The sequence below is a fragment of the Cnephaeus nilssonii genome, assembly GCF_951640355.1.
Source record: "Cnephaeus nilssonii genome assembly, chromosome: 22".
In the NCBI taxonomy this organism is placed as follows: Eukaryota; Metazoa; Chordata; class Mammalia; order Chiroptera; family Vespertilionidae; genus Cnephaeus; species Cnephaeus nilssonii.
In genome coordinates, this window is record NC_137093.1 from 25249077 (window position 1) to 25369187 (window position 120111).

The 120111-nt window shown below is 52.3% G+C and overlaps 4 protein-coding genes across 7 annotated transcripts; 1 reads left to right on the forward strand and 3 right to left on the reverse strand.

Annotated features, from left to right (window-relative positions):
• Positions 1-223: 223 nt before the first annotated feature.
• On the reverse strand, positions 224-43065 carry AP1B1 (adaptor related protein complex 1 subunit beta 1). 3 transcript variants are annotated; one of them, XM_079763337.1, is made up of 22 exons: positions 42915-43065; positions 32919-33137; positions 27388-27450; positions 24298-24403; positions 21805-21940; positions 20820-21065; positions 19451-19641; positions 18405-18626; positions 15211-15331; positions 14654-14749; positions 13551-13666; positions 13056-13221; positions 10339-10437; positions 9728-9987; positions 8935-9136; positions 7372-7515; positions 5937-6082; positions 4114-4243; positions 3757-3841; positions 2982-3068; positions 2732-2886; positions 224-1240 (listed from the first exon to the last, which is right to left on the reverse strand). In XM_079763337.1, the coding sequence occupies exons 3-22, from the start codon at positions 27422-27424 to the stop codon at positions 1166-1168; spliced, it is 2820 nt and encodes a 939-aa protein (XP_079619463.1). In that variant the 5' UTR covers positions 27425-27450; positions 32919-33137; positions 42915-43065; the 3' UTR covers positions 224-1165. The 3 variants fall into 3 exon arrangements, with proteins under 3 accessions (XP_079619463.1, XP_079619465.1, XP_079619464.1); XM_079763339.1 differs by lacking the exon at positions 32919-33137; XM_079763338.1 differs by lacking the exon at positions 42915-43065 and having other exon boundaries at positions 32919-33158.
• Positions 43066-58330: 15265 nt separating this feature from the next.
• On the forward strand, positions 58331-67702 carry NEFH (neurofilament heavy chain; the record flags this gene model as incomplete). Its single annotated transcript, XM_079763165.1, is given in 6 exon segments — positions 58331-58921; positions 58924-59020; positions 59023-59211; positions 61185-61384; positions 62966-63090; positions 66039-67702. Coding segments are annotated over 6 exon segments (2721 nt in total). The 3' UTR covers positions 67558-67702.
• A 4757-nt stretch (positions 67703-72459) lies between these two features.
• THOC5 (THO complex subunit 5) lies at positions 72460-97396 on the reverse strand. 2 transcript variants are annotated; one of them, XM_079762380.1, is made up of 21 exons: positions 97277-97396; positions 96219-96336; positions 94752-94883; positions 93983-94126; positions 92984-93097; positions 92732-92829; positions 91500-91646; positions 90013-90127; positions 88538-88670; positions 86782-86859; positions 86081-86121; positions 85738-85837; positions 85149-85257; positions 81527-81628; positions 80432-80528; positions 79753-79867; positions 78360-78463; positions 78150-78237; positions 76319-76434; positions 75487-75677; positions 72460-72654 (listed from the first exon to the last, which is right to left on the reverse strand). In XM_079762380.1, the coding sequence occupies exons 3-21, from the start codon at positions 94845-94847 to the stop codon at positions 72591-72593; spliced, it is 2052 nt and encodes a 683-aa protein (XP_079618506.1). In that variant the 5' UTR covers positions 94848-94883; positions 96219-96336; positions 97277-97396; the 3' UTR covers positions 72460-72590. The 2 variants fall into 2 exon arrangements, with proteins under 2 accessions (XP_079618506.1, XP_079618505.1); XM_079762379.1 differs by having other exon boundaries at positions 96219-96438; positions 97277-97376.
• A 1327-nt stretch (positions 97397-98723) lies between these two features.
• NIPSNAP1 (nipsnap homolog 1) lies at positions 98724-110507 on the reverse strand. Its single transcript, XM_079762381.1, has 10 exons — positions 110386-110507; positions 105188-105315; positions 104977-105022; positions 104631-104725; positions 101619-101689; positions 101323-101463; positions 100992-101023; positions 100550-100644; positions 100372-100455; positions 98724-99670 (listed from the first exon to the last, which is right to left on the reverse strand). The coding sequence occupies exons 1-10, from the start codon at positions 110478-110480 to the stop codon at positions 99606-99608; spliced, it is 852 nt and encodes a 283-aa protein (XP_079618507.1). The 5' UTR covers positions 110481-110507; the 3' UTR covers positions 98724-99605.
• Positions 110508-120111: the final 9604 nt, after the last annotated feature.

Genomic DNA, 120111 nt, shown 5'->3' on the forward strand with positions numbered 1-120111 from the left:
AGGGCCTCAGGTAGGACCTGACACACTGGCCAGGGACATGCTTGATGTCATCATTTTTATTCACTTTCTCTTTTTGAAAATAAGAGTAAACATACAATATATAGTCTCTCTCTATATATTATATATTATATATAGGTACTGCAGGGCTCAGAAAATCATCCTCAACCACTTGGAGGCAGCTTTCGATGCTGACATTGGGGGGAAGGGAAAGAAGGGTCCGTGGTGCCAAAAGCAGACTCTTTATTATTAAACAGCAGTAACAGGAAAACCTAATGCTCCGTCAGACACACTGACACTTGCGAGGCCAGGAGGAGGGTAGCAGACACGAAGGAGAAACCCTGGACAGGAGGTACCCCGCTCACCTATGTTCCCCATCCCTCACCCCCTCGGCTCTGGGAGCCCAGGGGACACTGAGGAATGTACCACGGGCAGTGACCGCCCTCAGGGCAGAGAGGGAGCGCGTGGGGGTGGGAGGGGTGTGTGCAACTGCCAAGGGAGCAGGGGCCTGGGCAGGGCTCTGGGAGCTTCTGCCTGGCCTCCTCATGCTGGTCAGCTCTTGAGAGGCTGTGGTCCAACAGGCATGACTGCTGGGCCTCAGCTGGGTGGACGCAGGGAGAGAGGCTGGGGGGGCGGGGGAGGTGCAGGTCCTGGGAACCCCTGATTGACAAAGCAGCTCTCCTGGTACCAAGGGGACCCTCCACGCACACCAGGACAGCCTGGCAGGGCCCGTCCCACTAGAGTGGGCAGTGGGGGAGGGTCGCTAACACCAACCCAGGAGAGACTGAGGGGCAGGGCGCTTCCGGGGCTGGGAGCCTGAGAAGGGAACTTCGTACTCGCCCCCGGGCACCAGGAAGAGGAGAGAACTCGGGTCTCACTGTTCAGCCTCGGTGACTGCTCTGGCTCCGTCTCCTTTGGTCTCCTCCTCACTGACCCTAAATGTCAGCAGCAGTGGAAGAGGGGTCCTCCGAGCCTGGGAGAAACTGAGATTTCACTCCAGGAGGGGTGCCACCCTGCCCTGAGGACCCAGGCGGGCCCTGCAGTCAGGACCAGGAAGCCCTGTGGGTGGCTAGGAGCCTTGCCAGGCCCCTCCTGGGAGGAGGGACTGTCACCCCACAGGGGGCTCCTCATGGGCTGGCAAAAGGCTGGGGGGGCCCTGGTCGGGGCCTCAGTTCTTGAGGATGGTCTCGTAGGCCTGGTACACGTGCTGGGACACCTCGGGTGCTCGACACTTCAGGGACAGCTGCAGGGGAAAGAAGGCCGCACTCACTCCGGGCTCCTCTCTAGGGCTGTCACTCACTAGGCTGGGAAGGAACACGTGGGGCGGACGGACAGGGTGGGGCCAGATGAAAGTGCGGTGTGCACACGTGGCCCGGTGGCAGCAGTGTGGCGGGCAGCTGTGTGGTGAAGGAGCGGGGGCGGCCGCCGCAGCCAGCCGGGTGTGGACCAAATATACTTGCAGCCCACACACCTGCTGTCAGCCAGCCACACGGCCCTCTGGCAAGCAGCGTGAATCAGCAGCCGGAGGCTGTGAGGGGGGCCCAGCCCCCACCCGCAGAGCTGCCTGGCTCCCACAGCCCTGGGGGACTGCGGTCCCTGAGGAGGTATGGGGCAGGGAGGGAGCAGGCGCCTGCTCTGGGAGATGGTGGGGCGCTGGGGGTTCTTCCTGATTTCTTGCACAGGAAGCAGGCACGCCAGAGACTTGGCCTCAGCTCTAACGGCAATAGGAGCTGGAGAGCACAGGCAGAGGAGCGACAAGTGCCACCACCCCTTCTGCCAACATTGCTGCTCTGAGGGGGAGGGCAGTGGCACAGAAACCAGCAGCAGGGGCCCCCAGGGCACAGTCTCCTCTGAAAGGCTCTGTGCGCTGTGTGTGCTGAGAAGTGGGGTACCAGCTCCTCAGTGGGGGCCACCTTGTGGGGAAGCAGCGGGGTGTCAGCAGAGGGCAGCTAGCTCTCCTGCCTGCAGCCTGGATGGGGACCAGCAGAGTGCGGAGGCCAGGAGAGCCGGGGTGCACTGGAGCCAAGCCCGGAGGCGGGGTGTGCAAGGTGTGGCTGGGGAGGACGGAGGGGAAAGAGGGAGAGAAAAGCAATCCGCTAACCTCCAAGTCCTGCACCACGGGCACCAGCAGGGAAGGTGGACATGCAGCAACCAAACACAGGGAGACGGAAATTACCATCACCGAAGCCACCGCTGCAGCCTCCACCCAACCACAGAGCCAAGGCTGCCAGCGGGGCGTGGGGAGCAGTGTCTGGAGGGCCATGCCTGCCAGAGACTTGGGTGCAGGGAAGAAGCAAAGCCCGGTGCTCTCTGGGACCTGGACCAGCAGCCTGGCGCCCAGGACAACCCGCACTACACGGAAGCCACGTCCTGACGGGTCTGACTCAAAGGCTGGGAAGGACAAGCTGCTCGGAATCACCATCCTCGCAGGCGGGCACTCAGGCGGGCACTGTGCCGCCGCCCAGGGCCCAACTTTACAGAACCGTCCAGTCCAACTCACTGTCCCGAGACCCAGCGTGGTGTCTTATTTGGGTGACTTGATGGGACTGAGTTGAAAGCTTTCTAAGATCCTTTATAGGGACAGCATTCTGATGCCCAGTCACACCAGCCTCAAAGGAACTCCAGCCTAGCGGGCGAGTGTCCTCCATCAGAGCTGCCCCAGGGCCTGGGGGTGGGCAAGAGAGGCTGCCCGGGACAGAGGCCCAGGATGGCAGGGTGGGAGCGGGGCCCTCACCATGAAGTTGGGGTTGCCTGGCTGGATGCGCAGCTCCGCCAGCACCCAGATGCCATTGGTCAGCTTCAGGGACTGGTAGAGCATGTCCTGACCCTCCACGTTCCTCTTGGCGACTGTGAAGATGTTGCTACTCTGCAGCCTGCTGCTCACGGCCTCTGGGGGTCAGAAGGCCCCCAGTCAGTGACAGGGGAGGGATTGGGTGCAGGTGAGGGGCAGTGGGATGGGTGTGGGGGGTGCGCAGGAGTCCTACCTGCATTGAGGGGACAGTCTCTGATCTGGAACTGGGCTTCGTTCTCATTGGGAATGTCCTTCCACGTGGCCAGGAAAACCTGCCGATCTGGGAGGAAGGGGGAGGGAAGGTGGGACCTTGGTAACTCATGGCCCCGGGCAGTAACACTGAGCAGGAAACGGTCTGCCTTGAAACAGGACAGGCACGAGCTCTGCCACAGCAGCTCCTGCCTCCTGAGCAAACCCTCCGCCTGTGGAGGTGGCCACCCATGCTGCTCCCAATAGACCCCGGGCTTCCTGCCTCAGGGCCTCAGCTCTCCCCGCAGCACCCACATATGCCTGCCTCCCGCTCTGGCCCCGAGCAGCCTGCTCGTTAGTCAGCCTGTGTTACAGGACTTCTGTGGTGACTGAGACATGAGGGGGGCTAAGTGCTCCACGCAGCGCTGAGCTGGGAGTGAGTCCTCTGGGCCCGGGAGTCGCTCAGGGGTTCCAGCCAGGGCACAGGAGATGGGCATCGGGTGTGAGGCAAGGCCTGGGCTCCCTGCCTCGAGGGCCCAGGGGACAACTGTCTAGAGGCCAAAGGCAAGGCCCAGGGCAGAGCTAGAGAACCGAGGAGTGAGATAGCTCCTGCGCGGCACGCCCCCCTGGTGGGCAGTTGGCCTGACAAGACCCTGGCGGCCCCCATGGAAGTGTGCCCCTCGCTGCAGGCTCAGCAGAGAAGCGGTGACTCACAGATGCTGCTGTGGGGCAGACCCATCCATCTATTCCAGGAACCCCCGGGTGACTTCACGACTCACCCATCTTCCCATCCTCCACGAAGAGGATGTGCAGCGGGTACAAGGTGCTGAAGTAGAAGACGTCAATGTTGTTCTTCACAGCCACCTGGGAACGGGGCCCGAGTCGGTCCTGATGCTTGGCCCCACCTCCGAGGCCCAGGAAGGGCCCACGCCTGAGCCCCACACCTGATCAGACTCCCTCACAGGCCTTCCCTGGGAGCCATGCCCTTTGTCCCCTCTGCTCAGGCCTCCTGGGCACATGTGTGGCCAAGAGCAGGACTCCACACACATAGCACAGGCCCCAGACCTTCCCACCAGGCTCCTCCCCGGGGTGGGTGCGCGGGTGAAGATGAGGGGCTTGGTCCTGCCGGAACACACCTGGAGGTTGTTCAGAGGCTCCATCTTCATGACTGAGCCCACCGTGTTGAGAGGCAGGGAGATCTCCACGGTCTGGTTGGGGCTGAGCGGCGCATGGACCTGGAGGGGAGCAGCGGGGGCCAGACCAAAGCTGTGGAGAGAGAAGTCCCCGTGGGGACGGCAGGGGAGCAGGTGCTGACTCAGGGGGTCCTCCAGCCCCAGGGCTGGGGCACCGGTTGGCAAGAAGCCAAGCCTCATGCCAGGCCCAGGCCCAAGCCAGACAGACAAACTCCTGACCCTCACCCTCCACCCTGCAATGGCCCGGCGGACAGGAGGAAAGAGTGTCAGGCCAGCTGCAGGCCTGAGCCCATCTCTGCTCCTCTTGGTCCTCTGGGCTAGACACTGGGCAGACGCAGGTAAGCACAGCCTCGCCCTGCCCCTCGGAGCGCTCCATCCAATACCTGGGTCTGGACGCTTCTTCAACCCTGAGAACTCCGCGCCTGCCCAAGTTGCTGCTGCCCATTCCCATCTCCCACGTGACACACAGGAAAGGCCTGCTTCTCGATAAAGCCGCACAGGGGCCAATCAGGAGGCACAGGGGCCAATCAGGAGGCACAGGGGCCAATCAGGAGGCACAGGGGCCAATCAGGAGGCCCAGGGGCCAATCAGGAGGCCCAGGAGTGTGAGACACCCCGCCACAGGCTCTGGGACGGTACGTAACACAGTACTGAGGGGCACCATGAACCGAGCATTTGGAATTATACCGATTCCTATCCTCACAAAAAGAGCGACAGGGATATAGTCTCCCAGCTTCCGGGACACAGAGACTCAGGGAGGGCAGGCCCAGGCCCAGACCCCGCGGGTGAGTGGCTCTGCCCACAGTGGCAATCAGCCTGCCTGAGACACAGCAGATGACAGGGGACCCTCAGGCCCTCGTGCTGGCCCAGCACCCCAGGCTTTCCTGGGAGCTCCCCCACAGCTACTGTGTGACCTTGCTGAGCCCAGGTGCCGTTACCGACTCAGAGAAGAGGAACGGCATTGACCCCCTGGGCTGTCAGGTGGCTCCGGGGAGACAATACTTCGAAAGCCCTTGGCACAGGGCCTAGAACTTAGGAAGCTTTCAACACACAGTGGGTTTGTTATGAGTGCTCACAGGCCCACCCCTTGGAGCCGGGAGTCTTTCTGTGGCCTCCAGGGTCACGTGAGGGTAAGTGGCAGGGCAGCTGCCACCCTCCCTGGCCTGACAGAGGGTCAGGACCCACTGGCCCGAAGGCTCTCCCTAAGCAGCCCCTTCAGTCAACTTCTTAGAGGCTCAGTTTGCTCATCACAGAGCGGCTCAGGAAGAAGGATCATCAGGAGAGGCTGCTCAGGTTCCCCGAGAGCTCGGGCCTCGCTGGCCTGGTGCCCGAAGACCCTCGTGGTGCCAGACAGGAGACCCCCCGACTCCCAGTGCAGGGGACCTGCTGGGGATGAGGAGCCTGGAGCAGCCACCACTCCCCATCCGCCTTCTTAGAGCTGGGAGCAATTCAGGGATGGGAAGGAGGCACCAAGCTCCTGTTATGTGGGTGCTGGCCAGAGGCAGGCTCCTAGGCTGGAGCTGGGACTTCTGTCAGTAAAACAGCTCTGTGGGCAGGGGAGGAAGGCAATCAAAGGGGAGAAACCCTACCCCTTGGCCCAGCACTTTGGAGTCCCCATTAAGAGGTCACTGGGGGAGAAATTAGACAGTTTTGGTCTGAAGTGTGGTTGTGAGGAATACCCACCTTCACCAGAAAAAAGGACCCAGGCCCTGCAGCCCTCAGCTCCGACCACAGGGGCGCCCAGCGGGCTGGCCTTGGGGAGCTCACCTGTTGCGGTTGAACTGGATGGCAAAGTCAGTCATGACCTGCAGGGCCTTGTTGGTCAGCTGCAGGTCCATGGAGATGGAGCCCACCTGGCGGGTGAAGGTGCCCAAGATCTCCAGCCCCTTGGCTTTCATGGCGGGGAGCCAGATCTGCGGGGAAGATGGTGGGGAGGGGGCTGTAGTTTGCCATTTCCCCAAAGCTCAACAGCCTACCTGAGAGTCCTTCCTCTCTCCCCCCTGCAGGTGCCTCCCTGCCTTTACCACCAGGGGATGACAATGTGTAACTCAGCCGGAGACCCAGCCCGCAGGGCCACCCAGGGCCACCACCACTGGAGCGGCTCGGGGTAGGGAAGTGCCCCAAGGCTGACCCAGATAATCAGCGGTCAGAGAAGGGACACTCAGGAAGGAGGCTGAGGAGGCGGGGACAGCCTCCTGAGGAGCCAAGGAGAGCGGAGGCCCAGAGCCCAGGCCATCCTGGGTCTCCGCCAGGGCCGTAGGCCTCCCTGGCCGTCACAGCCTGTCCTCTCCACAGAAGCAGGGCTGGCCTTTAGTGCGGAAACTGGTCTAAGGACAGTACTAAGGGCCCCTGCCTGGCAGGCCCCCTGCTGTGTGGCTGCCCTTGTCATCCTGTCCTCAGCTTAGGAGCTGCCTCTTCACAGAAGCCCGTCCCCTGGCTCCTTCCCTAGTGGCATTCAGGGAGTGTCTGCCAGGCAAAGAGCTTGAATTAAAGCCCTGCCCATCTGCTGGTGTCACCCTGTGGACATGCAAGCGCCTCTCCGGCCGTCATTCTCACTCAGATGGCTCCCAGCAAGGGCAAACATCCCATCATCTCTCTAGTTGCCAACTCCAGGAACCTCAGAGCCATCTGAGCAGTAGCCTTCAGCCCACCCTGACCCTATGCCGGGGACCTCTTGGTTCATGGGTTGACGCTCAACCTGGGCTTATTATTTTTAAAATTACAGGTGTAGGTAGGTGCACAGTCCACAGATCTCATTTAAGGATAGGAGAGGAAGGGGGCATTACAAAATGTCTATTATCAACGAGAGGCACTGGGCTGGAGAGCACTGAGAAGCGCTGCTCCAACTAGGTGGGACCTGTGCTAGTTCCCTGGAAGGTGCCGGCTCTCCCTCACCTCCAGGCCTTCCGCAGGCTGGAGCCCTCTGCCCACTTTGCCTGGCTAACTCGGACTTGATCTGCAGGCCTGAGCGCCAGCTTCCCTCTGGGATGCCTTTCCCTGGCCACCCCCATGCCTGACTCAGCATCTCTTCCCTGTGCTCCCACAGCCCCCAGCTGCCCTGGGCATTGTGCTGGCAAATGGCGGCTCCTGGAGCCCGCCCCGCTGGCCTGAGCAGATTCCGTGGAATGAGCCATTGAAGGAGCCCGCACATCAGTCTCTAATTTCTCTCTGCTCTTGCCATGAGAGGAGGCATGGTACTTACTGCTTTGGGGGCCACATATGATCCTGACAGGGCACCCACGCCACTGGTCAGGTCAAAGAGATCACTCAGGCCACTGCCCATGGGGGCACCGAGGTTAGCTGGTACTGTTGCTGCTGGAGGTGTCACGAAGTTGGGGCCCCCGATCTGGAAAGGAAAGAGAAGGGGTCAGTGGCAGGCACCGGAGGCAGGGTCACCAGGGGCCTGGGATGAGTGTAGCCACCTGGCTCTTTAGAAAACAGGGTGGGCGGGCCAGGAGGGGGTCCCACAAGGCTTCTGTGACATCAACTCTTAAGTTGCAGAAACAAGAGTGAGGAGGTGGAATGAGAGGCCAAGCTCTCCTGTGCCCTGCAAATCTCAGCCTTAGGGGGGACCTCTAGGAAAGCTGGGGACACTTGTAAACGAACACTCAGCCCACCGATAAAAGGGGCACCGGAGGCACTGCTGAGAGGGCTGTGCTAAGGAGACGGGAGTGTGCCCTCCAAGATATCAGAGAGGGCCGTGGGGACAGAGAGGCCAGCGATCCTCAGGATGACAAGGCACATTTGTCACTGGGTAGTGAGGACGGGATGAGGAATTCATGGGTTTCGGGGCCCAGTGGCAGTTGGACTGCCAGCACAGAGGCTGCCAGCACGCTGGACAGAGACCAGGGCTCAGCAGGGAGGGCCCGCTTTGACATCATCTGCCCCTTGGGATGTTAGGCCAGCGCTCTCAGGAGGAGCAGGGACGAAGGCGTGGTGACGCAAGGGTTGAACCGTACCCCTTCAGGCTCATCCCCCATCTCCAAGCAGAAGCAGGAGGGTGAAGAGAACAGCAGCCACATGCAGAGAGAAAAGCCAGGGGGGAAGACGTACAGAGAGACAAGGTGAAGGGGGCGGGGGGGGGGGGGTAGAAAGAAGGAAAGAGAGAAAAGATTAGTTACTGCTGCCCCATCCAAGATGAGTCTGGTGCAAGGCTGTGCCGGGACTAGGAGGGGCCTAGACTGTTTCTAAGATGAGCACTAGTCCCCTGATCTTACCCTACCACCCACATCCTGTGCCACAGCCTTGGGATCTGAGCCGGGCATGACTAAGTGACACAGGTTCTGCTGCCTGCTCTACCTGTCTCTACCAGCTGCCTGGAGAAGTTCCAGGGAGACACCCAGGCCAGTCTCACACCACCTTCCTACAGGGGAGGAAACTGTCCCTGACCTCTAACGGGCCTCTCTCAGGCCCGCTGGGCTGCTGCCCCCAGCTGGTGCAGGGTTTGGGGGTACATGGACACAGATGTGGCTTCTTCAGCCTTACAGGGCCAAGGTGCCTGCAGGGTCAGACTCGGGGGAAGGGACTAGGACTGGCCTAGCCGCCCCAGGTCTCTCGGGGCTCAGTGGCAGGACAAGGGGCTAAGTCCTGTGTCTGCCATTTAGCAGCTGTGCTCTCTCGGAGGGAAAGTCTTTGACCTCTTTAGGCCTATACGTAGGGAGCTACATGATCACCTTCATGGGCAGAGCCTGGCACACAGGGCATTCAATGATTGCTCCTCTGAAGATCATTACCAATGGCATCTAGAGGGGTTCCCAGGACATACCAGGCTGTCAAGGCCGCCACCGAGAAGGTCCACAGCTCCCATTTGCACCGAGGAGGTGGCCAGGGGTGGGCCGCTCACTGGGGGGCCGAGGTCCAGGTTGAGGAGGTCACCCAGCAGGTCCCCCTGGGCGGGAATGACGTCTGGCTGCTCACCAGAGGGCGCTCCAGCAGGGGCTGTCTCAGGGCTCTCTGTGCTCTCGCTCCTTCAGAGACACAGGAGGCAGAGGATCAGAAGGGCGGGGGGCAGACCGTCTCAGGGAGGTCAGAGTCCTGGTCTCCAGGATCCTCCCCCAGGACAGGCACTGGGTCTCCTCATTGTCCCTTAGGGGCTGTCTACATGCCTCCTCTTCCTCCCATTCCCCTGCCTGGTCCATTTCTCAGCTGTCCAAGAGATGCAGCTTCATGGGGATGAGTGAATGGTATTTCCACCACTCTGCCCACTCTACAGGGAAGACTGGATGCCAGGCCCCAGGGGACCTGGCAACCAGGCCAAACCAACCACCTGGAGCGGCAGAGGAGGAAGGCGAGAACAGTGCTCGGGAGTCAGAATCAGTCTGAGCCCAGCTCCACAGGCTGTGGGAAGCTGCACCAGGTACTCCCCCTCTCCATGCCCACTGTCCTCGCCTGTTAAATGGGACCTCTCTCAGATCTGTTGTAAGGATCAAATGAAGTCACTTAATCAACTCAATAAGAGTTGCTGGGATTATCATTTCAGGCTCGGGCCTGAGCCCCTGTGCTACTGAACTGAGAAACCAGGGGGAGGCTCCGCCCGGCAGCTGGCCCACTTCACTCACGAGGCGGTGCGGGGCGGCAGGCTCTTGTGCACCACGCCCCGGCCCCCCTCCACGAAGGCGCTGGGCGGCTTGTGGTAGACGGACGCCAGCGTGCCGATGTAGCAGATGAGCTCGTCCAGCAGTGTGGGCTCGATGAGATCTGTCTCTTCTGAGATGAGCGGCTTCTCGGCCAACACCACCTCCTTGGCGGCCACTGGGTCCGTGGAGAGCAGGCGCCAGTAGATGTAGCCACGGTCCCGCAGGTCTGGGTTGTCTGAGTCCTGGGGGAGTGAGGAGACACTCATGAAACTCGGAGCACAGCAACCGGGGGAGGGGGAGGGGAAGTTTAAAAGGACACGGCCCAGCACCCTGCCCCCCACTTTCCACTCTTGCCCACTCCTATCTCCATTCCCCGCTCCCCGCCATGGCAGTCTGCCCCCTTGCCTGCGTATAAACCCTCTGGTTCTCATGACTTCCCTCTCCTCTCATTTACAGTCTGTCTCACTTCACCACCTGACTCCACTCCATCTTGATTTGTCAGTGCCTGAGCCAACCCACAGCGGTGCCAGTCTCAGGGGCAGGGCCACCCGGGTCTGGCTGCTTGGACCGAAGCAGGAAGGCGGGGCGCCCACCTGAGTGGCCAAGCTGAGGACCTGCTGCACCAGCTCCTGGGTCTCCGTGGGCTTCTTCAGAAAGAGTTTCACTATGGCTGTCAGCAGCTGTAGCTGGACCTGCGGGGAGACAGAAACGACCGGGAAAAAGTGGGCTTCATGTGGGATAGTAAGGAACCAAATGAGGGCCTTGAAGAGGAAAAGGGTGTTGAGCCCTGGAAGCAGAGACCAGCTTTCCTAGGTTTGGGGGTGGCTGTAGAACGCACTAAGGTCAGCAGAGGGTGTTGGCAGTGCTCAGTAGCCAAGACCACGCAGGAAGAAGTGGCCACTGTACTATTTGGCAACCCCAGGCAGGCCAGGGGATGCTGCCCTGCCTGAGGGCCCCAGAAACCCATCGGGACTCCAGGCCTCACAGTGCCTCAAGGAGCTCACAGCTTAAAAAGGCAACATGTGTAGCTTTGGGACCATCTTAAAGGGTCCCACCTGTCAATAAGCAGAGATGCTGCCAGTGAGGCCCAGGGCACCAGGCCAGGTGGGCCCACAGAGCCAGCCTGTTGTCGAGAGCTGTGCTTCTACCAGAGGGTGGGCCCATCCCTGCCCAGCCCTCGCTCAGCCTCCGCCTCTGACCTGGCTGCTGCCTTCCCCTGACCTTGCCTCCTGCAGCCCTCAGCCTGGCCAATCCCTCCTCACCCCCTTGGATCTCACACTGCCCCTGCCCCCACCTCACGCTTCTGTAGCCTCCCGCACACTCTCATGGCATCGACCCACAGGCCTGGAAATGCCGTCCCATGGAAAGAGCCCTTGAGAGCAGGCAGATCATGTCTGTCACAGTTGTGTCCCTGGTTACTGTGCGACCTAGAGCCCAGTGCATAGCGGGCACTAAGGAACAAGTTCCTGAGTGAAGAAACCTCTGAAAAAACAATTCTCTGCACATCTCATTTTTGTCAGTCCTGGGACAAGAGGCAGCCTGAGGGCTCTTGAGCCAGGGCTGTGCCAAAGATAGGCCTGAGGCCTGTCGGGCAGGAGGGCACTTATAAAAACAAAGGCTAATTACACTGGTACACAGGGTGGGCTGACAGCAGGAGGCAGGGTGGAGGGCATGTGGTCTGTTTCTGGGATTAGATGAGCCAGAGTCCTTGCGATTTGGTTACACGTGGGTCAATGGCAGAGGAGCAGTGGGCCGGCTGTTTTCAAAGCAGGAGGCGGCCCAGGGACTGGCTTCCAGCCCTGGCTCTAACCCTTGGCCGGGCAGTGTAGCCAAAGCCATTCACCCTGTCAGTGAGGGAGAGGTGTGGCCTACTTCAGGGGGTTCCTGTGAGCTCTGCAGTCTAGCAGCTGCCTTGGAGCTAGAGTTAGATTGAACCCCTCAACTGAACTCTGGTTCTATCACTTCCCAGCTGGGTGACCCTGTACAAGTCATTTCACTTCTCTGAGCGTGTTTCCTCATCTACAAAATGGGCATAATACTTCATAGGGTTAATGGAAGAGTCAATATGACAACAAATGGAAAGAACCTATTGTGTATTCTGTTCAAGACACAACAGCTGTCATCATTATCACGGCACAGGGACTCTTTCACCAAGTTCTCCCCAGCCCCGGTCAGCGGGCTGCCGGGAATCATTCCTTACTGCCTGGTATGCTATGCTGCCTGGGAGCTCTGGCCGCAAGTCCAACTCCTCCCAGCCCCTACCAGCAGCCCTCCTGCAATGATGCCATCCAGATAGGGGCCAGACGTAAGCTGGGATGACATACCACCCTGGCTAACACTTTCTGAGCTTCCCGTCCATGGCTGAGCCTAGGGCAAGGAGCTCAAATAGACGATCTAAAATAAGTTCCCGCCCTGGCTGGTGTGGCTCAGTTGGTTGAACGTCATTCTGTGCATCAAAAGGTCAGGGTGCATGCTGGAGGCACCGATTAATGTTTCTCTCTCACATTGACGTTTCCCTCTCTCTCCCTCTCCCTTCCCCTCTCTCTCTAAAATACAAATTAATTAATTTAAAATACATTCCCAAACTGCAAAATACTAAACAAGTATTCTTATAAAAGCTTTGAACTATATTGTGAACCCAGGAGGCAAAGAAAGCAGGCCTGTTAAATTTAAACACCACCACCACACAGCTACTGTTTGCTAAGCAACTTTATATTTCTCCTGGTAGCTATGGTTTAGTTCTTGCTAATTCAGTGTTTGGGGTGTCTTTATAGAACATAAGAACCACAAAGAGTAATAACTGATTGTATACGTGTGTGTTTACACATATAGAGGTATGTGTATACCTGCTGGTATATTCCTAAACTCCCTCTCAAAGTATCCCCAAGAAACCAATAAATAACATTAGTGATCTCCAGGAGAACTGGAGGCCAGGAAAGTGGTAGGAAAGAGAATTTTCACTATAAATATTCTTTTATACCTTTTCAATTTTGAACCAAATCAATGTACTAACTATCCAAAGGGAAATACGAAAACAAGACCAGGACGCTTTGCCTGCTTTCGGTGCACACCATCACAGACCATTCCCGCACGTCCCTCCCTTAGGAACTAGCGTGTGGGAGGAAGAGGGGCCACACCTGTCACCCCACAGCACTTACCTGTCTGTCCACACCATCAGTGCCGTATCAGCAGGGCAGGACCCTGGGGCCGGCAGGCTGAGGGGAGGGTGTCAGAGCAGGACGGACGGCGGTGGTGCCACTGCCAGTCACGCCCCATGCCCTGGCTGGAGCTGGCCTGCGTGACGGCTCACCTGGGTGCTCTCGTCATGGAAGCCCTCGAGGAAGCTCTCCAGCAGCTCATCCGCATTGTCAATCCGCTCGGCGTACTCGCCCACAATCCAGATCATGGCAGCCCGGGCCTCGGGCTCATCCAGGGAGTCCAGGTTCTCGCACAGGGTGGCGATGACGCTCTCATACCTGGAGACCAGCACACAGTCAGCAGTGAGCACTGAGGCAGCCCGGGCAACGCAGGGGAGGCCCAGCAGGGCCCAGAGAGACAAGCAGATGCCCCCCAAGGCCCCAAGAGGTGAGTAAAGGGATGTGAGTTTTATCTGTTACATTTTAGTTCTTATTTTGGTCCGGGAAGAGGAGAAGGGGCAGCAAAGGAGAAATAAGAAAAAACCAAGGGTGGGTTTCCTTTGAGAATGCGGTTTGTGGCCCAGAAGAAAGGAGGAGGGGAGAGACCCCTCCTGGCTTTTTCTTCCCACAGAGCCGCAGCAGCCTCACCGGGAGGGACAGGCACGTACTTGTTGGGGTATTTGCGGAAGATGTCCTTGATGACCACGATGGCTTCCTGGACCACGTAGTTCACCTTGGTCTGGATGAGATCGAGCAGCGTGCTCACACAGCGCTCCGCAGATTGCTGGGTGGGAAGAGGAGAGTGTGGGTAAGGCCCCTGCACCCATTCCCAATGGAACTTCTAACAACCGTGCCTTGGCCAAGGGCTCAGTCCTGCCTTGCCCACTTCCTGTTACAGTGGGAGCTCAGGACAACAATGGTGCTTCGGGACAGCAGGGCATAGGGAGACAGAAGTAGACTGAGGGGGAGGCCAGTGGAGCTTCTGAGAGTGGGAGAGTCCTTGGAGCTCCTCCAGGCAAGCCCTGAGGGCAGAGTGACCATGCGCCAGCCTGACCTCACCTCACCTCACTTCTACTCCTTTCCCCAGATGGTCTCCCGAGACCAAAAATGCTTAGAAAAGCTCTATTTAGACATCCCCCCGCCTGACCCTCCCCGCCCCCATTCCAACATGCTGCGCTAATGCCCCTGTGGGAGAGATTTCTCAGGAGGCCATCACAAGTGCCAATGGAAAATGCCATAAGGGACTGGGGTGACCAGCTGTCCTAGGATCCCCTAGGCTCCAGTGGACCCATTTAAGGCGTCAACTCAGTGGTCAAGGAACACCTCCTTAGGCAGAGAATGGGCTGGATGAAACGTCAGGACACGGGGGTCTGCAGAGCCCTTGGGAGCGTGGAGAAAGGGGCACATGGTGAGCTGAATCATGGCCCTTGCCAGAACCTTTGACAGGCACAGCCCCTGGCCCAAAGCTCCATGAAGTGAAAGGTAAGTCCACCAGGGCCATCCCAACTGGGGCTGCCCCATCCGCTTAGCTAAGATGCAGGAGAAGCCATGTCACGGGTCCATTTCATTTGCAACAACTCGAAGGCCTAAAGGAGATTAGAGTGAGAATAAGCCCGACCTGCACAATGGTGCCTTGGGGACTCTGGCAGTGACTCGCAGGCCTTCTTGGACCACAAGAAATTGACAGATTCTGCTACAATCAGACTGGTTTCCTGCTTTCAGCTACCTTCCCCTCCCCCACCCCCAGCTGAAGACAGAGTCCCAGCCTCACCTCCACCTTGATGGCGCAGCGGCCAATGGCTCGCACAGCCTTCCGTACAAAGTCGACATCCACCTCTGTCGCATATTCTTTAAGCTCTGCCAAGACCTGTGGCCCAAAAAGAGAAGATGGGATTGGAGGGGATCTAGTGGGGCCACCACCCGGAACACCCCTGGGCAGTGGGGATGCACAGACCCCTAGAAGGATGAGATTCTGCCTCTTGCTAGAGGTGGAAGGCCTGAGGGAGGGAGAAAGCTGTCAGGTGCTCCAAGAGAAAAGCAGGGAAGGACTAACTGGTAGGGCTGGACAGCCCTTGTTGAGGTTGATCTAGCTAACACATCCACCTAACTACCGCTTTCCAATGGATGGATAAGGAATAACAGGGAGAACAAATTCTTTATCACAACATTTGTTTCATGCTTGTTTACAAAAGCCCATGCCCTGTGCTAAGCACTCTTCACGGATGAACTGTTACCAGTGAGACCAGGCAGCCTGCCCAGAGACCACAGCGCGTGGGTGGCACTGCTGTCCACACCAACGCCCATGCCCAGCCACCACCCTCTGCTGACCTGGGCGATGTTGGCCTGGGAGGCCAGGCGGATCATGATGTCCAGCTTCTCGAGCTTCACATAGATGGGGTCATTGTACTTCACAAAAAAGACTTTCATCTCGTGCTTCAGGATCTCGGGCCTGGCGGCAGGGCAGGGCAGCCCAAGGAGCAACAAGCAAGTCATTAGCCCTGAGGAAACGTCTTCACATTTGTGGGGACATTTCTGGGGTATGAGGTGAAGCCTGACATCCACGAAGGCAGTGGCCACCATGGCTGCACACTGCTGGGCAGAGGGCCTAGGACTGGCCTGAGCAAAGCTGTGACTGGTCACTGCATGTCTAACCACAGCCAGGACGGGAAGAGGGAATGTGAGCAGGAGACAGTGTGCATTCGAGAGGCAGCAGGCACCAGGCGCTGGGCTTGGGGACCAGGCCTTGGTTCCATCCCAGCCTGTGACTCAGGCGCCCGCTACCTCACCCAGGAAACGAGCACGACACTGTGCCGGAAAGCAGCACCATTGCAGACCCGAGTCTCTAGTCTGAAAAAGTCCCGGAGCCAGGAACTCGGCTTTTGGGGGTGTTCTCACCATCCCCTCAATGATAAAGGGATTAACTGTTTGTATAAACAGTATGTTCTACACTAAAAACCTGCTTTCCTGCTGCATTTTGTTGCTGAGGGAGGCGTGTGCTCTATGTGACCCCATTCCCGTGGAAGGTAGGGAACATAAGGAAGTCTGTACATGGACTCCTCCCGACCCCACCTGGACGCAGCCAGGTAACCTCACTACATCAATAACAAATCTCAGCCGGGAGGACAACTACATGCTGACTCCCATGAGTCCTAGTGCATCTCTGAATGGGGGTGGTCCTGGGACCCCGGCACTGACTCCTACAGAGCAGGGCTGCTGTGAAGCATCTAGATCAGTGGTTCTCAACCTTCCTAATGCCACAACCCTTTGATACAGTTCCTCATGTTTTGGTGACCCCCAACCATAAAACTATTTTCGTTGCTACTTCATAACTGTAATGTTGCTACTGTTAATGAATTGTAATGTAAATATCTGTGTTTTCCGATGGTCTTAGGCGACCCCTGTGAAAGGGGTCGCGACTCACAGGTTGAGAACCGCTGTCAGGGGTCGCCTAAGACCATCAGAACATGCAGATATTTACATAATGATTCATAACAGTAGCAAAATTACAGTTATGAAGTAGCAACGAAAATAATGTTATGGTTGGGGGTCACCACAACATGAGGAACTGTATTAAAGGGTCGCGGCATTAGGAAGGTTGAGAACCACTGCTCTAGGTGATCAATAGCATTCCTCAGAGGCACTGGCTACACAGGAGCCATCACCAGTGTCACTGCTCCTCTGCACCACCCACATTTTTTAGATGAGGAAAGGTGGAGAGGCTTGCACCAGGTTACACACTTAATGCTAATAAGGATGGGAACAAGATGACGGTCACCACCCTCAACTCTTACTCTTATGCCGTTTCCAGAACAGAAAGGAGGAAGGCAAAGGAAGGAGGACAGAGGGTGAAGGGAGAGGACACAGCAGAGAAGAAAGGAGGGACCCTGGGTACTCTGTGCTGCTGTGCGAGCTGCAGGGAGGTCCTGGCAAAGCAAAGAGCCTCCATCGTGCCTGTGGGGGCGGCAGGAAGACGTGATTTCTGCAGTCAGGACTTGGCAAAGCTGCCCAACCACTTGTCGGGACTGAGCCAGGTGGTGCCTTGGCAAAAGAACATCTTAAGAGATTTGCCACGTTAAATATAGCCCAGGGAGCCCTTCACACTGATCAGGATCCATAAGTCACTGCACCTTACTAATCCCACCCTGCAGCTGCGACTCCCTGTCTCACCCCTTTGTCTAGGCACTCAGAGAGCTTTCCCATATTTAATTCCCAAACCTGCACAAATGTCCCAAGGCCACCGATATCTCTGGGCCCCCCAGAATGTCCTAAGAACCAGACTGATGCTACAATGACAAGGAGCGTGTGCTGTCTTCCGAGAGAGAATGTCTACGAGGCCCCTGTTCGCATGGCCTCACTCCCACCAACGGGGCTACTGTAACACACAAGGATCATGAGTTAGCTGCTGAGAAAACCATTTGGCCAAAAAGGCTGGTACAACTCCAGAGTCCAGCTCTACTCTGCAGAGCTGCTGGGCTCCCTCACTGGATCATTCCAGAGAGTTCCTCCTGCTCTGGGCCCTTAATGTGGCACTCCTAATGGCTTTCAGCCCCACCCACTGCGGGCATCAGGCGCTTTCCCTCATAGGAACAGTGGCTTCCTGCTGCAATTGTTTCCATGGGGCAGACGGAAACAGGCAGCACAGCATTCTGAGCAACTTTGACAAACCCCTCCCCTGGCCCCGAGGCTGGTGCAAAGTCCACACCATGCCTCACCTCCTGGAGTCCTCCGACCTCTGGGATTGGACTAGCGCTACAGACTCTGTCTCTGGGAAAAATGCACACACACACACACACACACACACACACACACACACACACACACAAATCGTACTCCCCATTTCCAGAGGGTTCTGCGGGCTGTGGAAAGATCCACTGTCTGTGGTTAAGAAGCTCCAAGCTAGCCCGGCTGGTGTGGCTCAGTGGTTGAGCATCAATCTATGAACCAGGAGGTCACAGTTTGATGCCCAATCAGAGCACATGCCGTTGTTGCTCAGAATGCTATGCAGCCTGTTTCCGATCCCCAGTAGGGGGTGTGCAGGAGGCAGCCAATCAATAATTATTTCTCATAGTTGATGTTTCTATCCTTCTTTCCCTCTCTCTTCCTCTCTCTGAAATCAATAAAAAAATATTAAAAAATATATATATATTTTTTAAAAAAAGAAGCAGCAGCAGCTCCATGCAAACCTTTACCTGGCCTGCTACCTGGTTAAGCTAAGCCAGGGTTTCTCAACCCAGCACTACTGACATTACGGACTAAGCAGTTCTCTGTCCTATGCACTGCAGGATGTTAAGCAGCATCCCTGGCCTCTACCCACTAGATACCAGTAGTACCTCCAGCTGTAAAAACCAAAAACGTCTCCAGACGTTGTCAAATGTCTCAGGCGGACAAAGGTGTCCCTGGCTGAGAACCTCGGTAAGCTACTGAGACCTCCTGCACGGGGACATGTCCATTTCCCTTTAGAGCCCTGTTCCAGCAGCAGACCCCCAGGAGGACACGCTGCACGTGTGAGGCAGTCCTGGTACCTTTTCTGCACGATGAGGTTGATGTTGCGCAGGGCCACGTACTGCAACTCAGGCTCAGCTGACAGCAGCGTGACCAGGGGCGGGGCCAGCTTCTTGAGCAGCGTGCCATAGTAGTCCAGATCCTTGGACAACATCTCCATGAACTTCATCAACACCTTCACAGCAGACAGCACCACAGCAGAGTTGGCGTGGGAGAGCCTGGGGGTGACCCGCTCACAGATACTGAGGTCCGTTCCAAGGGGTAAAGAGGAGACAGACAGAGGCAACACCCTGTTTTTAGTTATCAAGATAGCACTTCTGTTTTAGTGGAAGGTCTAGATCTTGGTTTTGCTGCATGGAAACTGACCCTAAGTATGTGAAAACCACTCTAAGCCTCAGTTTCCTCCCCTAGAAAATGGAGATGATGATGCCGATTTCACAGGGTTGCTGGGACCTACATGAGACAACGCATGTAAAGCACCAGCGGAATGCCAGGCATGTAGCAAATACTTCATAAATGTCAACTTCCCCTCTTCCCTGCTGTGAGGACGTTCAAAGTGGCAGAATATCACGGTGTCAGGACCAAGGGTCCGGGGAGCCCGAGCGTGGTCACCTGCACAGCTTCCTCCATCTCTCTAAGGGGAGTTTCCTTACTTGTAAAATGGGAACAATAATGGGACCGACTTTATAGGGTTGCTTTAAGGATAATCAAATGCATGGGAAGCACCAGCGGAGCCCCAGGTACCCAGTGAGAATTCAGTGAAGGGTGGCTGATGCTGTCCACCTCCTTCTCTCAGCCCAAGGTGACCAGGGTCTCTGTCAGCTCCCAGGTCAGGTCTTGGCTTCTGTCTCTGCCCACAATGAGCAGTGAGCTGACTGCCTGAAGGAACCACTGACAGCCCGGCTCTGCCCTCCCTCGAGCTGTCTGAGGATGGTCTGTGGGCAAGGCCCTGGGAAGGAGCCTTCTAGAGGCTTAAGGCCCAGCTCATGATTAGAGCACACTCCCCTCCCCCGACCTCCTAGGACCAGCTCCAGCTGGGCTGGCAAGCCAGGGGCAGCTTGCTCACCTCTGGGCCTCTCGGTCATCCTTGGGCGTGTAGTTGGCCAGGCAGTCCAGGATAAAGATCTGGCCCCATTCAGTGCACTCGTTCAGGGCTGTCAGCAGCTTGTTAATGGACTGAGGGTTCAGGTCGAGGAGGTTGCTGCTGGGGTGAGACTCGGCAATCTCCGAGAGAGCAGCTACTGCATTTGCTACCACCTGTAGAGGAAGGGGCAGAGGCTGAGGGCCCTGCTCATACGCCAGGGGGCAGCGGAGCTAATGATGCATGTCAATCAGAGGTCGAATAGCCTGAAAAAAAATTACCCCAAGGGCAGGAGCACAGAGACCCACACTAAGCACTCACCCTCTGGCGCCTCTGTAAACTGGCACTAAAGTAAGTGCACTTGCCATTCCAGAAAAAGAAGAGGGGAAACAAAAGAAAGATCCAGCTCCAGGTGCCTGGCCACAGAAAGCATTCCCAGCTACCTAACACACAGCCCCCATCTACCAGCTACAACGGCTCAGTCAGGGCTGTCAACAGTGCTCTGAGCTAGAAGGTCCCTGCAGAGACCCCGGGGCTGCAGGAAACACCTGGGGGCTGGAGTACAGAGGGGCCTGCCAGGTGGGGCGCTGGGCCCTCAACCTATTTTCACCAGAGCAGCTGTTTTTGTGTGTGTTCTGCCTGGTTTTTAACTTTCCCCTATGACAGTGCTCCAATGGCCATCCCTGAACTGGCCACTCAGCACCTGGGTGTGATCAGTGTTTCTGTAGGAAACAGAGTTGCTGGCTGGGCTGAGAGGTTTGTGCATTTCACCTCAAACAGGGCCTGAGAACTGCCTTCTAAACTGCTGCCACCACTGTGTGTGAGGAGATGCGTCCCACTCCCAGCTACGCCCTGGTGCCTATAGTCCAGGCTGTGCTACTTCCAGGGTGACCTCTATGTGGGGAAAGGGAACAGCACCTCACGTGAGAGCTCACCGATGGTCTTGGTGAGAAGACAGTGACCATGACAGTGACTGGAAGGAGGGCACTAATCTTGGCTGCACGCCCACCGAGTGCCAGGCTGTACTAGACACATTTCCTTTATAGCTTAAGCCTCACAGCACTCCTGCCAACCACGCAGAATGAGAGCCATCTTACTGATGAAGAAGAGGGCTCTGGAAGGTTAGGCAGCTTGCCCAAAGTCACACAGCTTGGTAGAGAGAGCGCAAAGAAGGGAATCCAGTCTAGTTCATGCCAAAGGAGGTACCCGAACCACTGCAGGCATGAAAACAATTACCCCACCCAGCAAGGCTGACTTCCAGGAACTGGGGACTGTCTGGCCGGAGGGTCAAGCCAAGGTCTTCCCAAGCAACGCAGGAGGTGGTGGAGGTGGCAGAGTGGATGGAGCGGCTTACCATGGGGTTTGAGTCAGAGATGAGGTCTTTAAGTGTGTCCAAGAAGCCCTGGTCCTCGACTAGCTGGGCGTTGATATCGTGAAGCTTGGCCACACACACAGCCGCTGTCTTGCGAACATATGGGTCCTCATCCTTCAGGCACTTCCGGAGTGGCTCGCACAGGTACTCTGTGATCTTGTCAACGCGGATGCAGCCCATGGTCCGCACAGCCAGGGCGCGGATCAGGGGGTTGGGGTCCTCACAGTCCTGAGAGGGACCAGCCATTGGCCGGGGGCAGAAGCGAGCCGAGCAACATCAGATGGCTGCTGTGGGATCTCCCACCAATTGCAGCCAATAGCATCATAAGTGCCATGTATGGGCATCTAGCATATGCCAGATACTGTGCTGGGCCTCTGTGCTTGGTCACCTCTGATCCTCACAGCAGACATATAATACTCTTCCCGTTTACAGGTGAAGGAGCGAACCTCTCAGGAAGGTTGCAAGCTCTCCCAGTCACAGAGTAAAGCTGTGATTCAAACCCACATCCATCCAGCACCACAACCTTCAATCTTTCCACTGGGCCACAGAACCCTTCATTTGCCCATATCTGGGCATCCACGGGGATAGGGGAGCTAAGGTGCACAGAGCTGACAATTCAAGTGCCTGCTTGCTCCTCGATCTGGAGGACAGACAATGCAGAAAGGAGCAAAGTCTAGAGGGAAACATAAAAGCTCGCAGACACTTGCTGAATCCTGCCCCTGTGGCACTCAGGGATCAACAAGCCTTGAGCAACTTCCCATGGAATGAGCTAGCAGGGCCTACACCGTCTGGTTTTCTGGAGAGCGGGAGCCCTCTGCTGGAAGATGAAGCCCTTGGCTGGGAGTCAGCGGGCCTGGGAAGGAGCCCGAATGTTTCTACTCAGGGCCGTAGCCCTCACCCCAGGAGATCAGGGAGACATGGAACAGTGAGCACCCATACCCCTCCCTCTCACCAAGCTCCTGCTCACCTTCACAAAGGTGTTGACAGCCATGATGGCCATGTCAGGCTGACTCTTGGCATAGTTCATCAAGTACAGGTACACCAGCTTCTTCAGCTCCAGGTTGTCCGTCTGCATACAGTTTACCACATCAGGGAAGAGGGCACTAGAAGGTCAAAATGGCATCAGTGTGGGGAAGGCCGAAGAAAGAAAGAGGAAGATTTTCCAGGCAGCTAATGGGGAAGGGGGCTGTGGGGAGACAGTGAGTAGGAGGGCAAGAGAAAGAGAACAGGACCTCCTAGTAAAAGGGAGAAAGAACATCAACTATCCTGTAACCATGAATACCTATTAGTAGAAATAGAATTCCAAAGGATGGCCGAAACCGGTTTGGCTCAGTGGATAGAGCGTCAGCCTGCGGACTGAAAGGTCCTGGGTTCGATTCCGGTCAAGGGCATGTACCTTGGTTGCGGGCACATCCCCAATGGGGAGTGTGCAGGAGGCAGCTGATCGATGTTTCTCTCTCATCGATGTTTCTAGCTCTCTATCCCTCTCCCTTCCTCTCTGTAAAAAATCAATAAAATACATTTTTTTTAAAAAAAGAATTCCAAAGGATGATTTTAAAAACGAAAAAAAGTCCTCTTTTCTTTGCCCAGGGTTCAAAGATGAGCTCTGGAGCCCATCAGACCTGGTTAAAACCCAGCTCTACCTCTTGTTAGCTGTCTGAAGTTGGGAAGATTCCTTTATCCCTGCCCAACCCTGACTCTCAGTTTCCTCGATTGCAAGAAAGGGGAAACAAAACCCCATTTCACAGAGCCCTTGTAATAATTAAAGAAGATAACATACTTAAGGTAATCTGGTCCTTGAGGTCTGGGAGATGCTAAGTAAATGAAAATGATTGTTTTTCCTTCCCTTGACACTTAACGTGGCCCTTATATTGGGGTGCTGGTTCATGAGGGTTCTGGGGAAGTGGGGATGGGCGGGCCAGGCTGTTTTCACAAGGGGTCAGCTCAGGTGCCCACTAAAATCCAACCCAGCATGTATAGAGCATGCACTAAGGGCTTTACATGTGTATTTGATTTCATTTAACAACCCCGAGACGCCAGGGGATTATCCCAATTTTAAAATTTTATTTCTTCAGACTATAGAATCATTACATTTGCATTTTAAGGCTCTGATTATTTTATTTTTTAAATTATTTTGAAAAAATATTTTTATTGATTTCAGAGAGGAAGGGAGAGGGTGAGATAGAAACATCAATGATGAGCCCTAGCTGGTTTGACTCAGTGAATAGAGCATCGGCCTGTGGACTGAAGGGTCCTGTGTTTGATTCTGGTCAAGGGCACATGCCCGGGTTGCAGGCTTGATCCCCAGGAGTGGCCGTGCAGGAGGCAGCTGATCAATGATTCTCTCATCATTGATGTTTCTCTCTCTCTCTCTCCTTCTCCCTTCCTCTCTGAAATAAATAAAAATATATTAAAAATAAAAAAGAAGAAAGAAACATCAATGATGAGAGAGAATCACTGATGGGCCGTCTCCTGCACACCCCTACTGGGGATCGAACCTGCAATCTGGGCATATGCCTTGACCGGGAATCGAACTGGTTCATAGGTCAATGCTCAACCACTGAGCCACACTGCTGGGTGGATTATCCCCATTTTATAGTAGACGATATGAAGCTCATAAATGTCAAATATGGGAATTGTAAGGAACTGCTGGGAAAACATATCTGAAAGTATTCTGCAGACTCTCACACATGGAGCAAGTGTTAAGTTGTAAAATCCAGTCCCTGCCCTTGACTTTACAATGTGGTGGGCAGGTAAAGACAAGTACACGTAAGAGGAGAATAGTCTAGAATTAGTGCTGGGTGACAGGAACATAGAGAAAATGCTATGTTCAGGGCGGTGGGCTGGGTGATGAGGAAGGCAGCAGGGAGACGCGCAATGGGTTTTAAAAGATGGAAAGACAAGCTGGGTACATGGAGAAGGGGAAAGGGACGCGCCAGGCAGGAGAAAAGCAGGAACAAAGGTGTGGCAGCCATTCTACATGACTGCTCAGGCAATCAGATGCAAGCCAGAGGCTGCAAACTGGCGCCAAACCCAACAAACTCCATCTGCAGGTGTGCTTTACGTGGGCAGTGTTCATTTCTTTGTGTGTATCACCTGGCAATCTGAAGCAGGGAGATTTCAAATGAAAAATCCAACTTTCCATTCTTTTGAAAAACCAGAAGCCCTGGCTGCACTGGTTCGTTTTCCCCAGCTGGCAGCAGTCCTCTGGGGTTCCTGACAGGGCTTGTGCCACATCCACTTCATCACGTACTGCCTTTCAACCTAGTCCACGTCACTCACTCCATTATTGCCTGACCCCACCAACATCTGAGATCATGACCCCGCTGCAAATAAAGCCTTCTGTTCAGAAAGGAGGTGCATGAAGGGAGCTGGATGAGGGGAGACATGGGTCCCTAGGGAAGCCCTAAAGGAGAGATCTGAACTGGACCCAGCTGCCACTCAGCCTCCTCCTGCACACCTGACATCTTTGCCCACGGTCATTGATGCAATCACTTTCTTCACCGCCTCCTTCTTCTTCTCCTTCTTGTCGCTGTTGAGCTCTGCCTTCAGCTCGAAGATCTCCCCTGAAAGAGGAGGCAGGCATGAGTGATCGATTCCCACCTGCCAGAGGGTGATTCCAAAAGAGAGGGAGGCAGGTAAGACACTCCAGGCTACCAGCCGAGGGCAGTTTTAGGCCCCTGGCCTTGGGTGGGGCAGGCAGCAGGGAGACAACTGTTAGGAGAGGAATTATCAAGATGAAAGCTTGGAGGTCACACTGGATTGAGGAGAGAGGAACTGAATGCTACAAGGGTTCTGAGGGAGACAAAAAGCAGGAAGGCAGATCCTGCTCACCTAAAGACACACAGAGGGAAGCAAAGTCCTTTAGCCACCCTACCCAAAGCCCTCAAGGCGGTGTGCAATGGGATCTGGGGACTTAAGGTCTGAGGGGAGAGGGCAGGGTTTGCTTGTTTTCCACACTCGCTTTTCCTGTTTTCCTGGAACCTCCAGTTAAAACAGCTCACTCAGGGTTTCACTTCCTGTGCTACAAGTGGCTGCTCAGCTCTGACAATGGGAATTCAGCTGCTCTATCTAACATGCAATAAACTGTCTTAAGAACTTGATGATCTGGAAAAAGCAAATGAGGAAGTAGGGCTGTTTGGGCCCTGTCGTGCAGAGGTAGCCAGAACCCCGGTAGCCCCTGGTGAAAGGTTAAGAGGGCTGACTTTGGAGTGATGGGCTCTCAAAACAACAGCCACCAGCATTCCCTGAGCCCGTCTCTAAGCCAATGCCACACTAACTTCTTCCCACACCTTTTCTCATGTCATCCTTACAACAACTCTGCATTTCCCCCATTTTACAGATGGGCAAACAAAGGCTGTAAGAATTCAGTAACTTGCCCAAGGACACCCACCAAGTAAGAGGGCCAAGATTCAAAGCCAGCTCTGCTAGCTCCAGACACTCACTTTGCTTCTCGGGACCTGTTTTCTTGTCTGTACTCTCTACCCTGACCGGAGCACTGAATTTTCTCACTTAACACAGACGTGAATCACTCATTTCAGTGTGTGGCACTCAGTGGCCTGCATTAAGGGTGGTCACTATTATGATTAATTTATCACATGACCCTCTGTCTTGGCTATCTCTTTGGAAGAAATAAGAGCCCTAGTCCCTCTCGGGTTAGTTGGGGTGGGGGTGAAGCAGACTATCATGTGGGACGCAAGAGCTGAGGAAGCTCCAGATGGATTTACAGTGAGAAAAAGAAAACTTAGCAGGTTTTCATCGGGACTGAATAACGTGGTGTTTATCACAGAACTCGCAAACAAGGTTACTTAAGAACAAACGCAAAGCACAGCCCAGGGCAAGGCCACACTGAGGGCATTGCTCAACAGAGACAGGAGGAATCTGCAGACCTTGCAGTTCAAATTCATGGCTCTGTAAGGCTGAAGGAAGCCATACCCTTCTCCTCCAAGAGACTGGGGGCCCTGTCTCACGGCTGTGCAATCCAAACAGACCATGATGACTTTGACCCTGGGCCCTGCTGCAGGGCTGCCCTGCTTTGCTTGAAACCTTTGGCCGGTTATAGTACAACTGGCCGTCAATTGATGGATCCAGGACTGAGTCACCTTGGCTCCAAGAAGGCTGATGAGGTGAACTTGGGATCTGCCTGCATCTGAATATCTCCTTCCTCAGGGACCAAGCCTACCTCCTCAATCACATATGAGGCATCCGATTCTGTCTACCCCACTGCCACCCACCTAGCTCAGGCACCATCATCTCCACCTGTCACCGGAGCTGTGGTATTGGTCTCCCTGCGCGCCCACCAAGCTTCACTCTTTTATTAGACTCTGCCTTGGATCTTCCCTTGCTTAAAACCATCACTGATGTCAAATTTGGATCCAGGCATCTCTCTACAGACACTGTCCTCAAAAGAAAACCCCCACACAAAAAAAACAACCCACCACTGACACCCCAACACACTCAGCACTTTATTCACCCCCTCCAGCCTGCTCAGCAGGCCACGCATGACAGTCCCCTGCACGCCTTTCCAACCTCTCATCACACTCTTCAGTAACTTGTGCCCAACTGCTTTCCTTTCCCAGAATGCACCATGGGCAGAGCCCTTGCTGAGCTTTGCTCCCCACCCCCACACCCCTTTATCAAGCTAAGTCCACCCAGGGCCCTCCCACAGCCTCCAACAGTCCCTTATCACAGCACCCACCAGCCCTTCAGAGTAATTACTACTTAATAAGCTGTCTTCTCTGCTCAACCACTAGAACGCCAGTTTAGAGACTGACTGTCTACTCTAAGGCACAGGGAAAGTGTTCAATAAAATGTGGCTGGACCAATATGTGAAATGCTGAGGAGGGGCAGACTTCAGGTCCTGGCTCAGCTGACCCAACAGCAGACTCTCTTCATCTGGTCAGCAGGCCAGTGTCAATCTCACTCGGAAGGAAGGAAGAGCCAGTCAGTAGATGCTTACAGGGTCAAAGCATATTTATCAGCTGCTACACAACTTCCATTTCCCGAAAAGCAGAAACAACCACAATATGCAACAATATAAGACAAGCTTAGCAAATTTCAGTGCAGCAACTCAATAGACTAAGACTGAGTCGTCAGACCTATGGGGAAATGTTTATGATAATGTCAAATGAAAAACAGGATATAAACTCTGACTTCAACACATAAGACATGTGCCCAAGGATAAGGACCAGACACACACACATGCTGTGGGGCTTCTGATAGCATTGTGTGCTTTCTTTTTTCCAAGAAAAACAAAACAAAAAATCATATTTAACAATTTTAAGCCACGGGGAAAAGAGGGCTTTTCTTTTCTATACTTGGAACTGATGTTCTTCCCTTCTTGAATTCTAAAAGAAGTGGTCAATTTCTTACACCATCAACCATTCAATTTTCTGAATTGGGTTAAAAGATGCTCTGGATGATTCCCACCACTTGATTCCAGGCCTCCACACCCACTACCACCCCCCCCCCCACCATCCCTGCAGGGAACAAGCAGAAGAGTTGGGCAGGGAAAGAGTAGGACAAGACCCCACAATGAAACAAACTGTACCTTTTTTAGTTGTGGTGAAATATTTTGAGTCGGTCATTTTGGTCCCTTATCTGTGGCCAGACTCTGTAAGACAGAAGAGAGGGGTGACTTTCCACCGTGTTCCATTGCATTTTCAGTTACAGAGCACAGGAGGAGGAGGAGGATCCAGCACACGGTAGTATGGGAAGATAGCTTCTTTTTCTTTTTAGTTGAACTTATTGGGGTGACAATGGTTAATAAAATTACATGTTTCAGGTGCACAATTCTATGATACATTATCTGTATATTACAGTGTGTTCACCACCCCAAGTCAAGAATCCTTCCATCACCATTTATCCCCCTTATATCCTTTTTAGTCTCCCTCTACCCCCCAAAGATAGCTTCTTATCTCTTTACTGGACAAATGAACTATTAGGTAATGGCTGATCAGATTTTAGAGGGTAATTCTGAAGGACCTAGCAAATTTTTGAATGTGCATACCCTTGGACCCAATTCTACTTCTAGGAATCTCTCCCAAAGAAATATTTACACAGGACATAAGGGTTTTTACTACAGCACTGTCCACAACAATGCGCCATTGGAAGTAACTTAAATGCTCATCAATGAGGGATTGGCTAACTTCTCTGAAAGAACCTGCAGATTAAAAAGCACAATCATGGTTACAGAGTCCCTTCATGGTGCTCACTCTGCCCAGCACGGTTCTGAGTGCTTTGCACGTTAACTCATTAAAGCCTCACCACAGCCTCACAGAAGTACTATCACTGCCCTGTAAAGTCAAACGAGCTTGGAAAAGGCCAAGTTTAAAAAGCTACGAAGATTTATGCTCTCCCCAAGTTTTTCCAAGTTCCTCTAACAGAGCTATGTATTCATCTGTAGAGAAGGCTAGAATCTATACATTGCAGGCTCGATAGCACTGCCCAATGAGGAATGGCCAGTTTCCTCAGGATATCTCCTACTGTAAAACTTACAGTGGGAAGTGCTGTTCTAAGGCAATAGGACAAAGAAGGTACCCAGGCCCTCTTGTTCATTCCACAAACATCTACTGGGCACTTAACCTTACTAGTTATCCTTGGTCTACAGGTGAAAGATAGAAGCTACAGCCCTGGCCAGTGTGGCTCAGTTGGTTGAGTGTCGTTCCATGCACTGAGAGGTCACCAGTTCGATTCCCCAGTCAGGGCACCTGCCTAAGTTGCAGCTAGGTCCCCAGTAGGGGGCCTACAGGAGGCTCCATCCCCAGTAGGGGGCCTGCAGGAGGCAGATGATGGATGTTGATATTTTTCTTCCTTCGATGTTTCTAACTCTCTATCCCTCTCCCTTCCTCTCTCTAAAGATCAGTAGAAAAAATATCCTCGGGTGAGGATTAACAACAACAAAAAAGAAGCTATCATTAACGAAGCCCCTATTAGAGGCAAAGGCTTCACACACATTATCTCATTTAATCCTACCAAAAAGTTAACTGCTTTTAACCCCATTCTAACAGATGTTAAGTAATTTGCCCAAGGTCACATGGCTTGTAAGTGGCTAGACTAGGAGACCATTTTACGTCCATCTGAGCTCAGCCCCTGCGCTCTATTTTTTGTTGTTAATCCTCACCTGAGGATATTTTTTTCCCCACTGATTTTTAGAGAGTGGAAAGAAGAGAGGGAGGGGGAGAGAGAAACATAAATGTACATAAATGTGAGAGAGAGAGACATCGATTGGTTGCCTCCTGCACGTGCCCTGACTGGGGACGGGGATCGAACCTGCAACCCAGGTACATGCCCTTGACTGGGAATTGAACTCTTGACCTCTGGTGCGTAGGGCAATGCTCTAACCACTTAGACACATCGACCAGGGCACCTGTGCTCTACTGATGAAGGAATTCCGCTTCCCCCATCTGAAACGGAGGGCAGACCCTGACAGTGGCTAAGGACGCAGTTCAAAAAACCTTCAAAATCAGACATTTGAATGGAGAAAACTTACTCCATTCAAAGAGGCTCAAACATTAACATCTTTCGTTACCATGTGGGGGAGAGATGGTTACTGGTCAGACGAGTGTGACGGGTCAAGGATCATTTCAAAAGTCTCTGGAAACAAAGCCAACGTCGCTCTTCTTCGGCCCAGCTGTCCTTTTCCAGGCTAAGCTGGTACTATGGCAGGATGGCAACAGGGCTGGTCCCCAAACAAAATGCCCGTAGATTCTGTTTCAGCGATCAGTAGAAAACAAGTACGTACTGTCTTGGGCTGCCTAACATCCTCTGTGGGTCCCATTAGGATAAAGGAATAAAGGCTTGGCTGACAACATGGTACAAAGAAAAAGACGGAATTCTACTTTGCTTTTTGCTTTGCAAGGCTGAAAGCGGTGACGGTACTTTTCCGTGGGAGCCGTGGGAAAGAGCAGAAGAGGCTGCTGCCTCTGGTGATGCCAGTCCCGCTCTGGGGCCTCTAATTGCCGGTCCTGGCAGCAGGAGTCAGGGCTGTAGGCAGATCCGCAAAGGGGGGCCCACATCGGTCTTGTCCACAGCTCTCTCCATCCCCCCTCACGCCTGGCCCAGGGTTCCACACACGGCCGGTGTTCAGTTGAAAGAAATGAAAAGGGACCGCTGAAAATCACAGGGACCCTCTCTGACAGCTCTGTTATGTTATGCAACTATTTGGCGTTTGTTTCCTACAGTTTACTTACATTAAAAACGATTTTCTTGCCCTAGCTGGTTTGGCTCAATGGAAAGAGCGTCGGCCTGCGGACTGAAGGGGTACTAGGTTTGATTCTGGCCAAGGGCACATGCCTGGGTTGCGGGCTCGATCCATAGTAGGGGGCGTGCAGGAGGCAGCCAATCAGTGGTTCTCTCTCATCATTGATGTTTCTATCTCTCTCCCTCTCTCCCTTCCTCTCTAAAATCAATAAAATATATATTTTTTAAAAATTTTTCTTTTGAGCACACACAAAGCCATTTCCTCAGAGAAGCCTCGCCAACCTAGAGATTCTTTCTGGAGTTCTGAGAATGCGTGGATACACTAAACAAGATAGCGGGATATCTACCACACAGTAAAGGGCTGCATGGCTTCAGAAGTCACAGGCTTGAAAGCACACCTGGTAGAGGCATCCAGAACAGGACAGTACCCTGTTTAACTCAAGGTGAAGTTTAGCCTAAGAGGGATCCATGAAGGCAAACGGGGCTAAAACCACAGGCCAAAAGAATCACAGAAAGTAAGAGACAACCCCCCCCCCCCACCCCCAATGTTAAATCTAGAAGGAAGTCAAAGTGAACAAGGCACAAACTACCTTAGATGTCTAACTCGGCACGGTCCAGAAATCCTTCCTCCTCCAGCAGAGGGGGCTGAGAGGGGTTCCCCCTGATCTGCAGGCTCAGCACCGTATTTGGAGCATTAAATTCCCAGACCATAACCTGCTGGTGCTGAATCTGTGTTGTATGCCACCACCCAGGTGGAGGAGAGGGTGGGAAATTTGGGGGATTAAACAAAGCAGCAGAGTTTCAGGGTCAGTCAGATCAAACCACCATAGCTGCTGATGCCCTTCAGCGTTGAGCTTTTGATGACATTTCCTTTTACAGGTGCTAAGCAACTGCGCACTCACAAACTCAAACTGCCACCCGGTGTACTGCCTGCCACTTCCCTGCAGTATCCATTTCGCAAATCCCTCTGCAGAGGGCCCGATGGGACTGGTGATGCAGAAACTGTATCCCTCTGAAATTGTTTTATATACAGGAAATTAAAGTAGAGGAGGAGGGGAGGTGGGGAGAAATGAAAATGCGATGGCAAGGCTACCCCAGGACACTGATTAAAAACCTCATTTCACTGGGAAGATCACCTGCCCCGTGGGTCCACGGAGGGTGGCTATCTCGCTGTGTCCTTTCACTGCAGTTGCCTCTTGGATGTCAGTGCAGGAGGGATTTTTCATTCTCTCTGCAGGAACGGAAAAACCCTCCAGTTCAGTCCTAAAGGAGCTCAGACTTGTAGATGCCACAGAAAAGACTGCTGGCACCGCTCAGCTGTCACCACCCATCAGTGGAGGCCAAAGGGGCCGAGACCTTGTTCTTTGATGAATCTGTCTGTGTGCAGGAGCCACAATTGAAAGCAGGCAGCCCACTGAGGCCAGAGAAAGCTTGGGGTTTGGATTCCATCTTTGCAAGCGGTGGGGCACATTCAAAAGAGCAATAACTGGAGGGAATTTTTGGTTCGGAAATTGCTCTGGCCAGTGTGATGAGTCACTTTTGCTAGGACAGCATTCTGGGCCGGGATACCCTCAACTGCAGCATTTACAGGCCAAGGAATCACTCAAAGGGATGGCACAGTCCAAGTTAAGAGGAGCAACTGAAAGACACAGAAGTGCGCACACCCTTCCTTGGAAGATGACCGTGAAGCCACAATCACAGGACCAGTTCCTGTTAATCTCACTTTAAAAAAATCCTTTGACATGCTTGCTTTCTCCTGTCACTAGGCTTTAAAAAAAGGAACTGAGGAATAAAGCCTAAAACACAGTAGTTTTCTCTTACATTTTCTAGAGTTATAAAAGAAGTCCTTGGTGAGAACCACTGACATACCATCCAGGGACACAGATGTAATATAATCTAAGAGTGTAAAAATGAGGTCCTAGGAAGAAAAAGGAAGGGAGAAAACTCATAAAAATATTCCCAGCTAGCCTGGCCGGTGTGGCTCAGTTGATTGGGCGCCGCCCCATGCATGGAAAGGTTGCCAGTTCAATTCCTGGTAAAGGCACATGCATGAGCTGTGGGCTCGATAGCCAGTGGAGTGTGCATCAGGCAGCGATCAATGTTTTGCTCTCGATGTTTCTCTCTCTCTCCCCCTCTTTTCCTCTAAGAATCAATAAAAAATATTTTTTTTAAAAAATCCCAGCTAAAGATTGGATTTTTAAATTTTATTTTAGCCACTGGAATTAGGGTTAGGTTTAAGAAAAAAAAAAAAAAAGAAAGAAAGAAAGCCTTCACATATCTAAATGTAATTTTATTAACTAGAGACAAAAAAACATCTCTCTGTGTTTTAAACTAATGAAATGAATTTAAATCTATATAAAAAAAATACATTAAGCCCTAGCTGGTTTGGCTCAGTGGATAGAGCGTCGGCCTGCAGACCAAAGGGTCCTGGGTTTGATTCCGGTCAAGGGCACATGGCCAGGCTGCGGGCTCGATCCCCAGTAAGGGGGGGGGGGGGGGGGCGTGCAGGAGGCAGCCGATCAATGGTTCTCTGTCATCATTGATGTTTGTATATCTCTTTCCCTCTCCCTTTCTCTCTGATATCAAGAAAAAAATATTTTTAAAAAATACATTAAGAAAATGCATACTGATATATTTCAACTAATAGTAACAATAATTTTAAAAAGAGAGTGCTGTACTAAGGTTACAGTTCACTTCTCTATAATTCAACTTCCCCTCCTGAAAATGGGGCATCACCACCTGCTGCTCCTCTTATATCACATATATTTTCTGATGGGATAATGTGAGAATGAAAGCATACTAACACATAAACACTGCAAACATTGTGGGGTTCCATTTAGTATATGGGATTCTCGAATAAGTAGGAGAGGTAACACTAACCTATGGTGCCAGAGGTCAGCTCAGTGGATGCTTGTAGGAGGGAAGGACTGGCTTGAAGGGGTCACGAAAGAACTCTCGGGGTGATGGAAATTGTGTTCTTGATGCTATTTTGTTGTATGGCTCCTTCAGATGATCACTTGTTCCGATCGATGGCACACGCACTTTCTGAGCAGCACTTCAAAACGTACGAAGAAGTGGAAAATGGGGTCTCTGAATGGTCTGCCTCAAAACAAGAAAAGTTCTATTGGGACGATATCCACAAATTACCTGAAAGATGGGGAAATGTGTAGCTAGCGATGGACATTACTTTGAATAAAGCACTTTTGGTGTTTCTCTTGAAATTATCTTGTTTTCTTGGATTACAAAATCCGCATTTTTAACTGGTTAACAGCATCCGCATACCAGTTAAAAATGCGGATTTTGTAATCAAAGAAAACACGTTTTTTAAAAAGTATAGTTTACTACCATTCCTGTTAAAAAAGAAAAATATAAATACCATGCTTACAAATGCATTGACTTTCCTTGAAAGGGTGAATAAGGAATGTTAACAGTGATTTCCTCCAGAAAGGAAGCTGGATTACCAAGGGATGAGTGAGAGACTGACCTTCCATCATTCACCTTCTTATATCTTGGGGATGTTACGTCCTGTGCCTGTATCACCTCTCTTAAAGACAACACAGCTTAGAAAACAATGGTACCTCTATCCACAACACTGTTCCTACCCCTGCGCTCACCCTCAGTCTCAGCTCAAACACGGCTGCACCAGGGGAGCCTTCTCTGGACCCAGATGGCAGCGGCCTCCCAACACATGACTCAATTACTGCGGACTTCTCCTCAGCCCTCCTCACAACTCTAATTTGGGATCTGCCCTATTTAATGCTGTCTACCCAGTGACTGGCACTATGCCTGGCACATGCCAGGAGCTCACCAAATGTCTGCTGACAGAATGAATGAAAATACAGGTTCTCAGAGAAGCTACAAAACCAAAGGCCCATAACACATTAAGACAAGAGGACTCCCTGATGAGTGCCAGACAACGATGACTGGACAGACCAGGAACATAAGGTTTAGCAGTGAACTTGCAACAAACATGGCCAGGCTGATCCAATGCCAAGATGGCTGCCAGGAAATCTCACTTTTCTACCAACAGCTGTGTGGTCCTGGGCAAATCCCTCCATCTGAGCCTTACCATTACCGATTGTCAAACAAGAGAATTCAACAAGATGAATGGCTTTTCAAGCCCTTCCTTGCTTTTCAACTGTTTAAAAAACAAAAGTGGGACTGCTCTGATGGATACAGGGTCGGGGGGTGGGGGTGGCTAGAGCCTGGCTCATTCCACTCTCACCTTTCCTCACCGGGGGCCCCAGACAACCCACTGCTCCATGGGACAGAGTTTGACACCCAGTCTATTAAATGACAGATAAAGTCCCCCCAACACCTCACATTCTATGACAAACCTATTTCCTCATCAATGAGTGTGCTTCCTGGGTATGAAACGAGGAAATGGACCATGATCATTCTGACAAAGAGGACAAAAGAGAAAAATTCCGAATGCCACCAGGGCCAGCAAACCCTGTTAGGTCTTCAGCAGGAAGAAAAATAGTAAGAAGCCAGCCACTCCCCAAATGGCCAGCCAATGGCCCGGGTGATGACTGTTCAAGTCTCAGGGCAGCGATTCATGTCAGAGCAGCCCAGGCCTGCAATCGGATGAGAGGCACGAAGCTGGCAGCACTAGCGCAGCACACTGCACGCTCAGCGAACTAGCCGTGAATTAACAAGGGAGACAACTGGCCTGTGAGATCGGCCAGAGAAGAAGTGTTTGGAAAGGCAAAGGGGAAAGATATTTAGCAAGCTCTGATCCAGCTGCCAAGACCCATCTCTAAATTCAAGGATATCCAGGCATGGAACACTGATCCCTGGAAGTCTGCATTGGCGACTTCCAACTCCAGGGTTGACAACTCTCACTTGTAAACCCTTGCTGATAAATACCTGTTCAGAAACCTGCTCCAAGGCACGTGTTAGCTCAAAGACAGTCAAGACTAAGCCAGGAGAGTGAATAAAATGGGCTAGGGTGGTGCCACCGTCTCTTCATTTGGAACAGAAAAGCCAAACTCGGGTCATCCCACATGTTTTGCCATTTCAGTTCTGCCTCAAGGGCAGGGGTTGATTTACTCCACAAATATTCCCCTATTTTGTGTCATGTTCTGGATTAGGCCCTGGCCCCTATGAAGCTTAGTGTTTAATAGAGACGATGATTCTACTCACCACCCAGTAATTCTACTCACTACTCCTCACTGGTCTATCTGATCGTCTTCTTTTAAAAGGTCCTCACAGGTAAGTACACAAATTCACTTTACAGACAGGGAAACAGGGAAGGTCAACTTGATGATTAAAAGGTAAGTCAGGCCCTAGCCAGTTTGGCTCAGTGGATAGAGAGTCGGCCTACGAACTGAAGGGTCCCAGGTTCAATTCTGGTCGGGGGCACATGCCCGGATTGTGGGCTCGATCCCCAGTGGGGGACTTGCGGGAGGCAGCCGATCAATGATTCTCTCTCATCATGATGTTTCTATTTCTCTCTCCCTCTTCCTTCCTCTCTGAAATCAATAAAAAAAAATATTTTTTAAAAAGCTTACGAAAAAAAAAAAATAAAAGGTGAGTCAGCAGTAGAGAAACCAGATTTCAGACTTATTATCTGAGACAATGTAGTCACCAAACTCAGACAGACAGGCTCTTTCCAGTGGCTCAATAACTAGGAGAAAACAAGCTGTTCTTCTTCGGGTGGTAAGAAATTCAGAACAAAGATGGCCATGGTCGTAGTAATGGCAAACGATGTGCATTATGGGCTGGACACTATGTAAAGAGTATTGATAAAATCACCAGTTTACAGATGAGGAAACTGAAGCCCAGAGAGGTCATGGCATCTTTCTGGAGTCACAGAGCTAGACAACGGTAGTGCCGACACCCTCCACCCTTGCCCCATAATGAGGTCCCACCTGTCCCTTCTGTCAAGCGAGGCCACGCCTCCACTTTGAGTGAAGCCCTGCAGAAACACACACTCCAGGCTAAAGGGCATGTAAAATGTGTTGCCACACATCTCTACATATTCCCTCCACTGTTGAACAACAGGTTATTTTAGGACCAGTCCATCCAGTTTGGACAGCAGAAACATCAAGTTTGGTAACGTGCCTGGTGAAAGCCTGTCTAGATGAGCTTGCCAAGATGCAGGCCTCCTGGGATTTGGGTGAAAACTGATTGGTCAAAATCAATCTTCTATAACCTGCTAGCAATTAAAGGCTCAAATGAAAAAGAAACTAAAGGCGGGCAAATGCCACATGCAAATGTTCCTATATCAGCACTGAGTCTCTAGAACCTAATTTTAGAATCAGGTGCCAGTTCTCAACTATCTATAAGCAATAATGTGCGGAAAGATCTGCTGTCAAGAAAAAGAAAAGTTCCTCTGGACTTGAAAAAAAAAGAGTACAGAGGCTTCTTCTGAACAATATTTAAATTAGTCAGAAAGGGGGAGAAAGAGGCCAAAGACTACAAAGCAAAGCTCAACATCTCAGTTCCCCCCTATACGTGGGAACACTTTTGGGAAGACCTGTCAGGGTGTGCAGTCATCCATTCAGCACGTGTACAGCGTGGAGCACCGGCAGCTCGGAGACTGGGACTCTGCCCCACGGGAGCACGCACACAGTAGACAAAAGGGTACAAGCCAAAGTCCCTAACGTGGCTTCCTGGCTTCTAAGGCCCTGTATGAGATGCACACCCCCTCTGTCTCTCTCACACATTCCCTCCCCATCATTACCTCTTGGAACACTCCTCCCCCGTTCTTCCCATCACTCCCTCAGTCCCAGCCATATAGGCCTCTTTGCTGACCCTGGTACAAAACAGGTGTTTCCAGCACAGGGCCTTTGCACACATGGTTCACTTTACCAGAGAGACTTTTTCTTCAAAGAGCTTTATGACTTGATCTCACTTCTTCTTTTTTATGCTTTTTATTTTTTAAAGATTTTTAAATTGATTTTTAGAGAGAGGAAGGGAGGAGAGAAAAACATCATGAGACTGAAACATCAACCAGCTGTCACCTGCATGGCCCCTACTGGGGATCGAGCCACAACTTGGGAATGTGCCCTGACCAGGAATTGAACCAGAAGCCTTTTGGTGCACAGGATGATGCTCAACCAAATGAGCCACACTGGCCAGGGCAGTTCCTCACTTCTTTTAAGTCTTGGCTCAAATGTCACCTTCTCACTGAGGCCTTCTTTGACAACCTTATTTAAAAGTGTGTACCTCCCCGACCAATCCACCCCACTTCCTATCCTCCTTTTGCTTTTCTTCAAAGTATGTATCACTAACATAATATAAAATGTATTTATATTGTCCATTTTTTTCTCCCTCCATAATATAAATTCCACGAGGACAACGATTTTGTCCATTTTGTTTACTACTGTATTCCTAGTTCCTAGATTGGCACCTGAGAAATAGTAGGTGCTCAATAAATATTTGAATGACTAGTGCTCAGCTGTCCTTTTGGGAAAATATCATGCTTTGTAAACCAGCCTGAACCAGAGAGCAGGGTCTGACAGGGTCAGAGCTTCATCTGTTCTGGTTGTCAAGCTATTTTGACAAAATTGAAATTGAAAATGCTGGACCCCATAGCCCATTTAATAGCCAGTAAATGTAAAGGAAGTAAATAAATGATTACAGAAAAGAAAGGGCAAAGGGTAGATGATCAGGCAGCAACTCCAATGGGAGAAATGCTCAGGCCACTTCCTTCAGTGAGGCCAGACCGCCATCTCTTGCTCCCATAGGCATCAGATCAGAGTTGACCAGAGAGCTATGGGAGGTGGGGGTACAAATGCTGGGGTGCCGGGGGACGGGGGAGCTCTGACACAGGCTATGAGGCTATGATGTGAGCACAGCTAGGCCCTTCCTTCTGCTTATAACCCTCCAGGCCCACAGGCCTCCTTCAGTGTTCCTCCAATTACCAAGCTCTTCATTGCCTTTGCATTTGCTGATCCTGCCTGGATTATCCCGTCTGGCTTCTAGAGTGACTGCTCCAACTTGACCTTCAAATCTCAGCTTAGATGACATCATTTCAAAGATACCATCCCTGCATGCAATAAGTAAGACCTTTTCTGTCCTCACTCCCCAGTGGTCCTATTCATCTGTGTACTGACCACCTCCGACGTGCCCTAAACATGTCTACATGATGGGGATGCAACCGTGAATGGAATTTCTGGGAGGATACATCCTAATGGCAGACAGGAACCACAAGCAGGATAAATACGTAGAATATAAAGTATCTTAGAGAGTAGTAAATGCTATGTAGAAAGAGAGCAGGGAAGGAGGGTAGGAAGCCTGGGGGTGGAGGGGAAGGTTGAAATTTAACCAGGATGGGCACAGACGGCCTCCTGGAGAAGGTGATAGGTGACATTGTCATGGCATAAGAAATAGTGCAAAGGTGGGAGTGTAACTGGCCTGTGTGAGGAAAAGCAGGTGCTGTGGCTCAAGCTGAGTGAGCAATGAGGTGGGGAGAAGGGTTGTGAGGTCAGAAGAGAATGGAGGGAGCCTTCCAGGTCAAGGTAAGGACTCTGGCTTTTTGTTGGTGAGCTGGAAGCCACTGAGGGTTCTGAGCAGCAGTCCTGAGATCGGACTTACATTTCAACTGGTGCTGGGGCTGTACTTCTGTTGGCTTATCAGTTTTTCTAATTAATACGTTTGTTTTCTACTTCATCTTTGTCTCTCTCTCCCCCATTAGGATGTAGTAAGCAAGTCAAGGGCAGAAACTGTCTGTTTTGTTTACCTATCCTCACAATTAGCCCAGTGCCAGGCACAGAGCAGGGTCTGAAATAAAGACTGGATGAATGAATGCTGGATGTATGAAGGTTCTGTAAAGTAAGTAAATAAATGATAATATCCAGCCACCCAACCCTTTGAGATCACAGATGAAAGACCACAGAAGCAGACTCAACAGCTGCCTGTAATAAAATTTTGTCATTCTACTCTCAATATGCTTAAGACCCAAAAAGCAATTGGTGTGGTAAAAAGAATGTGCTACCCAAGTCTATTCCTCTACAGAGTTCAGCTATATCTAACATTTTCCGTGTTAAAAGGGGAAGAGTTGGGTCCTAGCCTGTTTGGCTCAGTGGACAGAGCGTTGGCCTGTGGACTGAAGGGTCCCAGGTTCGATTCCGGTCAAGGGCACGTGCCCGGGTTGTGGGCTCGATCCCCAGTGAGGGGCATGCAGGAGGCAGCCAATCAATAATTCTCTCTCATCATTGATGTTTCTATATCTCTCTCCCTCTTCCTTCCTCTCTGAAATCAATAAAAATATATTTTAAAAAAAGAAAAAGGGAAGAGTTGGTTTTAAAGCTTTTGAGTCCTGACTTCCAAATCTACCATTTTCCAGCTCAAGTCCACATGGTAATCTGGGGGACAGACTAAGGCGTCCTGGCTGATGATGAACTCTGGGCATTCTGGAGTCAACTAGCCATACTCTTATCTTAACCAGAAGAGACCTCCTGACTTGAGGGAGACCCTCTTAATGAAGGTCAGAGGTCAAGCCCAAAGGCTAAAAACCCAAAAAGCATGAGGCTTGGGAGTCTAGAACCAAACCCAAGCTCCTCCTCAACCCCATTAAATACCGGGAGATAATCCAAGAACCAGGGGCTAGGAATGGAAAGGTGGCCACAACAGGTAGGATGGGGTCTCTCCAGGGGTCTACAACATCACAGGCACAACCACACAACCGTAAAATGAGAATTACAATGTCAAATACCTGAGGGGCTTGTGACCTAAAGTATGCCCATACACACAAAGCCCTCAGCAGTGCCAGCCACCTAGTACTTGATAAATGCTAGCCACCAGCACCTCCCTGCTGCTCCCAACCCCAGGTCTGAGGCATGCTGGTGGCTGGCTGGGTGGTAGCAACAGTAGTTTGAGAGTGGTTAATCCCACCACCGTCAGATTTTTCCCTATCCCCCTGGGGCGACATGAGGATACATCTGGAAAATGCTCTGAATTCCTTAGGAGTCAAGGAATCCTGACAATCCAATGCAATTTCCCACTCATCTGTTCATTCACTAAACTTACTGAGCACCTACTGTGTGCCAGACCATTTCACTGGGTGCTGGAGATGCGGACAGTTTAAACAAGTCCTGTCCAAAGACTAAGAGCCATTTACTTAGAAGAGAGCCAAGTAAGCAGTCCATGACAACCCACTGTGATCAGAGTCACGGGACCTCAAAGAAGGCATCTGGTTCAGGCCTGCATGGTGTGGGGGGATGCTCAGGTGGGAGGCACCAAGTCGGGGTGCAGCGAAGGGAGGACGGTGACAGGAAATGTGTTTAGGCAGTGGGAACGGCACAAAGCAAAAACACGGAGGTACAGAGTTGGAGCTTTGCCGAAAAGCAAATGCGTTTGATTGGAGCTTGGGAAGAGGTGGGAGGTGGAGAAGGAGAGATGAGGCGGAAGAGCCAGGCAGGGGTCAGATCCACGACTTGGAGGTCATGCTAAGGAATGTGAGTTTTAGCTTGAGGGCAGTGAAGAGCCACTGATGGATATTCAAGCAGGATTTTTTTGGGAAAGGGTTCCCCAACTGCTCAAGTGACCTCTTCTCTCTGGAGTTATCTGTTCCTCTCTGTGTGAAGAGAAAAAGAACACAGAAACGGTTTCTGGGTTGTGATCATTTCTGAGTGACCTTTAGGCAAAAAGACCTATTCAGAAAAAGAAACACCTTCAGGTAACAGACGTCCCCCGCCACTTTTAGAAATACACCAAAGTGCAAAGCCCACCCCCAAGCCATGATTGCTCACGGGAAGTGACCAGTCAAGACGCGCCACAGTTTCAGAAGATGACTAGGAAAAAGATGCAAGTCCAAGCCCAAAGCCAGCAGGACCAACGGACTGAACTGAGTCGGAAACACTTTTAGGAAGTGAAACGAGACGGGTGGGAGAAGTCCTGTGTACATAAAGGTCTGTTTGCAGAAGGAAGTAACACCCCACAGACCAGGGGTGACAGGTGTAGGCCCCCAGCAGGCACCCACTGCCTACGGTTAGGGCACCCACTACAACAACAGGCTCTGCACAAAGCTCCTCCTCTAACCCCTGACACACACGGGATGGGGGGGGGGGGGCTATTTTAGAGCCCAGGCACAGGAGGCCAGCCTACGTCGTCCAGGTCACACGACCAGGAAGCTGCTGAGCCGGAGTTGGGGGCCCGGGGCCGACGGATGGGGAGTCTTTCCCTGATCCCGCTGAGCCTTTCGAGCCGCTCGGGGTGAAGCCTCTGCTGAACCCACACGCGACAGACAGTCTCTACATGACCTCTAAGGCGTCCGCGTCCTTGGGAACGAGCGGAGCTGCCCTCCACGACAGTTTGTAAGAGGCTAGACCAGCCTGGTGGGCTCCACTCAGGACAGGGAGCCAGACGCTCCGAACTCCGCTCATGTTCCTGCCGTCGGCGACAAGCCGCTTCGCCTCTCTGGGAAGGATGGGGATAAGGTGACAATATTAAGTTTCTGTGAATTCAATGGAATTGGGAGAACAGATCACAGAGTGGTGTTTTTTTTTTTTTAATTAAAGGTACTGCGGTAATATTTATATCACAGAAGCATGTGGAAACCTTCACGGGTTCACGAAGTCTTATAACACCCAGGAACAGAGGTACAGGATAGGGAGGCAGCAGGTCTCTCTCGTGCCGCTGTCAGGGAAACTGAGGCAGAACGGGAGCAAGTGAAGTGTCTGCAAAGGAAGAAGGCTCAGGCTCACAGAGCCTCGTCCTCAGGCCATCAAACCACATCACCGTCTCCCAGGCCAGACGGGACCTCCCCAGCCAGGAAGCCCTGGGGCCTGCTCTTTCCTAAGAGAGAATGGTCAAGGGGCCCTGTGGTTCCTCTTGATTCCTAAAGGAATGCAGCTGGACCCCTCTCAAGAAAGGTTCCGGATATTCTTAAATTCACGGATAGCCTGTTGGGTGTCTCACACTTCCCCAAAGTAGGGGGGTGGGGGGACCTCCACTCTTGCCTTAAAGGCAGTCACCTATAGGAATAGCCTGCAAAACGGCTTCATCCTCAAGAAAGCAACTCCAATGCCCCTTGTGAAGACCACACAGAGAAGCAGTAAGGCCACAGCTCGGCCTCCATGTAAACAAACACAATGGCAGCTCAAGATATTAAATAGCACCGACGCCCCAACCTGGCCCCGGCTTCTCTTGGGTCTCGGCGCTCTGCAGGTGCCTGAAAGCCTGGGCAGGAACCCCGATTCTGTCTTTACCACCTCCGGACCTTACATGTGTGATCTAACCTCTCTGTGCCTCGGTTTACCGGCTGATAAAAGGGGGATGACCACGGTGGCTCTCTCACCGGGTTGTTGGGAAGTTCCGATGCAGCACTGCTAAGTAAAGTGCTTAGTTAGCACCGAGCCCGGGACACAGCAGGGGCTCCATAACCAGCTCCGAGCATTTGCATCCGTATTTTCAGCATTAGTACAGGTGTCCCCAGATAACTGGATCCTGAAGGCGCCAACTACAGACCAAACCCAAGTCCAGCCCGGAGCGGGGCGGCTGTCTCTTGAATTTTTTTTTTTTTTTTCCTTTCGAACCTTGGCAACGAGATAAAGCCTTAGCCTTGAACGACCAGGAGTCCTCAAGGTGGCCCTAGCGGGGAGTGTGTGGGGGGGAAACCGGGACGCGAAGAGGAGTTTCCCCTCCGGCCCAGCGCAAGCTCCTCGGGGCCTAAGTCTAGGAATCGGTCCCGGAGGGCGGGCTGCGGAACCGGGGCGGCCGGGGCGCAGGTCCGCGGCCAAGTGGGCGTGAATGAATGAACCTGCGGTCCTTCTGCCTCGCGGGGGGCCTGGGAAGCCACTCTTCCGCGCTCTCGCTCCTCCCGTCCGTCCTCTCGTGACCTTTGACCCTGCAAACCCCCTCACCTCAGACCCCCGACTCCCCCGCCCCACGTCTTCTCCGGCCTCGCCTGACTCCCTGCTTCCTCACCCGCAGGTCCGAACGGCTCCCGGCGCCACGGCACGGCACGGCTCGGCTGGGCAGCAAAATGTCCGCGGCCTCGTCCCCCCCGCCCGCGCTCTCCCGGTGCGACAGTGCAGCCGGCTGCTCGGAGCCCCACGGCTGTCACCTGCCGAGCGGAAGTGAGCTGCTGGCGCATGGGCACTTCCGGTGGACGCACGGGCCTTGGGGGCGGGGTCAAAGGTGCCACCGGGGGCGGGGCTGGGCTCGCGGGGCGGGGCCTGGCCGGGGCGGGGGCGGGGCCACGGGAAGTTAACCCCTTCGTGGCCGCGGCGTTGCTTCGCCGAGGCGCCTCGCCGGGCGCTGAGAAAAACTAGCCGGTTTCAGCCGCTAAGTCACTGAACGTGGGTGGGGGACGTCGCAGAGACTTTGAGGTCCATCTCTCCCTTCTGTGCTCCCGGCGGAAACACGGGGGCTCCGAGCGGGGCAGTGCTTTCTCAAGATCACCGACGCTATGAACAGAAGTCAAAACTCGAGCTTGCAGGTCTGGTCTAGTGCTTGCTGCCTTTCAGGGCAGCCCTTTGGGAATTCCGCGTGGTAGGGGGAAGCACCGGACCGTCCAAGGAACTTTTATCCAAAGAGAACTTCATAATGTCCCACTTCCCCTTTTATGGGGTCTGCCAGGACCTCAGTGCCTATAGCCACCTCACTCCGATTGGTACTATTAACTTTCTCCTCCTGATAGGTAGTTTCTTTTTTATTATTTCTTCTTTATTTTTTAAGTATATTTTATTGATTTTTTTACAGAGAGGAAGGGAGAGGGATAGAGAGAAACATCGATGAGAGAGAAACGTCCATCAGCTGCCTCCTGCACGCCCCCTACAGGGACATGATGTGCCCGCAACCCAGGTACATGCCCTTGACTGGAATCGAACTTGGGACCTTTCAGTGACTCTCTATCCACTGACCCGTCAGGGCTCCTGATAGATAATTTCTGATCATCCCCTTTAAAACATTATTTCATTGCTACTCTTTAAAAATGTTCTGCTGGGCAAATGATGTTTGCATTGTGGAGAAGTGGAAATATGGTAAGCAAAAAGAAGATTTTTAAAAACATCTGCAGTTCATTTGCTCTGAGACATTCACTTTTAACATTTTTGGTGCATTTCCTTCCAAACCTGATATATCATTGGGTGTTTTTAACTCACTAAAATATTGGTAAAAGCTTTCCCCAAACCATCAGTACATTTCTATGCGGTGCTTTCCAATGCCTGTATTGTATTCCACTGTAGGGATGACATCTCTGTTCCCAAAAACAGCCCCCTACAGTTGTACCCTTAGGTTATCAATCTTTTCATATTATAAAACTAAATAAATAAGCTTGTACAGCCAAGTCTGTATGCCCCATGTAATCTAGATATCGTTTTAATATTTAATATCGTTTTATGTGTTTAATCAGCCTTAAGTTCTTTTAGACAATTTTTATTTTTAAATAGTTATAGACCTAGGTGCCTCGTTAGCGCAGTAGGTAGCTCGTCAGTCTCATAAATAGTTATAGACCTACAGGAAATTGCAAAAATAATACATAGAGTCCCATGTACCCTTCACCCAGCTTCCCTCGATGGTGACATTTTATGTATTAGTAGCATAAATCAAAACCGGGAAATTAGCATTGGTACAATACCATTAACTAAATTCACAGACCTTATTCCATTTTAAAATCCTTTTCTGAAGTAGGCAGGAAACAAAATGATTTTCTAAGTATGTGCCCTGTTCCGAGTGCTAGGCACAGCTGTCTGGAGCAACCACCTTTCTTTCGTGATAAACGTTGGCAAACACCATCAGCCTCACTGGAAGACAAAACTTCCCTGGGAATGTAACATGGAAAGAGACTGATTATTCAACAAGACATGCTTTCCCTCTCACTGGACCCTTACCTGCCCCCAGGAGGTTTCATCCCATCAGAGGGAGGCTGGGAGGAATTGTGATGTCATGAAACGACCCAGGACCTGCTGCTGGCACTGTGAGACCTTCAGCAAGTCCCTTCCTCTTTGGGACACAGGGCATCTCAGAGCCTGTCCTTCCCACCCTCCCTCTACACCGCTGCATCATAAACACATGCTGACCTAAGTATTCTTTCCATCCAAGCCACTAGAGGGCGCACGGGTGACATGAGCTGCCATCCCTCCCTTCCTTTCTGTGTCCCAACCTTCTTTCTTTTGTAAAAAAATATATTTTATTGATTTTTTACAGAGAGGAAGGGAGAGGGATAGAGAGCCAGAAACATTGATAAGAGAGAAACATCAATCAGCTGCCTCCTGCAACCAAGGTACATGCCCTTGACCGGAATCGAACCTGGGACCCCTGAGTCCGCAGGCCGACGCTCTATCCACGGAGCCAAACTGGCCAGGGCCCAACCTTCTTTTTATGTGATTCTTTCTTAATACGATTTCGATTTCTCTCCTTCAATCTCTGTTTGTTTGCTGTTTTTACTGTACAAATTCCTAAAAGCTGCCTTAGCCCGGCTGGCGTGGCTCAGCGATTGAGCATCGACCTATGAGCCAGGAGGTCACAGTTCGATTCCCGGTCAGGGCACATGCCCTGGTTGCAGGCTCCATCCCCAGTGGGCATGCAGGAGGCAGGCGATCAGTGATTCTCTCTCCTCATTGATGTTTCTATCTTTTCCTCCATCTCGCTTCCTCTCTGAAATCAATACAAATATGTTAAAAATAAAATAAAAGATGCCTCCGATCCTTTTTGGAAGGAGGCAGGAGGTGACTTTGCCGACAGCCTCACTAACAAGGCCAGCTCCCCATCTGTGGAGGGTGGACAGATCCAAATCCTTCCCACCCCGGGGAAGGTCTGGCACAGCCCCCAGGGCAGAGGGGCCTGGAGACTGCCCGGGACCCCTCCTCTGCCCCACCTCTCCCCCTGCTGCAAATACTCTCATTTATCCATTCCTGGTCTTACCAGGAACAATATTCTGCTCAACCCCTCCGCGCTCTGCTGCCTGCAGGTAATAATGGCGGTGATGGCGTGGCAACGAGGGCAGTGCCATTTGCCAGAAACTCACCATGTGACAGACTCCACACAAAAATCATTTCATCGGATTGTCTCCCTTAATCCGCATGCGATCCCTATGGGGTAGGTACAGTTGCCATCCTCGTTTCGTAGGTGAGGTTGTCATTTCCATTCAGCTGGAAAAGAGCTGAGCTGGGAGGGAGTTCGAACAGCTGGGGAGAACCCCGCCCAGAATCACAGACTCCTGGGCTTGAACCCAGGCTCTGCCATTTCTAGCTGTGTGACCCTGAGCCGGTCACTTGCCCTCTCTGTGCCTCTTTCCTCTGATGCCCACTCCGCAGGCCTGCCACAAGGGCCAAAGAATGTCACAGCACACTGCAGACATCAGCCATTGCTCCAGACTAAATGCATTATTTTTTTAAAATATATTTTATTGATTTTTTACAGAGAGGAAGCCTCAGTGGGCCTGTATCGGGCCCTATTTGTAAGGCACTACGCTGGACTGTTTGCTAATCATTTCAGAAATACAGGTGAGCCCTAGCTGGTTTGGCTCAGTGGACAGAGCATCGGCCTGTGGACTGAAAGGTCCTGGGCATGTACCTCGGTTGCAGGCTCGGTCCCAGGCCCTGGTAGGGCCTCGTGCGGGAGGCAACCAATAGATGTGTCTCTCTCACATTGATGTCTCTCTCTCTCTCCCTTTTACTTCCTCTAAAAATCAATGGAAAAGTATTTTTTTAAAAATTAAGCCCTAGCCAGTTTGGCTCAGTGGATAGAGCATTGGCCTGTGGACCAAAGGGTCCCGGGTTTGATTCCGGTCAATGGCATGTACCTTGGTTACAGGCTCTTTCCCGGCCCAGGCCCTGGTCAGGGCGCGTGCAGGAGGCAACCAATCGACGTGTTTCTCTCACATCAATATTTCTCTCTGTCTTGCCCTCTCTCAACACTCTCCCTAAAAACCAATGGGAAAATATCCTCGGGTGAGGATTAACAACAACAACAAAATAAATAAATAAACACAGCCCTAACCGGTGTGGCTCAGTGGATAGAGCGTCGGTCTGGGGACTGAAAGGTCCCAGGTTCGATTCCGGTCAAGGGCATGTACCTTGCTTGCGGGCACATCCCCAGTGGGGAGTGTGCAGGAGGCAGCTGATCGATGTTTCTCTCTCATTTATGTTTCTACCTCTCTATCCCTTTCCCTTCCTCTCTGTAAAAAATCAATAAAATATATTTTAAAAAATAATTTAAAAAATAAAAAAATAAATAAACACAAATTTAAAAAAAAAAATGTTCCCCCTTAACTGTGAAAGTGGCACATGCTTGCAGTAAAAAGTTCCAACAGAACAGAAACTCCTCCCCCCTCACCACCTCACAGAGGTCGCTCCTGTGCCAGGGGCTGCCCCTCCCAGGTTGAAGGCGGCACCTCTGCTGACACCGCTGGCCTTGGGCAGCGTCCTTGGCCTTGGTGAGTCACTGTAAAGTGAGAGACTAACAGGACTCCCCCACCCCCGCCACCCCAGGGGTTGATGGGCGGGCTGAAGGCTGAAGTGTGTGCCCACATGCACAGTTCTTGGCACAAGGCCCACACAGGAGACACCCTTGATGGGTGGTGGCCATTGTTAGTGATGTCAGACCCTCCTGCAGCAAAGTCCTGAGCAGTTTAAGCTCCAGAAAGGCTCTAGAAAAGTCCTGAGCAGTTTAAGCTCCAGAAGGGCTCTGGGCTGTGCTAACACTCACAGCACAGGAACAAGAGCCTGGACAAGTTCTTTTTGTTTTTGAATCCTCACCCGAGGATATTTTTCCATTGATTTTTATTTTTAAATTTTTATTTATTTATTTATTTAATATTTTATTGGTTTTTACAGAGAGTAAGGGAGAGGGATAGAGAGTTAGAAACATCGATGAGAGAGAAACATTGATCAGCTGCCTCCTGCACACCCCCTACTGGGGATGTGCCCACAACCAAGGTACATGCCCTTGACCGGAATTGAACCCGGGACCCTTCAGTCCACAGGCCGACGCTCTATTCACTGAGCCAAACCGGTTAGGGCTCCATTGATTTTTAGAGAGCGGAAGAGAGAGGGAAAGACAGAGAGAAATATCGATGTGAGAGAAACACATCAACTGGTTGCCTCCTGCACGAGCCTCGACCAGGGCCTGGGCCAGGGAGGAGCCTGCAACCGAGGTTGCAACTGAGGTACGTGCCCTTGACCAGAATCGAACTCGGGACCCTTGGGTCCAAGGCCAACGCTCTGTCCACTGAGCCAAACTGGCTAGGGCGAGCCTGGACAGGATCTATGCTCATCGCTCTCCCAGGGTCTGGGTCCCAGCACCAGGGGACTCTGGGGGGCCTGATCCCAACAGCATCCTCTGACCCCTGCCCACCCCCATGCTCGGAGCCTGCCCCTGGGAGGGCTTTCCTGAGCCTGGAGGAGGCAGGCCCAACCAGAAGCCCGCCTATTGCCGGGCCGGGCCCGCGCCACGTGCAGCATCAGACCTTTCCTCTGCAACCTCCCCAGGCTCCCGGTGGCCGTCAATCTCCCCGCAGGAACGGCAGAGGCCCTCTTGGTAGCTTGCGCAGGGCCGACTCCCTTGCCCTCCTCCTGGCTCTGCGGGGTGCAGCTCCGCTCCAGGTCCAGGGCAAGATGCCCAGGGCTTGGCCACTGCAGCGTTCTTGCCCTCATCCTTCAAGGCCATCCGCGGGGCAGGCTCCCCACTCGCCTGGCCCGTCCCTCCGCGGCCTTCCACTCTCCACCTGGAAAACAAGGGGCTTGGGTCTGAATCTTTTTAAAGAGTTTGATGACAGTCCTAGTCACTATCCCTCAACACACTCACAACCCGGCACGATTTTGCGCAAAACGTTACCAGCTGCTTCCCCCAGCAGATCGGCCTCTGCATTTCAGGAGCAAAGAGCAAGCTGCAAAACGGAATGTACGGTAAAATCTTATTAACACATAAATGTTAACATTTTACTTGTAAATATATATGAACATCGAGAGAGCCCTAGATGGTTTGGCTCAGTGGGTAGCATCGGTCTGTGGACTGAAGGGTCCCAGGTTCGATTCCCGTCAGGGGCACATGCCTGGGTTGTGGGCTAGATCCCCAGTAGGGGACATGCAGGAGGCAGCCAATCAATGGTTCTCTCTCATCATTGATGTTTCTATCTCTCTTTCCCTTCCTCTCTGAAATCAATAAAGTATATATATATTTTTTTAAATGGGGAGAAATCTATGTAATAAATGGTTCTAGAGCTTGTTTCTATGGAGTGGGGTTTCAGGGGCTACCACTGTGTGCCTCAGACATTTTTTGTGACTAGATGTTTTTTTTAACAAGTGTGTGCCACTTTTAGGAAATTTTCCCCCTTTAAAATAGGATCCCATAATATTATCATCAACCACTGTCTCCAGGCCATTGATCCGAATGGTAATGAGGCCTCAAGCTTCTGCAATGCAATCAACAATGAATTGACCCAGCTGGTTTGGCTCAGTGGCTAGAGTGTTGGCCCTCGGATTAAACGCAGTGGTTCTCAACCTTTCTAATGCCGAGACCCTTTAATAATACAGTTCCTCATGTTGTGGTGACCCCCCAACCGTAAAATTATTTTCGTTGCCACTTCATAACTGTAATTTTGCTACTGTTATGAATTGTAATGTAAATATCTGTGTTTTTTTTGATGGTCTTAGGCTCTACAGCAGCGGTTCTCAACCTGTGGGTTTCGACCCAGAGGTTAAGAACCGCTAGAAGGGTCTGAGCATTAGAAAGGCTGAGAATCACTGGATTAAAGGGTCCCGGGTTTGATTCTGTTCAAGGGCACGTACCTCGGTTGCAGGCTTGATTTCCCCGCCCTGACGGGGCACACGCAGGAGGCAACCAATTGATTGTATCTCTCACATTGATGTTTCTCTCGGTCTCTCCTCCTCCCTTCCACTCTCTCTAAGGAAAAAATAAAATAAAATAAAAAGAATCCTCAGGTGAGGATAACACACACACACACACACACACACACACACACACACACTGAGTTAACAGGATTAAGGCCATGACCTGACATAACTGATCCCTATGGGCAAGGTAAGTGATATTGTAGGCCTCCATTTACCCTCCAACATGGGTTAGTGCTAATTCCTACACCTCAAAGCATTCCTTCCCTTGATAAGAAGACAAAGAAAGTAGTGACATGAATTTTTTTTTGTTTAAAGACTCTTGGATGAGGCAGGTTCTCAAGGACCCTGCCTGCCTCCCCAGGGGAAGTACGAGGTCTTGGAATTGCTCTCATTGGCCCCGGCCAACTTCTTCCCAGCTGTTGGGTCCCCAGCTGGATCCCCGGAAGGTCCCCCCAGGGCCAAGAACCCAAAGGACAAATGGTGCTAAGGGAATCTAGCCCGGACTCTGTGTCTGGCACCGGTTCAGCAACGGGGATATAAAAAACCCAGACATCACCTCATTGCTGTTTCATCAAAAAAGGAGACTTTCTTCCTGCACATCCCTGCAGAGGACAAATTCCTGCTGGCTGTGTGGCCGGGGAGGGAGCAGAAAGAGCAGAGGAGGGAGGATGGGGAGTTCTCCGGATCCTGGGGGCCGGAGGGCAGGCAGCCAGGGTCAGCTTGGTTACCATAACAACTGCACTCCCAGGCACCTCGTGGGCACCTCAGACCCTGGATACTGACACCTGCTTCTAAGGAGACGTGAAGGGGCTTGTCTGAGGTCACCGAGCTACCGTCAGGCTCTGTCCCCCAGTCTGACTGACTCCTGAGTCAGTGTTCTCTGCTTCCAGGGAGGACAGAGACTCGTGGCCTAAGCACGCTTTTCTTAGCTGCGGGCAAGCTTGGGCAGGTCTGAGACCCCTCCTGGGTGCTTCAGGATCGCCCTCAGGGATTTTCAGAGGGAAACTCCAGGCCGCCCAACCTCTTCCCCCAACATACTAGTAGCTCTTCCAGGAGTGCGTGTGGCGGGCTTTCCTGGAAGATTCGGTTTGAATACAGGCCTGACAGCCACAGAAAGACAATGAAAACAAACCAAACCAAACCCCCCCCCCCACCCCCACAAGACCAGACAGTCTCCAAGAGCTATATCAAGAAGGTTCCCTCGCCTAGCAGCGGTGGTTGAGCATCAACCTATGAACCAGGAGGTCACGGTTCGATTCCTGGTCAGGGCACATGCCCGGGCTGCGGGATCGATCCCCAGTGTGGGGCGTGCAGGAGGCAACCGATCAATGATATTCTCTTACCGTTGATGTTTCTGTTTCTCTCTCTCTCTCCCTTCCTCTCTGAAATCAATAATAATAATAATAATAATAATAATAATAATAATAATAAAGAAGATTCTCTTAGTCCTGCCCCACCAGCTCCCCTGGCCCTGCCTACTCAGTCCACCTGGCTCCGGTCGTCATGGCTTCTCCTCCTCTGACTCCTTCTCCGGAGGACCTTGAGTGCCCTCATGCCTTGCTGAGTGCTGGTCAGAATAGGGGGGGGACCCCGCAGTTCTATCAGGACTCCTCCGCAGGGTGCCCCAAGGCCAGTGCCCCAACATGACTGGACAGAGGTGGGCCTCACCACCCCAAGCCTTGCTCTCCCGTTCCTCTCCCAGTCTTCGGGGTCACTGCCAGGTCAGCAGGCCCAAGGGCGTTTCGGGAAAAGCTGTGCATCCAGAGTTTTCTGCTAAGTCACCAGGTGTTGAATGTTGACACCTGTCCTGGTCATTTGCTCTGTGAGTTCAGACCCATTCTCTGGCCCTGCTCTGCTCTGCTGGGCCCTGGAGAGTGGGGGGATGGAGGCGGGGGGGGGGGGCGGGGGCGGGGCTGACCACTGTGAAATACGTTTCCCAAGCTCCTTTGCCAACTGGCGGTTCAGCCGGGGGAGGCAACGGAGGCTGGCAGGTGGGAAGAGGCCGGGTTGCACCAGTGCCCTCCAGACAGCCCATCCTCCATGGGTCCAGGTCATAAGCTTGGGGAACCACCCCCCCCCCCATCGTTTGGCCCCTATTCGTCCCCCAAACGTGGGCTCTGTTTTGTGACAGATATGGCAACTAATTCAAATCCTCTTTTTTCCCCCATATTTTTTGATGGTGGTAAAAAATATGTAACATAACCATTTTTAAGTGGACGATGGAGTGGCGTCAGTTACATTCACAATGTTGTGCAACCATGACCACTATCCACTTTTTTTTGTTTTGTTTTTTTAATATTTCTATTGATTTTTTACAGAGAGGAAGGGGAAGGGATAGAGAGTTAGAAACATCGATCAGCTGCCTCCTGCACACCCCCTACTGGGGATGTGCCCGCAACCAAGGTACATGCCCTGGACTGGAATCGAACCTGGGACCCCTCAGTCTGCAGGCCGACGCTCTATCCACTGAGGCACACCAGCCAGGCCACTCTCCACTTCTAAATGACATCCTTTTATTTATTTTTTTTTCTTTCCAATTTTTTTATTAAGGTATTATATGTGTACATATCTTGCCATTGCCCCCCCCCATAAATGACATCCTTTTAATACCCTTGAGGGGCTGCCCCAAGCTGGGTTGCAGGCCCCCTAAGCCCAGGAGCTGCCTGCCTGTGACCTTCACTTTGCAGGTGGCATATGCTCTCATGCATCCCCCCACCACGGAGTTAATGGAAGAGGGAAGATGATCCCTTTTCACAGAGGAAACGGGCTCAGGCAGGTCAAGGCTATGGGCTCAGGCAGGTCAAGGCTACGGACAAAGACACCTGAGGCCCTGCCTGGTACCCCACCCAGCTTCCTGTGAATCCCCCTCCCCCACGCTTCAAACCTGTGCACCTGTCCCCTGCTGTCCTGGTCCCCAACTGGGGGGAAACTCCTGCCATCATGCTTCCCCATGGAGTGTCGTTCCTGGGAGTGGAGTGGGGGCGGGGCGGCTGCAGAGGCGGCTGCAGCCCTGGCTGAGTCCCTGGCGGGCTTGTGGCTCTGCAGAGGGAGGAGCATGGGAGGAGATGCTGAGTTGGGCTCAGAGTGCTCCAGCTCCAGCCGCAGTGAGAGCAAGATGCCCAGAAAGGCCCACTGGGGGTGGCCTGGTGACCTCACCCCGCAGCTGGGCGGCAGAAGAGGGCAGGAGGAGGCTTGGTCAGGCCTACAGGCCAGGGGGGTCCTGCCTTTAGTGGCTGGGCTTGAAGAAAGGGGCAGGCAGGGGGCCTGACTACATGGAAGAGAAACTTCTTTTTTTTAAATGGGTTTTTATTTTATTTTTTTAAAAATATATTTTACTAACTTTTTTACAAAGCGGAAGGGAGAGTTAGAAACATGAATGAGAGAGAAACATTGATCAGCTGCCTCCTGCACACCCCCCACCGGGGATGTGCCCGCAACCAAGGTACATGCTCTTGACCGGAATCGAACCCTGGGACCCTTCAGTCTGCAGGCCAATGCTCTATCCACTGAGCCAAATCAGTCAGGGCGAAACTTCTTCTTCTTTTTTTTTTTTTAAATATTTTTTATTTATTTCAGAGAGGAAGGGAGAGAGAGATAGAAACATCAATGATGAGAGAGAATCATTGATCGGCTGTCCCCTGCATGCCTCACACTGGGGACTGAGCCCGCAACTCCGGCATCTGCCTGACAAGATCTGGAACCGTGACCTTCTGGTTCATAGGTCCACGCTCAACCACTGAGCCACGCAGGCTGGGCTATTTAGTGATTTTTAGAGAGGAAGTGGGAGAGAGAGAAACATTGATTTATTGTTCCACTTATTTATGCATTCAATGGTTAATTATTTTTTAAAAATAATGTATTTTTATTAATTTCAGAGAGGAAGGGAGAGGGAGATAGAAACATCAATGATGAGAAAGAATCAATTAGGCCCCATCATTTGGCCCCATCAATTAGGCACCATCATATGGCCCCATCATCACCTGGCCCCATCACCTGGCCCCTACAAAGGTGCAGCAGGCCGGAACTGTCCGGATGCCTGGTGCTGAAATGTCCTGGTGATCTTCCGGGTCTCCAACAGGGCCACACAGTCCATTGTTCCAGGGACTGGGTACATCAACAGTGAATAAAACAGACAAGAATCCCAGCCCTTATGAAGTTTACATTCTATAGGAGGAGACAAGGTAAGATAGAATTTCCCATGTTAGGTCAAGTTCTATTGAAAAAAATAAAGCCAAGAAAAGAATGAGTTTAGCAAATGCATCCCAAAACCGTGGTCACATGTTGCTTCCCAGAGAGTTCACACAGACACCACATACGTAAGCGGTCAGGTCAGGTACAGGATGCCAGGCTGGGAAGTGAGCCCCCCACATAAAGGATGTGCGGACACTGGGTCACAGGCCACAGGGACTCTCTGCTGGCCACTGTCAGAGGCCGGACCTCAGCCCCAGCTAGCGGCCTATTCCCTCTCATTCCCCCACCCTCAGGTCATCATCGAGGCCTCCCCCGTGTCAGAGAAATGGATTTCCACCCGGTGTATCGAACACCCTGGATGATTTGAGACACCACCGCTGGGTCCACTCAGGCAACTTACATCCTCACTCTGGCCTCAGTTCACTCATCAATAAAATAGGGACGATGATCCTTGCCACTTAGTGAACCAGGTGTGAGGGGGTACCAAGGAGAAAGTGGTGGCTGTACAGGTGGGAGGGATTCTCCCTCTTTAGGGTCTCATTCTTCAGAGATCGCAGTGCTCAGCACAGGGTCTAACCCCATCGCTGCTGAGTGAATGAAGCAAAGCAAACAGCAGTGCTTGGCTGCTGTTCCCAGGGAGCTTCGTGCTGCGTCGCTGAGGATCACTCGCCTTGGGCTCTACAGGAGCCCAGAGGGCAGCCCAGGGACAGCGGGAGTGAGGCTCCACTCTGAGTGGGTCTTTCAGCGTGGGCCACTGTGGGAGACACTTGGGGGTAAGAAGAGCCTTCAGGCCAGGCCAAGGTGTTGCTCAGCAATTGAGCATGGGCCCAGGAACCAAGAGGTCACCGGTTCAACGTCACCGGTTCGATTCCAAGTCAGGGCACATGCCCAGTTGGCAGGCTTGATCCCCCGAGGCAGCTGCTTGAGGATTCTCTCTCATCACTGATGTTTCTATCTCTCTCTCCCTCTCCCTTCCTCTCTGAAATTAATAAAAAAAAGTATGAGGAGGAGGAGGAGAAGGAGGAGGAGGAGGAAGAGGAGGAGGAGGAGGAGGAGGAGGAGGAGGAGGAGGAGGAGGAGGAGGAGGAGGAGAAGAGCCTGTGGCCAAACAAGTTTGGGGAAGCCGGCACACTCAACTCACCGCTGGTAGATCCCCAATGTTCATCGCCTCGTCCAGGCTCCAAGGGCCCTATTTAGCCCTGAAACTCCCTCTTTTTCTCTCTCCTTTTTGGGTGAGCACTTATCATCCGGAAGTAGGTGCCTTGGGAAACGCTGCACCTGAGCATTCTGGCCCCAGGGATAAAAGTTTCGAGGCGTACAGAGTTCTGTAACTTCTATTCACTACCACAGGGCACGTACTCAGTAAACTCGTGATGGATATGAATGAATCTGTGGTTCTACTCACTTCCAAAGGGTAAGAACCGAAGGGAGGAAGATGGAAGTGATTCGAGGCCTCAGGAATCAGGGCAGAATCATTTTTGCTCCCCTCCAGACCACAAGTTTGGCAGGAGAACTGATGGAATGTATTCCCCTGATGACAACACAGAGTGCTGAGTGTGATGGGGTGGATTAGCCACGGGGGGGACCCGGGAGGGAGGAATTCACTAAATGGGGGAGTCAAGGAGGCCAGAAAAGGCATCCTGGAGGGGAGCCTGCAGGGCCCTTTGGGGGGGGGTGACCTAAGAGCTCTCACCCTTATGCCATTTTTTTCCCAGCCACCTCATGCTTGGGACTTCCTGCTTGGACTCCACAGGCAGCTGCTATCCCATGGTTGTGGCCCCCTGGCCTTGACAGAACCCATCTTGGCCCCTTCCTCTCTTTCACCTGGACCCTCCCAACACACTCCCCTTTGCTGTCAGCTGCCTGTCAGCCCTCCCACACCCAGAGGAGGTCTCTGCATTATGCAGACCACTGAAAAGACCCAGTGGAACCAGGCTCCAGTGGTAAAACTACAAGCAGGATGACAAGTAAATGGGGAGCCATGTGACACCAAGGGGACCCTGCGTCAGCCCTCCCCGCCGCCTGCCCCCCCCCCACACATACAAAGTGCCATTCTCAGAAGCCTCCATCCTCCCAGCACCAACTGCAAACCGGCCCCTCTGCCCCGGCACACGAGAGCTAGCCTGGATCTTTAAAGAGGGGGAAAATGCTTCATCATGTTCCGCTTCTCCACGCAAACCCAGAAACTCCCTCCCGCCTCCTGCCTCCTCCTCCCCAGCGCACTCTCCTTCCAGTAAAACGTGGTTAAAGGGACAGCGCCGCCGTCACTTCCGCATTGCTCAGGGTCTGCTTGGAAGGGGGGAGGGTGGCAGGGGGACTTGGAAGGGGGGAGGGTGGGAAAGGTGGGGGGGGCTGGGAATAAGGTGGAAGGCACCGAGAAACGAACCCGCAGAGGACTTTTCCGAGGGATCAGTTTGCCCCCATCTTGGGGATCCCGCAGAAGGAAGACCAGTGCGTATTGGAGAGGCAGTGGTGGGGGTTGAGGTAACTGGCGAAGGGAGGCTCAGATCTGAGAGCGAAGTCTTACACGGACTCTAGGGGATCCCTTCTCAGCATCAGCAGGACAGCCCAGGTGTGTGTGTTACAAGAACTTCACAGAAAACCAGGGACGGGACCCCCACCAGAAAGTCGAGGGGCTGGGTCCTCGGCTCCCTTGGCGACCCTGCCAGGCCATTCATTCATTCACCCTCTCCCTCCCAATTCCCCACCCGCTCAGCCCAAAGGTCGGGGCAAAGCGGATCTGCCAACCTCCTTCCCCTCCTCCCAACGCCAAGGTTAACCCTTCCCTCCCGGTCGAGGAGCGGGCGCTGTCCCCGGTGCTGAAGTACCATCTGCAGGGCTGCGGGCACTCACTCGCCAGGCATTGGAAATTAGCCCAAAGGAGAAAAAGTTAAATGACATCGGCAGTTCCAGGCACCCTCCCCCCACCCCCACCCCCAAGGTCAAGGACCCCTTTTTCTACCTGACCCTCCAATAGGGCTTATGGCGGTGAGGGACTTTGGTATCTAACAGCATCCCACCACTTCCCTGGGTGGGGGTGAGAAGGGATGCCTACGGGGCACCCACTCATCGGTTGTGGGGGTGGGGGAAGAGATGCCGAGTTGAAGGTGAGGAGATGGAAAGGGGAGAACTAGGGAGATGGGAAAGCAGCCGTGGGGAGGCAGCACATGGGTTCCCCTCCCCTAATCCAGCCAGAGGCCCCCCCCCCCCCAAAGCTGAAGCTGCTTGGGGAGCTAGGGGTCTTAAGGTGCAGCCTGAGGTGGGTGGGTGGGGGGCGGGGCGGATAGATACAACTTGTCCAAGGTCATCTGGCCAGCAAATTGTGGAGCGACCACTAGCTCACCTGTCACTCCCCTCCCCCTCCTGCACCCCTCTAGACGGGCACCAGCTCTCCCATTTGCACGCCCTGTCCCCAGCAGCACCCCCACTCTGGGTTTCTGGAACCCTCACACGCAGCCCAGGTTCCTCCGGTCTGTGCAGGGGAGACCCTCTGCCCCCTTCACGAGGGTCCTTCTCCCTGGGGCCAGCTGTGGGGTCTCCCACCTTCTGCCCTGCCGAGACCCCTGGGCTTCCCTCCTCTGGGCTTCACTTTGGTTGCCCCCCTCCACTCCAGGCTCCCCTCCCCTCTTCTGGGGGGGCTGCCGAGCTTCTTGAGCCCTGTCCCGGGGGCCCCTTAGCTACTTGGGGGACACTGAAACTCCACTCAGAGATCCTCTTATTTCTGTCCTCCGTAGTGTCCGCCCTGCCTCCATTCAGGATTGCCTCGCTCCCTCCCCCTATTCCCCGGTGGCTGCAGGCACTCTGCACCCCTTTATCCCGAGGGCCTCTCTAACTATTAGGAAAACCTTGCGCCCCCGTTTCATGCCGCCATCCCCTCATCCTACTGACTAGGGAGTGTTCCGTCGCTCCATCCCCAAGGCGCCCTGCCCCGGTGCCCAGCAACTCTCCTCGTCCTCTCCTCATTCCAGTCCCTTTTCTGATTCGGAAAACAGCAGCAGGGTCTTCCGATTCGCACCCGGGGGTCCCCGCCGGTCCATCCTGGGAATCCTCTACCCGCCCTGACCTGACCTCGTGGAGGCGGGGAGGGGGCTCTTCCGACTCCTCGCGTATTCCCCTTCACTCCCCGGTCTCCCCTGCCCCGCCCCTCTCACTGCGGCGGAGCCGGCCAGCCCCGGGGCAGCAGGGGAGGAGGCGGGCGGGGCCCTCCTCCCCCGCACCCCGCCAACTGCCGGGGGCTGGACTCGGCCCCGCTGCTATAAAAGGGCCGCCGTCCCGGAGCTGCCGCAGTGCCACCCGCCCCGTCCCAGCCCCAGGCGCCCGCTCCGCCCGCCCGCAGCCAGACCTGCTCCAGCCATGATGAGCTTCGGCGGCGCCGACGCGCTGCTGGGCGCCCCGTTCGGGTCGCTGCACGGAGGCGGCAGCCTGCACTACGCGCTGGCTCGGAAGGGCGGCGCGGGCGGAGCGCGCTCGGCCGCCGGCTCGTCGAGCGGCTTCCACTCGTGGGCGCGGACGTCCGTGAGCTCCGTGTCGGCCCCGCCGGGCCGTTTCCGCGGCGCGGCCGTCGCCTCGAGCACCGACTCGCTGGACACGCTGAGCAACGGGCCGGAGGGCGGCGTGATGGCGGTGGCGGCGCGCAGCGAGAAGGAGCAGCTGCAGGTGCTGAACGACCGCTTCGCGGGCTACATCGACAAGGTGCGGCAGCTCGAGGCGCACAACCGCAACCTGGAGGGCGAGGCGGCGGCGCTGCGGCAGCAGCAGGCGGGGCGCGCGGCCATGGGCGAGCTGTACGAGCGCGAGGTGCGGGAGATGCGCGGCGTCGTGCTGCGCCTGGGCGCCGCGCGCGGCCAGCTGCGCCTGGAGCAGGAGCACCTGCTCGAGGACATCGCGCACGTGCGGCAGCGCCTGGACGACGAGGCCCGGCAGCGCGAGGAGGCCGAGGCGGCGGCGCGCGCGCGCTCGTGCGCTTTGCGCAGGAGGCCGAGGCGGCGCGCGCCGAGCTGCAGAAGAAGGTGCAGTCCCTGCAGGAGGAGTGCGGCTACCTGCGGCCCACCACCAGGAGGAGGTGGGCGAGCTGCTCAGCCAGATCCAGGGCTGCGGCGTGGCGCAGGCACAGGCCCAGGCCGACGCGCGCGACGCCCTCAAGTGCGACGTGACGTCCGCGCTGCGCGAGATCCGCGCTCAGCTCGAGGGCCACACGGTGCAAAGCACGTTGCAGTCCGAGGAGTGGTTCCGAGGTTCGCAAGCGCGCGCGGGGATGGGGGGGGGGGGGGGGGGGGGAGAGAGGAAGGGGCTCCCCCTGCTGGTCAGGCGGGGAGGGGCGGGGTGGGTGGCGTGATACCAGGGGACGCTGGTGGACTCTGCGAGGAGGTGGCTGGAGAGAGTACATTGCTCAGCTTCCCCATGCAAAGTTCATAACCCTTAGTTAAAGAACGGTTTCCCTCTGGGTCTCCTGTGGGATGTCTCCAACCCCCCGTCAAGTATGACCTCACCTTTGGCTGCCCTCCTCCAGGGGCCTTAAGCTTGTCCTTTAACTCTGGGGCCCTCCTGGTCTCCCCCTCCTCCCCTACAGTTAGGTAAGCCCACTCCGAGGCCCCTTCACATCAGGTTCCCTCTATAGCTCCGAAGCAATGCTGGCGTCTAGTCACGAGCTCACAAGCGCTGGGGACTCTCCTTGCCCTCAAAGTAACTTGCCTTCCCTGCCCTGTGGCCCACCCCCCTTTTCTGGACACGGCAGGGGACGGACTCCATTCTTCTGATCCCCATCAGGCTCCTCCTCACTCATTTCGGGAGAAGTGGGGCATTCTCACATCCTTTCTCCCCCGGGGGAGGGGGGGGCCATCACTACAAACAATTGGCACCTGAGACCGAGGTGGCCGGTGAACCCTACAATGTCCCCTCTCCTCGCCTGGGAAACGGGGAGCCTCCCAAATCCGTAGCCCGCCCCCAACTCCAAGCTGCCCTGAGTCAGCAAGATTGCAGCTGCAGCAGCTCTGAAGCTGTTTCCAGCAGCTGCAGGGTGACCTTGACCGATGCTGCTTTCTCTGGTTTTCATTTCTATTTTATTTGGGTTGAAAGATGGGGGTGGACCACCTGGGCTTCTTACCCTGGGAAGCTCCATGATCCACCGCTCCCCCCTCCCCCCCAAATGTAAAACTTGATGCATTGTTCCTGGGAGAGGGTGCAGGGGTTTCAATGATTTCCAAACGGGTCTGTGATCACAGTGGGTAAGAACCCTCACCCATCAGGATGGTTTCTAAATCTTTGCCAGCGTTATAGGGGAAGCCAGGAAAGCTGGGATTTGGATGCAGGCTTTTCCTGTTTTTTTTTTGTTTCTGTTTTTTCCACTTCTCTGCAGCAAGACTCCTCCCCTAGCAAACCCCTCTGTTCTCGCTGGCTTTGCCCTTCATACCAGCAAACCAGCCTAGGCTTCCGGGCCATCCAGCTGGCTTCCCTTCTTCCTCCCATACTCCCAACGCAGGCCCTGGGTGTCGCCGTCTCAGGATTCAGGATGTTCACTTTCAGGAGATGTAGACTAGTCTCTAGACCTCCGCCGGCCCCGGAAGGTCTGGGAACCAGCAGCCCTGTGCTTGCAGGGGCCAGGTGTGGCTGCCCTGGGCTCAGGGGCTCCAGTGCAGCCAGGTGGAGGAAGGAAGGGGCAGAGCTGGCTCGCAGGCCCCAGGCTCTGCAGTGACCTTGGGCTCTGCACAGCAGAAACCTGCAAGGAAGGGGCTGTGGCTTCATGGCAGCTCACAGCACCCTCCTGTCTTCAAAGGTCAAAGGCTCAGGAGCTTATCCCGCCATAAGTTCAGAGTTAAACTCGGAGCCCCAAGTTCAGAGTGAAGCCAGGTTTCACATCGGAACCCCCAGCACTGCCAGCCCTTGCTGGGGAGCTAAACCAGGCATTAGGACCAGAAATGGGGGTTTCCTCTCTCCTCTGCCCTGTAGGGTTTCTGCATCCTGAGTCGAGGAGACAGTCTAATCTTTGGAGCCATGTAGACACTAGATTTGAGTCCCAGCTCTGCCACTCACTAGCTGGGTAGCCTTGGGCAGTAGTCCTTTGCCTATCATGCAAGATAGGATGAGTTAAGCATCAGGATGGCACTCAGCACCCAGTAGGTCCTCAACCTATGTGTGTCCCCTTCTGGAGCTGGGCAGTGGAACACGTATCCAGGTGTGTCTAACTCCATGCTGTCCCCTTCTCCCCCAGTGAGGCTGGACCGACTGTCAGAGGCAGCCAAGGTGAACACAGATGCCATGCGCTCGGCACAGGAGGAGATAAGTGAGTACCGGCGCCAGTTGCAGGCCAGGACCACCGAGCTGGAGGCACTCAAAGGCACCAAGGACTCGCTGGAGAGGCAACGCTCTGAGCTGGAGGACCGTCATCAAGCCGACATCGCCTCCTACCAGGTGGGCAGGGTGGGGGTAGAGAGCCAGACTGTCTCACTGGGTTGGGTAACCTTGACCTTGGATAAGTCACTGTCCTCTGAACAGGATTGTAGTGATGGAGAACATGGGCCTTGGAGTCAGGCATACCAGATATACCAGTAGGTCTTTCTAGGTATGTGACTCCAGGAAATTTATCTGCCTCCCCAACTCTGAATTCCTTCAATGAAAAAAAAAAAAAAAGAATGGCTACAGAGAGAGAAATATTAAGAGGCTATATGCCCCCTACTGAGATTGAGCCTGCAACCCGGGCATGAGCCGTGACCTGGAATCAAACTGGCAACCTTTTGGTGCACAGGACAATGCCCAACCAACTGAGCCCACCCCCCTACTTTGCTCTGGCCAGTTTGGCTCACTGGATAGAGCGGCGGTCCGTGGACTGAAGGGTTCCGGGTTCGATTCCAGTCAAGGACATGTACCTTGGTTGCAGGCTTGGTCCCCACTTGGGGTACGGGTGGGAGGCAACCAATCGATATTTCTGTCTTTCCCCTCCCTTCCACTCTCTCTAAAAATCAATGGAAAAATATCCTCAGGTGAGAATTAACAACAAAAAAGAATGCCTACTTTGCAGAGCTCTGAAGATTAAAGAGATAGACAACCTTTCTAAGAGATGAGAGTGAATGTTCTTAGCAGGGTTTGCTCACAAAAGGGCATCTGGTGAATAATAACCAACGTCTGTGAGTGTGGGTAACCGGGGAAGGCCTTGGCAGACTCCCTATTAAAGACAACTGGCTTAAGAAAACGGCACGTTTGCCCGGCCGGCTGGCTCAGTGGTTGAGCATTGACCTGTGAACCAGGAGATTAAGGTTCGATTCCCAGTCAGGACACGTGTCTGGGTTGTGGGCTCGATCCCCAGTGAGGGGCGTGCAGGAGGCAGCCGATCAATGATTCTCTCTCCCTCTCTTCTCTGAAATCAATAAAAACAAACAAACAAAACAACCTCCCTCCCCCCCCCCCGGCACTTTTAAAGCACTTATTATGCAGATAATATGTGGTGATGATAGAAAATTGAGAAAACCAAGACAATAAAAAGGAGGCAATAAAAGTCAGCCATAATGGTTTCTTTTAAGCAGTGGTTACATGGGCCAGGGGACAAGGAAGAAGCTTCAACTCCTACTTAGCTTCTGTGCTTCTGTGTATCATCTCAGTTGTCAACAACAGATGCCTCCTGAGCCCTTGACTGTGTGGCGGGCACTTTGGAGAATGGGAGAGCCAATAGGGAGCCAGAGCAGCATTTTCTAAGCTTAAGAGATCTGCAAACATTCAACCACCGTCCTACTAGCCAGTGATAACCTTGTTGGAGCCTGGTGTGTGTCATTCCAGACCATTCCCCAGGCTCAGGCTCTATCCATAGCTGAATGTTCGTTCCACGTGGTTCCATGTCCGTAAAGGAGGCCCTCGTGGCTTTGCCAGGGTGGGTGTGGCTCCAGCTGCGGGGCGGGACAGGGCTGCTTTGGTTTGCACGGCCGGCCCGGCTCGGCCTCTCTGGTGCCGAGGGCCAGGTGTTGGCTGGGGTGTGAGGGGTATGTGACCTGTCGCCCTCAGGACGCTATCCAGCAGCTGGACGCTGAGCTGAGGAACACCAAGTGGGAGATGGCAGCCCAGCTCCGAGAGTATCAGGACTTGCTCAATGTCAAGATGGCTCTGGATATTGAGATTGCGGCTTACAGGTGAGGTGGGCCGGGGGCCGTCAGTGTGGTGGGGAGCCCTTGTACTCTTATGAGGAGCTAAGCCTGGGGTTCCAAGCCCCCCATGAGGGCAGCCTGCCTGTCTTAGAGATAAAGATGAACTTTTTTTTTTATTGTGGTAAAATATACATAATATAAAATTTGCCACTTAACCATTTTTATTTTTTAAATATATATATATTTTAAATATATTTTTATTGATTTCAGAGAGGAAGGAAGAGGTAGAGAGAGATAGAAACATCAATGATGAGAGAGAATCATTGATCGGCTGCCTCCTGCATGCCCCCTACTGGGGATCGAGCCCGCAACCCGAGCATGTGCCCTTGACCAGAATCGAACCCGAGACCTTCCAGTCTGCAGTCCAATGCTCTATCCATTGAGCCAAACCAGCTAGGGCTAAATATATTTTATTGATTTTTCACAGAGAGGAAGGGAGAGGGATAGAGAGTTAGAAACATCGATGAGAGAGAAACATCGATCAGCTACCTCCTGTACACCCCCCATTGGGGATGTGCCCACAACCAAGGTACATGCCCTTGACCGGAATGGAACCTGGGACCCTTCAGTCCGCAGGCTGTCGCTCTATCCACTGAGCCAAACCGGTTAGGGCGCCACTTAACCATTTTTAAATATACAGTCCCATGGCATTAAGTACATTTACATTGTTGTGCAACCATCTATCTCCAGAACATTTTTCATCATCTCAATCTGAAACTCTGTTGAGTTTTCTCCACGCTCATTTCCTCCATTCTCTCAGTCCTGGCAACCACCATTGTACTTTCTGAGACAAAAAAATATATAGTGTGTGTGCTTTTTGTTAATCCTCACCTGAGAATATTTTTGTTAATCCTCACCTGATATATATTATTATATAAATTATTATATATATATATTTAGAGAGAGTGGAAGAGAGGGGGAAAGGCAGAAACATCGATGTGAGACACATCGATTGGTTGCCTCCCACATGTGCCCTAATGGGGGTTGGGGGTATGTGCCCCTGACTGGAATCAAACCCAGGACCCTTCAATCTGCAGGCTGACACTCTATCCACTGAGCCAAACCAGCCCGGGCTGAGACAAAAACCTTAAGAGTGGCTTATGTTCATCCTGACAGTGACTTAAGAGGGTTAAAGCTCCTCAATCCCTCCCCAAATGCAGCCAACGAGAGGCCTGTTTTGCAGGGAAAAGAGGTACTTGAGTGCAGGGTCCTTTACAATTGTCTCTCAAGCATAGAGTTTCTTGGCTCTCTGAGCAGGTGTTTTTTTGGGAAATGAAATAGGAGTGATAATAACAATACTTTTGGAGGGAGCATTTGAAATCTTGCTCCCAGCATGTCGTCAGTTTGGCTCAAATAAACTCATAGAAATTCTCAAAACAGCCTGGCTGCCATGGATCAGTGGTTAAGCATCAACCTATGAACCAGAAGATCAAGGTTCAATTCCCCATCAGGCATATGCCTGGGTTGCGGGCTGGATCCCCAGTGTGGGGCATACAGAGTGTATATGTGTGTGTGTGTGTGTGTGTGTGTGTGTGTGTGTGTGTGTATATATATATATATATATATATATATATATATATATATATATATCCTATATAATAAAAGAGTAATATGCAAATTGACCGTCACTCCAAGACACAAGATGGCCACCCCCATGTGGTCAAAGATGGCTGCCCCCATACGGACACAAGATGGCCACCACAAGATGGCCTGCAGGGGAGGGCAGTTGTGGGCAGTTAGGGGTGACAAGGCCAGCAGAGAACGGCAGTTGGAAGTGACCAGGCCGGCAGAGGAGGGCAGTTGGGGGAGACCAGGCCAACAAGGGAGGGCAGTTGCAGGGGAACCAGGCTGGCAGGGGAGGGCAGTTGCAGGGGACCAGGCCTGCAGGAGAGGGCAGCTGGGGGGACCAGGACTGCAGGGGAGGGCAGTTGGGGGGACCAGGACTGCAGGGGAGGGCAGTTGGGGGGACCAGGACTGCAGGGGCGGGCAGTTGTGGGCAATCAGGCAAGCAGGGAGAGCAGTTAGGGATGACCAGGCCAGCAGAGGAGGGCAGTTGGGGGAGACCAGGCCAGCAGGGGAGGGCAGTTGGGGGGGGGGACCAAGCCTGCAGGGGAGGACAGTTTGGGGCAATTGGGCGGGCCGGGGAGCAGTTACGCGTCGATCAGGCTGGCAGGCAGAAGCAGTTGGGGGCAATCAGGCAGAGGAAGGCAAGCAGTTGGGAGCCAGCAGTCCTGGATTGTGAAAGGGATATCTGACTGCCCATTTCGGCAACTTTTTAAAACCTGAGAAAATGTTTTGGGATCGGGCCTAAACGGGCGGTCAGACATCCTTCAAGGGGTCCCAGATTAAAGAGGGTGCAGGCTGGGCTGAGGGATACTGCCCCCCATGCACGAATTTCGTGCACCGGCCCTCTAGTACACACACACACACACACACACACACACACACACACACACACACACACAAAAAGAGCAGAAACTGCTGCCATCACCCTATTCCTAAAACTCAAAGGATGAGAATACAAGGTGACAGGAGATCCTTGAAATTCAAATAGGAACATTCTTAGACCTCTTAAACCCAAATTTGGAAGTATGAAATTGTCTTCTCAGGCTCCCAACTTTCTCAATAAATATAAATTTTGTTAAAGTAGGCACTCTCTCTTAAGGGTAATTTTTCAAGGAAAAGAAGGTGTTTTATCTCATAAGTTGCAGCCTTTGCTGCATTAAACAAGAACAGTGCCATTGGGGTGTGGACTCCTGGGATGATTTACTAAGGGACTCGCTCCATTCTCAAAGTGCCCATTATTCACATTCCGTCCTCTGCCGAAGTCCCCATCACTGGACACTATGGGCCTTCAGAGGAAACCAGGAAGACCCCCAAGTTACCGACCTGCTTTGAGTTCATGTTAATGTGTTCCATTATCCGTTCTGCAGAAAACTCCTGGAGGGTGAAGAGTGTCGGATTGGCTTTGGTCCCTTCTCCCTTCCAGAAGGACTCCCTAAAGTCCCTTCCACGGCCACTCACATAAAGGTCAAAAGTGAGGAGAAGATCAGGGTGGTAGAAAAGTCAGAGAAGGAAACGGTGATCGTGGAGGAACAGACAGAGGAGATACAAGTGACCGAAGAAGTGACTGAAGAAGAGGAGAAAGAGGCCAAAGAGGAGGAGGGCGAGGAGGAGGAGGAACAGGGAGGAGAGGAGGAAGCAGAAGGGGGAGAAGAAGCCACAAAGTCTCCCCCAGCAGAAGAGGCTGCATCCCCAGAGAAGGAGGACAAGTCTCCAGAGAAGGAAGAGGCCAAGTCACCAGCCAAGGCCGAGACCCCCATGAAAGAAGAAGCAAAATCGCCAGCTGAGGTGAAGTCCCCTGAGCAGGCCAAGTCCCCAGTGAAGGAGGAGGCTAAGTCCCCAGCAAAGGAGGAAGCCAAGTCCCCAACTGAGGTCAAATCCCCAGAGAAGGCCAAGACCCCAGTGAAGGAAGAGGCTAAGTCCCCAGCAAAGGAGGAAGCCAAGTCCCCAACTGAGGTCAAATCCCCAGAGAAGGCCAAGACCCCAGTGAAGGAAGAAGCAAAATCGCCATCTGAGGTCAAATCCCCCGAAAAGGCCAGGTCTCCGATGAAGGAAGATGCGAAGTCCCCTGAGAAGGCCAAGACTCTTGATGTGAAGTCCCCAGGAGCCAAGACCCCAGTGAAGGAGGAAGTAAGGTCCCCTGCAGACATCAAATCACCCATAAAGCCCAAAAGTCCTGGCAAGGAGGAGGTCAAGTCCCCGGAGAAGGTCAAATCTCCCGTGAAGGAGGAGGCCAAGGCTCCTGAGAAAGAGGTCTCCAAGAAGGAAGAGGCGAAGTCCCCCATGAAGGAAGAAGAGAAACCTCAGGAGGTGAAAGTCAAAGAGCCACCAAAGAAGGTGGAGAAAGAGAAAGCTCCAGCCACACCAAAAACCGAGGAGAAGAAGGACAGCAAGAAAGATGAGGTGCCCAAGAAGGAGGCTCCCAAGCCCGAGGTGCAGGAGAAGCCCAAAGAACCCGTAGCCGAGGCCAAGAAGGAAGAGGCTGAGGATAAGAAAAAAGCAGTGACTCCCGAGAAGGAGGCTCCTGCCAAGGAGAAGGAAGAGGCGAAAGCCAAAGAGAAGACGGAGGTGGACAAGAAGGAACCAGATGACGCCAAGGCCAAAGGACCCAGCAAAGCAGCAGAGAAGGGGCCAGAAAAGCCAAAGAAGGAAGAGACGTCAGCAGCACCCGAGAAAAAAGATGCCAAGGAGGAGAAGGCCGCAGAGGCCAAGAAGCCCGAGGAGAAACCCAAACCAGAGGCCCAAGCCAAGGAAGAGCCGAGCAAGGAGGCCCCCGCACCCAGCAAAGCCAAGACGGAAAAGGCCGAGAAGTCCTCGAGCACAGACCACAAAGACAGCAGGCCCCCAGAGAAGGCCACAGGAGACAAGGCCGCCAAGGGGGAGAAGTAAAGTAGGGAGAAAGGAACATCCAGAGCATCCAAAGAAACTCAGGAGGGTCTGGGAGTTCAAGGGTCGGCATAATAAATTTTCATTTTTTTCCTCCCTTTTCTTTATATAAGAAACTCTGCTTAGATGGTGGGGCTCTCCCTCACCAAACAAGTTGTTAGCAATATGTTACCAAGGAAGGGCACTCCCCGCCCCGGGCCCCCGTACCCCAAACCCTCCCCAGGCGATGGACCATTATGTTATGATAGCTTATGTAGCGGAATGTGATATATGCCGAATGAATGCCACACGTAAACACTTGACTGTAAAAACTTCCCCCCTCCTTTCCAAATAAGTGCATTTATTTCCTGTACGTGCAACTGACAGGGGACCGCAATAATGAATGAGCAGTTAGAAACACATTATGCTTGAGATGTCTTAACCTATTCCCAAATGCCTTCTGTTTTCCAAAGGAGTGGTCAGGCCCGCGCCCAGAGCTCGCTCTCCTGGAGAGCTGGAGTGGGTGGGGCTGGGCACTGAACCATGCCAGGGCGCACTTTTCCACCGGAGACCACTTTCAATTGCTTCCGTGCAATAAAAACAAGTGCTTATGAAATGAAAACGCTGCTGCTGTTACTTATTCTCCCCCGTCGCAGGCCGGGGACAGAACCAAGGGAGGTTTTGGATGTCACAAGACGATACAGGACTGAGCAAGCATCAGGGGTCTCTTGAAATTCTGGGACCAACCTCTCTTGTATTTTTTCCTGAGCATAAACCAGGTGCCAGGCAGTGTGCTAGATGCTTTATGTTTATGACCTTACAGACAGGTGGCCTGGTGCATGGTTTATGGATCACCTACATCGGCATCATCTGGGAGCCTTATACAAAGGCTTGATTCCAACTTTAGATCCGTCATTAACCCTTGTTCTTTCCCTGGCCCCAACCAGGTGGTTCTTAGTCACTGTAGGATATTACAGATGACGTAACCTATAGACTTTTTAAAAAATATATGTTTTATTGACTTTTTACAGAGAGGAAGGGAGAGGGATAGAGTTAGAAACATCGATCAGCCACCTCATGCACATCCTCTGCCAGGGATGTGCCCGCAACCAAGGTACATGCCCTTGACTGGAATCGAACGTGGGACCCTTCAGTCCGCAGGCCGGCGCTCTACCCACTGAGCCAAACCAGTCAGGGCCGTAACCTATAGCCTTAAACACTATTATGGATTGCTATCACAGACTAGAGACGGAGGAGACATGACGACTCAATGCAATGTGCTGTCCTGGATCGCAGAGCACTAGTAGACAAACTAGTGAACAGCCAATAGCCTATAGTCCACTTAATAGTAATGTACCAACATTAATCTCTTAGTTGTGACAGTGTACCATGAACGTGTATGTTAACATTAGAGGGAGCTGAGAGAGGGTATTCAGGAACTCCCTATAAGTACTATCTTTTATAACTTTGTAAGTTAAAAGTTATTTCAAAATAATTTTTTAAATTGATATATCAAGAGATTACATATGATTAAAAACACAGAGGTAAATACCAGAGTCTATGACCTGGAGCTGAAGATAGGGGTCGGGGAGAGGAGGCAAAGACCTCTGTGCATTATTATCAACAGATTGTAACTAAAGAACTAGGGACCAAAACATCATTCATTCATTCATTCTAAAATATATTTTACCGATTTCAGAGAGGAGGGGATGAGAGATAGAAACATCATTGATGAGAGGGAATCATTGATCGGCTGCCTCCTGCACGCCCCGGACCTGGGATTAAGCCCACAACCTGGCACGTGCCCTGGCTGGGAATCAAACCGTGATCTCCTGGTTCCGGGCTCAATGCTCAACCACTAAGCACACCAGCTGGGCTCATCAGCATTATTTCTGTTGCAAGTAGTCAAAACAGAACTAAACTAGTTTAAGCAAAATACTACTGCTACTAATAATTGATAATAAAAACTATATTATTTTACATAACCAAGCAGCTTAAGCAGTTTGCATTGCTTCAGCTCTAGCTAGATCCGGGGGAAATCTCAAATGATTGTTCTCCAAGATGCTGCGCACTCCCTTTGCCATCTCTTGGCTGCTTTCGTGTAGGCTTAATTCTCAGGCAGGACCTCTCCACGTGGTCTCCAGCTTTAGGCTTACATTCCACCCGTTTAGCAAACTTGGGGGGGAAAGAACTCTGTTCAGTGTTCTGGGGAAAGTCCAGGGGTTGGTTCTCATTGGGCTGGTGTGGCTAAAAGGGGTCTTTTGGATTAATTTGTAAAGTTAGGAGGCAAGCTGGGAAGAACACAATGGAGAGACTAGAAGAAATCAAGAACAGGGATGGCAGCTTTAAAAAGGCAAGGAACCTGGGCAGAGTCCCTCCCAGGTAGAGACCACCAGAAAGGGCCTGTAGTCTGGGATGTGTCCCAGGGAAGGCAAGGCCAATTCTGGCTGAGGAGGAACAAGCCAAGCCCCTCCCGCTGGTCTGTCCAACCAAGCCACAAACGGTTCCGTTAAGTAGCTCAAGGGGCTGGATTGTCCTGGGCTTCTCACTAGTTTTAAAACCCTCTCCGTAAGGCCAAAGGATTCTTTTGTTCAGCCTTCAAGGAAGAAAAACTCCCTTCCGGAGGGTGACAGGCTCTGACATCCCTGCCTAGGAAACCAAGCCTCCTCCCAGCCTTCACAAGCTGTTTGCAACCTTGTCCCGGCCACCAGTTACCGGAGACAAGCTTTTGTGCTGAGTCAGTTTGGCTGCCTTCCAGCCAAGAACGCAGTGGAGACTGCAATGCAGAGGCCATTAAAGGAACTATTTTTAGGCCCATTTCAATCTTATTCAGCACAGGCGGCGAGATGCAAGGCCTGAAGGTGGCCAGACCAAGGGGATGCTGGCAGGGAGAGTCCCAGGCAAGTAGGTCAGAGAAGACAAGGAGATCTCATTCTGTGGAGAGGAAGAAGCAACCAGAGGCTCATACCGCTGCCCCAGGTGCAGTCAGAAGAGGGGGAGCTGCTCACAGAGAAAGGGGTCCTTCTGCATTATCTGAGGAGTCAACAAAAAAATGAGGGAAGAAAGAACAGCAACTTCTAAAAAGAGACTAGGCAATGTGCACCTGGGAGCTCGTTAAAAATACACTTCCTCAAGCCCATCTCGGGCCGACTGTGTCCTATTCGAGTGGGGCATGGGAAACTGCATTTCTAGTTGGCTCCCGGGATAGGTGCCTCCTACATGTTGAAGTTCAAGGACCTCTGGGTTGGAGAGGCTCCCTCTCTGGAATTCAAAGGAATGATGCAGGATGAGGGGAAGGAGAGGCACAGGTAGTGGAGGTTATTTAAGAGCCACCGGAGGTGCCCTTCTCCACTCCTCACCTCGCCGGGCTCAGGCTTCCATCTATAAAATGAAGGGCCCTGGCAGGGCTAGGAGTCTCCCAGTTCTTCCTCAAGAAATCCTTGTCACCCTAACCGGTTTGGCTCAGTGGATAGAGTGTCGGTCTGCGGACTCAAGGGTCCCAGTTTCGATTCCGGTCAAGGGCATGTACCTTGGTTGTGGGCACATACCCAGTAGGGAGTGTGCAGGAGGCAGCTGATCGATGTTTCTCTCTCATCGATGTTTCTAACTCTCTATCCCTCTCCCTTCCTCTCTGTAAAAAATCAGCAAAATATATTTTAAAAAAGAAATCCTTGTCTCTGGGTGCTCAGCGATCAGCTGAGAGGACAGGAGAATAACAGCTTTTATACCAGAGGTCCACTTACCCAAGGACAATCAGTACAAGTCTACTTACAGTGAACACACGTACACTGGGACCAAACTTCAAAGTATGTTGTGGGAGAAAAAACATCTGATTGGGACTATCACATAAATAAAATTTACATATATTGAAAGTTGCTAAGAGTAAATCTTAAAAAGTTCTTAACACATACACACACACAAAACTTATTCTGGTGATCATTGTGCAATATACAAAAAACCAAGTTGTACACCTTAAACTTAAACATATACATTGTTATGTCAATTATATCTCAATGAAGCTGAAAGAAACTTATTTCATCTTATAGCTAGCAAACTTTAGGCTATACTTGCAACTAGGTAATAATTCTTATATATTTTCACATCTTTATATCTGACTTGTTAAAATTAATGAAGAATGAACAGGGTACTGATTTGGAGGAGTATAACTTTTCAGATGAACCTGCCCAAGAACACTTGATGCCACCCTTCATTTCGTTCGACTTTTGCAGGATTACAAAGAGGTAATTTTGCAAACATTTTAGAAGGTGTTACCTATTTCCCCAGGACTTCTCTTAATCCTTTGAGAGTCAAATCATTATTTTTGGAGGCACTCAGCCTGTCTTCATCATGAAGATTCTCAGATGCCACCTGGCCTCACTCTGCCAGAGCCTCACTGAGTGGTAGCTCTGCATGCGTCCCCAAAATCACTCATGGACTTCACCAAATCCTGCACGATTTACAATTATTCTTTGTGATGTATTTGTCTCCTATTTGCACTGCACTGTCAGACTTTCATGACACCCAACGATCATAGAATGTGGCCATGAGAGACACGGACATGACAGGTCCAGTGGAAAGGTGAGGGGAGGGGAAAGAAGAGCTTTGGGTTTTGTGCTATGCCGATTCGGTTTCCCCTGCCACCTCCTAATAGCACGGACTCAGGATAATAAATACCTTGATCAAGCATGTCAAACTCCCGGCCCGTTGGCCGCATGCCTCGTTTATTTGGCTGGTGTTAGCCTTTGAGTTTGACATGCTTGACCTGGATAATGAGGACTGCCCAGAGCAGAAACAAGTAAGGTGGGTTTGGCCACCCAGAGAAAGTCTATCCACAAATGCTCTTTCACACTGGGCTGTGGCTCCTACTGGCCCTTACAGACGGCAAAGCCACCCACTCCTCCCAGAAGAGCCACCAGACAAAGGCCACTTGGTCAGATGACACTTTAATTGGCTAGAAATATAAAACCTGTCTCTGGAGCCTATGAGGAGCCACATGTGGAACAGAAGAGAAAGCGGAGGCACAGCACTGAGCGCCCAGGGGAAACAGGCCGAGCAGGTCAGCGATGGCTGAAGAATCCTTGAGGATGGTTATACTTAAACGGCTTCATCCTGCTGGGTCCCCTAGAGAAACAGGAGAAGGGGGATCAGTTCATACCATGCCCTTTGGGCTGTCGGGAGAAATTACATTACCTGCACAATACCATCCAGCTGTTAGGGGAAAAAATAAACGTGTGAGAAAAGCAGACTGCAGAACAATATGTAAGGTGTGATGCCATTTTTGTAAAAATGTCTATATGCTTGCAAATGCATGAACACAGGCCTGGAAGAGCCCTCACTAACAACGGGCACTTCTGGGGACAGGGTGTGGGCACCCTCACTTTTTAGTATATTTAACAACTGTTGACTGTTTTTTCTGTGTTTGACAATGTACATGGTTTAGTTCTATAATTGAAAAAAATAGAGGAAAAAAATTTAAAAACCTCTTTTGCAAGGAGAGTCCCATGCAGGAGGGAGGTAGGACCCTGAAGTCAGGGGGTGAAAAGAACCTGCACCAACTGCCTGCTCTTAGACGCTATGGCTATGATTTTTAAGGTTTACAGATGAACAGTCTTAGGAGTTAAACTATCTGCCCAGCATTATACGGTCAGAAGGTGGCAGAGCCCAAATTCAAGACCAGGTCTGACGCCAAAGCCTTGACCTCACGAAGCTTAGGTGCTTCAGCTATCATCCTGGGCCCCCAAGCAGAACTCCACACAGGGTCCCTTCCACACAGCCCCCCGTAACTCATGTCAGGTGAAGGGCCTCCTTTATTCATCTGCTTATGACTGACATTCAGTAGTAACCACTAGGTAACACCCTGGATCTTGGTCTGAGTGAGTGAAGGTAGGAGGGAGAGGGGGAGGAAGAGAGGGAGGGGGAGGAGGAGGAGGAGGGAGAAAGTGTGTGTGTGTGTGTGTGTGTGTGTGCGCGCGCACGTGCACAATTGCAGACACGGAGAAAAAAGGTTCTAATTCCAACACCAAGAAAACCACTTACCTAAGTGTGGGTTCATTCTGCCTGCACCATGCTTGGCACTTTATATGCTCCAGCTGGTTTAATTTCACCCTCCTAACCATACCTGAAGTGAATGCTGTTTTACCAGTGAGGAATCTGAAGCTCAAAGAGACTAAGTATAGACCCTAATCACACAGGTAGGAGCAGCAATTTGAACCTAGGTCTTTCTGGCCCCAAAACTTTTGCTCGTAGCCATGAGGTCAGATACCTCCCAACACCAGAAGGGCACTGTCATTTGGGCAAGTCTAAGCATACATCTGATGGAGAACCTACAGCCTGAAGGTACCCACCAGCCTCTGTAAACTTTTTGTGCCGCATGTTGGGACTGGCTATGCTAAATAAAATTTGTTGCATTAAAAAAAAAAAAAAGTCCAGGCTCCTGGGGCTTGATCCCAAGGGTCAGAAGGACTTTAGGCCAAGAACCTCACACCGCACCAGTCATGGAGTTAATTAGATCTGAGTGGCCAAAGCAGCACCTTCCAATGCCCTTACAGAGCTCAGCGTGGGTGACATCCAAAGCACTTCAGAAAATGGGTCCTTGGGGAACCAGTAGATCACAGCAAAGGAACACTGGCCATGTGAGAGATCCCACCCTAGGAATGTGCTACAGCAGGCTGGGAGGGTGGGAAGAGCTGAGGTCTCACACAGACCCACTGGGGAGAGCAAGTCCTAGAAGGCGCCAACATGCAGCCACCAGCGCCACCTCCCAGCAGCCACTCGGGGGTTAGAGCTGGTTATTATCAGAGAGTACCACAAATCAGGCCAGGCGGAGGTGCCAGACACAGGGGGGAGGATGCTGGGGACACGTTCCCCAGGCTGGGACTGGCTGCCTGAGAAGGGGAGGGGCAGATAAGGCGCCTCTTAGACTGATAGGGAACAGGGGGCTGTCCTGATTAGAAACAGATTCTAGCCCTTCCCCTTCCCAGACACCATTCCTCTCCAAGCCCTTGCCCCAAACAGAAGGGACACCTGAGCAATGTGAACTTGGGAGTTCTGGAATGGACTCTAAGAACATGAGTTAGGGGACAAAAGTGAAAGAGAGGACCCCAAAGCAAAAGGGAAGTATCTAGAAGTGCTAGGAAAGCAGGCATACTGAATACCATTCTGGAAACTTTACATAAATTAGAGATAATATATCGTGAGCTAGACGGTAACATTTCCACTTCAGCCTGTAGGAAATAGACTCCGAGCTGAGCTGAAGTGATTCTTCCAAGGTGAGCAGCAAAGGAGAGATCTGTACTTGTGTTTGTCTTCCTTCAAGGCTGGTTCCTGCTGTCCAGCCTGACTGCTTAAAGCTATGATTCTCAAAGATGAGCCCGGCTTGGCTCAGCGGTTGAGCATCGACCTAGGAATTAGGAGGTCACGGGTTTGACTCCCGGTCTAGGGCACATGCCCAGGTTGTGGGCTCGATCCCCAGTGGGGGGTGTGCAGGAGGCAGCCGATCCAGGATGCTCTCTCCTCATGGATGTGTGTCTCTCTCTCTCTCTCCCTTCCTTTCCTCTCTGAAATCAATAAAAACATATTTAAAAAAAAAGAAAGACGTGTCAATGCCTTAGGAAGAGTACAGAAGGACTGGTGGAGGTGCACGTAGATTAAAAGGCTTATTTGGATGGTACAGAAAGTATAAAGTAAAATTCAGCCAAATCCTCTTGGTTCATGGTTCAGTTCTGCTCACTCAGGGGGTGGTCCCCCTTCAGAGGGTGTTTGTGAGGAAGTTTCAGGAAGGAGACAGCAAGCTCTCCCCAGGAAACTCGGCAGCAGGATTTTAAATTCCTCTGTGAACAGAGATCAGTGCAGCTGGGAACAGGCATGCCCTCCATGCCAGGCTCTGATCTCTGCCCCAAATTCCCCGTGAGAGCCAGGATTGGAGGTCGCTGGCACTCTGACCCCTCCCCTCACCTGAAAAGCCGCAGACACATCTTCTCCTGGGGAAACTCCTTGGGCCCCTCCACGCTGTCGTCGTGGATCTCGGTCTCCAGGTAGACGTCCAGCAGCACGCACAGGCGCTGGAGCTGGTTGGTCAAGAGCTGATGGCCGGGCCGGGGCCCACACAGCTCCTTGTAGAACACGTTGACCTCCCTCTCCATGGCCTACAGAGTGGGAAGTCCGGAAACTCAGCACGACTTTCAGACTGCTGGGTCTGACAGCTCCACAGAACAGCAGCTGGGCCTCTGCAGGAGCTAGTGCATACCACATCAAGCCGGACTGGATTACACTAAACCTCCCCCTCCTCAAAACTGGGGTCTTCCTGATTTTGACCCATAGCTTTCCCTGCCTTGTACACCCACAGCCAAGAGGACGGAGGTGTGTAGAGAAGGAATCTCACGCTGAGATCCAAGTCAGAACGTGCGAGGGTTAAAAACATGCTCCACAGCCTTAAGGCCACCGCGGAATCAAGTCATCAGACATAATAATAATTACAGCTGATCTCATACTCATCTCATTCCAGCAATCCTATGCTTCTGAGTTAATTCGCATTTGCACAGAAGCCCAAGACAACCACCTTTCAGGGCAGGTATTTTCCTAATTTGTAAATGGGGTGAAACCTGTGGACCTCAAACTAGGTAGCTGGTTGCGATGGGTCCAGGTTCTTTCCTCCGTTACAGCATGCAGCCTCCAGTACGTCCTCTAAATCCTGGCAGGCTCCTCTGTCCTAGGAATTATACGTGTCCCAGCCCTTAGCTCCCCAGAGGCTCTTCCTGCTCCTATGGTCACCCCAGCAGGGCCTTACCCGGATGTTGTCATCATTGTTGTGCTGTTTCTCCCCTTTCCAGTTCAGACAGAGCTGGAAGATGGGTGGGATGGAGGAGTAGCCGGGGTTCAGCACCACAGCTGCCTGGAGTTTGGCTGGGAAGGGAAAGGAGGAAAAATCCGTTGTGACCCCGATGGCCAGCCACGCGCTGTCCCCATCGGAACCCTAAGGCCATCGCTGATGTCCCGTATTAATCCAAATGCTCCAGAGCACATTCTGGTACTAAACTGACTTTTGTGTTTGTTCTGGAACCTCCGAAGTGGAACTGCCAGGTTGTAGAATGTGATGTCTGTGACTCTGGTGTCTCTAAGGAGGCAGAGGGGTGTGGACTCCCCAGAGTCGAGTCCACACTGGGTCTGCCTGAGTTCTATTTGTCCCTTTGACAGAAGTTTGACACTTATTTGCCAGCAAGTTAAGGATTTTCCCATGTAAAGGCATAGTTTTTTTCAGTTTTGTGTATTAGCTATTACACCAAAGTTATCCTCTCTATTCTGTTCCTTTTATTTTTAGATATTATGTTAGTAAAAACTTGTTAACAGCCAACATTTATTGAGTACTTACTGTTTCCAAGCACTGTGCTATTCTGCACACTTTATTATCCTAACAATGATTCTGAGATGGGTACCATTATCATCATCCCCACTGTACATATAAAGAAACTCGGGCTCCAAAAGGAACTTTCCTAAGATCAAACAGGTGCAATGCAGCAGTGCTGACTTTAACTGCCTGATGTCAGCGCTGTGTTCATAATCATTCAATGAAATATTTGTATTTCTTTAACATATTCATTTTTTCTCTGGGGGAAGTCTTTGCCACTCTCAATAGGATGACATTTATCGTCTCTACCAATGTAAGTATGCCATTCTTTTTTCACTATTTATGGGAGGATTTAAAAAAGAACTCTCTGACACACCAATAATTCAAATTAACAGCGGGCAAGAGAGTATGGGTTAAGACAATTCTTCCTCAACAGTCACAAAATCATTTATTATAGTGATTCCTTTCTTTACTGTTGTGTTGCCTCTGTCACAGCAGTCTGCATATATTTCTGGATTGAACCCTATTCAACAACTTTTTGTTAATCTAACTGCACAAATTCAAAATAGTAGTCCCCTACCCTGAGGGAGAGCATAAAGTGGGATTGAGAGCCTCCCTGTACCTGAAGTACTTAATTTCCTCAGAATAATTTTAAAAACACACGAAGAAAAAGAGAAGGGAAGAAAAAACTACAAACAAGTCCCCCGACCCTGTGGCCACAGTACCAAGCCCCGGGAATCCGATCCTGTGGTCCGAGCCAGGCCTGCTGAGGCTGGGGCCGGGCAATAGCATCCCAGGGAGTATCTGGGTGGCTCAAGCAGGAAGCCTGGCCAATCAGATGCCAGGACACCTGTGAGGAATCACAGTTTTGATGCCTCCGATGAGTGCAGAAACTGCAGAGGGAGGAAGGTCCTGCCACCCTGCACCTCACAACCTGAGAGGGACACGTCAGTCCTTCTGGGAAGGGGGGTAAGAACAGGTGATCGATTCTAGAGAGCAGTAAAGCCAAGAGCTCAGGGTCAGAGGTCAGACTGGGTTTGTGATTAAGTCTTAACGTCTTCACCTATAAAATAAATATTACCATCCCTAGGACAGTCATGAGGATTAAATGAGATCAAGTACTCACCTAACGGTGCCTGTCACATTCATTACTATTTGTTAAGTCCTGCAGCAGGATTCCAGATCTTTCGCTTTCTTTGGGCAATTTCCAGGAATGTTTTATTCTCAGCCACTCCCCTTGCCTAGAACCACGGTTATGAGCAGAACAAATTACCTGTGCCCCTTTCCACGAGTGCCATGTAGTAGAGGTTGGTGTCCCCAGCCAGTCCTGCCTCCACAATTTCTTTGGTGAAATGCAGATCCTAGAAGTCACCACGGACAAAGAATGAACTGCCTGCTCCTTTAAAACCTCCTGCCCGCCTGGTAGAGACATCAGCCTACGGTCCCCAGGACAGCAATGATGACCCGTCACTCCTCTACCTACCACGTAATCCTCATGGGCAATCGTCACCCACTTCACCAGGCGAGAGACAACCTTTGCAGGGAAGAGGTAGTGGCAATCGCTAGTAACTGGTACAATGCCATGTTCTAAAAGAGAGCAAGACAGGTGGTAGAAATCAGGTGCCACAGCTAGATAACCAGCATCCTCTAGAGGGCTCAGATGGCCTTGCCAGATGTCTAGGTACACCTGGCACTCAGTAGGTGCCCAGGTCAACATGTGCCGGGAATGCAGGCACGCCAACCTGACTTCACCCAGGGCTACGTGCTAGTGGCCAGACCCAGCACCAGCATTCACGGTGCTTTATCCTTAATGCAAATGACAGTCAGCACAACAAGAGCCCCAGCAGCCAAAACCAATGACAGTGCCGCTGCAGCAGGGACGGTTAATTAGATCGAGTCGCCGAGAGGGCTGTTCCCACAGCTGACCTTGATGGAGGAAAAGACTGAAGTGTTCTGTGTCAGCTCCTCCAGGGGAGAAAGGCTGGAGAACTGTTCCAGCGTGAATTCCTGCTGGCATTTCAATAAGCAAATATGCCAACACAGTAAACGCTGCCCAGGATGACAATCATCCAACCTTGAGACAAACAAATGCAGCACTGCTGAAGGGGAGAAAGGCCCGACGGACCAGCAATGCTGCCCTGGAGAGACCAGGGTCCACGGGGAGCACAAGACCGAACCCGAGGGGTAGGGTCTCGCGATGGTCCTGGAAACCCAATGTCTGTCCTGACAGCCCTCTTGTATCAGAAAGACCTTAACCCTCACTATCTTGCCTTGTACGTAGGAAGCCCCTGACAAGTATTTACTGAATGAATGAATGAAAAGAAGCCCCCTATGGCCACCACCGTGGTCAATGGCTCAGCAGAATCACCTGGGAGCTTATGAAAAGTGGGGTTCAGCCTGACCCTGGAGGGTGTTAGCTCAGTAGGTCTCAGGGAGGGACGAGGAGTGGATCCCTATACAGCTGTATTCAAAGAAGCTGAAGGTGGGCTCCATGAATCATGAGCTGGACTCCCACTAAATATCTGTAGAATGCACACCAGTCGGACATCCGCTAACTTAGGATGAGCTGCCCCTGACCAACTTGTGCCACCAGAAGGCTCTGGGCCTCCTCTGTGAGCCAAAACCGCCCTGATGACCCTGGGGGCCTCCTCTGTGAGCCAAAACCACCCTGATGACCCTGGGGGAGCTCAGATCTGTGCCTGGATGGCCTGCAGCTCTCTCCAGTGGCCCTGCCAACACCGCAGCTCAGCAAGAGCCCGAAATCCAGCCTCTTTAATTCGTTGTCAGGGTTCCAGACATCTGAATGAAGAGCTAGGCTGTTTTTGTCCCTGTGTTGAGTGAATGGCTCTCAAGCCACAGGCCCAACAGCAGCTTACCCAGGGACGCGAACTGTTTGTGGAGGGCCAGGCGGGACTGCACTCTGGTCTTTAACAGCTTCATGGTGGTCTCCATGTGGCTGGAGCTCAGCGAGTGGTCAGCAATCACCGTATGCTGTGGATGACAGCAAGAGGCACACCTGAGTGCTCCTCCCTTCCTCCAGGCACCGCCTCTCTCCTAGGCCCTGCCTGCCAAGCTCACCCATGCCCTGAGGTGGGCACCTGACGGGAAAGGCAGGGTTTACCTGCTGTGACAGGCCAGACACCGAGTCCCAGCAGGAGCCACACAAGCTGCTGGGTTCTCAGGAGGCTGTGGCCAGCTCCTGAGAAAAGGAAAGCTTCTGCTAAGGTGCCAGACGCCCTGGGTTCTGCTTACACTTCATGTTTGGCCTCTTTGTACACAAGACCAAGGGGCAGCAGAGCCTCCAGTTGTGCTGCACCCAGAGCAAGGACCCAAGTTACTTTGATCTAAAGGGTTTCTAGACTCAGGAAGAAGGCAAAGGTGCCTAAAAACTTGGAGGCCTTGGACATTTTAGTGTCCTGAGTGGAGGGAGGACAGATCGTATCCTTAAGGGAAAGCATTCTGCTAGTGTAAAGCCCCCAAAAGCCTTTCTGGAGTCTGTATGGGTAGAGAGGAGGTAGAGCTCTCCAGCTAAGGAGACGGGATCAGTGTACACACCTGGGGCTGCTCTTTAGGGAAGTGGAGGCCACCCAGCTTCTGTACCCACAAATAGGGGTGTCCTAAATCAAGTACGTAGTCTCTCAAAGTCAGGATGCTGCATAAAAGAATAAAACGATTTTGTAAGTCCTTTCTGAAATGGTCCCAGGATATAGTCTTCCTCCCAATCACCCCAGACAGGCGGGTCCTGCTGGCTCAGCCATGCTTATAGCCAGGCTACCAGCAACGCCTCTTGACTTCAGCGGTTCCCTATTGTAAATGTCATCTCTCCCATGTTCACTTCTCTCTTTTCCCCTGACAGTCCTCAACTAATAAGCAAATCTCAATAAAAAGTCAGTGCACATGATCATTCTACTTACTAGTTTACCAATTTATAAAGTACTAGAGGCCTGGTGCACAAATTCGTGCACCAGTGGGGTCCCTCAGCCTGGCCTGCGGGATTGGGCCGAAACTGGCTCTCTGACATCCCGAGGGGTCCCAGATTGCAAGAGGGTGCAGGCCAGGCCGAGGGACCCCACTGGTGCACAATTGGGGCCAGGGAGGGATGCGGGAGGTTGGCCAGCCAGGGAGGGACCATGGGAGGGCTCCAGGGCATGTCGGGCCCATCTTGCTCAATCCCGATCTGCCGGACCCCAGCAGTAAGCTAACCTACCAGTCAGAGCATCTGACTCCTGGAGGTCAGTGCATGTCATAGCAACTGGTGATCATAGCGAGTAGTTGAACAGCCTTAGCATATCATTAGCATATTACACTTTGATTGGTTGAACGGACGCCCGGATGATCGGACACTTAGCATATTAGGCTTTTATTATATAGGATTTTAAAATGTTTTTAATCTTCAGAGAATTAAAATGTTCAACGTTTTTATTATAACACGTGTTCTTATTATGTTCCCGACCCACCCATCCATGACCTCCGTTTGCCCCATAAGCAGGAAAGATCATGTGTTCCCTTCTCTCAATAGAGCATTCTCTCCTGCCCCAAGGTCTCCCTACCCCCTGAGAGGCTGCTGGCCCTACTAGGTCTCCTGCATTAAGCTTGAGCCACAACTCAGAAGCAGAGAGGCTGAGAAAGGAGGAAATACTGCTGACTCACCCAACTTTATCAAACTGGTACTGATTGGCTGGATTCGGAGTTTTCTTTCCATGATCCCCAGGATACAAACAGCTCAGGACTGAGTCAGGAGACAGCAAATCACTGGAAAGGGAGAAGACTGCAGTGAGAATGCGGTCCAAGGCAGACTTGGACATTCGGGGGTGGTAATGCCACTTCGCATTGATGACCAATGCCACCATTTAATGAATCTTTCCTGTGAGTCAGACACTTTATACACCTGAGGTCATTGGATCTTCATAACCCTATGAGGTACAGAGTATTATCATTTCCATTTTATAGAGGAGAAACTCAAGGCTTTGAAAGATATGGTTTGTCCAAAATCATGTTGCTAGTTAAGTGCTGGAGCTGAGATTTGCACTAAAAAAGGCAGTAGTAGTGCCCGAGTTGGTTTGGCTCAGTGGATAGAGCATCAGCCTATGGACTGAAGGGTCCCAGGTTTGATTCTAGTCAAGGGCACATGCCCGGGTTGTGGGCTTGATCCCCAGTAGGGGGCGTGCAGGAGGCAGCTGATCAATGATTCTCATCCTTGATGTTTCTGTCGCTCTCTCCCTGTTCCTTCCTCTCTGAAATCAGTAACAATATATATATATTTTAAAAAATGACAGTACTCTTACCCACCAAATAAAAAACCTATCCATCTGGCCAGTGTGGCTCAGTGGTTGAGTGTTGATTCAGGAACCAGGAGGTCGCTGGTTTGATTCTCAGTCATCAGGGCACATGCCTGGGTTTTGGGCTCCATCCCCAGTAGGGGGCATGCAGGAGGCAGCTGATTGATGAGGTCCTTTCTCATCGATGTTTCCATCTCTCTATCCCTTTCCCGTCCCCACCCTCTAAAAGCAATAAAAATAATAATAATAATAAAAAAACCCACAAAAAACCCTATCCCTTCAAAGTTATATGGAGATCAGGGCCTTACCTAAGGGGAGCAAAGCCCCATGACACTGGAAATAGAAATAATCATAGTTTTTATAAAAGCAGAAAGATCCCTTTCTACCCCAGAAAGGAAGTGTGCAACTTTTGGTGCTGTGTCTATCACACTTTGACCAAATTTCATGGTACTCACAAGAAAATGCCCCCTTTATATTAGAAGAAAAAGACATAATCACCTGCACTGGAGACAAGGTGGCCCAGTGCTATATACAGAAAGACAGTGATGCCACTGCCACCCAACTGGAATGGCTAGGGCACAGACTGTAATTAAGTGTGACACGCAGAGAAGAGAATTGGGGGGAGCATAATAATAGAGTAATCGGATCACAAAAGGACAACAGGGCCCACTCTTTCCCTCAACCAGTACAGAGTCTCCATTTTTTCAGGAATAGCATCAGGAGCAGCTCAGGCAGAAGAGCTGATCCTGCTGCTCTGAGCCCCGGAAATGACTTCGGGACTTACTACTGTGGCGGTGGCAGCTTTTGGCTCTTCTCTGTTCTCTGTCTCTCCCAGAATCTCTCTGTCCCCACTATCCCCCAGCAAGGGTCTGTCCCTTTCACTGCCTCACAGGGAAAACTGGCTAGAAAATAAGAATTGCCAGTCTTTGGCCAATACTCAGTGACTATTACTAACAGAATGAATCAACCAAAATAAAACACAACAGCTAAAATTGCACATAAGGGTTTCTAATTGATAAATCTTGATGAAAGAATCAAATCTTTTTTTTTTTTTTTAAGTTTTTATTGATTTTAGAGAGAGAAAGGGAGAGGGATAGGGAGATAGAATCTTTGATTGGCTGCCTCCTGCATGCCCTCTACGGGGGATCGAGCCTGCAACCTGGGCATGTGCCCTGACTGGGAATCGACCAGGTGACCTCTTGGTTCATGGATTTATGCTCAACAACTGAGCCACGCTGGCTGGGGAGAAAAAGCAAATCTTCTTGACAAAACTTACATCTGTAATATGTGTCTCAAGACAACTGACTTTGGTAAAAACAATAGACATGAAAGGGGAAGCTATAGTCATCAAAATACAACATTGAAACAAAAAGCTATTCAATGAGTCAAATCTTTGTTATAAAATTTTAATGGAAAAGGGATTAAAAAAACCTTGGTAAAATAAAAATGGAAAATGAGTAAAAATAGTTTAATGGCTTAATGAAAAATTAATGGATTAAAATGCCCCACTGGAGATCATTCTGGAAAATAATTGGAGGAAAATTCAGCAAGGCTAGTATAATTCTGATTAAAATGTTTGTGTTAAAAACATTAATTCCCTAATGAATTAATAGATCCTGGCAAAAGTCATCAATATCGCAAAGATAGAGAACTCGGGTCTCTTATGGAAGCACTCAATATCTATGACACAGTCCTGCTCTTCTGCCCCTCCAAGAAAATAAAAATGGAATTTCATCAATCCTCTAAATCTAACTACAATTTATATGAAATACATGGGGAAGGAGTAACCCATAAAACTGTACTGTAGGGATGCAATCACCAAAACCTAATTCTGGAGGAAAACTACAGAGAAAACAACACAATTTCTCAACAAAAGATGGCAGAGACATTCAGATGAAAAGTGCCTGAGAGAAGCTTCACCCAATTGCAACATATGGACCATATAGAGTTCCTGAGTCAAACCCAAACTGTAAATCCAAACAGAAACAACTAACTTAGAGAAAACCAGGGATACTTGCACTCTGACTGGCTATTGGGTGATATACTGTGATCACATCGAGGGGGACAAAAAGAAAGACGGACAAATACAACCATACACCAGGCTGGTGTCTCCAGGGGCCGAAGCAGCCTGTACTTGAGCCAAGGCCTCTGGACTGGGAGTCTGGAGCCCTCGACCCAGGGCTTCCACGATCATATGCGCCCTGGACCTCAGTTTATCCATCTGTACAATGAGGGGATGAGCTAGACCAGTGGTCGGCAAACGCATTAGTCAATAGAGCCAAATATCAACAGGACAACGATTGAAATTTCTTTTGAGAGCCACATTTTTTAAACTTAAACTTCTTCTAACGCCACTTCTTCAAAATAGACTCGCCCAGGCCGTGGTATTTTGTGGAAGAGCCACACTCAAGGGGCCAGAGAGCCGCATGTGGCTCGAGAGTTGCAGTTTGCCGACCACGGAGCTAGACAAAACCTGAAATCTCACCTTCTTTAAGAACCCCACAGGGCCAAAAAAAAACACAAAAAAAAACAAACCACAAAAAACCCACAGGGCCCACCACAGTCCTCCTCCCACTGCCCAGGTAAGAACAATCTGGGATTGAGCTGAGTTGTAAAGTGAAAATCCTAGCATCTTGTGATAAGAAAAGAAAATCCGTCAACTTGATAATGTCTGCCAAATCTCATTTTCATTTTCAAGCTCTTTCAACACTGGCTGTAAAAAGCTGTTACTCTGCCCCACCTACTCGCTCTGCAATCTGCCGCAGTCACTTTTGTCACCTGCTGTGTAGGAGGACGTCACTAAGTCAAGGCGGTGAGTGCTTTCTAAACACCAGCGATGCGCCAGGACTTCCAGGCCAAGTGGACATGACGACAGAATTCAAAGTAGGCACGAACCTCTCAGAGCCAGAGGAGAGAGAAACTGCGAGCAGCCCAGCACCCCGGCTCTCGTCACAGCACCCTCCCTTGCCCCCCTCCACCACGCCTGCTCATACCCTGCACTGATGGGGGTGATGAGCTCCGTGGCAGTTGTCACTTTGGCTTTTACTGTCATGATGTTGAGGTTCATGAGATAGTAGAAAGTCAGGTGAAGCACACTGTCATCTGGACGGGGAGGGAGAAAGGAATGCATGAGTGAAACAGGAGAGCGAGTTACTAGTTTTACAGAAAGGGAAGTCAATGAGGCTTTAAGATATTTTACTATAAAAACAAAAACTCAATGGCAATTTAATGTTGAGGGGGGGAAAAAGCAGAGCATCTACAAATTCTTTGTTACTCCCCCCCCCCAAAAGGTGGATCTCCATTTCCCTCCCCTTGAGTGTGGGTTGGACTTACAGGCCCTGCTTCTGACAAATACAGTATGAAAAGGGGGTGACCCAGTGATCACCAAGTGGATCCAAGTTTACATCACCAGGAATAAGACACAATGGTACCATGTACCCTTGACAATGAAGATCATCAGAGAAATATGAAATCAGAATCTGTTCTTGGGCAAAGAGGCCCCCTGGCTTGCTGGACCCTGTGCACCTACAGCTGGCTGAACTCCCAAGTGCTATGGGACCCCCAGAACAAGGGGAGCCAGACCTTTGCACTTGAGGTCCAGCATGACGGACAGCGGGTGCCTCTTCAGCATCTCCTTGCGTTTGTCATCCAACTGAACTCCCAGTGTGGGTCGCCGGCGTTTCTGGACAAAGGGAAGCGTGGACACGATGAGCACTGGTCATACAAAACCTCTCCCTTCCTTCTCCCTACCGGCCAGGGCCTCAGCACTGCTGCCTGGGACCTGATGCTTCAGCTATTCAGCGGCCAGGCTCCCAGCAGCCCTTTCCTTCAAACCTTTCTTCTGCTTCTGGGAAGGATGGCACCTGCCAACTAGCAGGCCCCAGGGCAGCTGCTTGGCACGCCCACAGGAGGAATCGGCTCTCACCGTGGTCTGCTCCTCCTCGGCATCCGAGTCGCTCTCGTCATCTGCAGACACAGAGAGAAGGCGTGTAGAGTGGAGGGGACTCCCGATGCTTCCTAAAGGACCTCAACCCAGGGCGGAAAGGGGCCCAGACTCTGTCGTTTATAAATGTTGTTTGTTTTTTTAGGATAAATTAATTTGCTGCTTCATATTCAGTATAGAAAACATAATGATGCAAGAAAACAAAGAAAAGAGAAATGACCTGTACTCACACCACCTATCTTTAAGAGTTTTTTTTTACATGTTTTTTAATGTTCTCCTATGGACCATAAGCCCCTCCACTGGTAGTGGTGGTGGTGGTAGCAATAATAGTAATAAAGTAGTAACAGCAGCTCAGATCATTTGAGTGGTTGCCATGTGCCGAGGATGATGCTAAGGGCTTTTGCATGCATCACCTTGTTAAATTCACATAATTCTACATGAGGTATTACTATCCTGTTTGGACAGGTGGCTAAACTGAGGCTGAGGAAGGTTAGAGAGCTTCCCTGGAACCAATGAGCTGGTGAGTGCAGGGCTGAAATCCACAGGCAGGGTTTCCCTGTCTCCCCCCGAACATAAAGCCAAGCTCCCTGTTAAACAAATGCAGTACAGCTCACTTCCAAAGGACCAGCACTGCCCCCAGGTGGTGACTTAGTGTCCCCGGAGCCAGCTACAGAAGACATTACCTTGGGATTCCTCGTGAGGTTTAAACAGGGCCTTGGCTTCGTCCACACTGCCTTCGATTGCCACAGACAACGTCTTATCTGGGAGCAAGAAGAAGCTTTGTATGACAGCGGCTGAGGGTAGGAGCTCAGCTACACAGGCAGGCCAGCTCTGGGACTGCATCTCTTCTGCCTTTGTCACAGCTCCTTACTGACTGGGGGTAGGGGGACAAAAGCCCTTTCTCCAGACGAAGAGAAACAGGTAGGACACTTAAGTATTTCATGCATCACTTACCGAGAACAAAGAACCCAAAGTGTAGATTCCTGGACAAGTATGACCTGAGACTGGTGGTGAGCACCTCCGGTTTCTGGCTTAGACCAAGGTGCAGAAATCCCAGCCTCGGGCCTAAAGCTGCATGGTACTCTCCTGCCAAATGCCTTAAAGGTTCTCATGCAGAAACCCGTAACTGTCACATCCCAGAAATGATGGCTTTCACCCGACCAAGTGCTCATTCTCTATTCCACACCACACCAGGCACCCGCTGGCACTGTGACATTTCACTGGGAGGCAGGAGGACAGTGGGCAGAAACTTGGACCCTGCAGTCCAGTCCTAGGCCTGACTCAAGCTCAGTTCTATTCAAGACCAGATCTATTCAACTTGAGCTTGGCATCTCAAGAACCATGCACCAGACCCAACATCTTCCTGAGAGACGCCTGGGCCTGCCTTTGTAGAGCCCTGTGGGTCTAGAGCTGGGAGATCAGACAGACCAGCTCCCCTCCTGCTCCATTCAAAAGAGTACACAGATTACAGACAGTCACAGAAGCCTAAAATGATTTGTCCAATCGTACTAAAGAGGGATGACAAACTTCCCCGGAGGGGCAAGCCACTGGGGTAATATTCCCAGGTAGCCGCCCACTACTCTCTCTGACAAACCTGCATGACCCACCACACCTTACCCCAAATAAGCTGGTTGCCCCCATCGACCACTGGCAAACTTTTGAGTAATTTAGTCCTGAAATTGGACAGTGAAATGACAATGGAAACAGGTTGGGGTTTAAACGAAAAAGAAAATTACTCACCCTGTCTAGGGGGCTGGGAGGATTTCATATGAGCTGATGATGGAAACAGGAGGGAGGACAACGGGGAGGGAGGACAAGGGGAGGGAGAGGACCAGGAGGACCCAGAAGACAGAAGAAGAGAGACAGTGATGTGGTGGTGCCTACAGCCGGGAGGAGAGGCATGCCCTGGTGGGGGCGGGGAAGAAAACTTTAGGTGCTGGGTGCAAGCGGCAGTAGAGCAAGAGGCAGGGTCTCCAAAACATCTCAAAACCCTGGAGGAGTAAAGGGCTGCCTTTAAGCTTATCATGAGGACACAGTCCCTCACTGGGCAATTCACCGTAATGACATGCAGCCTGTTTGGGGCGTGAAAAGCCCAGGAGAGCTGGCGGGGACCTGTGTTCAGTTTCTGAAGCTGAGCCAGAGGTGCAGATCCACCTGCCAAGCGTGCTTTGGGCTGCCTGGGTACTGCATCCGACAGGCGACCAGCCAGGCTCATTGAAGATTCAAAGCCATCCATTCTGAAATGCCCATCAGTGTAGTCCAGCCTCAGGCCAGCTAGTCCAAGCAGCCATGCTGGGTGGTGCACAGGGGAGGCGGCCCTGGCCACCTGAGGGTGTCTGAGCTGGGCCTAGAGCTTTCCTCAGCCAGCAGTGCTTCCAAATGACCCCCTCAGCCACAGCTGCTGCTCCCCGGCCCCTCTGCACCAGGCCCCGTACTCACCACAGGCCTGCCCGTACGCAGTGGCCTGGACAAAGAGGACATAGAGGGGAGGCGGCAGGTGTCTGGCCGTCTCATACTGTTTGTGAGCCTGGTCGAAAGGCATGAACAGGTACTCTTGCACCGGGAGGGAAGCCTGCAAGCGTTGATGAGGATGAGGAGCAATTAGAACTTTCTTACAGTGCTGAAGGAAATTTCCCTAAGTCAGTACAATCACTTTACAAACCTAAATATATGCAAGGCATATTTTTTAACAGGAAAAATTAAGTACCGCCCACACTCTTAGTTTCCATTTTTGTTCTGTCCCTTATCCCATTATAAAGTGTTACTGGGAATATTTCTGTTAACAATTCTAATTCTATGCCTAGTGTGGAAGGGAGGAAATGTAGACTTGCCAAACCCCTGAAAAGGGAATTTATAATTTCTCTAGGGTCCTTTTGCCAAGTTCCTTCCTAGCAACCATTTACCCTGCTTCATAAAGCTGTAAGGGCTTAGACCAAATCTGCTTCACAAAGCCAACAAAATCAGGTCACCTATATAGACAGACAGTACAATTCACAGGAAAAGTGGGGACTTTTCCTCCTAGGGTACCTAATGGCTTTCAAATATGAGTCACGTTCTTTTCAGAGTATGTAGATCTACTAAAGATCTTCCCCTGAGGTACAATCAGGGGGATCTAACAGATATCCACAAAAGCACACTTAGGCACCTATAGACTTCGGGGGCTGGTAAAGACCATGCAGGGGGTAAACTAAAGAGTTTGCAAAAGTGGGCCTGTTTGGTGTGGCTCAGTTGGTTGGACATCAAAGCGTACACTGAAAGGTGGCCAGTTCCATTTCTGGTCAGGGGGTGCAGGAGGCAGCTGATCAATGTTTCTCTCTTACACTGATGTTTTTCTCTCTCTCCCTCTTCCTTCCTCTCTCTCTAAAAGTCAATAAAAAAATCTATTTTTTTTTTTAAAAAAAACAACACACGTGTTTTACCGGGATAAGGCTTTGGGATAATGCTGGCCAGTGCTGCTCAGTGGTTGTAGTGTTGGTCTATACACCCAAGGGTCCTGGGTTTGATTCCAGGTCAGGGCACGTACCTGGGTTAGATTTCTGGCCCCAGTCGGAAAGCATATGGGAGGCAACCAATTGATGTATCTCTTTCACACTGATGTTTCTCTCTCTCCTCTTCCCTCCCTTCAACTCGCTCTAAAAATCCATGGAAAATATATCCTCAGTGAGGATAAACAAACAAACAAGAAGAAAGCACCCCAAGTAAACTTGTGTATATGTCCCCGAGTCCACCTGGCCAGCTTTTCTTCTCCCCAGGACCATCCTCGAACTATACTCTACGTCAGGGTAGGGTGACACACCTGGCAAAACCCAAAGGCAGACATGGCTGCTGATGGCTCGGGTCGGCAGGGTCTCACTGGTTCTTCAGTGGAGGCAAGGCAGAGGCTGATGGGTGAGGGTTTTGGGGAAGGCCCTCACCTGCATGATGCTGTTCAGGCGAGGCTGGAGGCTGCTCAGGTATTCCTTCTTCACTTCAATCTCCTTAAGGATCTTCTCCTTGTTGGAGAGGGACTCTCGGTACTTCTCCGCCAACCTGTTGGGAAAGGACAGAGCACTGTCCCTAGATGCTCTCCAGAGATACCGACATACCTGTTCACTGTCAGAATCCACCTAATAAAAGCAGCTGGGATGAACTGATGTTCACCTAGCACATACTATATGCCTGGCACTTTGAAGAACTCTTTATAAGCATTACTGCATTTACTCTTTATAAAAACCCTGTTAGAGCCTGCTGGTGTGGCTCAGTGGTTGAGCGTTGACCTATGAACCAGGAGGTCACAGTTCAATTCCCAGTCAGGACACATGCCCGGGCGGCGGGCTTGATCCCAGTAGGGGGCATGCAGGAGGCAGTCAATCAATGATTCTCATCATTCATGTTTCTATCTCTCTCTCCCTTTCCCTTCCTCTCTGAAAATCAATAAAAATATATTTAGAAAAATGAAAACCTTTTGTCTGTTAAAAACAAGCAAACAAAAAAACACCAACAACAACCCTGGAAGATAGAGTCTTTTCTATGCCCAAAGGAGGACGTGAAGGCTCAGGGAGGTAGATAACCTGCCCAAGGTCATCCAGGGAAGAGAAGGCACGGAGCTAGGCTTTGCATCCATGACTGTCTGGCTCCAGAAGCTCTGTCCATAACCTCTAGGGAATACCCCGTGTCATCATCTGCTCCATTTCTTGCCTCTAGAGGCAAGACCCAAACTTTCACAAACATATGGACCTAACAGCTACAGGACCCAAATGAGGCCACAGAGTGGCTTGAGTGGGGCAGGGTGGGGAAGGATCCAGACCACAGGAATACAATACTCACAGTTTAGCCTGTGCCGGGAGCACAGGGGAGTGATAGGCCCATCTGCTAAAAATTGACACCAATCCCTAAGCATCAGACTTAGTACTTATTAAATTTATAACATGGACCAAAGGCACAGAACACATTCTATAACCAAAAAAGGCAAGGGATAAAAACAGCTGCTTCTCCAATGAAAAACAGTCCAATCCAATGAGGGAACGATTATGCGAATTACAATTTGTCTATACATGGAATGTCGTACAACCTTCCAAAATAATGTTTGCAAAGCTTTAAAAAACCACAGGGGGAAAAGGCAAAATCAAAATTAGATTTATGGTACAAAAGGTATTTGGGTCTCAGGTGTTAAAATTTTAAAAGAAAGATTACTCCAACTTTCCGTTAACAGCCTTAAGCAATTCCAACCCCACTATGATGCAGTTGGCCAAATTTGAACTATCAGGTGTGAATTCATCACAAAATGGGGTTAGGTCTTAGAGACTATTCTGCTGGTTGCACAGAGCTTTGCTGTCTGACTGTGGATCATAACAAAGTACTATCCCTGTGGTTAAAGGCCGTGTCTGCACAGGTTAACAAGGTCAGGGAAGAGGAAAGCCACCTTTTCCGCTGCTCCAGCTCCCAATCCAGACGTGCAAGGGTCTGCTGGTGAGGGTCTCCCCTGGTGATTTCAGCCTTGCTGATATCGGGAGGGGCCTCTTCATAAAACTCCTCTACACTGACCAGATCGATTTCTTCATGCTTTGACCTACAGACAGAAACAAATGTCAAGCTGCCGTTCTGAGGAACCCAAACTGTGGCTTAAGCAGGCCCCCAGTTCCTCCCCATGTACACCCACTTAGCCCAGGTCTACAGCTACGCAGGGACGTGCCTCACTCCAGGGCCACTGGCCTCTCCATGGGCCCAGTTCCACTGCATTTTGGGTTTGTCAGCTTTCATCTGAGCCATGAACCATGGTTACAGGCTGGGGCATCGCATGCATTCTTACACCTGGAGTGAGTTTATTTCCTCCACGTAGCCTTCCCCTGCGTTCCTCCAATAACAATACCTTTTTAAACTGTACGAAGTCAAAACCAGGAAAGTGGCAATGGTACGATGCTATTAACTCAGATACAGACCTGATGTTAGTATTTAAGTATTACTATGTGATGAATTTGTGGAGCAGATAAGGAGTCCTCAAAAATCATCATTATTATTATTAAAAATAAACTAGACCCAATGTCTGTGCCCACTCACCCCAAGTTTATTACAAATAACACCTTCCGTTGGTAAAAATGGGTCTGACCAAGCAAGAACATGCGCCCTTCTACTCCTTCCTCCCTTCTCCTCTCTCATGGTGGGTTGGCCAAGAGGCATTATTACATTTTAAAAAGAACACTGCCAAATTCTCATTTGTTCACACGAAGGCAGCTAAGCAGCAAGAAATTCCGGTTCCAATTCATCTGCAGAAATGAACTGCTGGACCTTTAGATTAAAACTGGGCCAAAAGGTTAAAAGGACATGACAGGAGGTGAGCTGCTCCCACACAAGGCTGCTCAGAAATCAAACTGGAAAAGGATGCAAAGGCCCCTACTAGGGAGAGACAACTGCTTCTGGCCAGGTGCAGAGCTCAAAACTCAAAAGGGTCAGACAGGCTTTGGAGTTTCTTTGTGCAGCCTGAATAGACTGCCTCCAATCTTCCCACTCAAAGTCATCTATTCACCCTTCTCCCAGGTCCTACAGTCTCCACAATCATCTGATTTCTTTTTAAAGAGACAAGCTCACACAGAGCTGTGCAGGAATACACAGTTACCAACAGACCATCTTGCCGAAGCCCTGTTCTCCAAAACTCACTTAAACTCCAGGCATTTAGTGATCTCCTTCTGCAGGTGCATCACCTCATACAACAGGTTCTGGAGCTGCAGGTGATAGGCGTCTACTTTCTGCTTGGCCTGAAAGGAGGACCAGGTCAGAGGTGAGTGGGGCAGGTCAGGGTGGGGCGGGGCAGAGCAGAGTGGGTAGCAACCTCAGAAAAAGGGATAAAGGGCATTGAGAAGGGGATGGGAAGGAGGGAGGAGAAGGAGGGTTAAACCTCTCAACTCCTACCTCATGGGTCTGATCTCGTCCTTTCTTCAACCTGATGTGGGCTAATCGGTTAAGCTTCTTTAGAGTCATGAAATGAACACAGCTCAGGATCCTGCGATCTTCAATCTCAACTGCCTGCGGGCAAAGAAAACCTGGTAAACACGGCAAGAATGGGCATTGGCTCGCTTCCTTTGGCTCCAAAATAAGGCCATGGGAGGAGGCAGAACCATGAGAGTCAGAGAGCAAGGAAAGAACTGACTGTACAAGGGAAGGGCTTAAGGTTCTCAGGAAAACAAGCCATTTCTGCTTGGACCAAAGTTAACAGGAACTGAATATGGAGCAAGTGCAGCCAACGCAGGAAAACATCTGGCCTTCCATATCGCACACAAGAGATCCAAAATCTTGCCATATACAATGTTACCTCTATAAATAGCATTACAGAATAATTTAAATGAAAATAGCAGAATTATAGCTGTAAAATTTGACCCTCTTTAAGAGGTAAGATATAATAACTTTAACAATATTGGCCAGTGTAAGCACATGAGGTTCCTGGCAAAATATGGGTTGTTTTGTTTTGAACTTATCCATCTAGTTTGTAGTCACACTGTTTAGTTTCTCTGCCCAAAAGCCTGGTTTATTCATTTAGTATTAATAATTTTATTTTTGGTCTCTCTGATTTCCTTGTACATATCCATCCTTATAACAGCAGGGTATTTACATGTCATTTCTCAACACCTAGCAGAATACTTAGCACTTAACACACATTACTTGGATAAATTATCAAATTGTAATTATGGAAAAAATTCATTATCCTGTACTTTCATTACCGTCATTTGTGAGTGGGTGGTGATGAGAAGTTCCAATAAATTAATAGGCAGGTCCCTAGAGCACCCAGGCCCCAACGACCTATTCAGGGCTAGGATAGGAGGCCAAGGTCAGGATGGGCTCTCTCTGGTAAGTGCGACACAGGTGCATCCGTGCAGACCCACCAGGTTCATATTTGCTTCTTCCACTCCTTACCACATCCTTGCCTCCCCTGCTCTTCAGGTCCTGGATCTCGGCCATGAGTCTCTGCAGCTCCTGGCACGTGTACTTGTACAGCTCATAGTCTCTTCCAGGGTCCCGCAGGTCCACCTCAGCCTCCTCACTGTAGTATTTACCTTCCTGCGGAGGCAAGGATACAGGCCTTGAGTAGGGAGTAAAAGTCTCCCAGTCGGGACCAGGGACATGGGCTGAGATCAATAACAATGGAACCCCAAAGCAGGTCTCTATAGGATCTGGTCCTCAAATCAAATGTTTTTCTTCTTTTCAAAATGGAAAATAATTCCTCTCTTCTGATTATAAAGTAATGCATGCTTAGTGACAGATTCAGAACATAGTGCGGAGTACCAAAAACAAAATAAAAAATGGGGGGAGGTGGTAAGAGATCAACCAAAGGACTTGCATGCATGCATAGAAGCATAACCAATGGACACACAAGTAGGGGGGTGAGGGCATGTGCTGGGGGGCGGGAGCAGCTGGGGAGAGGTCAATGGGGGAAAAAGGAGACACATGTAATACTTTCAACAATAAAGAATTAAAAAGAAAAGGCTTCTTGGTTCTTGGGATGCTGCAGCTACAACTGATGGGGATACTCAGGCTTTGTAGAGCCAAGTGCATTCTGGGCACCTTATTAAACAGAGGCTACCAGGAAGGTTGCCCTCTGACCCTCAGCTGCTGCAAACCCACAGCCTGGTGCCCAGCAACAAGCTGCAATTTCTCAGCAGCATGGCAGCCTGGCGAATCTTACCTGCTCGGTGTCAGAACGATTCCGCTTCCCTTCCGCCGGAGCTCCATCACTTCGAATCACTTTGGGCTTCCGCTTCTTGCTCGACTCTGATGACATGCTTGTTTGGTGAGGTCAGGAAGAAGCGGTAGAGACCTGTTAAGAGGAGAGAGCTTTTGAGATTTCCCTGTGGTCAGAAAACTTAAGTCTAATGAGCAGTTGTGGTCATTTACACCCTCGGTAACTCAAGAGAAGACGCAACCCTTAAGCCCTGGTGGGGTAGCTCTGTTGGTGGAGTGTCATCCCGTACACCAAAAGGCTGTGGGTTCGATTCCTGGTCAACACACATACCTAGGTTGTGGGTTCAGTCGCTGGTCGGTGTGTGTACGGGAGGCAACCGGGAGGCAACCAATCGATGTTTCTCTCTCTCCCCCTTCCTCTCTCTAAGCATATTCTAGGGTGAGGATTTATTTGTTTTTTAATTTTTCGTGGGTTTTTTTTTTTCCGGTGGGGGATTTAAAAGAAAAAAAGACAACCCTCCAAAGCTGCGATTAAATCCTCTATAAAAGGGGTGGTGAGGGGCCACCCCTCAGCCTGTCCAAAATGAACTCATCTTTTTCCCCTCCGCCTCCTTTAAGGGCACCACCACCACACCACTGACCGAACTCCTCAGCCCGGCCGATAGCACATCCCCGATACTACTGCCCCATCACTGGAGCTAGTCCTTGATCTAAGTGCTTTATGGGTAATGTTCTCATTTGCTCTTTATACAAACCTTTCGAATAAGAACAAGCACCGTTTTAGAGATGAGAACACGGAGGATCAGAATGACTTGCCCCGGCTGACACAGCTAGGATGTCCCATCAGTGCTCTTAACCACGTTATTGTGCCTCCTCCTCTTGCCACCATCTCATCTGGGGATGCTGTCAACCCCCTGGTGACCCCTAACATTTAAGAGAGCAGAGCCTAGCCCTGGCTGGTGTGGCTCAATGGATAGAGTGTCAGCCTGCGGACTGAAGGGTCCTGGGTTCAATTCTCGGTCAGGGCACATGCCCAGCTTGCAGGCTCGATTCCCAGTGTGTGTGTGTGTGTGTGTGTGTGTGGGGGGGGGGGGGTGTGTGCAGGAGGCAGCTGATCAATGATTCCCTCTCATCATTGATGTTTCTATCTCTCTCCCCCTCTCCCTTCCTCTCTGAAATCAATAAAAATATATTTTTTTAAAAAAGAGCAGAGCCTACATTTCATGGAGCTCTCGGATCATGCAGCGTCCTCCCTCTGCTCTCTCCTGACTGCCACCACCGCCCCCTGAGGTGGGCAGCACCCCCTCCCGTACCCCAACAAATCAGTCACCAACCAACATGGAGGGAGCCAACAGCGCGTGGGAGTGGAGTCAGGGAAGCCCTGAGCTGGAGTCCGAGTCCTGGGACAAGTCACTGCACTTCTCTCTGGGCCTGTGTCCCCCTCACAGTCCCAATGAGAAAAAGGCCCTACCTCAGGGTGGCTGTGGCCGTGAACACGGGAATGCCCTCCGCGGGGGAAGGCGATGATGACGCCGATCAGGAGCGGGGCCTCGGGTGGTACATGCGTGATCTTCAAGGAGGGTGGACACCTGAGGAGGAAGCGACTCTCTTTCCGATTCCTGTTAGAAACGGCCGATTGCTTCAAGGAGCGTCTTATTTCCCTCCTTTAACATCGATGAACCCCGACGTTCCTTGGTGAACAAAGGGACTCTATCTCAGAGCCTTAGACAAGGAGATCTGGCCGGAATCATGAACAAGAATCTGTCTTCATTTTAAATATGCTAATTTTTTTTTTTTAAATCACAGCCTTCTGCATATGACAAGTGAACGGAGTTTTACATTTATGACAGCCGATAACTTTTCAAGTAAATTTAAATTTTAAAAGTGACTCGATGAAGCCCTGACCGGGTGGCTCAGTTGGGTGGAGCGTCCTCCCGTGCACCCAAGGGTTAGGGGTTCGATTCCCAGGCAGGACACACATATCCAGGTTGCGGTTAGATTCACCCCCGCCCCACGTCGGGGTGCCCATGGGAGGCAACCCATCCATGTTTCCTTTTCACGTCGATGTTTCTCTCTCTCTAAAAATCAATACATGTTTTCTAAGCGACTCCATTAAGAACCTTTAGTCAACAGTCCTACATGGTAAGTTGATTTTGGCCAAACCCACAAAGGCGAGAGCCACCAAGGCAAGACCCGAAAGGCTTCCGGGTGAACAACCGCGACCTGCGTGTCTTTCACACGCGAGCGCCCAATAAACGGGCGCTGTTTTCACCGCCGCCTTCGTCCTCGTCGTCTCAGTGCTGCCCATGGGGGGGCCTGGGGCGCCGCAGCCGGCCTTTTCCACGAGAGGACACGGAGCGCGCAGCGGCCCTGAGGACGGAGCACCCGGGCCGGACTCCAGCCCGACGATGCCCGCCGGGCGGCCCGCCCCTCAGTGCCCGAGCCCCCGGCCTCGCCCGGCCGCCCTTTCAGGGGCCCGACCCCTGCTCACCGCCCCGCGCCCCGAACCGGCCCCCGCGTTCCACTCACTTCAGGCGGCCGGCCGGGGGAACTGCAGCCCGCGCACCATAGAGAAGCGGAAGGAAGGAGCGAGCGGCCGGAAGCGCGGCACGGAGGCCGGAAGCGGAGGGTGGAGGCCGGAAGTGAGGCACCGAGGCCGGAAGCCGGAAGCGAAGCTCGAAAGCCCGCGATGGCCGCTGGCGCACCTTGCTGGCTGCGGTTTTGGTGACTTGGGCGTTAGGGGCTGAGGCAACTGGGTTGCCAGGGAGGATCCCCACCGCCATCACCTCACGCTGCCCTCCAAAACCAGGAAACTGAAGCTGCGAGGGCAAAGGCTCAAGGCGTTTTGTTCACGCTTTCCCCAGCGCCTTAGTGCCCGCAACTAGGAGGCTCTCTGCCAAGTATATGTTGAATGAATAGGTCTTTTGCCCAAGATAACACCAGAGTGGGGTAGTGTAGAGCCCTGGCCGGGTAGCTCAACTGGTTAGAGCACAGACAAGAATCAACCAATGAATGCATCAACAAATCGGTGTTTCTAAAATCAATAAATTAAAAATTAATTTTAAAGTGTGGCAGTGTGAAGATTTAGACCCCTGTGAATTTGCCTCCACAACCTGGGTTCTTAACCATCATATTCACCCTAACATCCCACACTACTGAGGGGAGCGAGCCAGGGAGGGCAGTAACCCCATCTTACACGTGTTTTTCCCACAAGTGCATCAGCAGTTTCCTATTTTAGGCCCCATTTGCCCAGGCAGTTGCAGTCCTAATGCATCGTTTTCACAGCGTCAAGTGTTTTCTACCCCTGGTAGGAATTGCACGGGCAGGTTCAGGACTTTGGTATAAAACCTTGCCTGGAGGTAGAAACATTGATGTCCTGAATCCCCGGTTACACTTCCTTCCGCCATGGGGGAGGCCCTCTTTGAGAGTAGCTCAGGAAGCACAGTACCATACCATGAAAATCAGCAGTTGGACCTGGGAAGCTGGTCCTGCCTGGGGCACCTACCAGAATTCTTTGCAGATGATGATAAGACACCATGGTTTATAGTAAACATTTAATTGGTTCCATCAGCAATTCCAGCACAAGGGAGGCAGAATCAACCTACCCAGAGGTTCATGAGGTATGGAGGTCACTATGCAGTGGCCCAGAAGAATGAGAGTTAGGGTGATCAAAGGTGTTGGGAGGAAAGGGATGCCGGGTGAGGAAAAGCACAGAACCTGGCCCGATGTCTGCCTACAGGAAGGGAAGGGGAGGGCAGGAGACTCCCTGCACAGACGGGCTGCAACTACACATTCAAGTTTTCAACCTCAATGTGTGGAGGTTAAGCAATGAGCCTCTTTCCAGCTGTCTTGTAGTAGGAAACCCTCCCAAGTGGTCTTGTCACCTCTGTGCTACCTATGCCCCCCACTCTGTATTCCAAGTTCTGCAGTTCAAACCCAGGTTCTGAATTCTAAGTTCTACCTTCTGGGTTCCTGGTTCTTTTTTTTTTTTTTTTTTTTTATTGCGTTTTTTTTACAGAGTGGAAGAGAGAGGGATAGAGAGTCAGAAACATCAATGAGAGAGAAACATCGATCAGCTGCCTCCCGCACACGCCCCACCGGGGATGTGCCCGCAACCAAGGCACATGCCCCTGACCGGAATCGAACCTGGGACCCTTGAGTCCGCAGGCCGACACTCTATCCACTGAGCCAAACCGGTTAGGGCATGGGTTCCTGGTTCTTGTCCTGTTCCAGTCTGTTTCCTGCCCCCCAGATCCTTTCCAGCTCCATTTCCCCAGCCTTTCTGGGTTAATTAGGTGGACCTCCTGCTGACTTTGCTAACTTGAGGATTTTCCTTTACTTCTTGCAATTCTAGGCAGTTCTAGGCTTTTCCCCAGCAGGAGGGACGTGGTTCAGACTGTCCAGCAAGTGGATGGCCAGTGGAGACCAGGGAATTTCCCCGAGAGCCGGGTCTGCTTTGACCTCTTCCCTTCACACCCCACCTCTAACCACTAGACACACTTACCTTTTGTGTAACTAAAGCTAAACTGTTGTTTTCCATGGTGATACTTGGGGACTGGTGGCCTCGAGATGAGGAATTTTAGGGGAGGGGGAGGGAATGTAGGAAGACATAAAAGGTTGTGTTCTTCATTCAAAGAAATTAAAAACTGCTTCCAGCACAGGGGAAGGGATGGGCAGGGCAGGCGGAGCTGCAAAGTCCTCAGACCTCTGTCATCCTCAGCTCCCCGTTGTCTGAGCTGAGCACCAGCCCCCAGAGTCCTTCCAGATCAGAGAGAAAACCAAGACAGCTGGCCTGGGAGCCCCTCTGTCCGTGGCTGCCCTGAGAGAGAAGGGCGGTGAGGCGGCGGCGGCGGCAGCATCACTGGAGAGGCGAGATCTTCAAAGGGATCATGATCCGAGACTCCATGTGCCGCACCAGGGGGACTGCGGAGAGAGGCAGAGGTCACAGAGGTGAATGAGGCCAGCGCACCCGGGACACTGGGTTCTGAAGGGGGAGGAGGCCTGGGATGCTGAGACAGGAAACACCGCCCCCTTGTCCTTCTGGAATGGCCCAGGGAGAGCACCGGGTCTTCCAAACTGTGGGAGAAGGGAGGACCTAGGTGGTGACGAAATGCAACATGTAAACGCTTGTCCTGATCATACATTTATTTTCTTGGGTTTGTGAAAACAAAAGAAAACAAAACAAACAAACAAAAAAAACTAGCCTAGTAAAAAGTGCATTCACAGATACTATTGCTTAGGACCGTGGTCGGCAAACTGAGGCTCTCGAGCCACATGCGGCTCTTTGGCCCCTTGAATGTGGCTCTTCCGCAAAATACCACGGCCTGGGCGAGTCTATTTTGAAGAAGTGGCGTTAGAAGAAGTTTAAGTTTAAAAAATTTGGCTCTGCTGACTAATGAGTTTGCCGACCACTGACCTAGAGCACTCATGGAGGCCTGACTGGACCATGTTGTGAGCCACCAGATGGAACCCCAATAACTCATGGTCTTCAAAGCAAGCTCCACATCGCTGGAGGTCGCCAAGGGAGGCTGGATTCCATCCTCAAATAGGGCTCCTTGCAGATGACCTCCAAGGGCCCTACTGCCTCCCCCCTTCTCCCCCCCCACCCGCAAGAAGGGACTCACCTGTGTAGTAGACATTTTCGTCCCAACCCCTCTTCCTCCACGCTGCATTTCTAGTCTCTTCCCGAGACTGCAGGTCTTTGTAGGCTGTGGGAAGGAAAGGCATTGCCTCATTCCTTGGGCACACAGGACTGGCTCTCCCCGCACTGCCCCTGGGGGATGGGGGGGGGGCCCAGCCTACCCCAGAGATGGTGCACCACGTAGAGCTCCCCTATCTGCGAGAAGAAGCCGCCCACCGCCTCCTGGTTCTCTTGTCGGTACTTGATGGCCCGAGCCCTGCGCGGCAGAGGAGTGTTGGGGAGGCGCCAGGGCCGGTACAGAGGGCCCCCCGAGGTGTCTCCAGGCCGATTTCTCTGCTCCACCTCAAGGGAGGAGCCGGAAGCCCCCAGCTCTCGAGATGGTCGGGGAATGGGGTGACGGAAGTGAGCTGCGGGCTGGGTGGTTCCAGGGGATCCTCTAGAAGGTGCTCACCTCCTGGTTGCATCCCCCCCCACTGGATCCACGAGGGGCAGCGGTTGCAGGGATCCCTGCCATTTGGCCCCGGGCAAGGTGGTACCCCAGGGGCCTTGGCAGGGCAGGTGGGCAGGGTCTCCCCAACCCGAGCCCCCGGCACTGCCACTCACCAGTTGTTCCCCCACTCGATCATGGTTCCTGGCTGAAAGAGAACCAGGAGAGAATCCAATGAGCCCTCCCCTTGGACTCCAGCGTCACAGCTGGGTGAAGACCGGAAACTGTCAGGTCTCCCCAGCTCCAGGGGTCCCGTGGCCTCATTCAGGGGCCCTGACTCCCCACCTGGGTGTGCATGTGCGCACAGGTGCATACCCACCTCCGTGCTGGGCCCAGAGGGGGGAAGCGGCCAGAACCCCCATCTCAGTGCTGGGGCACCCACCTCGGGGCGGGCCCCTTGCAGCTGCACTACAGCAGGGAAAGCGGGAGCAGGCGGGGACCGGGCACCTTGAGCTTGTAGGTCCTCAGCTCGTAGATGTTGGGACCTGCGCGGGGCTGCGGCTCATTCCAGAAGCTGAACTCCAGAAGCATCTGGTTCCTCCTGGACAGCAGCATCTGGCTCCGCTCCTTCCGGAACTCCAGGTACTCCTGCGGGCGCGGGGGTCAGGGCAGGGCAGCTGGGGAGCACGACCCCTCCACCCCACACCCTGCAGCGGGGCCCAGGGGGCGGCGGAGGCAGCCCCCAGCGCAGGCTGGGCCGGAACCAATACGCGGAGAGGTTTGCCCAGCGGACCCCGACGCACCTTGTTGTTTTTGAGCTTGTTCATGCAGTCCATGAGGGCGGGGTAGCCGCCGGAGAAGCGCCACAGGTGCACTGTTGTGGGGTGATGAGAGGTTCGGGTCAGGGGGCCCCTGGGACCCTGGCCTGCTTGTCCCCAAATTGGCTAAGCATGTATGTAGGGGGGTGGCCTCCAGCCTGGTTCTCTGTAGCACCAGGACCCTTTGCCTTGGGGGCGGGGTGGGGGGGCGGGTAGAGGGGGGCAGTGCTGGGCAGGGCATGACCCCAGACACAAGCTTAGAAGACCTAGGTTGGAGCCCCAGCTCTGCCAGGTGGCCTTTGACCCCTCCAGGCTTCAACGTCCACATCTTTTTTTTTCTTCTTTTTTACATTTTTAATATATTTTTTATTGATTTCAGAGAGGAAGGGAGAGGAAAAGAGAGATAGAAACATCAATGATGAGAGAGAATCATTGATCGGCTGCCTCCTCCACGCCCCCCACTGGGGACCGAGCCCGAAACCCAGGCATGTGCCCTTGATCGGAATCGAACCCGGGACCCTTCAGTCCGCAGGCTGACGCTCTATCCACTGGGCCAAACCGGCCAGGGCCCCCCTCGTCTTTGGAAGGGACGTGGCACTGCCCACACCTTGGTTTCAAACCTCTGGGCTCCAGACCTCTGTGGTTTTAAGCCGCCTAGTGTTGGAAGTCTGTCACCGCAGCCCTAGGAGACGAAGACATCTGGAAATGCTAGAACCCGTGACCGTGGAAGCAAAGAACGAGAACAGTCTTCCCATCCCTGGGAGAATGGCTGGGACAAGGGAGGAAAGCTCCCCAAAGGCCCATCGGACAGGCGGCACTGAGGGCAGTGGGCTCACCAGCTTCCAAAATGCGCGTCCCCATCTCCAGCCTGCCCCTCACCTGCCTTTGGACTCCCATCTGTGCCTCGACTGTCCCATCGGCCAAACTGTCTGACCCTATGGTTTGTGTAAAGGCCCTTCCCCAGGGGACACGGCGAAAGTACTGTATGGATGGAAGGCTACCAAGACCAGGGATGCTGACCTGGGGAAGAGGGATGATGTTAATACGGGGGTAGGGTGGGGCGGGGGGAAGGACTACCAACAGGAAGAAGTTACAGGCAGGGCATTCTAGATTCACGAGAAGAAATAAATGTCTAACCAGGAAAGTGGTTCTTCTAGAAGAAGGATCAGTGGTTCTTACAAATTCATTAAAATGTAGATTCCCAGCCCTAACCAGTTTGGCTCAGTGGATAGAGCGTCGGCCTGCGGACTGAAGGATCCCAGGTTCGATTCCGGTCAAGGGCATGCACCTTGGTTGTGGGCACATCCCCAGTAGGGGGTGTGCAGGAGGCAGCTGATCGATGTTTCTCTCTCATTGATGTTTCTCTCTCTCTCTCTTCCTCTCCTTCCTCTCTGAAATCAATAAAAATACATTAAAGAGAGAATTTATCTGCATAGCACAGACTTTTTAAAAAGACACCATTGTCACCCAGCTAGAGTGGCTCAGTGAGCATCAACCTATGAACCTGGAGGTCACGGCTGCCTGGGTTGCAGGCTCGATCCCCAGTGTGGGTTGTGCAGGAGGCAGCCAGTCAATGATTCTCTCTCATAATGGATGTTTCTATCTCTCTCTCCCTTCCTTTCTGAAATCATTAAAAAAAACACAAAAAACAAAAAACACAATTATCAGGACTATGAAAGAATGAGATAAGCTGGCTTAAAAGGTAGTGAGCTCCCCATTGCTGGGAGAGTTCCAGGGAAGCGTAGAGAACCTTCTATCAGGGTAGCTCAGAGGCACTCCCTGTGCTGTGTAGAGTCTAAATCAGCCCCGTACAAAAGGACTTTCTCCTGCAATGCAGATGTTCTATAGCCGTGCTGTCCGACATGGTAGCCACGAATCACCTGAGGCTTGAAATGTGTCTTGTGTGACTGAGGACTGAATTTCTCATTTCATTTCATTTCACCTAATTTTGCCTTCAATAGCTACATGTGGTTAGTGGCTACCTTCCCAGACAGTATAGATCTCAAGGCCAAAGCCCCTTTGAGTGGCTGAACCGCTAGAGTCAACCAAATCCATGGGTGGCCCCTACCACTTGGTGCCAACTGAGGTGGGTGAGTAGGGATGGGATGGGGCATGCTGGGGGGGCAAGGAACCAGCTCAGACAAGAGCCCCTGTGTGTTCCACAAATACGTGCCACACACTGGGGATTCGGTGATGAAGACAGACAGACAGACAGGGGCCCCGCCTCCCCGGGACTCACCACCGACAAAGGGAGGCAGACAAGTACACCACAGGGTGCACCATCAGGGCAAAAAAAGAGGCAAGTCTTAGGTGCTGGGGAGCCAGGGGAGAGGCCTGGCTCAGCTTGGGTGGAAGCAATCAGGGAGGCCTCTAGGAGGAGGTGATGTCTATATCAAAATAAAAGACGAGTAGAGGAGTAAACCAGGGAAAGTGAGCAAGGAGAACAGTGTGGAACTAGAGGGTGAAACTGTCGCAGGCGGGAGAGCACAGGGAGCAAGAGGGGGTGTGGAGAGACGAGGCCAGAGGCTGGGCAGGAAAGGATGCGCAGAGCCTCATGGGCCACCCAAGGGCAGAGGGGAGCCCCCATAGGTGTCTGAGCAGGGGAGTGAGTCAATGAGGATTGTATTTAGAAAGACCACTCTGGCCCGGCTGGTGTGGCTCAGGGGTTGAGCACCGACCTATGAACCAGGAGATCATGGTTTGATTCCTGGTCAGGGCACGTGCCCAGGTGGCGGGCTCGATCCCCAGCAGGGTGTGTACAGGAGGCAGCCAATCCATGATTCTCTCTCATCACTGATGATTCTATCTCTCTCTCTCCCTCTCCCTTCCTCTCTGAAATCAATAACAATATATTAAAAAAAAAAAAAAAAAGGAGAAAGAAAGAAAGACGAAAGCCCGCTGTGTGTGCTGCTGTAGAGGGAGTGGAGGGCAGCCAGGTGTCAGAGGTGCCGGGGCCTGGGTGGGCGGCAGTGGTGCTGGAGCGGGGGGGCACCTCACCTGCCTGGTCCTGCTCCCCATACCACGTGTTCCAGTTGCCCACGAGCGAGCAGGGGTAGTCCTCATCCAGGTGCAGCTTGGGCAGCACGGCCTCCCTGTGGGAGGGGCACAGGGACGGGGGAGGGCTCACACCAGCCACGTCGCACCCTGAGGGAAGGGATTCCACTCAGGCCCTCGGGGCTGGGGGTCAGCCTCCCCATCTCTAAGACGCAGATGCCGGACAAGACATCCTTAGGACGCGCGGCTCTGACGTGGACACCCCCGGGTTTCCGCAAGGAGAATGGGGCTGGGATGTGGCCCCCACCCCAACAGGCACTGGGACAGGCGGAGGGAGGGAGATGCTCACGTCAGGCTGTTGTAGGCATCCAGACACTCGGGCTTCACGTTGTGAACTGCGAGAGAGGACAGAGAGTGGGGGGTGAAGCAGGGTGTGTGTGTGTCCACGGGGAGCCCCACGGGGCCAGGGCTCCCGGGACAGCTCAGAATCCCCCAGCCCCTCATCCCCAGGCTGAAGCCTTGTGTGGAGGGGCGGGCTGGCGGGCGCAGCAGCCACTCACACTGGATTTTGTAGAGGTTGCTGGTCTCCTTCTTGGACAGGAGGGTGGAGTGAGCGTCCTTCCGGGGATCCACCTTATGCACGAAGAGTGAGCGGAACCAGCTGCCTTCATTGTCCTTGGAGTAGAAGCTGCGGGACAAAGGAGCTCAGAAGGACGCGCGGGTACGGGGAGCCTCAGCCCTTCCTCGGGCTCCGAGGCCCCGCTCCCCGAGGCCGGTGACCCACATTCTGGGAACGGGGCCACGGGATCCCGTGGCAGCTCCAGAACGGTACACGTCGCTGGAGCCGGCTGAGCAGACCCGGTCCCTTCTGCAGGGTTCCCGGCAGCCAGTTTGCTTCCCGAATCTCTGACGGGCCTCAAGAGGCCCAGAGAGGCAGCCCCACCTCCCATCTCTTTCCAGCCTCCCTGCCTCCGCTTTTGGGTAAGGATTATCCCAAACTGTTAATATTGATTACCTGGGAGAGGAGTGAGGGAGATGGTTAAAGTTTGCTTTATTCGTTATCCTATATAATAAAAGGCCAGCGACCAGAATGACCGATCAGCCAGTCGCTATGAGGTGCACTGAACACCTCTCGGTCCCTCCCCACAGCCCACAGGCTCCGATTGCTGGATGGCGAACGGGAACCACGGGGAACTGGGTGGGTGGCGGCATGGCGGGACTGGGGACTGGCGAGCAGGCAGAAGATGGCCCTCATTGCAGCTAGACCTAGGGACCCTAACCACACACGATTTCGTGCGCTGGGCCTCCAGTAATTCATAAAGCTAAAAAAATTGTTTTTTAAGTGTTTCTGGATTCATAGGCCTTCTGTCCATGTGCATATATTGGCTTCATTAACAAAACCCAAAAAGACAATTATCACCAGATGGGTGTTGGACCAGAATAAGGGAGCTGCACTGTTGATAATATTTGCCGAGGACGTCCGCTGTGCCAGGGACCTGTGACCGCCGTGTTCGTAGCGTGATCCCACTGACGCCGTGGAATGATGTTACCGTGTTGATCCTCTGAGTGTCCCCGTTTCCCACACGAGGAAAGAGAAGGCCAGGGCGTTGAAGGAACTTGCCCGAGGTCACGTGGCAAATCAGGGGCCAAACTCTCAGGCAGGGACCACGCCAGAGCTCTTTCCTCGGGTCAGGGGCCGACCCGGAGAGCGCCAGGCAGACACCGCGAAGAACCAGGGGAGTTTCAACAAAGCCACTGGCCGAGCGGACACGTCCCTGGAAGGGGCGGTGGCAGGGAGAGGATCAGCTCCTCCAGTTTGCCAACCAAGACCTTTGCTCCAAAACTGGGCTCCAAGTCACTGATTAACACCAGCACTGACCAAGACCAACAGCCAGGTGGCCAGCCCTGGAGTGGAAGGCAGGTCCGGGAGCTCTCGTGGGCTCCCCCGTCTTCCTGACGCCCTCCGATCCCTCCTGCCTACGGGCTTCCGTTTCCCCAGGTGTCTACGGAGCGAAGATCTTTCCCACAGGTAAAACCCAGCCAGGATCCTAGGGCAGCGTCTGACCTGGAACCCAGCATTCTCAGGCTCACCTTTCCAAGTTCATTTTCTCAGCGAAATCACAACATTCTCTTGCCCTTAAACTCCTCTTGAGCGCTCTCACCTTTCTCTCTGTTTTTACACATATCTTTTTAAAAATATCTCTATATATATACACATACACCGAGTGGCCAGATTATTATGATCTCAATGCATAATAATCTGGCCACTCAGTGTATATCCTATATAACAAAAGGCTAATACGCAAATTGTCCCCTTGACCAGGAGTTCGACCAGCAGGCAGGCCGGCCAACCACCCATGCCCCCTCCCCCTGGCCAGGCTGGTTGGACCCCACCCATGCACGAATTCATGCACTGGGCCTCTAATATATATATATATATATATATATATATATATATATATATATACACACACACACACTGAGTGGCCAGATTATTATGCGTTCAGAGATCATAATAATCTGGCCACTCAGAGAGTGTGTGTGTGTGTGTGTGTGTGTGTGTGTATTATTGAATTCAGAGAGCAAGGGAGAGGAGGAGAGAGATAGAAACATCAGTGATGAGAATCATTGATGGGCTGCCTCCTGCACGCCCCACACTGGGGATCGAGTCCACAACCCAGGTATGTGCCCTGACTGGGAATCGAACCTGTGATCTCCTGATTCACAGGTCGACGCTCCACCACTGAGCCATGCCGGCCAGGCTAACACATACCTTCTGTTTGTTTGTTTATTATTGTTTACTGATTCCCTGCTAGAAGCAGCACCAGGAAGACAGGGATGCTGTCTGTCCTGCGTGGCCCTGCTCTCTCCCCAGAGCCCGGAACAGTGCTGGGCACGTGGCGCACGCTCAGTCCGCGATCGGGGAACAGAAGGAGAGGTCGGGAAGCCCAGACAGAGCTGCAGGGAAGTGGTGAAAGGTGGAAGGCAAGAGAGGGTGGCCCTTGGCTCAGAGCATGGACCCAGGGCTCAGGGAACCTTTCCCTCCCCACCCCCAGCAGCGGAATGAGTGCTTTCAGAGCACAGGTTCTGGACAAAGTGGGGTTCTCATCCCAGCCCAGCTTCCTCTCTCTGAGCCTCATAGTCCTCATCTGGAAAATGGGGGCAAAAAGACGGGCCTTTTAGAGAAAGGGTTTGCACAGCTGTGGCGGCCAGGAGCACCGTTCCTACCGAAACTCCTAACTCATCTCCGGGCTCCCCCTCTTTGACCCCACTTTTCCTAACCTGCCCATCAATTGTTGTCAGGCACCACTTTGGTGATGCCATTCCTCTGCTCAAGTCTTCCATGCCCCCCCCCCCCCCCCCGTGCGTGCCTTCCCCCCTCCCCCCCCAACCCCCGCCCCCACACTGCCTACGAAACAAAGGCTTGGGATTCCAGCTCTCATCCACTTTGCCCAGCTTTCCAGAGCCAATTCCCATTTGAATGGGATAACCACAGAGCCAGGATTCCCCATCCCAGTGGGTCTCAAATCCCCTGAGAAATTCTCAGGCCCAGACCATTGCACCAGCCTCTCTGGGAATGGGCCTAGCCATCCGGGTTTTAGCAAGCCCACCGGGGGATGCTGATGCACACTCCAGTCTGAGGATCACTGCTCCACAGCAGTCCCAATGTATCATCGTTATTTTTTACGCCACCTCGGTAAACCATCCCAGACACGTCAAAGGTTCTGTTATCAAAACTCTTCCAAGAATGCCTCTTAGGCCTAGAAAAACACAATGCAGCTTTGTCCAACCTGCGGGAAGGATCAGCCCCTTCCACAAAAACACCTCTCCTATTCCCCCCTCAGCCCTGCCATCGTTTTCATCTGACTACTCTAGTCTCCCCAAACACAATGGATGTCCTTCTACCCACCCCCCCCCCAATACCTAACACACTGCTGCTGGCATGAGAACAGCTCCATGTATGTCCCAGGTGAGGACTTTTCAGTAATGACACATTTGCACTTAATAGGTACCAATAGTCTGATGCCTCCCCTCTCTCGCCCTCCCCGGCATCAGGAATCGGCTCCAGAATGTTTTATTTATTCGCTAGGAAGCAGGGGTCTAGGCACACGCTGAAACACTCCTGTTTCGAGTTGGCCGACTCTGGAAAGGGCCCTATTTCTGCTTACCGTTCCAGCAGCAGTAAGACAGACCAGAGCGAACCCCGAAGTCCTGTCCCCAGGATCCCTGGTCCAGCAGCAATCACGGCTGTTTACTGAGCACTTACTCTGTGCCAAGACCGAATCCTCACAATACGTTTTTGAGAAACACGAGGCTCCCACGCTCCTGTGTGGCCTCTGGATGTTTGCCACGCAAACGGCTTCTACCACCCACGGATTCTGTAACCCAGTCTTTCGTCTCTTCATCTGGCAAACAAGACGATCTCCCCAAGGCCCTTTCCGGCCTATTAGGAGGGGCCTATTAGGAGGGGCTCATGCAGAAACTGCCTGAGGCATCGCCTGGAGCAAGGAGCAATACCTTCCATCCCCAGGGGCTAGCAGCCTCAGCTCCCGGCCCTTTTAATTTTAACCACTCTCTGAGATATGCACTATTTTACCACTCCCATTTGACAGATGAGATAGCTGAGATTTCAAGAGGCCAAATGACTCGCCCAAGGTCACCCCACCAAGAAAGGCTGAAGGTAGCAGGCGCTCCCCATGCTATCAGCTTTCTCCCCCAAATACTGGGCAGTCGGGTGGGGGCACATGCCGGCTCCTCTTTGCCAGCTGCCCCAAAGCCCCAATGCACAGCGCTCTGACATCTCACAAGGCCCACGTTGGGCGAGGTCTAGGCGGGGGCAGCTTGGGGGGCAGCTTGGGCCGGGGCAGTTGGGCAGGAAGGAACCCTGCCTCCTTGCCACAGGGTGGATCGGGGTCCTCACTTCTAACCAAATGTGCTTGAGCACACGCTGTCCTGAACCCTGGGCCAGGGGTTGGGGAAACAGAAAAACGAGGTGACGGTCTAGTAGGGGAGACAGGCAAGCGTGGACAGGGTGTATGTGCAGCGATGGGGGAAGTACAGGGCGCTGGGGACGGAGGAAGGAGGGGAGGCGCAGGGCCAATCCGGGAGGCGCTGGCCCAGAGCAGGGCGCACACAAAAGCTCAGGACGGGGGCAGGGTCCAGCCAGCCGTCCTCTCCCAGGAGGCACTGGGCGTCAGGAGACCAGGGTCCAGGCCCAGCGCTGCAGGGGGAGTGAGTGACCTTGGGCAATTCCCACCCATCCCCCAGGCCCCCTTTGCCCCACCTGTCCTGTTCAGGGTTGGGGAGCAAGGGGTCTGTGCAGCCGTGGCTCTTGAGGATCCTCCATTGCTCCCCCCAGGATTCCAGAGGGAGAAGTTGCCTCTCCCAGGAGCCCCCAATGGATGCTACCTCACAGTCACCGCAAAGGCCGGGGTGGGGTGGGGGGGGGAGAGGCCTGAGGCCACTCCTCCTGCCTCCCCTGCTCCAGGGCCCAGGACCCGGCCCTCCCATTCACCCCATCTTTCATCCTCTGCCCAGAGAGCCAGGCACCCCCTGGAACAAAGACCCTGCGCGTACCATCTCCCCCATTCTTGCTCAGGGCTCCACCCCAGGCCTGGATTTTGCCCTCCCCCCCCCCCCCCCCCCCGGCTCCAACCCATAGATTCCAAGCCGGAGTCTCTGCGCATTCCCCACGCCCAGGCCCTGCACCCCCGCCCCGCACCCCCGCGCACGCCGCCCTGCCCGGCCCGGCTCTCACCGCGCCGCAGCCGCAGCCGCCACCTCCGCGCGGCGGGGCCCGGGGCCCCCCAGCAGCCGCGCCGCCGCCGAGATGCTGCTCAGCCGCGGAGCCATGTTGGCGGAGCGCAGGCTGCAGGGAGACCCCGCCCCCGAGCCCGGCGGCGGCCGAGCGTAAAGAAGCCCCGCCTCCTCCGGGAACCCCGCCTCCTTCCGCCGGACCCCCCAATTCCGCTGTCGCTGGGTGGGAGGAAGTCGCGGTTCTTTTCCTCCGAACTCCCCCGCGCTGCTACCGACTTGCTCTGTGACCTTAAGAAAGCCCTTTCCCCGCTCCGGCCTCAGTGTCCACTTCAATGAAATGGGAGCGTTGAACCATGAGATGAGGAATTCTTTTTTTTTTTTAAATATATTTTATTGATTTTTTACAGAGAGGAAGGGAGAGGGATAGAGAGCTAGAAACATCGATGAGAGAGAAACATCGATCAGCTGCCTCCTGCACACCTCCTACTGGGGATGTGCCCGCAACCAAGGTACATGCCCTTGACCGGAATCGAACTTGGGACCCCTCAGCCCACAGGCTGATGCTCTATCTGAGCCAAACCAGCTAGGGCAGAGATGAGGAATTCTTAGCTGGGCATGGACGGGTGAGCATCAGAGTGAGCCCCCGGAACCGGTGCGTTTTTCTGGGGTCGAGGGGAGCCACAGGCAGTGTTTATCACGTTGTCAAAGACGCAAACCCCCTCACAGTGTAAGACTGGTGGACCAGGCTCAGGGCCGCGCCATCTCCCCATCACCTCCTTTACTCTTCCCATCCGCCTTTACCATCGCCTCCTGCGTCTCCTGGGGCCCCCTACCCTCCTCCTGCCCCGCCCAGCTCCTTGGTCTGCTCTGCAAAGGAGCCCCTGCTCTGCCGCAGCCCCCCAGATCACAGACCTCAGCTCCAGGGCCCAGGACCGGCCCCTCCCATTCACCCCATCTTTCATCCTCTGCCCAGAGAGCCAGGCACCCCAGCTGAGAGCCTGCAGACGCCACACAAGGGGCCAGGGGCTTGGTGGCTTCCGGAGGGACATGGAAGCACGCACGCACACCCCCCAGACGCGTGCCCACCGCAGGCAGGTGGCTCCTGGCTGGTGTGCTTGGAGGGGGGGAGTGGAGGGCAGGCTCTCATTCTGTGATTCCTTCAGCAAGTGCTGCGTCTGCCTGGCTCTGAGACACCAAAGGTGGGCAGGACAGTAAGCCCCCCGCCCTCTTGGGACTCAAGGCCTGGGCGGGGAGGCAAAATCAAATCCGCCCTGACTTTGAGCCCCTCCAGGGCCCGCAGGCACCCTGGGCCTCTCTCCCCTCACCGCTCCTGCCGGGACACAAAATATTTACTGGGTAAGTGAGGAATGGAAACAAAAAAAATCTCTGCCAATTGCCACCGAGGCTGTGAGGTATGGGGAGCTATGAGGAGGACTTACAATGAGGGAAGAAGGGAAAAAAGGGAGGTCCCATATAGACTCTGAGGGTCAGTGATGACTTCTATAAGAAAGTGAGGCTCAAACTATGATTCCCCCCCCCCCCCCGCTGTGTTTTCTAAAGTTACTACAACGCACATGTAGTATATGCATGATTTATTTAAAAAGAAAACTATATCCTTAAGACAAATGGAAAACCTGAATCCATTGCCATAAACAGCCCTGGCCGGTTTGGCTCAGTGGGTGGAGCGTCAGCCTTCGGACTTAAGGGTCCCGGGTTCGATTCCAATCAAGGGCACATGCCTGGGTTGCGGGCTTGGTCCCCAGTAGGAGGCATGCAGGATACAGCCGATCCATGATTCTCTCTCATGGTTGATGTTTTTATCTCTCTCTCCCTCTCCCTTCCTCTCTGAAATCAATAAAAACATATTTAAAAATAAAGAAAATAAAGAAGAGTGAGGGGGGGGGGGAGTGTTAGACACAGCTGGGCCCAGTGGCTCCTTGGGGTGATCAGGGGAACCACAAGGGGGTAAGCTCCTCCTCCAGTCAGTGTGATTGGGAGTTCCCAGTCACAGCCACTTCCGGGAAAGCCCAGGTGGACATTTGGAGGTGCAGCAAATAAGATGTCACTGGTGTCGTGGGGTGAAGCTGTCCTTCCCTCAGGACCTGAGTGTGGCGGGCACGGGGAGGTGGGCGTGACTGCCCCTCATCTCACCTCACTTTGGGCCTAAGCCCTGGGGGGTCAGCAGGGAGAGTTTGCCAGGAGCAGGGAGAACCTTAAGCCGAGCAAGCCACGCGTGCCCAGGTGCGAAAGGGCTGCCAGGAAGAAACGGGTCTCGACGGTCCCGCACGATCCCACAGACTTCAAGGGTGGCGGCAGCTTCCCACTCAGCACCAGGAGTGCTTTCCGGACCACGGTGCGGGCCGCTGGGATGACCTGTCCCTGGATATGCCCATCGAGGCTGCATGGCCACACGTTGGCCACGTGATCGAGGGCATTTGGAAGCCACGGGAAGCCGGGACCCTGGGGCTGGCCCTCCTGGTCTCCATGGAGCGTCCTCAGCACATTCTGGGTGTTTCTGGCTGCCTCTGCAGGGAAGGAGGAGGGAGGGCTGGTCTGCAGCCCCCTCACGCTGGCCTAGGCGTTTCCAAAGAGGGTTTTCCCATCTTCCCCCAAGTCCGGTGGGGCCTGCTCCCACCCCTGACCCAGAGGGATGTGGGAAATGGGGGATCCCTCGCCGTGTCACGTGAACCACAGCGTGGCCGCTCACTTGGAATGGAGCTTGGAGAGCTTCACCCCTACCCCAGCTACAGCGGTCACCTCATTCCAGTTTACCCAACAGTCTTCGTTTCATCACTGAGTCCCCCCTCCCAGAAACCGCCCCATCCTGGGGAAACCGGGAGGTTTGGTCATCCTGTTATGGAGCGAAGGCGAGTGAATGACCACTGGAGCCCAGACCAAATTAAAATTTAGGGAGCCTTGATTAGCCGGCTGGCTGGGCCGAGCGACTAGCCGGGCGACTGCTCTGCCATTCTCCACGCAGGGAGGCCAGAGAGCAGCAGCGACCCTTTGTGTTAGGACCACTTTTAAGCACATTAACCACATCCGGTTTTTGCAGAACAAGTAACCCAAGACAAAACAGTTTTTCCCAAGCAACGTCAGGATCATGCCATTGACGACCATGTTATTCACAGGGTCATCCTGTTCTCCAGAAAGCTGACAGTGTTCCATGAAAGAAGGCCTACTTGCTGGGAAGGGGACAGGAGTCCCTATCTCAAGGCCTGGCCTGGTGTCAGCACTGACATCTCTATCTGGGGCACAGTCCACGGCCTCAGTAGTGCTCAAAAATTCCCACTCTCTAACAATCCTAACTGTGGCCCTTTCCCTCTCCTCAGGACACCCCCGCCCCCCCCCCTTCCATCCCAGAATCTTTCCTTGGCTTAGCTAACTCCATTCACCCTGCCTCGCAACGCCAGTTAACCGAGCAGCTGGTCCGAACGGGTTCTTGCCCCACGGACGATGCATTCTGGGCAGCAAACCAGCTAGATGCTGGGCAGTAATTCCACGAATAAGGAACTGGGCCAATCCCAATGACCGCGGAATAAATCACCCCCCGTCGGAGCAGCTTGAAACAATAAACATGTATTAGATCACACGGTTCCAAATGGGCCAGGGATTCAGGAGAGACGGGTTCGCCGGGCTGGTTCCAGCTCTGCGTCTCCTGCCATGTCGAGGTCAAGGTGCGTGCCCGGGCTGTGCGGGTCTGACCGGAGCCGTGGGCCCGGCTTCCTGGGGAGGGTGCTCGCCCACCTGGCAAGTGGGTGCTGGCAAGTGAGCGGGCCAGACGCCTCGGTTCCTTGCCACCTGGGCGTCTCCGGGCACTGCTTGGAGGTCTCCACCACACAGCAGCTGGCTTCCCCCGATGTGAGGGACCCCAAAGAAAACGAGGTGGAAACTTCAAGCCCTTTTATACCCCGGCCGTGGGAGTCAGAGTGGGAATTTTTGAGCATTGCTGCACATCCCACTGGTGATACACGTCAGCCCTGCTCAGGGTGGGAAAAGGCTTTACAAGGGTGTGGATACCAACACTTGCCAGTCACAGGGGCCATCCCGGAGGCCGGCAACCAGAATTAGGCTTTGCACCAGGCCCAACTTTTTTAAAAAAAATTTAAAAATATATTTTATTGCCCTAACTGGTTTGGCTCAGTGGATAGAGCGTCGGCCTGCGGACTGAAGGGTCCCAGGTTCGATTCCGGTCAAGGGCATGTACCTTGGATGCGGGCACGTCCCCAGTAGGGGGTGTGCAGGAGGCAGCTGATCAATGTTTCTCTCTCATCGATGTTTCTAACTCTCTATCCCTCTCCCTTCCACTCTGTAAAAAAAAAATCATTTAAAAAATATATTTTATTGATTTTTTACAGAGAGGAAGGGAGAGGGATAGAGAGTTAGAAACATCAATGAGAGAGAAACATCAATCAGCTGCCTCCTGCACACCCCCTACTGGGGACGTGCCCGCAACCAAGGTACATGCCCTTGACCGGAATCGAACCTGGGACCCTTCAGTATGCAGGCCGACGCTCTATCCACTGAGCCAAACCAGTCAGGGCTAGGCTTAAAATATATATATATATATATATATATATATATATATATATATATATATATTTGTTATTATTGATTTCAGAGAGGGAGAGGAAGAGAGAGATAGAAACTGCAATGATGAGAGTGAATCATTGCTTGGCTGCCTCCTGCACGCCCCCCACTGGGGATCGAGCCCACAACCCGGGCATGTGCCCTTGTCCAGAATCAAACTCGGGACCCTTCAGTCCGCAGGCCGACACTCTATCCACTGAGCCAAACCGGCCAGGGCAGCCCAATTATTAGGCTTGGACTCAGCTCTTCAAGCAATTTTCAACGAGCAGGCCTCCTCAGCACCACTGTGTTCTGGGCTAGGAGCTCTCCCTCCCCTTCCTGTCCACCACCGAGTCTACGACATCTCTTTCCGCTGCACCTGTTCATCCCGCCCCTCCCTGCGGAGAGCTGACCCATCCCTTCTCCCCCTCTTCCTTCCCAAAGCAAGCTGCCCTCACGGAATCTGCCTCCATCAGTCATGGCCAAGGCCTGTTGCCCAATTTGTGAAATGAAATGAGCGGAGCCGGGGACAAAGACAGATGGGCAGCGCCGGGCGGAGAGGGGCAGGCCGCTTCCTGAGTGTGAAATATGGGCAGCCCTGCCATTACCCACTCTCTAGGACAAATAGATCATCGCGGAACGGGCTGCGGAATAGCCAGGAGACAAATCACCCAGCTCCGGTCGTGTCACCGGCTCCTAACTGATGGGCTTTTAGGCCCGGGCTCAGCCGCTCTCAGAATTGCCTTGCCCGGCTCCTGTGGGACCCCGGACAGGAGGGACCCCAAACAGGAGGGACAGGGGCAAGACAGCTTTGCTGTCTCAGCGGGGGCATGAGCCACCCCGCCACGTCCCGGCCTGTCTGTGGTTTGCATCCGATGCAGATATGAATGACGCGACTTTGACACGGTGTCACATAAAACCGTCAACAAAGTGCCCCTCCACGGTGACATCGGAAATCATACAAACGTCAGGGGAAAAAAAAAAAAAAGGAAACATTTTAACTCATTAGGGATGGGGCAATGTCAAAGCGTCCCCGCGATGGAATGAATTATCAACTGTGTTCTTGCTACTGCCACAAGGCGGCGCCACTGTAGCCGGGAAACAAACGACCACATTGCGACATTAAGGAACACATACATCACAAAGTTGTTAAGCATACTCTGGATTCTAGCAACTGTTGTTTTTTTTTGTTTTTGTGTGTGGCTATTCAGCTGTCATTTTGCCATTCACTGTCATTATAAACCCCTTTAAACAGATATAGTAACATTATCCATGCATTCACAAGGCGGTGATGCTAGTACTGGAAAAGACACTCCCGCGCCAAGTGGATATCTTTGGAGTGGATATTGGACCCGATGAAACACCACGAAGAAGACGGAACTACCTCCACGGCAGGTGATGCTGTTAACTCAGGAGCGTGCTGGAGGGCGTAGATGATGCCGCCAAGATACAAAGCGGCGTCAAAAGCAAAGAAACGTGGAAGACGGTGGCAGATGGATGAGCTGTGCGAACGCATTTGATCACTCACTTTACAGGCATTCCGGTGGGGGAAAGGAGGTTCTGGGAATACAAAGGTTTGAATCATGTGAAGTTTACCGAAGGCATCCTTCCTGAGAAATGGGACTTCCCGGGACCGCCCGGCAGTCCTGGCATAAATACGGCTCCTGAAGCCGCCTCCTGCAAGGGGAGTGCTGTGGGTTGAATTGTGTCCTGTGAAATATCGAGTCCCTGCCTCCAGTCCCTGGCTCAGAGCTCCTAAAACCCCTGTAGTTCACTAACCGGTGACAGCACTGGGCACACGTTTTGTTCAAATATTTGGTCTTTCCTTGCCTGCATATGTGCATAACCTATGGATGCAGACAGTGGGGTGGTGAGGGCCTGGGGCGGGGGCGGGGTGAGCTGGAGCGGGTCGACGAGGAAAAAAAGGGGATATCTTTCAACAATAAAGACTTAAAAAACAGCCCTGACCGGTTTGGCTCAGTGGATAGAGCGTCGGCCTGCGGACTGAAGGGTCCCAGGTTCGATTCCAGTCAAGGGCATGTACCTTGGTTGCGGGCACATCCCCAGTAGGGGGTGTGCAGGAGGCAGCTGATGGATGTTTCTCTCTCATCGATGTTTCTAACTCTCTATCCCTCTCCCTTCCTCTCTGTAAAAAATCAATAAAATATATTAAAAAAAAAAAAGACTTAAAAAACATCAACAACAAATGTTTGGTCTTTGGCCCTGGCTCAGGACCCAGAGCTCCTAAATCACGTGGCAGGTCCTGGGTGAGGGGGATGCCTTTCATTCTCATGAGGCGATGCTTTGGTGGTGGGCTTCTGGATGGGGCTGGTCCCAGAAAGACCGAGCCATCCTAAGAAGCTCAGGACTTTCGGGACTTTCAGCTCCACCTCCCACCCACCTGGAAGGGGAGGGTGACTGGAGATGGAGTTAATGACCCATCATCATGCCTACATGGCGAAGCCGCCGATACAAGCTCAAACGTAGGGGGTCCCGAGAGCTTCCCACGTGCTTGGGGAGTGTTGCACCCCAACTCCGCAAGGATAGAGACGCCTGCTCCAACTCCGCAAGGATAGACACGTGTCCGGTGTACCTCTTCATCTGGCTATTCATCTGTGTCCTTGGTCATAGAATAAACCCGTAAGCCCAAGCGGGTCCCCGAGTTCTGGGAGACATCCTAGCAAATGATCCAATTCCAGGAGGAGGCCACAGGAACCCCAATTCATTTATTTATTTATTTTGAGGAACCGCAATTTATAGCCAGTCAGTCAGAAGCACAGATGACAACCTGGACCTGTGATTGGCGTCTGAAAGGGGGGGGGGGGGCGGTCTCGTGGGATTGAGCCTTGAACCTGTGGGGTCTGCACTTACTCTAGTTGATGTCAGAACTGAGTTGAATCACAGGCCATCCCGCCGGTGCCACAGAGAACCGCTTGGTGTGGAAAACCCGTTCATTTTGTCTCAGAGGTCCTGAGCACGTGAGAGAGTCAAGGAGAAACACAAGAGTGCTTTCCCCCACCCGTGGCCCCTGAAAAAGACAGACTGAAGTCCTAGCCTCAGGGACCTGGTTTGGAAATAGGGTCTGAACCAAGGGACTCAGGTTAAAGCAAGGTCATTAGGGTGGGTCCCGATCAAACCAAGACTGATGTCCTTATGGAAAAGGGAAACCTGGACACAAAGATAGAAGGGAGAGGGAGAGAGTGATAGAAACATCCATGATGAGAGAGAATCATTGACTGGCTGCCTCCTGCACGCCCCCCTACTGGGGATCAAGCCCGCAACCCGGGCATTTGCCCTTGACCGGAATCGAACCCAGGACCCTTCAGTCCGCAGGCTGACGCTCTATCCACTGGGCCACACCAGCCAGGGAAAGACATTTCTATTGAATGGGAGCCACCCAGTGGGTGGTGCTTTGTTAAGGCAGCCTTGGACACTAATCCAGAAGGTCAGCTCAAGACCCAAAAGTATCTACTACTACAGAAAAAAAGATAAGAGCAGCAAACTGCAAATCAGGCACAAGCGTGAGTGTTAGGCCAGAAAACAGTCGGATTTTAGTGCCTGATTAGACAAGGACCTTTGTTACAGGGAGCTCGCTGTCGCTGGGAGACAATGGGCCCAGAGCTGGACACCTGGGCCAGGTGATGATGAATGAGTTGTCACTTTCCGGAGCCTCAAGGCTGCAGACAGGCCAGAACCTCTTACCAGGTAGTGTGCTTGGTTTCTGTCCCCATCCCACTCCAGGGAATGTGGCGCAGCTTACGAAAACACATCCGTCCAATCACGAGGAAATGTAAGACAAACCTGAACTGACAGACTTTCGACAGATACCGGCGGATTCTCTTTAAAAGGGTCCCCGGTCAGCCCTGGCCGGCATGGCTGAGTGTCGGCCCTCCAGTCGAAGGGTCGTGGGTGTGATTCTGGCCAAGGGCGTATCCCTGGGTTGCAGGTTCCCTGCCCCAACGGGTGCAGTGCAGGAGGCACCCAAATTTTTTTTTTTAAAAATATATTTTTATTGATTTCAGAGAGGAAGGGAGAGGGAGAGAGAGATAGAAACATCAATGATGAGAGAGAATCACCGATCAGCTGCCTCCTGCACACCCCCTACTGGGGATCAAGCCCGCAACCCAGGCAAGTGCCCTTGACTGGAATCGAACCTGGGATCCTTCAGTCTGCAAGCCAACGCTCTATTCACTGAGCCAAACCAGCCAGGGCAGGAGGCAACCAATCGATGTGGCTCTCTCACAGCGATGTTTCTCTCTCTCTAGAAATTAATAAAGCCCGGCTGGTGTGGCTCAGTGGTTGAGTGTCAAACTATGAATCAGGATGTCACGGCTGGATTCCCGGTTGGTCGGGGCACATGCCAGGGTTGCGGGGTCAAGCCCCTCTGCGGGTGTGCAGGAGGCAGCTGACCAGTGATTCTCTTTGATCATTGATGCTTCTATCTCTCTCTTCCTCTCTGAAATCAATAAAAAAATATTTTTAAAAAAATCTTAAAAAAAACCGAAGACACTCCCACGCCTGGACCATTTCCCCCCCCCCCCCCCCGCCGAACAGTCCGTTTGGAGGGGAGAATTAGCCAGCACTAGACAGAACAGAAGGTTTCCCAACAGCAGCCTCTCCGGGTGTGCCAGCAAATGATGCCTGGCACCTGGCTGGTGCCTCCTGGCCTGGCAGGAGCCTGAGGGAAGAGCTAGATTTATGCTCTTAGTATAGTGTTAGCAACAGTGTCTGCCGAATGCTCCAGAAATGTAGCTCATGGTTCCTGGGGCGACAGCAGGAGCAGTTTGGCGGCCACGACCAGAGAAGCAGGGCGGTGCAGTGGTCACACCAGTGGGCTCTGTGGGGCACAGACCTGGGTTCTAGTCCCAGCTTCGCCTGCCCCTGCCTGGAGGACAGCCAGCTAGTGCGCTGTCATGCCGGGCCTGCTTCCTCCTCTGTAGAGAAGAGGCGATGGTTAGTATTTATGAAGTGCTTACGGCTCAGTTAAAACACAGGGAATGGTCTCTATTCAACGCTTAAGAAGTATTTAAAAGTAGGATTTATTCCTTAAAAACAGAAAGTTATGCCGAAACCAGTGTGGCTCAGTGGATAGAGCGTCGGCCTGCGGACTCAAGGGTCCCAGGTTCGATTCCGGTCAAGGGCATGTGCCTTGGTTGCG

Bases quoted from the DNA above. Each gene is read 5' to 3' on its own strand.
- AP1B1 (XM_079763339.1), bottom strand. From the start codon at position 27,424: ATGACCGACTCAAAATATTTCACCACAACTAAAAAAG. The intron at 4,244-5,936 runs GTGAGCTCCCCA...CTCTCTCCACAG, and splicing joins ATCCAGTTCAACCGCAACAG to CTTTGGTCTGGCCCCCGCTG. The intron at 3,069-3,756 runs GTGAGTCGTGAA...CCTTCCTCCCAG, and splicing joins CGTGGAGGATGGGAAGATGG to ATCGGCAGGTTTTCCTGGCC.
- THOC5 (XM_079762380.1), bottom strand. From the start codon at position 94,847: ATGTCATCAGAGTCGAGCAAGAAGCGGAAGCCCAAAGTGATTCGAAGT. The intron at 88,671-90,012 runs GTGAGGGCCTTC...CAACGCTTGCAG, and splicing joins GCCTGAACAGCATCATGCAG to GCTTCCCTCCCGGTGCAAGA. The intron at 75,678-76,318 runs GTAAGGCCCTGC...CCCACTCTGTAG, and splicing joins ACAATGATGACAACATCCGG to GCCATGGAGAGGGAGGTCAA.
- NIPSNAP1 (XM_079762381.1), bottom strand. From the start codon at position 110,480: ATGGCTCCGCGGCTGAGCAGCATCTCGGCGGCGGCGCGGCTGCTGGGG. The intron at 105,023-105,187 runs GTGAGTGGCTGC...CCTCTCTCGCAG, and splicing joins CAACCTCTACAAAATCCAGT to TTCACAACGTGAAGCCCGAG. The intron at 99,671-100,371 runs GTGAGTCCCTTC...CTCTCTCCGCAG, and splicing joins CGAAAATGTCTACTACACAG to TCCCCCTGGTGCGGCACATG.